This window comes from Patiria miniata, unplaced genomic scaffold, assembly GCF_015706575.1.
Source record: "Patiria miniata isolate m_02_andy unplaced genomic scaffold, ASM1570657v1 HiC_scaffold_7, whole genome shotgun sequence".
NCBI classification, from domain to species: Eukaryota; Metazoa; Echinodermata; class Asteroidea; order Valvatida; family Asterinidae; genus Patiria; species Patiria miniata.
The window spans coordinates 34,272,637-34,388,732 of NW_024037074.1; the positions used below are offsets into that span (position 1 = coordinate 34,272,637).

At 38.1% G+C, this 116,096-nt stretch overlaps 4 protein-coding genes across 6 annotated transcripts in view; 3 read left to right on the forward strand and 1 right to left on the reverse strand.

Moving 5' to 3' along the window:
* The first annotated feature begins 33,217 nt into the window (after positions 1-33,217).
* On the forward strand, positions 33,218-56,209 carry LOC119745566 (anoctamin-8-like). 3 transcript variants are annotated; one of them, XM_038222014.1, is made up of 17 exons: positions 33,218-33,381; positions 36,807-37,262; positions 40,642-40,885; positions 42,025-42,163; positions 43,201-43,297; positions 43,715-43,831; positions 44,453-44,580; positions 45,886-46,047; positions 46,547-46,740; positions 47,640-47,790; positions 48,514-48,588; positions 49,556-49,769; positions 51,313-51,419; positions 52,227-52,418; positions 53,104-53,235; positions 54,807-54,917; positions 55,821-56,209. In XM_038222014.1, exons 2-17 carry the CDS (start codon positions 37,241-37,243, stop codon positions 56,154-56,156), a joined length of 2,421 nt encoding a protein of 806 aa, XP_038077942.1. In that variant the 5' UTR covers positions 33,218-33,381; positions 36,807-37,240; the 3' UTR covers positions 56,157-56,209. The 3 variants fall into 3 exon arrangements, with proteins under 3 accessions (XP_038077942.1, XP_038077941.1, XP_038077943.1); XM_038222015.1 differs by lacking the exon at positions 33,218-33,381 and adding an exon at positions 33,400-33,692; XM_038222013.1 differs by lacking the exon at positions 36,807-37,262.
* A 5,526-nt stretch (positions 56,210-61,735) lies between these two features.
* On the forward strand, positions 61,736-98,815 carry LOC119745291 (transient receptor potential cation channel subfamily M member 1-like). The gene is made up of 23 exons (XM_038221542.1): positions 61,736-61,894; positions 63,934-64,022; positions 64,641-64,812; positions 65,345-65,558; positions 66,162-66,286; positions 68,320-68,497; positions 68,986-69,154; positions 70,998-71,121; positions 73,416-73,586; positions 74,901-75,035; positions 75,438-75,488; positions 76,036-76,164; positions 77,626-77,894; positions 79,039-79,267; positions 80,165-80,371; positions 81,481-81,648; positions 83,436-83,564; positions 84,807-85,055; positions 87,683-87,857; positions 89,060-89,186; positions 89,761-89,954; positions 91,271-91,403; positions 92,036-98,815. The coding sequence occupies exons 1-23, from the start codon at positions 61,892-61,894 to the stop codon at positions 93,306-93,308; spliced, it is 4,713 nt and encodes a 1,570-aa protein (XP_038077470.1). The 5' UTR covers positions 61,736-61,891; the 3' UTR covers positions 93,309-98,815.
* Positions 98,816-101,139: 2,324 nt separating this feature from the next.
* Positions 101,140-104,360, forward strand: LOC119718777 (fatty acid-binding protein, liver-like). The gene is made up of 2 exons (XM_038188193.1): positions 101,140-101,806; positions 103,714-104,360. The coding sequence occupies exons 1-2, from the start codon at positions 101,549-101,551 to the stop codon at positions 103,927-103,929; spliced, it is 474 nt and encodes a 157-aa protein (XP_038044121.1). The 5' UTR covers positions 101,140-101,548; the 3' UTR covers positions 103,930-104,360.
* A 7,392-nt stretch (positions 104,361-111,752) lies between these two features.
* LOC119746067 (regulator of G-protein signaling 9-binding protein-like) overlaps positions 111,753-116,096 on the reverse strand; it is an 8,954-nt gene continuing 4,610 nt past the window's right edge. The window contains exons 4-7 of the mRNA XM_038222848.1: positions 115,652-115,782; positions 114,997-115,132; positions 114,490-114,637; positions 111,753-113,007 (exon numbers count right to left, since the gene is read on the reverse strand). Coding sequence (XP_038078776.1) covers positions 112,882-113,007; positions 114,490-114,637; positions 114,997-115,132; positions 115,652-115,782 — 541 coding nt within the window. The 3' untranslated portion in view covers positions 111,753-112,881. The remainder of the gene's footprint in view (positions 113,008-114,489; positions 114,638-114,996; positions 115,133-115,651; positions 115,783-116,096) is intronic.

The window sequence follows — 116,096 nt, forward strand, 5'->3', positions numbered from 1 at the left end:
AGGTTGCGGGTTCAAATCCAGGGTGCGAATTTTAGATTTCAAAATTTTGTTACTTTTTGGGTAAATTGAAACTTTATAGTTAATTTCTTAACCACTAAAGAGTGTGAATTTATCTTTAGTCCAATGGTATGGACAGCTGACTCTAAATCTGAAGGTTGTGGGTTCAAATCCAGGGTGGGAATTTTAGATTTTAAACTTTTAATTCTTTTTTGGTAAATTGAAACTTTATAGTTAATTTCATAACCACTAAAAAGTGTGAATTTATGCTTAGTCCAATGGTATGGGCTGCTGACTCTGAATCTGAAGGTTGCTGGTTCAAATCCAGGGTGGGAATTATAGATTTTTAAATTTTGTTACTTTTTGGGTAAATTGAAACTTTATAGTTAATTTCGTCAATACTAAAAAGTGTGAAATCATGCTTAGTCCAATGGTATGGACAGCTGACTCTAAATCTGAAGGTTGTGGGTTCAAATCCAGGGTGGGAATTTTAGATTTTAAACTTTTATTTCTTTTTTGGTCAATTGAAACTTTATAGTTAATTTCGTAACCACTAAAAAGTGTGAATTTATGCTTAGTCCAATGGTATGGGCTGCTGACTCTGAATCTGAAGGTTGCTGGTTCAAATCCAGGGTGGGAATTATAGATTTTAAAATTTTATTTCTTTTGGGGTAAATTGAAACTTTATAATTTATTTCGTAACCACTAAAAAGCGTGAAATTATGCTTAGTCCAATGGTATGGGCTGCTGACTCTAAATCTGAAGATTGCAGGTTCAAATCCAGGGTGGGAATTTTAGATTTTAAAATTTTGTTACTTTTTGGGTAAATTGAAACTTTATAGTTAATTTCGTAACCACTAATAAAGTGTGAAATGATGCTTAGTCCAATGGTATGGACTGCTGACCCTCAATCTGAAGGTTGTGGGTTCAAATCCAGGGTGGGAATTTTAGATTTTAAAATTTTATTTCTTTTTGGTAAAATTGAAACTTTATAGTTAATTACGTAACCACTAAAAAGTGTAAAATTATGCTTAGTCCAATGGTACGGACTGCTGACTCTAAATCTGAAGGTTGCGGGTTCAAATCCAGGCTGGGAATTTTAGATTTTTAAATTTTGTTACTTTTTGGGTAAATTGAAACTTTAAAGTTAATTTCGTCAATACTAAAAAGTGCGAAATCATACTTAGTCCAATGGTATGGACAGCTGACTCTAAAGCTGAAGGTTGCGGGTTCAAATCCAGGGTGGGAATTTTAGATTTCAAAATTTGGTTACTTTTTGGGTAAATTGAAACTTTATAGTTAATTTCTTAACCACTAAAAAGTGTGAAATTATGCTTAGTCCAATGGTATGGAAAGCTGACTCTAAATCTGAAGGTTGTGGGTTCAAATCCAGGGTGGTAATTTTAGATTTTAAACTTTTATTTCTTTTTTGGTCAATTGAAACTTTATAGTTAATTTCGTAACCACTAAGTGTGAATTTATGCTTAGTCCAATGGTATGGGCTGCTGACTCTGAATCTGAAGGTTGCTGGTTCAAATCCAGGGTGGGAATTATAGATTTTAAAATTTTATTTCTTTTGGGGTAAATTGAAACTTTATAATTTATTTCGTAACCACTAAAAAGCGTGAAATTATGCTTAGTCCAATGGTATGGGCTGCTGACTCTAAATCTGAAGATTGCAGGTTCAAATCCAGGGTGGGAATTTTAGATTTTAAAATTTTGTTACTTTTTGGGTAAATTGAACCTTTATAGTTAATTTCGTAACCACTAATAAAGTGTGAAATGATGCTTAGTCCAATGGTATGGACAGCTGACCCTCAATCTGAAGGTTGTGGGTTCAAATCCAGAGTGGGAATTTTAGATTTTAAAATTTTATTTCTTTTTGGTACAATTGAAACTTTATAGTTAATTACGTAACCACTAAAAAGCGTGAAATTATGCTTAGTCCAATGGTACGGACTGCTGACTCTAAATCTGAAGGTTGCGGGTTAAAATCCGGGGTGGGAATTTTAGATTTTAAAATTTTGTAACTTTTTGGGTAAATTGAAACTTTATAGTTAATTTCTTAACCATTTAAAAGTGTGATTTATGCTTAGTCCAATGGTACGGACTGCTGACTCTCAATCTGAAGGTTGCGGGTTCAAATCCAGGGTGGGAAATTTAGATTTTAAAATTTTATTTCTTTTTTGGGTAAATTGAAACTTGATAGTTAATTTCGTAACCACTAAAAAGTGTGAATTTATGCTTAGTCCAATGGTATGGGCTGCTGACTCTAAATCTGGAGGTTGTGCGTTCAAATCCAGGGTGGGAATTTTAGATTTTAAATTTTGTTACTTTTTGGGTAAATTGAAACTTTATAGTTAATTTCGTCAATACTAAAAAGTGTGAAATCATGCTTAGTCCAATGGTACGGACAGCTGACTCTAAAGCTGAAGGTTGCGGGTTCAAATCCAGGGTGGGAATTTTAGATTTTAAAATTTTATTTCTTTTTGGTAAAATTGAAACTTTATAGTTAATTACGTAACCACTAAAAAGTGTAAAATTATGCTTAGTCCAATGGTACGGACTGCTGACTCTAAATCTGCAGGTTGCGGGTTCAAATCCAGGCTGGGAATTTTAGATTTTTAAATTTTGTTACTTTTTGGGTAAATTGAAACTTTATAGTTAATTTCGTCAATACTAAAAAGTGTGAAATCATGCTTAGTCCAATGGTATGGACAGCTGACTCTAAAGCTGAAGGTTGCGGGTTCAAATCCAGGGTGGGAATTTTAGATTTCAAAATTTTGTTACTTTTTGGGTAAATTGAAACTTTATAGTTAATTTCTTAACCACTAAAGAGTGTGAAATTATGCTTAGTCCAATGGTATGGACAGCTGACTCTGAAGGTTGTGGGTTCAAATCCAGGGTGGGAATTTTAGATTTTAAACTTTTATTTCTTTTTTGGTCAATTGAAACTTTATAGTTAATTTCGTAATCACTAAAAAGTGTGAATTTATAGTCCAATGGTATGGGCTGCTGACTCTGAATCTGAAGGTTGCTGGTTCAAATCCAGGGTGGGAATTATAGATTTTAAAATTTTATTTCCTTTGGGGTAAATTGAAACTTTATAATTTATTTCGTAACCACTAAAAAGCGTGAAATTATGCTTAGTCCAATGGTATGGGCTGCTGACTCTAAATCTGAAGATTGCAGGTTCAAATCCAGGGTGGGAATTTTAGATTTTAAAATTTTGTTACTTTTTGGGTAAATTGAACCTTTATAGTTAATTTCGTAACCACTAATAAAGTGTGAAATGATGCTTAGTCCAATGGTATGGACAGCTGACTCTAAATCTGAAGGTTGTGGGTTCAAATCCAGGGTGGGAATTTTAGATTTTAAACTTTTATTTCTTTTTTGGTCAATTGAAACTTTATAGTTAATTTCGTAACCACTAAAAAGTGTGTATTTATGCTTAGTCCAATGGTATGGGCTGCTGACTCTGAATCTGAAGGTTGCTGGTTCAAATCCAGGGTGGGAATTATAGATTTTTAAATTTTGTTACTTTTTGGGTAAATTGAAACTTTATAGTTAATTTCGTCAATACTAAAAAGTGTGAAATCATGCTTAGTCCAATGGTATGGACAGCTGACTCTAAAGCTGAAGGTTGCGGGTTCAAATCCAGGGTGGGAATTTTAGATTTTAAAATTTTATTTCTTTTTGGTAAAATTGAAACTTTATAGTTAATTTCTTAACCACTAAAGAGTGTGAAATTATGCTTAGTCCAATGGTATGGACAGCTGACTCTAAATCTGAAGGTTGTGGGTTCAAATCCAGGGTGGGAATTTTAGATTTTAAACTTTTATTTCTTTTTGGGTCAATTGAAACTTTATAGTTAATTTCGTAACCACTAAAAAGTGTGAATTTATGCTTAGTCCAATGGTATGGGCTGCTGACTCTGAATCTGAAGGTTGTGGGTTCAAATCCAGGGTGGGAATTATAGATTTTAAAATTTTGTTACTTTTTGGGTAAATTGAAACTTTATAGTTAATTTCGTCAATACTAAAAAGTGTGAAATCATGCTTAGTCCAATGGTATGGACAGCTGACTCTAAAGCTGAAGGTTGCGGGTTCAAATCCAGGGTGGGAATTTTAGATTTTAAAATTTTATTTCTTTTTGGTAAAATTGAAACTTTATAGTTAATATCTTAACCACTAAAGAGTGTGAAATTATGCTTAGTCCAATGGTATGGACAGCTGACTCTAAATCTGAAGGTTGTGGGTTCAAATCCAGGGTGGGAATTTTAGATTTTAAACTTTTATTTCTTTTTTGGTCAATTGAAACTTTATAGTTAATTTCGTAACCACTAAAAAGTGTGAATTTATGCTTAGTCCAATGGTATGGGCTGCTGACTCTGAATCTGAAGGTTGTGGGTTCAAATCCAGGGTGGGAATTATAGATTTTAAAATTTTATTTCTTTTGGGGTAAATTGAAACTTTATAATTTATTTCGTAACCACTAAAAAGCGTGAAATTATGCTTAGTCCAATGGTATGGGCTGCTGACTCTAAATCTGAAGATTGCAGGTTCAAATCCAGGGTGGGAATTTTAGATTTTAAAATTTTGTTACTTTTTGGGTAAATTGAAACTTTATAGTTAATTTCGTAACCACTAATAAAGTGTGAAATGATGCTTAGTCCAATGGTATGGACTGCTGACCCTCAATCTGAAGGTTGTGGGTTCAAATCCAGGGTGGGAATTTTAGATTTTAAAATTTTTTTTCTTTTTGGTAAAATTGAAACTTTATAGTTAATTACGTAACCACTAAAAAGTGTAAAATTATGCTTAGTCCAATGGTACGGACTGCTGACTCTAAATCTGAAGGTTGCGGGTTCAAATCCAGGCTGGGAATTTTAGATTTTTAAATTTTGTTACTTTTTGGGTAAATTGAAACTTTATAGTTAATTTCGTCAATACTAAAAAGTGTGAAATCATGCTTAGTCCAATGGTATGGACAGCTGACTCTAAAGCTGAAGGTTGTGGGTTCAAATCCAGAGTGGGAATTTTAGATTTTAAAATTTTATTTCTTTTTGGTACAATTGAAATTTTATAGTTAATTACGTAACCACTAAAAAGCGTGAAATTATGCTTAGTCCAATGGTACGGACTGCTGACTCTAAATCTGAAGGTTGCGGGTTCAAATCCGTGGTGGGAATTTTAGATTTTAAAATTTTGTAACTTTTTGGGTAAATTGAAACTTTATAGTTAATTTCTTAACCATTTAAAAGTGTGATTTATGCTTAGTCCAATGGTACGGACTGCTGACCCTCAATCTGAAGGTTGTGGGTTCAAATCCAGGGTGGGAATTTTAGATTTTAAAATTTTATTTCTTTTTGGTAAAATTGAAACTTTATAGTTAATTACGTAACCACTATAAAGTGTAAAATTATGCTTAGTCCAATGGTACGGACTGCTGACTCTAAATCTGAAGGTTGCGGGTTCAAATCCAGGCTGGGAATTTTAGATTTTTAAATTTTGTTACTTTTTGGGTAAATTGAAACTTTATAGTTAATTTCGTCAATACTAAAAAGTGTGAAATCATGCTTAGTCCAATGGTATGGACAGCTGACTCTAAAGCTGAAGGTTGCGGGTTCAAATCCAGGGTGGGAATTTTAGATTTCAAAATTTTGTTACTTTTTGGGTAAATTGAAACTTTATAGTTAATATCTTAACCACTAAAAAGTGTGAAATTATGCTTAGTCCAATGGTATGGAAAGCTGACTCTAAATCTGAAGGTTGTGGGTTCAAATCCAGGGTGGGAATTTTAGATTTTAAACTTTTATTTCTTTTTTGGTCAATTGAAACTTTATAGTTAATTTCGTAACCACTAAAAAGTGTGAATTTATGCTTAGTCCAATGGTATGGCTGCTGACTCTGAATCTGAAGGTTGCTGGTTCAAATCCAGGGTGGGAATTTTAGATTTTAAAATTTTATTTCTTTTGGGGTAAATTGAAACTTTATAATTTTGTAACCACTAAAAAGCGTGAAATTATGCTTAGTCTAATGGTATGGGCTGCTGACTCTAAATCTGAAGATTGCAGGTTCAAATCCAGGGTGGGAATTTTAGATTTTAAAATTTTGTTACTTTTTGGTTAAATTGAACCTTTATAGTTTTTTTTCATTTTTTTTTTTTTCATTTCAGAAACATTTATTTCCACATGAATAAGCACTTTAGAAAACAAAACAATTGTTACATGAAAACTACTAAGTGGAGGCATTACACAAGAAGCCGAAGCTTATAAACGGAATGCCTTAAACACAACAAAAACAATATATATAAACAATACTGAAAAAGGAAGACTAAATTCCAAAGACAAAACACAACAAAACAAAACAATGAAACAGACACAGACAAACAAACGGAGTGGACATAAACTTAATAAACTTTACAGACGGACATACGAAACATACTAGTGATACAACGACACAGTTTATAAAATGGATGATGCAAGCAAAAGAAATCACAATTAAAGCGAACGGTATGAATGTAGAAAAACCAAAAAAAGACAAAGCAAACTATGCTATATACTGGGAGATAAGATGGTTCTTGAAAGTGGTTTTAAATCGGCCAACAGAGGACTGCGATTTCATAGACTGACTGAGTCCATTCCATAGACGAGGTCCATGAAAACGAAGGGTGTTCATTACGTATGATGTGCGTGCAAGAGGGATGTAGTAGTTATTATGTGATCTAGTATGGTATTGATGAATATCGTTAATTGAGGTGAAATATGAGGAGAAAGTGCGAGGAAGAAGGTTATTAGTATATTTGTACATTATTATACCAGTTTGAAGTTTATTAATGTCGGTGATTGTTAGTGTGTGTAATCTGGCAAACAAGGGTGCTGTGTGATCACGAGGACGGGACAGTGTGCAAATACGAATAGCCCTTTTCTGTACGGTAATAAGAGATTTAAGTTTGTTAGTGCTTGTGCGTGCCCATACAATATTGCAGTAGTTCAGATAGGGGAGAATGAGAGTATTGTAAAGAGAAAATAAAGTGGTAGATGGGAGAAAGGAGCGGAGCTTAGAAAGTACACCAGTGTTTCGGCTGATGACTTTGGAGACAGTAGTAATGTGGTTAGACCAGGAAAGTTTGTCGTCGATGGTAACACCCAAGAATTTTGTGGAATGGACTTTACTAATGGCAGTATCATTGATTTTAACTGTTCCATTACCACAAAAATTCTGAGACCTGGAGAAGACCATGTAGTTAATTTCGTAACCACTAATAAAGTGTGAAATGATGCTTAGTCCAATGGTATGGACTGCTGACCCTCAATCTGAAGGTTGTGGGTTCAAATCCAGAGTGGGAATTTTAGATTTTAAAATTTTATTTCTTTTTGGTACAATTGAAATTTTATAGTTAATTACGTAACCACTAAAAAGCGTGAAATTATGCTTAGTCCAATGGTACGGACTGCTGACTCTAAATCTGAAGGTTGCGGGTTCAAATCCGGGGTGGGAATTTTAGATTTTAAAATTTTGTAACTTTTTGGGTAAATTGAAACTTTATAGTTAATTTCTTAACCATTTAAAAGTGTGATTTATGCTTAGTCCAATGGTACGGACTGCTGACTCTAAATCTGAAGGTTGCGGGTTCAAATCCAGGGTGGGAAATTTAGATTTTAAAATTTTATTTCTTTTTTGGGTAAATTGAAACTTTATAGTTAATTTCTTAACCATTTAAAAGTGTGAATTTATGCTTAGTCCAATGGTATGGGCTGCTGACTCTAAATCTGAAGGTTGTGCGTTCAAATCCAGGGTGGGAATTTTAGATTTTAAATTTTGTTACTTTTTGGGTAAATTGAAACTTTATCGTTAATTTCGTCAATACTAAAAAGTGTGAAATCATGCTTAGTCCAATGGTACGGACAGCTGACTCTAAAGCTGAAGGTTGCGGGTTCAAATCCAGGGTGGGAATTTTAGATTTTAAAATTTTATTTCTTTTTGGTAAAATTGAAACTTTATAGTTAATTACGTAACCACTAAAAAGTGTAAAATTATGCTTAGTCCAATGGTACGGACTGCTGACTCTAAATCTGAAGGTTGCGGGTTCAAATCCAGGCTGGGAATTTTAGATTTTTAAATTTTGTTACTTTTTGGGTAAATTGAAACTTTATAGTTAATTTCGTCAATACTAAAAAGTGTGAAATCATGCTTAGTCCAATGGTATGGACAGCTGACTCTAAAGCTGAAGGTTGCGGGTTCAAATCCAGGGTGCGAATTTTAGATTTCAAAATTTTGTTACTTTTGGGGTAAATTGAAACTTTATAGTTAATTTCTTAACCACTAAAGAGTGTGAAATTATGCTTAGTCCAATGGTATGGACAGCTGACTCTGAATCTGAAGGTTGTGGGTTCAAATCCAGGGTGGGAATTTTAGATTTTAAACTTTTATTTCTTTTTTGGTCAATTGAAACTTTATAGTTAATTTCGTAACCACTAAAAAGTGTGAATTTATGCTTAGTCCAATGGTACGGACTGCTGACTCTAAATCTGAAGGTTGCGGGTTCAAATCCGGGGTGGGAATTTTAGATTTTAAAATTTTGTAACTTTTTGGGTAAATTGAAACTTTATAGTTAATTTCTTAACCATTTAAAAGTGTGATTTATGCTTAGTCCAATGGTACGGACTGCTGACTCTAAATCTGAAGGTTGCGGGTTCAAATCCAGGGTGGGAAATTTAGATTTTAAAATTTTATTTCTTTTTTGGGTAAATTGAAACTTTATAGTTAATTTCTTAACCATTTAAAAGTGTGAATTTATGCTTAGTCCAATGGTATGGGCTGCTGACTCTAAATCTGAAGGTTGTGCGTTCAAATCCAGGGTGGGAATTTTAGATTTTAAATTTTGTTACTTTTTGGGTAAATTGAAACTTTATCGTTAATTTCGTCAATACTAAAAAGTGTGAAATCATGCTTAGTCCAATGGTACGGACAGCTGACTCTAAAGCTGAAGGTTGCGGGTTCAAATCCAGGGTGGGAATTTTAGATTTTAAAATTTTATTTCTTTTTGGTAAAATTGAAACTTTATAGTTAATTACGTAACCACTAAAAAGTGTAAAATTATGCTTAGTCCAATGGTACGGACTGCTGACTCTAAATCTGAAGGTTGCGGGTTCAAATCCAGGCTGGGAATTTTAGATTTTTAAATTTTGTTACTTTTTGGGTAAATTGAAACTTTATAGTTAATTTCGTCAATACTAAAAAGTGTGAAATCATGCTTAGTCCAATGGTATGGACAGCTGACTCTAAAGCTGAAGGTTGCGGGTTCAAATCCAGGGTGCGAATTTTAGATTTCAAAATTTTGTTACTTTTGGGGTAAATTGAAACTTTATAGTTAATTTCTTAACCACTAAAGAGTGTGAAATTATGCTTAGTCCAATGGTATGGACAGCTGACTCTAAATCTGAAGGTTGTGGGTTCAAATCCAGGGTGGGAATTTTAGATTTTAAACTTTTATTTCTTTTTTGGTCAATTGAAACTTTATAGTTAATTTCGTAACCACTAAAAAGTGTGAATTTATGCTAAGTCCAATGGTATGGGCTGCTGACTCTGAATCTGAAGGTTGCTGGTTCAAATCCAGGGTGGGAATTATAGATTTTTAAATTTTGTTACTTTTTGGGTAAATTGAAACTTTATAGTTAATTTCGTCAATACTAAAAAGTGTGAAATCATGCTTAGTCCAATGGTATGGACAGCTGACTCTAAAGCTGAAGGTTGCGTGTTCAAATCCGGGGTGGGAATTTTAGATTTTAAAATTTTATTTCTTTTTGGTAAAATTGAAACTTTATAGTTAATTTCTTAACCACTAAAGAGTGTGAAATTATGCTTAGTCCAATGGTATGGACAGCTGACTCTAAATCTGAAGGTTGTGGGTTCAAATCCAGGGTGGGAATTTTAGATTTTAAACTTTTATTTCTTTTTGGGTCAATTGAAACTTTATAATTTATTTCGTAACCACTAAAAAGCGTGAAATTATGCTTAGTCCAATGGTATGGGCTGCTGACTCTGAATCTGAAGGTTGCTGGTTCAAATCCAGGGTGGGAATTATAGATTTTAAAATTTTATTTCTTTTGGGGTAAATTGAAACTTTATAATTTATTTCGTAACCACTAAAAAGCGTGAAATTATGCTTAGTCCAATGGTATGGGCTGCTGACTCTAAATCTGAAGATTGCAGGTTCAAATCCAGGGTGGATTTAAGATTTTAAAATTTTGTTACTTTTTGGGTAAATTGAAACTTTATAGTTAATTTCGTAACCACTAATAAAGTGTGAAATGATGCTTAGTCCAATGGTATGGACTGCTGACCCTCAATCTGAAGGTTGTGGGTTCAAATCCAGGGTGGGAATTTTAGATTTTAAAATTTTATTTCTTTTTGGTAAAATTGAAACTTTATAGTTAATTACGTAACCACTAAAAAGTGTAAAATTATGCTTAGTCCAATGGTACGGACTGCTGACTCTAAATCTGAAGGTTGCGGGTTCAAATCCAGGCTGGGAATTTTAGATTTTTAAATTTTGTTACTTTTTGGGTAAATTGAAACTTTATAGTTAATTTCGTCAATACTAAAAAGTGTGAAATCATGCTTAGTCCAATGGTATGGACAGCTGACTCTAAAGCTGAAGGTTGTGGGTTCAAATCCAGAGTGGGAATTTTAGATTTTAAAATTTTATTTCTTTTTGGTACAATTGAAATTTTATAGTTAATTACGTAACCACTAAAAAGCGTGAAATTATGCTTAGTCCAATGGTACGGACTGCTGACTCTAAATCTGAAGGTTGCGGGTTCAAATCCGTGGTGGGAATTTTAGATTTTAAAATTTTGTAACTTTTTGGGTAAATTGAAACTTTATAGTTAATTTCTTAACCATTTAAAAGTGTGATTTATGCTTAGTCCAATGGTACGGACTGCTGACCCTCAATCTGAAGGTTGTGGGTTCAAATCCAGGGTGGGAATTTTAGATTTTAAAATTTTATTTCTTTTTGGTAAAATTGAAACTTTATAGTTAATTACGTAACCACTAAAAAGTGTAAAATTATGCTTAGTCCAATGGTACGGACTGCTGACTCTAAATCTGAAGGTTGCGGGTTCAAATCCAGGCTGGGAATTTTAGATTTTTAAATTTTGTTACTTTTTGGGTAAATTGAAACTTTATAGTTAATTTCGTCAATACTAAAAAGTGTGAAATCATGCTTAGTCCAATGGTATGGACAGCTGACTCTAAAGCTGAAGGTTGCGGGTTCAAATCCAGGGTGGGAATTTTAGATTTCAAAATTTTGTTACTTTTTGGGTAAATTGAAACTTTATAGTTAATATCTTAACCACTAAAAAGTGTGAAATTATGCTTAGTCCAATGGTATGGAAAGCTGACTCTAAATCTGAAGGTTGTGGGTTCAAATCCAGGGTGGGAATTTTAGATTTTAAACTTTTATTTCTTTTTTGGTCAATTGAAACTTTATAGTTAATTTCGTAACCACTAAAAAGTGTGAATTTATGCTTAGTCCAATGGTATGGCTGCTGACTCTGAATCTGAAGGTTGCTGGTTCAAATCCAGGGTGGGAATTTTAGATTTTAAAATTTTATTTCTTTTGGGGTAAATTGAAACTTTATAATTTTGTAACCACTAAAAAGCGTGAAATTATGCTTAGTCCAATGGTATGGGCTGCTGACTCTAAATCTGAAGATTGCAGGTTCAAATCCAGGGTGGGAATTTTAGATTTTAAAATTTTGTTACTTTTGGGGTAAATTGAACCTTTATAGTTTTTTTTCATTTTTTTTTTTTTCATTTCAGAAACATTTATTTCCACATGAATAAGCACTTTAGAAAACAAAACAATTGTTACATGAAAACTACTAAGTGGAGGCATTACACAAGAAGCCGAAGCTTATAAACGGAATGCCTTAAACACAACAAAAACAATATATATAAACAATACTGAAAAAGGAAGACTAAATTCCAAAGACAAAACACAACAAAACAAAACAATGAAACAGACACAGACAAACAAACGGAGTGGACATAAACTTAATAAACTTTACAGACGGACATACGAAACATACTAGTGATACAACGACACAGTTTATAAAATGGATGATGCAAGCAAAAGAAATCACAATTAAAGCGAACGGTATGAATGTAGAAAAACCAAAAAAAGACAAAGCAAACTATGCTATATACTGGGAGATAAGATGGTTCTTGAAAGTGGTTTTAAATCGGCCAACAGAGGACTGCGATTTCATAGACTGACTGAGTCCATTCCATAGACGAGGTCCATGAAAACGAAGGGTGTTCATTACGTATGATGTGCGTGCAAGAGGGATGTAGTAGTTATTATGTGATCTAGTATGGTATTGATGAATATCGTTAATTGAGGTGAAATATGAGGAGAAAGTGCGAGGAAGAAGGTTATTAGTATATTTGTACATTATTATACCAGTTTGAAGTTTATTAATGTCGGTGATTGTTAGTGTGTGTAATCTGGCAAACAAGGGTGCTGTGTGATCACGAGGACGGGACAGTGTGCAAATACGAATAGCCCTTTTCTGTACGGTAATAAGAGATTTAAGTTTGTTAGTGCTTGTGCGTGCCCATACAATATTGCAGTAGTTCAGATAGGGGAGAATGAGAGTATTGTAAAGAGAAAATAAAGTGGTAGATGGGAGAAAGGAGCGGAGCTTAGAAAGTACACCAGTGTTTCGGCTGATGACTTTGGAGACAGTAGTAATGTGGTTAGACCAGGAAAGTTTGTCGTCGATGGTAACACCCAAGAATTTTGTGGAATGGACTTTACTAATGGCAGTATCATTGATTTTAACTGTTCCATTACCACAAAAATTCTGAGACCTGGAGAAGACCATGTAGTTAATTTCGTAACCACTAATAAAGTGTGAAATGATGCTTAGTCCAATGGTATGGACTGCTGACCCTCAATCTGAAGGTTGTGGGTTCAAATCCAGAGTGGGAATTTTAGATTTTAAAATTTTATTTCTTTTTGGTACAATTGAAATTTTATAGTTAATTACGTAACCACTAAAAAGCGTGAAATTATGCTTAGTCCAATGGTACGGACTGCTGACTCTAAATCTGAAGGTTGCGGGTTCAAATCCGGGGTGGGAATTTTAGATTTTAAAATTTTGTAACTTTTTGGGTAAATTGAAACTTTATAGTTAATTTCTTAACCATTTAAAAGTGTGATTTATGCTTAGTCCAATGGTACGGACTGCTGACTCTAAATCTGAAGGTTGCGGGTTCAAATCCAGGGTGGGAAATTTAGATTTTAAAATTTTATTTCTTTTTTGGGTAAATTGAAACTTTATAGTTAATTTCTTAACCATTTAAAAGTGTGAATTTATGCTTAGTCCAATGGTATGGGCTGCTGACTCTAAATCTGAAGGTTGTGCGTTCAAATCCAGGGTGGGAATTTTAGATTTTAAATTTTGTTACTTTTTGGGTAAATTGAAACTTTATCGTTAATTTCGTCAATACTAAAAAGTGTGAAATCATGCTTAGTCCAATGGTACGGACAGCTGACTCTAAAGCTGAAGGTTGCGGGTTCAAATCCAGGGTGGGAATTTTAGATTTTAAAATTTTATTTCTTTTTGGTAAAATTGAAACTTTATAGTTAATTACGTAACCACTAAAAAGTGTAAAATTATGCTTAGTCCAATGGTACGGACTGCTGACTCTAAATCTGAAGGTTGCGGGTTCAAATCCAGGCTGGGAATTTTAGATTTTTAAATTTTGTTACTTTTTGGGTAAATTGAAACTTTATAGTTAATTTCGTCAATACTAAAAAGTGTGAAATCATGCTTAGTCCAATGGTATGGACAGCTGACTCTAAAGCTGAAGGTTGCGGGTTCAAATCCAGGGTGCGAATTTTAGATTTCAAAATTTTGTTACTTTTGGGGTAAATTGAAACTTTATAGTTAATTTCTTAACCACTAAAGAGTGTGAAATTATGCTTAGTCCAATGGTATGGACAGCTGACTCTGAATCTGAAGGTTGTGGGTTCAAATCCAGGGTGGGAATTTTAGATTTTAAACTTTTATTTCTTTTTTGGTCAATTGAAACTTTATAGTTAATTTCGTAACCACTAAAAAGTGTGAATTTATGCTTAGTCCAATGGTACGGACTGCTGACTCTAAATCTGAAGGTTGCGGGTTCAAATCCGGGGTGGGAATTTTAGATTTTAAAATTTTGTAACTTTTTGGGTAAATTGAAACTTTATAGTTAATTTCTTAACCATTTAAAAGTGTGATTTATGCTTAGTCCAATGGTACGGACTGCTGACTCTAAATCTGAAGGTTGCGGGTTCAAATCCAGGGTGGGAAATTTAGATTTTAAAATTTTATTTCTTTTTGGGTAAATTGAAACTTTATAGTTAATTTCTTAACCATTTAAAAGTGTGAATTTATGCTTAGTCCAATGGTATGGGCTGCTGACTCTAAATCTGAAGGTTGTGCGTTCAAATCCAGGGTGGGAATTTTAGATTTTAAATTTTGTTACTTTTTGGGTAAATTGAAACTTTATCGTTAATTTCGTCAATACTAAAAAGTGTGAAATCATGCTTAGTCCAATGGTACGGACAGCTGACTCTAAAGCTGAAGGTTGCGGGTTCAAATCCAGGGTGGGAATTTTAGATTTTAAAATTTTATTTCTTTTTGGTAAAATTGAAACTTTATAGTTAATTACGTAACCACTAAAAAGTGTAAAATTATGCTTAGTCCAATGGTACGGACTGCTGACTCTAAATCTGAAGGTTGCGGGTTCAAATCCAGGCTGGGAATTTTAGATTTTTAAATTTTGTTACTTTTTGGGTAAATTGAAACTTTATAGTTAATTTCGTCAATACTAAAAAGTGTGAAATCATGCTTAGTCCAATGGTATGGACAGCTGACTCTAAAGCTGAAGGTTGCGGGTTCAAATCCAGGGTGCGAATTTTAGATTTCAAAATTTTGTTACTTTTGGGGTAAATTGAAACTTTATAGTTAATTTCTTAACCACTAAAGAGTGTGAAATTATGCTTAGTCCAATGGTATGGACAGCTGACTCTGAATCTGAAGGTTGTGGGTTCAAATCCAGGGTGGGAATTTTAGATTTTAAACTTTTATTTCTTTTTTGGTCAATTGAAACTTTATAGTTAATTTCGTAACCACTAAAAAGTGTGAATTTATGCTAAGTCCAATGGTATGGGCTGCTGACTCTGAATCTGAAGGTTGCTGGTTCAAATCCAGGGTGGGAATTATAGATTTTTAAATTTTGTTACTTTTTGGGTAAATTGAAACTTTATAGTTAATTTCGTCAATACTAAAAAGTGTGAAATCATGCTTAGTCCAATGGTATGGACAGCTGACTCTAAAGCTGAAGGTTGCGTGTTCAAATCCGGGGTGGGAATTTTAGATTTTAAAATTTTATTTCTTTTTGGTAAAATTGAAACTTTATAGTTAATTTCTTAACCACTAAAGAGTGTGAAATTATGCTTAGTCCAATGGTATGGACAGCTGACTCTAAATCTGAAGGTTGTGGGTTCAAATCCAGGGTGGGAATTTTAGATTTTAAACTTTTATTTCTTTTTGGGTCAATTGAAACTTTATAATTTATTTCGTAACCACTAAAAAGCGTGAAATTATGCTTAGTCCAATGGTATGGGCTGCTGACTCTGAATCTGAAGGTTGCTGGTTCAAATCCAGGGTGGGAATTATAGATTTTAAAATTTTATTTCTTTTGGGGTAAATTGAAACTTTATAATTTATTTCGTAACCACTAAAAAGCGTGAAATTATGCTTAGTCCAATGGTATGGGCTGCTGACTCTAAATCTGAAGATTGCAGGTTCAAATCCAGGGTGGATTTAAGATTTTAAAATTTTGTTACTTTTTGGGTAAATTGAAACTTTATAGTTGATTTCGTAACCACTAATAAAGTGTGAAATGATGCTTAGTCCAATGGTATGGACTGCTGACCCTCAATCTGAAGGTTGTGGGTTCAAATCCAGGGTGGGAATTTTAGATTTTAAAATTTTATTTCTTTTTGGTAAAATTGAAACTTTATAGTTAATTACGTAACCACTAAAAAGTGTAAAATTATGCTTAGTCCAATGGTACGGACTGCTGACTCTAAATCTGAAGGTTGCGGGTTCAAATCAAGGCTGGGAATTTTAGATTTTTAAATTTTGTTACTTTTTGGGTAAATTGAAACTTTATAGTTAATTTCGTCAATACTAAAAAGTGTGAAATCATGCTTAGTCCAATGGTATGGACAGCTGACTCTAAAGCTGAAGGTTGCGGGTTCAAATCCAGGGTGGGAATTTTAGATTTCAAAATTTTGTTACTTTTTGGGTAAATTGAAACTTTATAGTTAATTTCTTAACCACTAAAAAGTGTGAAATTATGCTTAGTCCAATGGTATGGGCTGCTGACTCTAAATCTGAAGGTTGTGGGTTCAAATCCAGGGTGGTAATTTTAGATTTTAAACTTTTATTTCTTTTTGGGTCAATTGAAACTTTATAGTTAATTTCGTAACCACTAAAAAGTGTGAATTTATGCTTGGTCCAATGGTATGGGCTGCTGACTCTGAATCTGAAGGTTGCTGGTTCAAATCCAGGGTGGGAATTTTAGATTTTAAAATTTTGTTACTTTTTGGGTAAATTGAAACTTTATAGTTAATTTCGTAACCACTAATAAAGTGTGAAATGATGCTTAGTCCAATGGTATGGACTGCTGACTCTGAATCTGAAGGTTGCTGGTTCAAATCCAGGGTGGGAATTATAGATTTTAAAATTTTATTTCTTTTGGGGTAAATTGAAACTTTATAATTTATTTCGTAACCACTAAAAAGCGTGAAATTATGCTTAGTCCAATGGTATGGGCTGCTGACTCTAAATCTGAAGATTGCAGGTTCAAATCCAGGGTGGATTTAAGATTTTAAAATTTTGTTACTTTTTGGGTAAATTGAAACTTTATAGTTGATTTCGTAACCACTAATAAAGTGTGAAATGATGCTTAGTCCAATGGTATGGACTGCTGACCCTCAATCTGAAGGTTGTGGGTTCAAATCCAGGGTGGGAATTTTAGATTTTAAAATTTTATTTCTTTTTGGTAAAATTGAAACTTTATAGTTAATTACGTAACCACTAAAAAGTGTAAAATTATGCTTAGTCCAATGGTACGGACTGCTGACTCTAAATCTGAAGGTTGCGGGTTCAAATCAAGGCTGGGAATTTTAGATTTTTAAATTTTGTTACTTTTTGGGTAAATTGAAACTTTATAGTTAATTTCGTCAATACTAAAAAGTGTGAAATCATGCTTAGTCCAATGGTATGGACAGCTGACTCTAAAGCTGAAGGTTGCGGGTTCAAATCCAGGGTGGGAATTTTAGATTTCAAAATTTTGTTACTTTTTGGGTAAATTGAAACTTTATAGTTAATTTCTTAACCACTAAAAAGTGTGAAATTATGCTTAGTCCAATGGTATGGGCTGCTGACTCTAAATCTGAAGGTTGTGGGTTCAAATCCAGGGTGGTAATTTTAGATTTTAAACTTTTATTTCTTTTTGGGTCAATTGAAACTTTATAGTTAATTTCGTAACCACTAAAAAGTGTGAATTTATGCTTGGTCCAATGGTATGGGCTGCTGACTCTGAATCTGAAGGTTGCTGGTTCAAATCCAGGGTGGGAATTTTAGATTTTAAAATTTTGTTACTTTTTGGGTAAATTGAAACTTTATAGTTAATTTCGTAACCACTAATAAAGTGTGAAATGATGCTTAGTCCAATGGTATGGACTGCTGACCCTCAATCTGAAGGTTGTGGGTTCAAATCCAGGGTGGGAATTTTAGATTTTAAAATTTTATTTCTTTTTGGTAAAATTGAAACTTTATAGTTAATTACGTAACCACTAAAAAGTGTAAAATTATGCTTAGTCCAATGGTACGGACTGCTGACTCTAAATCTGAAGGTTGCGGGTTCAAATCAAGGCTGGGAATTTTAGATTTTTAAATTTTGTTACTTTTTGGGTAAATTGAAACTTTATAGTTAATTTCGTCAATACTAAAAAGTGTGAAATCATGCTTAGTCCAATGGTATGGACAGCTGACTCTAAAGCTGAAGGTTGCGGGTTCAAATCCAGGGTGGGAATTTTAGATTTCAAAATTTTGTTACTTTTTGGGTAAATTGAAACTTTATAGTTAATTTCTTAACCACTAAAAAGTGTGAAATTATGCTTAGTCCAATGGTATGGAAAGCTGACTCTAAATCTGAAGGTTGTGGGTTCAAATCCAGGGTGGGAATTTTAGATTTTAAAATTTTATTTCTTTTTGGTAAAATTGAAACTTTATAGTTAATTACGTAACCACTAAAAAGTGTAAAATTATGCTTAGTCCAATGGTACGGACTGCTGACTCTAAATCTGAAGGTTGCGGGTTCAAATCCAGGCTGGGAATTTTAGATTTTTAAATTTTGTTACTTTTTGGGTAAATTGAAACTTTATAGTTAATTTCGTCAATACTAAAAAGTGTGAAATCATGCTTAGTCCAATGGTATGGACAGCTGACTCTAAAGCTGAAGGTTGCGGGTTCAAATCCAGGGTGGGAATTTTAGATTTCAAAATTTTGTTACTTTTTGGGTAAATTGAAACTTTATAGTTAATTTCAAAATTTTGTTACTTTTTGGGTAAATTGAAACTTTATAGTTAATTTCTTAACCACTAAAGAGTGTGAAATTATGCTTAGTCCAATGGTATGGACAGCTGACTCTGAAGGTTGTGGGTTCAAATCCAGGGTGGGAATTTTAGATTTTAAACTTTTATTTCTTTTTTGGTCAATTGAAACTTTATAGTTAATTTCGTAACCACTAAAAAGTGTGAAATTATGCTAAGTCCAATGGTATGGGCTGCTGACTCTGAATCTGAAGGTTGCTGGTTCAAATCCAGGGTGGGAATTATAGATTTTAAAATTTTATTTCCTTTGGGGTAAATTGAAACTTTATAATTTATTTCGTAACCACTAAAAAGCGTGAAATTATGCTTAGTCCAATGGTATGGGCTGCTGACTCTAAATCTGAAGATTGCAGGTTCAAATCCAGGGTGGGAATTTTAGATTTTAAAATTTTGTTACTTTTTGGGTAAATTGAACCTTTATAGTTAATTTCGTAACCACTAATAAAGTGTGAAATGATGCTTAGTCCAATGGTATGGACTGCTGACCCTCAATCTGAAGGTTGTGGGTTCAAATCCAGGGTGGGAATTTTAGAATTTAAAATTTTATTTCTTTTTGGTACAATTGAAACTTTATAGTTAATTACGTAACCATTTAAAAGTGTGATTTATGCTTAGTCCAATGGTACGGACTGCTGACTCTCAATCTGAAGGTTGCGGGTTCAAATCCAGGGTGGGAAATTTAGATTTTAAAATTTTATTTCTTTTTTGGGTAAATTGAAACTTGATAGTTAATTTCGTAACCACTAAAAAGTGTGAATTTATGCTTAGTCCAATGGTATGGGCTGCTGACTCTAAATCTGAAGGTTGTGCGTTCAAATCCAGGGTGGGAATTTTAGATTTTAAATTTTGTTACTTTTTGGGTAAATTGAAACTTTATAGTTAATTTCGTCAATACTAAAAAGTGTGAAATCATGCTTAGTCCAATGGTACGGACAGCTGACTCTAAAGCTGAAGGTTGCGGGTTCAAATCCAGGGTGGGAATTTTAGATTTTAAAATTTTATTTTTTTTTGGTAAAATTGAAACTTTATAGTTAATTACGTAACCACTAAAAAGTGTAATATTATGCTTAGTCCAATGGTACGGACTGCTGAATCTAAATCTGAAGGTTGCGGGTTCAAATCCAGGCTGGGAATTTTAGATTTTTAAATTTTGTTACTTTTTGGGTAAATTGAAACTTTATAGTTAATTTCGTCAATACTAAAAAGTGTGAAATCATGCTTAGTCCAATGGTATGGACAGCTGACTCTAAAGCTGAAGGTTGCGGGTTCAAATCCAGGGTGCGAATTTTAGATTTCAAAATTTTGTTACTTTTTGGGTAAATTGAAACTTTATAGTTAATTTCTTAACCACTAAAGAGTGTGAAATTATGCTTAGTCCAATGGTATGGACAGCTGACTCTAAATCTGAAGGTTGTGGGTTCAAATCCAGGGTGGGAATTTTAGATTTTAAACTTTTATTTCTTTTTTGGTCAATTGAAACTTTATAGTTAATTTCGTAACCACTAAAAAGTGTAATATTATGCTTAGTCCAATGGTACGGACTGCTGAATCTAAATCTGAAGGTTGCGGGTTCAAATCCAGGCTGGGAATTTTAGATTTTTAAATTTTGTTACTTTTTGGGTAAATTGAAACTTTATAGTTAATTTCGTCAATACTAAAAAGTGTGAAATCATGCTTAGTCCAATGGTATGGACAGCTGACTCTAAAGCTGAAGGTTGCGGGTTCAAATCCAGGGTGCGAATTTTAGATTTCAAAATTTTGTTACTTTTTGGGTAAATTGAAACTTTATAGTTAATTTCTTAACCACTAAAGAGTGTGAATTTATGCTTAGTCCAATGGTATGGGCTGCTGACTCTGAATCTGAAGGTTGCTGGTTCAAATCCAGGGTGGGAATTATAGATTTTAAAATTTTATTTCTTTTGGGGTAAATTGAAACTTTATAATTTATTTCGTAACCACTAAAAAGCGTGAAATTATGCTTAGTCCAATGGTATGGGCTGCTGACTCTAAATCTGAAGATTGCAGGTTCAAATCCAGGGTGGGAATTTTAGATTTTAAAATTTTGTTACTTTTTGGGTAAATTGAAACTTTATAGTTAATTTCGTAACCACTAATAAAGTGTGAAATGATGCTTAGTCCAATGGTATGGACTGCTGACCCTCTATCTGAAGGTTGTGGGTTCAAATCCAGGGTGGGAATTTTAGATTTTAAAATTTTATTTCTTTTTGGTAAAATTGAAACTTTATAGTTAATTACGTAACCACTAAAAAGTGTAAAATTATGCTTAGTCCAATGGTACGGACTGCTGACTCTAAATCTGAAGGTTGCGGGTTCAAATCCAGGCTGGGAATTTTAGATTTTTAAATTTTGTTACTTTTTGGGTAAATTGAAACTTTATAGTTAATTTCTTAACCACTAAAAAGTGTGAAATTATGCTTAGTCCAATGGTATGGAAAGCTGACTCTAAATCTGAAGGTTGTGGGTTCAAATCCAGGGTGGTAATTTTAGATTTTAAACTTTTATTTCTTTTTGGGTCAATTGAAACTTTATAGTTAATTTCGTCACCACTAAAAAGTGTGAATTTATGCTTGGTCCAATGGTATGGGCTGCTGACTCTGAATCTGAAGGTTGCTGGTTCAAATCCAGGGTGGGAAGTTTAGATTTTAAAATTTTATTTCTTTTTGGTAAAATTGAAACTTTATAGTTAATTACGTCAATACTAAAAAGTGTGAAATCATGCTTAGTCCAATGGTATGGACAGCTGACTCTAAAGCTGAAGGTTGCGGGTTCAAATCCAGGGTGAGAATTTTAGATTTTAAAATTTTGTTTCTTTTTGGGTCAATTGAAACTTTATAGTTAATTTCGTAACCACTTTTGTGGGTTCAAATCCAGGGTGGGAATTTTAGATTTTAAAATTTTATTTCTTTTTGGGTAAATTGAAACTTTATAGTTAATTTCGTAACCACTAAAAAGTGTGAAATTATGCTTAGTCCAATGGTATGGACTGCTGACTCTAAATCTGAAGGTTGTGGGTTCAAATCCAGGATGGAAAATTTAGATTTCAAAATTGTATTACTTTTTAGGTCAATTGAAACTTTGTTCTCAGACAACACAAAACCACGCATCGAAACAATGACTTGGCTTTTTGGCATAGTTTTTGAGCCGCTATTTTATTTCTCCTTGGTCAATGTTTAACTTGATTAAATGGCAGTGAATACCTTGATAGACTATAACGGAACAATTAAAATTATCTTTCGATTTACTTAAAGTTATTTGCCTCAAGAGTCTATGTTGTTACTTGAGAACCACTGGGGAAACCACACAGGGGTGTACTTTGCTCAAAAAATAAGTTAACCAGGGGGAGCTACATCTATTCAAGTGCAATTAAGTAAAAAACTAACTAAGTGAATTTCTCCTCCTTACACTTGCCATAAAACGGGGCACGCTTGCCCCCGTCCTTGCCCTGCCAGGCATCACTGGGCCCAAAACTTTGGCACGCTTTCCAACCATTCACTAGCCCCACCAGAACAAGTGGGTGCTAGCCAAAGTGTTGTTTAGTTTTGTCACGTGTCGTGACTTGAATATATGCAAAAATTATTTTATTAATTGGAAAAGCACCCCGATTTGGTCCACCGTTCGTAGATACGGTCGGCATGCCCCATCAGTACAAATGGGTGCTTGGCGTACTTTTTTACAAAGACTAAACACAACCTGTTCAATGTTTAACGTCCAAATTCCAAGTCTTACTTCAGAACTAATTACCCAACTTGTTTATTTAGTTTGAATTGAGGCACTGCCTGTCGCTCCCAGGACATTACTGCCATTTGTAAATTCATAAAATATGGCAGATGAAGGGGAGGAGGTGGGTTTGTGTTTGATGTAGCGATCTCAAAAAGCTACGCCGAACTGGCCTTTCTTGCCCCATGCACTTAGCGCGTCAGTTGGCGCATGAACTTATTACATTTGTATTAACTTAGAAAAAACATCAATCATTATGCCAAGAACATCGTTTTTGGCTTCATGCCATCAAGGGGCGGCTAACTGCAATTAGGCAAATCGATATGTTTACATTTGTTTACTTTTCCTACACCATAGCAACCATCAGCTGATAAAAGAAAGTGTACTGAGGACTCAACTGTGCGTTTGTGGAGAATAATGTATTTTATCTTTCAGTGATCAAATGAAATTTCCAACAAAAATACTTTCCAACAAGCAACAAATTCAAATTTGTACAATCTTCTGATCTTTACATATATGTCCCTTAATTAACATGTTTAATCTATTTATGGTTTGTTTACTTCTGTGGTAAATTATGTAAACAACAGTTGATCAAATAAAAATAACTAATCAAATAAAACAAACCTAATCATTGAAAAGAAGTATTTACTGAAAATGTTAAAAGAAGCTAAATAAATAGCTTTTTAACAAAATGGTTGAAAATGCATCAATCATTAGTACAGGCCAAAATGTTAATGATAATTAAATAATGGCAACCATTATTGTCAAAACTTTGAAGTTTCTTCCCTTGGCTACATATCATGACAGAAACAAGAAATTATTTTCAAAAGTTGTAAAATGTTTACAGGTTTGTTTATACGTTAACACTAACAGACATTTTCTGTTAAATTTAACTGATAAGGGGTTTGTCAAAATAAAACAGGTAAATATCTCAGGCCTAATTGCATTCACTAATTGCATCCACAAATTACTGAACCAACCCCTCCCCCGAGAAAAAAAAAAACAGTTCTGAGAAATCCCTGTCCCGACCGTCCACAGTAAGGAAGTAAGAAGTTTTCGGCGCCCGTAAGCCTATAATTTCATTCAACATGTCTCAGTCGTGATCACACACAAAATCGACAAGAAACCCTCTTTTTGATGTTTTAATGTAATTAGCATGCAGGATCACAAACTGGTATTAAAAGTCAAAATATTGAGCAGAAATTGCAACTAAATCGGCAGTGACCTACCTCAGCTCTGCACATTACATAGCTTTTTGCTGAGGGTATTCCCCGACTGTCGTGTTTACGTCACATGGTGGCGCTATTTTCAAGATGGCTAAAGACCATGGTTAAACCTTGCTAATAAATCTGTGTCAAGTTTTTGCTCAAAATTGTGGATTTTAACACTTCTGGCTTCCAATTAGCAGGCGCTAATTTCAAAGGTAGGCTCTGTGTAGCTAATTAATATGCTTTGGTGGATAATGAATAATTTGGATAGTCTGTGGTGTCTCTGTTTTGTCCTAATTTTATTTTATGTTTACATTTGTAAAGTTTAACTAGGGGGCCTACAGTCGTTTTCCTAGTTCCGGATTTTTCCTAGTTCCGGATCGCTTCAAATAAAAACCTGCCTCTTTTGCATTAGTCTCCAATAAAAAAATTCTGACAGAGTGCATTTTGAAAAGGAATATGTAAGCTTCTTGATACCCAAAGATCTTTTTGATACAATCTTTAGAAAAGGAATTTTGGCCAGATTTCCGACGCGCACTTCGACATGTTTGGATGGTTTAAAGAAAATCACGGCAGCTGCGAATCGACGATAAATTTTCTCCTCGATATATCTCTTGTACCGTGAGGTTTCGAATTTTTTTTTTCATTCACTAAAATCGTTTAAACTCTCCCATAGAATGTTTGTTCAATCAAAATAAGTTACTCCTAGAACTATGAGGCTCCGCGTGAGCGGAGCCTCATAGATGTAGAAGCCCGCAAAATTGTCTGCAGCACAAAACACTAATAAAGTACAAAAACGTCCATCAAAATGCAGACATTTCACACAGAACCGCTGCACAGTTTGCCCCTATACTCCGTACTTTACCTCTTGACATACTCACGTATCTTGGGCACAACTAACATAGGTGGATTCTGTCGGTTTTTAGGCCAAAATGATGAAAAATATGCCCTTTCCGCACTGAGCCAACCGAACACTTGAAACGTGCACGCATATGATCGAGCGATGATTTTCGGTTCGCGCGCTCGGAGCGCGCCGCGGGGGGTACGGTACAGGCGAAATGATAGTATGTGCATGCGTACAAGTGCATGTACCGTACCCCCCGCGGCGCGCTCCGAGCGAACCGAAAATCATCGCTCGATCATATGCGTGCACGTTTCAAGTGTTCGTTTGGCTCAGTGCGGAAAGGGCATATTTTTCATCATTTTGGCCTAAAAACCGACAGAATCCACCTATGTGAGTTGTGCCCAAGATACGTGAGTATGTCAAGAGGTAAAATACGGAGAATAGGGGCAAACTGTGCAGCGGTTCTTGTGTGAAATGTCTGCATTTTGATGGACGTTTTTGTACTTTATTAGTGTTTTGTGCTGCAGACAATTTTGCGGGCTTCTACATCTATGAGGCTCCGCTCACGCGGAGCCTCATAGTTCTAGGAGTAAAAATAAGTTGTAGCGTCTCTAATATTTGAAAATTTGCAAACGAATGACCGTATGCTTTTGCCTAGTTCCGGATCGCGTGTGCACTTACGACCCAACTACACGCGCGTTAATCGATTTTGTGTGACGTATTCTGTGCTGTGTGCAAGGTTTTCGGACTGTGCGTGAGTTTGTGCCGTTGCGCTGCAGACAAGTTTCAAAATGTTTACGTTAATTCTCTTTTGAAAATTTGCTGGAATTCTCTTGCATGAACTATTTTTGGATAATTAAATAATACTTTATCAGAAAATATGTTTGATTCGGTTGGTTCTGGCTGAAAAAAAGGATTTTCTCACGTGATTTTTTTTCTCGCATGAAGCAGTTTTGATCGATTCGGAACTGATTGAACCGATCCGGAACTAGGAAAAGTGACATCGGCACTTTTGACGTCGTAAAATCAAAATGAAAAGAGCTTAAATTTTGAAAATTATTTCGTGGTCTCTCCATCACTCAAGGTAAACTTTTTAACCCTAACCGCCCTGAATCCTCCAAAATCCTTTTTGCAAATTGGAGGAATTTGCAGGATTGAGGTTACTTGGCAAAAGTGCGTTGCTGATTTCGGAGTACGCACTGTGTCAAGGTCTTGGGCCGGACCTTGTGTTGTTTATGCTCAGCCGTGCATAAATTTAGTGCTTCATTATACTTGACATCCTCCGCACTGCTCCAGGATGTCACTGCCTCTGCCTCAGCCTATTGACAGTCATAGCCGGAGGATTTTGCAGGATTCAGGCAGTGGTCATCCCTCCATGGACCATATTCAAGAAATAACGGAGGAATTTGCAGGATTGAGGCTATATGCTATTTTTCCATGAGGCCAATTGGAGGATTTTGCAGGATTGAGGCTACATCCTAGCAAAAAGGCCTAGGGAGTTAGGGTTAATCAATGTCACTTGAATTCGTGGAGTAGTTGAGCCGAAAGCAGCCTGAATGATGTTTGCTATCCGGAACTAGGAAAACGACTGTATTTATTCATGCTACATACAAAATTTACATCACAATTAAGATGGGCATTGGAAAAACAGAAACAATACAAATCACTACAATCACAAACAATACAATCACCAAATGTGAAGAAAAAAATATATACATGTACACTGCAGTTAACACATTATTACTATTAATAATGTGCAAACTGCAGTGTATATATTTTTTTTTTCACATTTGGTGATTGTATTGTTTGTATTGTAGTGTGTTTGTTTTTCCAATGCCCATCTTGATTGTGATGTAAATTTTGTATGTAGCATGAATAAATAAAGGCGATCATGGGATGGTTTAATGTAGGGCCCGGTTCCTATTTAAAGGGAACTAAATTCACTTTAAAATGCTTGGACCTACCTAGCCCCATAAATGTGGCCAATTTACTTGACTACCTCCGTAAACAAAGGCCACACGTCCACCATGTACAAAAACATGTCAAACTTTGTCAAATTTCGATTTTCATATTTAGGCTTAGTTTGTATTTTTTGGGCTTTAGAAGCATACTCACTCTCTTTACAAGCTAATCAGAAAGTGCTGCCTTTTTCAGATGTCTATTTTTCGTGAAATTTCCAGATTTGTTTGCACACGTTTGCTTATCAAAATTTCAACATGAAATTTAATGAAAATTAGACATCTGAAAAAGGCAGCACTTTCTGATTAGCCTATATAGAGGGTGAGTATGCTTCTAAAGCAAAAATAAACTACAGACTAAGCCTAAATATGAAAATCAAAATTTGACAAAGTTTGACATGTTTTTGTACATGGTGGAAGTGTGGCCTTTATTTACGGAGGTAGTCCAGTAAATTGGCCACATTTATGGGGCTAGGACCTACCAAACTAGTTGGCAACATTCTCAATAAACAGGTATGTCATAGATAGAGGGCAGGGTTTTGATTTTTTGAGGGAAATTTGGGGTAAAATGACGATGACAGTGCGGCGACAACACGCAACCCGAAAATAAAGACAAAGATGGCAATCACCGCGCGATGTACTGTGAGCACGCACGGCGCGCTGAATGGCAAGGCACAAACCGCGCATGAAAATCGTGATTTCTACCCCAAGAATCTGTTCGAAATGGCAAAACAGGTGTCATTAGAATTGAGAAAAGTCTGCTTTTGATTGTAAAGGTGATTTTTGAGCAATAAAAAACATTTTTGACTCTAATTTGATTGAACAAAACAGGGGCCCTACACTTCACGATCGCCTAAATAAAAGAAAATGTCTGGCCGGCTGGTCAGCACGGTCAGGACTCGGTAGGGCGATCGTGTACAGTCGTTTTCCTAGTTCCGGATTTTTCCTAGTTCCGGATCGCTTCAAATAAAATCTACCTCTTTTGGATTAGTCTCTAATAATGTTTTTTCTGCCGAAGTGCATTTTGAAGAGGAAAATGTAAGCTTCTTGATACACAAACATCTTTTCGTTAAAATCATTAGAAGAGGAATTACAGTATGGGCTTTTGGCGCAGGGCACATGTCATTACACAAAACAGTCATTGATTAAGCGCGATTTGTTTTTCTTCGATGGTGACATCACACACGCCCTCAGTAGAAGAGTAATGAAATGGACTGCAAAGCCATGGCAACGTATCGTTCTGCGATCAAGTGCAAAACACATGCACCACACGTGCTTGGTCTGTCTCCTGGACTTGCAGAGAAGTCACTAGACTATCCGGGAACCTCAAGCACATACGTCATACCGTGGGACAGCGCGGTTTGCTGTAGCTGTAGCTGTCGACGCTGCCGCGGTGCTGTTCGCGACAGGCAAACAAAACAGGGCCAATAACTAACTTTATTTGAAGTCTATTTGTTCCACCGCGCCGTAACTATTGCATACTGCAATTTTGGAAGTCAAATTCTGTCACGTCGCGCCAAGCCAAAACTATCACTTTCAGGTCCAATTTGGGGCAATTTTTGAATCTAAATTTGACTGTTTAAAAAAGTCAAATATAGATTAAAAGTTGCGGTTCCTATAATGTGGGGAAAATGTCTGCCTCTTTTCGTTTTTCTTTTTTCTGTTTTCCGTGCAGTGCACGCTTTATAGCCTAATTATTTTGTTTGCAATCATGATGACAATGCATTTGCCATACCTACCGATCAACTCTTGAAAATTCCAAGGAATGCTGTGCTCCCTGCTTTGCCATACACGATGTTATAAAAGAAGAACCTTTTATTTTTCTACTGCCAACTTCGAAACTATAGAGCAGGCTTTAAATTTCTGGAAATTCCCTGCCCTTTTTAATACTCTGTCACATTTGTCGTTTTTTCTTGTTTTTGTTTGTTGTTGTTGTTTTTTTGGGGGGCTGCTCAAACTTATTTTGTTACAGACATGATGACAATGCCACTGCAGTGACTGAGAGCCCAATCTAAACTCATCCAAGAGTTGATTTTTTTTCTAAATTCACCTAATGAAAACAGAAATTTCCATTTCCTTATAGTAACAGTGTGTTACATAAAAAGGAGTCCGTTTTCTTAAAGTTACAATTGGAGTGCAGTTGGCATGATGACGATCATGACACAAATGCAACGCTTACGGGACAAAACTTGTCAACAAACAATTTGCTGTGGACTATTCACATCAAATGACAGAATGAAGATCCATGCTCCTGCAGATAATTTACATATCGTGAGTCGCAATAAAAGTGGCAAATAAAAGTGGCAAAATACTGCCCTAAACATTCTGAATCAAGAAGTACCTACATTGTTGGCCTGATGAGAATACCACACTCACTGTACAGAAGCTTACCCGTTGGTACATTTGCCAAGAAATGAAGGACGTTTCCATTTTTGTGGAGCTTAATGCAAAGCTTAGTCCAAGCTTCACAGTTAGTTCACAGCTATCGATGCAGCTGTCCTGATGCAGCAATATATCCAGCCAGTTGGAGTCAGTTTCCTTGGCACTGTTGGCGAAGTGAGTGGCATGGCAGTTTCTCTGTTGTCATTGCTTAAGCAAGTAACATGATACCCTGGCAATCCCCTTCACAAAAACCATGCTTCTGTTATTCTTCGGACGCATACATTCCCCACCAAGGCAACAAACAGAGAAATCAGAACTGAAGAGATTCTCTGTCAGCTGAGGTGAAGCCCTCTGAAGTGTTGAGGTGAAGCCCTCTGAACAACCTCTGCCTACCACTATCAGCATGACCAGAAAAGATGATGCATGACGGCATAAATCCTCTATGGCTGTCTGTATGCTGCATTTCTGAGTTGTCCGTTTTGGCTGACGGGGTTTCTTCTTGTCGATTGTGTTGTCAATCCAGTTGCAAATTTCCAACATGTCATGCTTCGAGGAGCATTTCAGGTATGGCCATTACACACAATGAAGGACCAAAGTAACACATGAACTCCACGATCCGTACTGTTGTTCTGATGTGGGTAGTCGGTTGGTGCCAATATCGACCACTCCTCCAAAACAAGGGGCCTCTCAGATACTGTCATGGAACGAGATGACACGAATCGCAACACTGAAGAGATGGCCTGTTTGTTGTATCTATGCAAAGAATGGAAGTTCATCAATAGCTTCAGTGGATGCGCAACTAAAATGAGTACCCAGTGTGAACTTCCAACATTAGTTGGCATAATCCAAATGTCGCTGGACATCGCTTCTCTCTTATTTACCCATCTCGCAAAACTGTGTGTCTTCATCCTAGTTGCAGCTACTAAGCAAAGTGAACTTGGACAATACAGTACGCACAGATGGTTCGGAACTCGTCGATGACTTGATCATCAAGCCAAATCTCATCACTCAGTGGCTTCACGAGTTCCATAAATGTCCCATCACTCTTTAATGTACTGGCCCTAGCCATGGCTTTTCAGCATCCTTGGCTTGACTTGCTGAGTTTCTGTTCCATGTCATGTCATCCCATCGCATTTATTTTGCAATTCCCTGTCCTTGGCAAATTCCTCCTTTTCCCATGTACCTGAGTTGATGTCATTGTAAGACCCACATTGAATTGAGGCGAGGGCAGATTTCCACGGTTCCGATAGGTGTGGTTATAGGACCTTCTTGAATATGGCGCTTGTTCGGAGTCGGTGCCTGCAGCGTCTGTTTTTGGACAGTGGTTGAGATCCAAGGTTTGCCGTTTGGTACTCGTGGTTTAAGAGGAAACTGTTGGGTTTATGCCGGGTGCATCACTTTTGGGTGGGGACACATTTTTGGGCAATACTTGTTCATGGCATTTTTTCGTCTTCCGTGCTTTATGACTGTTGTCGATGCTCTTGACACTTCCCTTTTTCCCATTCCCGGTCAGATTTGGTGGACAAACCTTTTGTGTGTGATAACTCATGTAATTCATTTTATCAAGAGTGTATGATAAAATGCTTTATATTCAGCAAGTACATATTTGTATACATGTACATGTTGCACTTTGCCCTAGTTTCATACATGTATGTATACATACAAGAATACAGGCCAGCATTCTGGCATGCTGCCAAGTCTTTGACCTAATTAACCCAGTTCTCCAGCCATGCACAGCTGCACTCCATTACCATATTTGGTATGCCAGTGAGAGATTTGAATATGCAAATGTAAAGACCAACTTTGAACCAATGAAAAAGTTTGTTTCGTCTTATGTTGCTTGGCTGTGAAGTGGTGGCCCGATTTGGTAAGTGGGCCGGGCTGTGCTCACTTTTGTCACAGTCATTGAGACAGCAGGATCAGATTTCATTTGGTGCATTCAGTTTTCCCCCTCCACCATCCCCTTAACCCCGCCATGTCTTGTTTGCTCGTTTACTACCTGAAATAATTACGAATTAGGCAAGTTTTTGTCAAGTTCAGACAGCCATTTCCCCCTTTCTCATTGTAAAGAGACATTTGTTCACTTACAATTCTTGTTGATGCTCTTAATATTGTACAGTTGCAAAATCGCTCGCTTGTCTCCTGGAACTAGGTTTCTGACTGAATTTTACATCGATGGAAATGCAACTTTTTAATGTTGATGTCTTATTGATGGACATGGATATGGCCTACATGTACATGTATAACGACTTGTTTTGGTTTACAGGTACATTGCATGTACCTTGTAGCTTCGGCTCTGTACCCAGCTGAAGTCTTGGGTCAGTGTTTTGTACCTTGTAGCTTCAGCTCTGTACCCAGCTGAAGTCTTGGGTCTGTGTTTTGTACCTTGTAGCTTCGGCTCTGTACCCAGCTGAAGTCTTGGGTCAGTGTTTTGTACCTTGTAGCTTCAGCTCTGTACCCAGCTAAAGTCTTGGGTCTGTGTTTTGTAGCTTCAGCTCTGTAACCAGCTAAAGTCTTGGGTCTGTGTACTCTGTGGTGCCAGTGGTTAGTGTATTTTGATCACTCAGTAGTGTTCAAAATCATGGCAGTGTGTCCCATACTGTACGAATTGATGTGACCGGTTTGCCCAGTCATCGGTATCCGGCAGAGTTATGAAAATGAAATAATTGGAATGAATTAAAAGTTTTATTATTATTAATCATTTCTGCTAATGAAACCAAGGATTCCTCAAAAGTGCCCTACCGGTAGGCACTGTAGCTCGCAAGCCTAAAGAAACCTGTGGAGAGAAGACAATGAGAAGAAGTTACAGTTTTAGAGGTGGGAGGAAAAGCCCAGAAGAATATTCTGGGGAAAACCCACGGAATCAGGCAGGGACTGAAAACCCAATCCACATATTGGCCCAGGCGGGATTCGAACCCGGGGCACAGCGATGGAAGGCGAGGAAAGTACCGCTACGCCAACCTGACTCCCCTTTCAAGTGACTGTGGCATAAATTCAAACCTTCGAGTAAATCCATGTGTTTTTATAAAGTATAAAGATACATTAATAAACATAAAAACGGATTAAAATAGACAATCTGATTTAAATTCTTAAAAAAATCCTTGTTGCATCATTTCTGTATTTAAAGTGACAGAACTTGCCAAAATGGAAATAAAAATAATATCTGCAAATTGATTGAGTGATCGCAAAATTGGGATGTTTCTACCAAAAAAAATGGCCAAATGTTTGTCCATAATAATATTTCTAAAAACGTGAATGGTTGGTGCTAAAGTATAGAGTCTTTCAGAGCCCTAAAAATGGCAAAATGTCTGGGGGAAGAATGATTGTTTGGAAACATATCATTGTATACATGTACATCTACATGTATCTTGCCAAGCGAGACGGTTACACCATCATGCCGTGTATTCTGTCTACATTATTGATGTAGCCAAGCATGTATAAACTATAAACACTTTCACATTTAGGCTTGATAATGGATGTAGCTTGCTATTGGACCAGTGTCAAAAGACCAAGTCTACATTTTCCCTAAAGGCATAAATTTATAATCAATTTTTGCAGTATGATGATTATGGCATGCAGGTGTAGGAACACTTTTCATATGTACACTACATGCGCACATTACTACTTAATAAACCCATAAAAAGGTAGGCATTGTAAATTTTATAAGTGAAAGCATATTTTTTTTCAGGCCATTTCGGCAGAAATGAAAATTAAAAGTGCAGGAATGCTTAGCAGCACTTAATCACACCACCTACATGTATTGATCTGCAACTAATTTTGTTTTTCTCTTGTGTCGCACAAACCACAGATTTGTCTATTAAAGGGAAAATACAACATTTGCAAACATCAAAAAATAAAACTACCAAATCATTTTGAAATACCTTGCTGGACTGTTAGTGAATGACAGTGTAAAGCATCCTGTAAAATCATGGCACCTGGTATACTGTCATTTTCAAGAAAAGTGGTATTTTTGTATCAATTTCCAACGCTGATCGGCCGATCAGCGTTGGAAAAAACTGGCTTTTTTTCAAATACTGGCCACAATTGACCATCGCACTTGTTTGCAATCGATTACAAACCTTTGAACGGGTACGAGACAGCTAGACTGGTTCCCTGACCTTACAATTCCCCAATGTATGTAAACTGCTCTGTTTCTTCTTATTTGGAGTCAGGGAACCAGACTACAGGAAAATGATTGTTTTTCTTGGTTTTTATAGCGTTTTCGAACCCAAAACCTCAAAAAGGTCATTGAACTATATTTGCTATATATTTCCAACCCCCCAATTCCATCCATTTCTGAAAATTACAGCAAAAGCAAATGATGTATATTCCCTTTAACAGCCCAAGCTCAATAATCCTTGCACTGGGATCAACAGCTGGCTGGTTGCCCGTGACAGAGCTGGAGCTGTGCCATTACCTCCTAGCCCCTGGGAATTTTCCCGTGTCATCGTCATGGACATCGGCAGCCTTTTTGGCCGGGACCCGCTCGCCGTGAAATTTGCTGGTAGGTTTACTGAGTCAATACCCGCTGTTTACATTATTATATTTCCTCATTATGCCTTTCATTTCACACAATGGTCCATGTCGACAGCTATTAAAGTTATCAAACCTGTCCACAAATGTTATTAGTCTGTGATAAAAGCGCCAGCTATACATAGCATTCTTCAGCTCTGAAAGATCGCTTGTTACAAATATCGAGCGCCGACATTCGTACTATTGCTGGAGGTTTTTTTTTGTGGCAGTCACAATTGTCATGGTGCTGGTTCTCCTTTTTGTCAGCGTGTTGACTGGCTCAGCTGCCATTGCATGCACTTGGTAAGGCTTGTGTGAATCCGTTGTTTTTCATATTTGATTATGATGTATACATGTAAGGCACATAACATTTGCATGTTAGTATTCAATATGTGAATTGATAGTAGGCCTATCAATGCAGAATATGGTTTTTAATACCATTTCTGAGAACATTTTTTAGATGGGGTTTCAGCATGAACACATTTTAAAAAATAGTTTGCTAAATTCTGACAACTTTTCAGTAAAATTTTGCACATGCGTCACTTGTTTGGGGGTGGGGAGGGTGGGCTTAACAAGGAGAGCCATTTACGTTGAGGTTGACTACGTGGATTGTAGTAATACTCTACCTGAATATTATATCCTCGATGTACCGGTTTTCGAGGGTGGAAGGATTTATTACAAGCAAGAGAAAAACACCGACATAGCCTTCGGTTTCCAAATTTTTTGGGCTGGCGGCGTGGTATTAAATTGAGCGTGTGCGTCGCTACGAGGTCAAACCTCGAAAAGTTGATCCCTCGACAACAGATTCACGGATGATACATTTAAAGGTAGAGCATATCATTTGCAGCTATCCAAAAAGTAACTGACACATTATTGTTGAAAAGCATACTTCTTTTTAAGATAGTAATGGCAGTAAACTCCCTGTGAAATTATTTCTTTCTTTCGTGCTTTCATTTTGAAGAAAAGACTAAAGGAAGGTCGTTTCCAAAGACTTGTAAAAAGACACATTTTTGGAAATTTCCGTAATTCATTTTTAATTCAGTGAAGCCGTGAATGGATGTGCGCAAGCAAGCAAAATACCATTTTTTCTTGAAAATGTCAGCACACCAGCAGCCACAATTTTACAGGATGCTTATAGACTGTCATTCCCTTTCAATCCAGTAAGATATTTTGTGATAATTTGATCATTTCGTTTTTTGATGTTTGCAAATGTTGTATCTTCCCTTTAAAAAAAAAATCAAAAAAATCAAAACTGTTTACAATTATCAATTTTAATGCTTGTCTTTGAATATCGCAACAACAAAACAGCGATCCTACTACCACATGTTCAGTAGAGAAAGTACGTACATGTAGTTTGAGCACAGTACCTATAGTGAATTTATTTAAAGAAAGAATAGGGCTTTTTTGTGCAGGTGCTTTTTACAGCAGTAATGGTATTTAACGCTTCATGCATCCAAATTACATTATGCATCATTAAATGTATTTAGAAATTACCATTCCTATGGAAAGCCAATAATATGCAGCAAATTGTGTCGCCATAATGGAGTTTAATTGGATCATTTTGATTGAAATTCTGCTTTAACAAAGAACACATGTTCCGTGTCCAAAACAAGATGCCATGTAAATGTACAAAGCATTTCTGTTTTTGACTGTAGTATTATTAGAGGCAAATGTTAGAATTTCAAAGAAATGATGCAGTATTATGTCCATGAACAGTTGCGTGGCTTTGGAGTATATACCGGTGTCGCATAAAAAGCCGACTCCTATGAAAATCGGACCCCTATTTCCCTATTATTGGTTGATCCCTCGCACGTGACAGGTCAGTCTCCCGAAACGATCCTAAAAATAGCATAGTACTGTAATCACGCGTGCGCAGTACTACCAATGAGTCCACATTTCATGGAGTCGGATATTCACGCTACACCGGTATATGTACATTGTATGATTTTTGGAAGTTAGGCAAAGCTGAGAGCTTAACCCATTTAATCCTGTTTTTGTGTGTACATGTAGATTTAGATGGTATTTTTTTGTCGCTGGCATGTGTTTTATTTTTGGTTTGAGAATTTGCGTACTTTTTGATGTTTGTAATTTTTGATGGTTACTTTCATTAGTCCTAACTCTCCATATCCGCCAAGAAAACACATGGATTTCCTTGATTTTGTTGAATATAAAGGACTGCAGAGCTAAGCCCCCATATTCATGTACATGAAGGTTGGCGCCGGCGTCAGGTCAACCTGTGATTTTGCTTGGGCCGGGACGGAACTATCCTTGGTCAAGGTTTTCATCGATATTGCAGGTATCTGGCTACTGAAAAAAACTAGCCCTGTGCTCTGCACTGTACAAAAATGCACGTACGTTCTTCATCAAGTGATTTGTATACTTGTAGCAGTTTGCGGTTACTGTTCGCAATTCGTACAGTGCATAGGGCACAGCTTGTGTTTATGTTTTTAGCGGCCAGATGTACTACCGTCACACACACTATCGACAATCGCCTTGACCAAGGTTAGTTCTGTCGCTGCGCACGCAAATCCCAGGTTGACCTAAGGTCAGCAAAATAGCCCATCGTGAATAATGTATCATTGTGTATGTATGAAAGATCTTATTTTAACATTCTACAGACAAGTTGCGGCATCCTTACACCCCTAAATTCCTCCTTCCTCAATCCTACAAAATCTTGCAAACGCCTTGGCGGATTTCAAAGGATCTTGGAGTAAAAGGGCTAATGTTAGATTTTTTGTGTGCATTATTTATTTTGGCTGACTAGTGCACACATAATAGATTGCTTTTGAGAAGTTGTGTGTTTTGCTTGATATGTTTGAATTGAGTATATATTTGATTTTTAAATCTGTATTTTTTTTGTTTCTCTCTCTCTTTCTCCCCTCTTGTCTTGTCATTCATACTCATTTTCCACTTAAAACTGTTTTCTTTTTGTGACCTTTGACCTCTCTGTTCCTGATTCTCTTTCATCCCTACTTTGTCCTCTTTTTCCAAATGTCACCTTTACCATATCCCCCCATGTCTACAATTTATTTTCCATAAATCTTTTTTCATATCCATCTGTGCTACATCTCAATCTGTCTATCTTCCCTGTTATACATGTATCTTGCCTTTTTCTGGTTCTTCATTTTTCTCTCTCCCTTTATGTTTTTTTTCTGTTTTTTTTTCTGTTTTTTTTTTCCACATTTGATTTCTTGGATTTCCGACACTTCAAACCACAATAATCATTTTCCATGGCTGTATTCCAAACCCCTTCGGATTCAACATTAACCGCATCCCTCCCCCCACGCTAATCACTTTCTCATGCTAAACCCCATGGGTGACCTTTGACCCATCCTTCATCACCATCCTGACCCTGCATCCATTCCTCATACCTCACCACGTCACCCCACTCACCCCCACCCCAACTCCTATCTGTAGGATGCTGCTGAGTGCTACCCTAACCGCAGTTATTGCCTGCGCATTATACGACAACCCCCTGTGCAACATCAACAATGACGACGACCTCAGCAATTTGCATCAACTGAACTGACGGGGCCGCTTCTATTGATCGCCCTACGTCCCTTTCGTGTACACGTGTTGACGGCAAGCTACACGTACAGACAATTTCTGTTGTCTTTGACTGCTGCACGTGTAGGAGACTCATTTTTCAGTGGTCGTACGGTGTTAACGACACTCGGCTGCTGTTGTCCCACCTGTGTGTCTCTCTGTGTCGGTATTTCTGCATGAATTAAGTTTAATGAGATGTGTTTGCCATGCATAGACACAGTAGCTGAGACGCATCACTAATTCTGGCCTTGTCGAGGCCCCTTGGAGAGAGTGAATTCTAATGAGCCGTTGTGTTGATAGTCAGCATGGAGGCCAGAGTTGAACAGGGTACTAATTTGTTTGACTTACATGTATTGTTCTGGTTTTTTTATTCATTAATGTTTTTCTTTAACATAGAAATGGCTACACCTTTCCAGGCATGCTTAGTGCAAACTAACCATGAACATTTATTTAATATTTTTAAAACACAAAAATCTTATTTGTGCTAGAGTTCTGGTCATTCAAGGTTATTGTTGCCACAAAAAAATGTAAATACGGTACCAGTGATTTAACCGGTAGATCAATTTTTACTTGCTACAATTAAACACACCAACATGATACCTAAGCAATTGTTGTACACAACTGCCGGTATGTTATGAGAACCCCAAAAAATACAATTAATGCGTATTCTTAATATAAATTACAAAACTTAAAAATAAAAATAATTTTAAAAAGAGTAAAATTTCTACATAATTTGCACTAAATTATGTACAGAGTTTATTTTCTGAAGTACGTAGATCTACGCATGTAGAAGTTGAATAAATTCAACAGCAATTTGTCATTTCTTTTACATCAAGACTGATGCGAGTGCGACACAGTTGAACTTTGTACACATCGCCAACCGAAGAGTTACTCTTAACAAATTTATTGAATCAGAACACTCAAATTTTCCTTTTATTATTAGTTTATCTTGGACTGGAAATATACAATTATGCCGTGTGGAACACATCCCTATGAAAAAAAGATGAGGCTGTAAGGTACATTGTTGCCATGGAAATGGTTGTCTTGGCAACCTGATGCCCATGGCTTAATGAAATAAGAGCTTTTCTTATGATGTTAGTATTATGAGGAATTATTAAAATGTGACGAGTAATATGTAAATTTACTTTCTGTAGATCTACTAGCAAGTGCATTTCAGAAACTCTATTACGCAGACACTTAGCGGCTGAAGTATCTTAGGTCAGATTACTTGGCTACGGCTGAAAGAAACACACGCGACTATGGGAAGTGGCTTCAACTACATTCATGTAATGCAAGCCACAGCCACACAGATTGGATGCAGCCTTTACTGCCCCATAATGCAGAGAATGTATCCATTTTGTTATTTTGGAAATTCTTAGCAATTTATGTAGTTATTATTTTTTTTTACACATATCCGGGCTTTTGAAATAAGACAGCTCTGCAATGGTCAACGTTCATCTGCTTCAACAAAAGTGCAGTACCTGTCATTGAGAAGATAATGCTCGACCTTTTTTGTATTTGTTATTCCGGTGTTCATCTCATCGGACCCACTGATGGCGACCATTGTAATAACTAGTCTCCACAAAGTGATGTCAAGTACATGTACACTTGTGCAAAAGAAAACATCTGCAGTTGTCATCCAATGTGTGTCAAATTGACACAGTATGAGTATGCAGGCACGGATCCAGAGGGGGGGTTTTGGGGGTCCAAACCCCCCAGCTCTGTCAAAAGATTTTTTTTCCATACAAATTCCAAAAAAATAAGTTGAACCCCCCCCCCCCCCCTGCTGTGACACCCCAAAAAAGTTATACTGGTATAATGTTTGCCTGTTCAAATTACGGTACACCATTCTGTACTCTAAGTGTTAATAATCATCAAATTTGAACAGCGCCCCCTATTGAAATATGGTGAGAGCCCGGAGAAAAAAACCTGTGTACATTTTCAGAATTTTTTGCTGATGAAAACCCCCCCTGCGAAAATTCCTGGATCCGCCCTTGGTATTTCTTGCAGCTCTCTTTAGCCGCTTCTGGAAAAAAAAGTTGGCTGTGGCTAGAAATTACACATATGTCTATGGAAGAGGCTGTAGCCACTTCTCAAAGACTTGTGTGTCAGTGTTGTAGTCAGGTACATATCCATGAGTATGTGTACGAGTACATTGTACTGTGCCATGAGTATGAGTACAAGGCCATTTTTCCGATGATTACGACTATGAGTAAGAAATGTATTCGAGTACGAGTACAACTACAAGTACAAGCACTTTCTACAAGTCGCAAATTTCAATGTGTCCCATGTTTTCAAGGGCTTTTGCTGTAAAACTAGGCAGTAAACAAAGGCAGAAGCCTTCCAGATGGTGAAAAACTAGATTACATTTTTATGAGTATGAGTACCAAAAAAGTTGTACTCGGGTACAAGTACTACAACACTGGCGTGTTTCACTCTGTTACTGGCATACTTTCCCTAGTTACTGCTGGGCATAGAAGCTATTGGTAGGCTAATTGACATTGTATAAATAAAAGGCATTGTTGCACCTATTTCACGACCATAAAATAACACTCAATGCAGACTGGCTATCCAGCACCCGATTTCATGAAGCGCTGCGACGCGTCGCAACTCGAGTTACGACGTGTAACACATCGCAACTCACGATGCGTCGTATCTTCCATTTCACGAAAGTTGCGATGTGTTGAACGCGTCGTAAGTTCCTTGACAACGGCTTAAAACACGTCGCAAGTTAAGACGTGTCTTGTGGTCGTCGCAAAATAAGAAGAGTCATTTCTAAGCCAGTTTTATGCCATAAACATAACATTAACGAGATTATAATACCGAGGCAATGTGTGTAAAGTTGTAAATAGAAAATTCATTGAATAATTATGAATTAGACCGGAATATTAGAATTGAAATTTCAAAGTAGCTATACAGTCCAATGAGAGTTTGTTTTCCTTCAAAATTGCATCGCACGGCCGCCATTTTGTTTTACGTTTTAACAAATTTCGAGCTGAGATCCGACGACTCTTTGTTGAATATCAGACGACTATTTACTGTACGCTGACTAAATACATAAAACAGTCACCGAGTTGTGCTATAAATACACCTACGACGCGTCGCACTTACAACGTGTTTTGTGAAATGGATCGAAGGACGCGTCGCAGCTGCGACGCATCGTAGAGATACGACCCGTCGCATCGCTGCAAAGCAGCGTAAGTTACGAAGAGTTTGATGAAATCGGGTGCAGAGCCGTGCCAAATCTAGTCAAGCCACATAGATTTGGTTTAAAACAGGTGAATTTTATGTATCGATTTTCCACTGTATTTGACATAGTCGCTCTTTTTTACACATCAAACTTTAATGTTCTAAATGCAAATCTTTAAATATTTTGGTTTGGAGCCACACTCAAATAGTGGGCATTGTAATAGAGCCCTATAGAGCCATACATTATATAAATAGAAAAGTACAGAATTCCACAGAAAGTGTGTAGACTCTTGAGGGAAGAATGTAAAATTTCACAACTGGTGACATGAGGATGAACTCCAAGGTGTTCCGTACAACCCAGGAAAACTTTGTAAAACACTAAGTCAAATCTCAAGTCACCAACTGTAAAATTTCGCATTCTCCCCTGATTGCAGCTGGGGTCATCCCCTGTTTTTGAATCATTCAAGATGATTCACATCCATTTCTTCATTTTGTCCTATTTTTGTTGTTCACCCAGCAAAACTCTTCGGCAAGAAGTTTGCCCGCACCAACAAGTTCATCCACACCAACAAGCTATGGATGCAGACCATCCCCACGCGGGACTGCGACGTCCTGATGACGTTCCCAGCCAAGACGGACGACGACACGCTGATGTGGCTGCTGTCGCGGCTGCGGGCCAGAACGCCCGAGCTGGGCGTGCACGTGCGTCACCACGGCAACACAGGAGTCTATGGCTTTTACCTGACCGCTAGATATTCCAAGTGAGTGATATACAATCCTGGTACCTTCTTGGCATGAACGTAAATTCAAATGAGAAGTTTGTGATGTCATGGTATACAAATATTGACTGCTCCGAGTGGTGTAGTAAAACTGGTCTCTCGAGGTGATCCATGAAGCATTGAGTTTTCCTGAGGGAAATGCTCTAATGACCACCAAGGGAGGCTAGTTTACTAAATCACGCGAATTAAAGCAGTCAATAGTTGTTTTATAACACTTCACCCATATATTTTGCTTGATTTTAAGAGATAACTGATTAAATTCAATATTCCATGGATCACCGAGGGAAACAAGTCTTATCGAGTTAAAGCAGTCAATATTTGTTTTATTACACCTCACCCATACATTCTTCATGATTTTAAGAGAGAACTAATTGAATGAACATCCCATGGATCACCAAGGGTGATATTTACACCAATATCTGATTAATTTAACCAAAATCCAATTAAAATGTTCATCTAATTCATTATGACATTAATTGACAATGTACATGCACTTTCCCAAACTACCCCTTCGTGAAATGTGTGAACTCGGCCCTGCAGCGCGTTGGAACAGTACCCGCATTGCACAATGCGCACACTCATTTGCATTATTTGTGCACATATACGTGTACATACGGGTTGGTACGTTGGTTGCTATATGTATAATACTTTTTCAACCATTGTATATTAGTCTGGCTGTGCACAGCAAGATAGTAAAAATAGCGAAATGCCACAAGACTCGCTCTTTCGGCCAATCAAGATACAGAATATGTAAGTGTGGTGTTATAATAAGTACTTTTCCAGATTCAAACAAAAGTCGGGCAAATCTCGGCCAAACTGTTTTGTGATGTGAAATTGCTTTGGCAGTTGCTGTAACTGTGAACTGTCCCATGCAATGTGAAGTGAACTGCATATAAAATACACTGCCGCTGTGGACCGCGCTCTAAAAAGATAGGGTTTTAAAATTACCTGTTTTTGAAAAAAAAAAACACATTTTTTAGCTGGACCAAAGGGCCTGCACACTTTAACTGACTGAGTTTCTGACTGACTGCTGTCTTCTACTGAGATTTTTCCGTCAAGCTCACTAGACAAGCCTGGTCATGTATTAATTGAGCTCGTTGTTTGTCCTTTTTCTTTTTTAGTCTGTTGAAAGGTGCTGAAGATCTGGGCCTGAGGAAGCCCATTAAGGAAGAGTACGGAGGGGGTTTGAAGGAATTCACATGTGCTGAAGAGGGCATCTTTGAAGGAGTGGACAACAAAAAGGAGTTCTTTTCATCTCAGGTATGGGCTCAGTGGTGGGAGTGAGGGGGCTGAAACCCCCTCAACCCGCTTTAATTAGCCTCCCCCATAGCCTCCTCTTCTTTGGCCTGTTAAACCTCCTCCCCTCCCCCATGTCAAACGGTGCTCGGTCTTGTCAGCTTGAACAGTACCCCCAAACGTCATGGTGTTACCTCCCCCCCCCCCCCCCCCCCCGACCCTTTTACAAATCAGGCAGTCCATGAACAAGAAAATGCCTGGCTAATTACAAGATTCCAGTCCCCCTCCCACCCCTGGTCTGAATTCAGGATATGCCCATGTGGCTCTTTATAGCAGACTAGAGAAAAATACATGCTCAATTGCCTTAATCCTAACAACCTAATCTTTGCCAGGTGGTGAATTTGGCGAATAATTTTATCGGAGTGGTGAATGAGAATCATGTGTCTGCAGCCCATAAACTGTTTTTCATTTGCCGCACTGCTTTTGCATGATTTATGTGCATCTACTCTGTGCAGTAAATAAAATGCGCCATGATTCTTAGAGAATTAAACTTTCTAGTTAACCCACCAATAATCATCGAAACTGTGGTTAATAGACAGAATTACCTGTAAATATGCCTGTCTCTTTGTGAAAATGAAAATTCCAGTTGAGCTACTTTTACAATCTACTGTGCAATGTGTTTTACCATAGGGAGAGGGCGCATGTCCGTCCCTTCGTGAAAACAGAAATCTCACTTATTCTACTTTTATGCCCTTTCGTTCAATGCAGTTTGTGCACAGCATGTTATCGTCTCTTCGTGAAAATGCAAAATGAATTATAGAGATGTCAGCCCCTTACAACATTAATGTTGTAAAGATATTACGCAAATGTTGCTTCTTAAAGCAAGTCAAAATGATTGACTACAATGTTTCAAAGCAAAAAAGCAGAAAAAATTGAAACTGAAAAAAAATGTTTTTTTTGACAGCCATCCCTTTGCGAAAATGGTGATAAGTTGTGAGAGTCCCTCATTTTTAGTTGTGAGCATTTGGGTTGATGTTGATTTTTTTTTCTTCTCAACACAGCAACGCCAGGCCATTGTTCACCACATGCTGCTGAATCTGAGGGCCATCGAGGGGGATAAGCTGGGCAAAATCAAGTTTCTAGAAGCCCAAGCAATTGGTAAGATGTGAAAAACATATTGAACACTTTTAACCCTAATCACCATACACTAACCAAACTGAACATCTGGTTTTGCAGTTTTGAGTAGGCCCACGACAATTATTAAATAAGTGGATTTGTGAGTCGGTTGTTGCATCACTTTTTCGGTTGATTCATTGAAAACTTGTGAAAAGAAAGCCTTCTTTTTCTAAATAATTTAAAGTTACTGAGTCATTGTTAATAAAAACCATAATCAAAAAGGGAACGATTGATCGATTGAAGAAAACATTGCGTACTGGCAAAAAAAAAAATTATTCAGAATCCAATTTTTTTTTCATTTTCCTTGCAGCATGTGAGAGGTTTTTCTAGTTCGCATCACATATATGAAATGCACATTTAGATTGCTGTCCACTGATCTATATTTGTTTTGTGTTGCAGTTCCCAAGCTGTTGTCTAAGGGAATAGTCACGCAGGTTCTGCCGTTGCACAACAGCGAGGCCTTAGCCAGTCTCAAAACAAACTGGGTCCAAGCGGTGTTCCGTCTACAACCAATAGGTACAGAACTTATTGTCTAGTTTCCTCAAATCTGATAAAAGTGGGGAGCGATTCACAATACCGCTAAACTGTCGCTACAGGGCTTAAATCCAGAGAAACAGATTGGTCTAAACACAGTGTCCTCTTACTTGCCTCTCATAAGTAGGTCACATGGTGCCAACTATAATTGACCTATCGCCGTTTACGAGTTAGCCACGCCCCTTAGACAACCATAATGGAGTTTTTGTATACTTAAGACGCACTGTTGGAAATTTCCATTAGTAGTTCGTTTTTTATTCGGCGAAGCACGCGCAAGCGTTGGCACGACGCACACACGCGCGCTGGTGCTATAATTTGTCGGATCGGTGCGCGACATCGCGTAGCTGCAATCAGCTCAGTGAGAACGTGTATCGGTTGCTGAATTTAGGCCCAATTCAAAACATGATTCAGCAACTTTTGATTTGAAATCGAGATCCTAGAATGCTGCTTTTCTCGAAATATACAGCTGAAGCTGAGCTGAAACATCATCAGGTTAGTTGTTCAGCACATTTCTTTAGATTTTGAGCACTTTTGTTGCTTCAAACGAACCGACTATACCTTTAACTCTTTCGCATTTGATCCACTTTTTAATTTTTTTTCCAGATGACATATGCGCCTATTTTGGAGTGAAGATTGCCATGTACTTTGCCTGGCTGGGTCAGTACACTAAGGCTCTCATCTTTCCAGCCTTGCTGGGTGCTGTCCTGACATTCTATACAGAGAGCAATCAGGTAGTGTGATACATGTTGTTGATTTATTCCATAGAAACGTACACATGTTCCAGACATGTGTTGCAGAGTCGCGTTGAACCACGTAGTATTGGGAGTGACTCAGGTCAAACCAGTTATAATTAACAATGGTTGACTGCTGTGATATGGGATGCGCCCCAAGGGTGTTCAAAACGTCATATCCCACATCAAAGCCGTCAACAATTGTTTTGTTGTACCTCTGTCTTGAATTCTTTGGATTTTGATGTAAAAATCACGAAAACAAACAGCAGTAAACACAGCAATCATGACAAATACTGTATTTCTTTTACTATATATTTTGTTTGACAATGTTTATGAATTTTATGCAAATGTAATTTTTATGCTAATGAATTTTTTTGTAAACTGACTGTAATTCAGCCTATGGCTGCGAAAGTCTTTAAATAAACCATTAATGATAATAATAATAATAATCGAACGTCAACTCACATGCATGTCGCATGCTTCAAACAGCTGATCGTCTGCTAGTTCGCTGCTCTCACTCATGTGTGAAAACATGGTGAAAATAGCGTGGGTTCACGATGCAAGCGTTTCACACCGTACGTACAAATATCCCACGGGGAGGGTGCCATGACTTTTTATAAACTTAAAACATGTGATTGTTCTAGGCCAATGAAAATACAGTATTCAAGACAGAGGTATAACAACTTTATTTCACAGACAGACAGGTGAACTTCATGTATTGGTTTTTCCATTGACTGAACCCTGGAGTCTATCCTAACAAATGCAACAGTCAATCTTTCCACGTAATTGCTCCCTTTTGTTTCAAACATTTTAATCAAATCTTAAGATTATTTTTTTTTTAATGTACATTGTTATCCCTCTGTCTGGAATACTGTACAAATTTTCGATATAACAAATCCTCGGGGAGCGTAGCACCTGAAGACGAAGTGCCCCTTGGGTGTTCAAAACGTCACGTCCCGCATCACATCAGTCATCAATTGTTAACTGGTTGCAGTGTGCCTTATTGATACTGCCAATTGTATTGGCATCATTCCCAAGTGAACATGCACTCAGAAGGGAGTGCCTATTTGTGTATAGAAAACATTGAGGATCATGAGGCCAGTCATTTTCTGCCTTTTCTCTGACTCTATATCAGTGTCAAATTTTGAGGCAGTGTTTAGACAATCCTCAAACTGTGCATTTAATAGTTAATATACTTTTGATGTCATTATGCAACCTCTGCTGTATCTTTCGTATTGCATCCCAAGTTATACTCTGTTCCTCCATATTTCATAAACTCTTCCCCCTCCTGCTCTATCACACCAGGAGAGCGAAGACTTCAACTTTGTCATCTTCACCATGTTCAACATCATCTGGGCCACCTTGTACCTGGAATCATGGAAGAGGAAAGGGGCGGAGCTAGCCTACCACTGGGGGACGCTGGACTCCAAGCACGAGCTCATTGAAGATCCAAGGCCACTCTATACGGTAAGTTGTGTTGAATGTCAGCAATTGCTAAAACACATAAGCTGTCATTTGTGACACAAATTCTGCTTTACCTACAGTGTATCACAGCTAGAAATAGAATTAATAGTCATTAGTTGACATTTATACTCAGAAGTTGTTGTGTTTTTTGGTGTTTTTGTTTTTACGCTTGATTTCAACTGGAATCGTTTCTGTTAATAACTTTGCTTTTTATTCACGAGACTTATATCAGCAAGAACAGCATGTTTTTTCTTGGTTTTTCCAGCATGTATGAACACAAATCTTTAAACATGTCCGTGAAACAATATTTTTTGAATAAAATACTTAGCCTCAAATCTATCCAGTTTTGAAAATGACAGCAAAAGCAAATGTTGATTATTACCTTTCAGATAGGCGAACTGTGGTTAACCATGTTTCTCGCTTGAACCTGCTATATGCAGTACCATTTGTTATGTACAATTTTGATGACAAATTACGAATCCCTTCTTTATGTCCTATCCAGGGTGACCCTCAAATCAGCCCCATCTCCGGCCGACTGGAGCCCCACTTCCCAGCCTGGAAGCGAAACCTCTTCCGTTACTTTGTGACCTTACCCATCATCCTCCTGTGTCTGGCCATAACCTTTGGCATCATCCTGACCCTGTTTGAGCTCCAGGAGTTTGTCAATCGGCAGATCGAGAAGGAACGCTTTTCAGGGTGAGAGACTCAATAATGCAACTGTCTGTACAGCACTAGAAGTTATAACTGAGGAACCATGCTTGGGCCCATTTTGCATTTGTTGTTATAGTAAAGGTGCATGAACATTTTGAAAGCCCCATGGGCTCCATGCAGAAGTACCCCCTCAACGGTAACAAAGGGAGAGTTGGGAGAGACCACTTGGAGAGACATTTGAATGCATTGCTGACGACACCTGACACTTATGCGAAGACGCCTGACGCTCACGGGAAGATGCTATGACTTTGTGCACATTCAGGATAAAATAAGTCATGCACGCTTTGTGTTATTTGCGCGTAACCAGTATGCACACACGGTGCGTCCTGTCCACGGAGCTCTCAAACGTGGTCAAAAAGCGCCCTCTCATGGAGCCTATAAGTTGAAGGAGCATTGGCCGAGTTCGGGCGGTCTGCTCTTGACACGGGTATATTGTTCTTGCAAAACCCTGACAGATAGGTGCTGTGTGATCCTGTTCCGAGTGCAGTGTTCATGGGTCGTGTTCCCACCATTCGAGCATGAGAACAATATACCAGTGTCAAGAACGGACCACCCGAACTTGGCCATTGAGTGCATGCTATATTAAATTGTTCAATTTTGCAAAATTAGACACGCAAGGATGTACTCCCATGTACTTCTATGTGATACGTTTTTCTTGTCATTAGACTAAGGATTCTTATACTAAATCATTAATACCATAAAGAAATACATGTTTGAGAAGTTGATGATTGGGAGACTTGAGAAGTTGGTTCTGTAGTAAAATGAGCTATTTAAAAAGAGTACTTTGATGCACTCAAGTATTCAAATGAAAACCAGTATAACAACATTCTTGTTGATTTTCTTTGTCATTATTTTCTTTATTTAAAATTGTTTGCTTTCCACAGCTGGGTGGGTGTATTACCCAAGATCTTACTAGCCCTTGTCATCTACGTGTTGGAGGAGTTTTATAAGAAAATCGCCCACTGGTTAAACGACAAAGAAAACTACCGGCTGCAGGCCACGTTTGAGAACCATCTCATCATCAAATTGGTCGTGGTAGGTGCAGTGGTTTTATTCAGTATTGTAATTGAGTCGGGTGTGCATCGGAACCAGGTACCCAAGTACTCGATCGCTGATGTCAGGAACCGGTTCCAGATTATGGACTCGAGTACCCGTAACCAACTACATATCACTTTAAGTTCTTGGACAATGAAAAGGAAAGGTATGGAATGTCATTTGTGAGGAACTTTCAAAGTGGAAACCACAATCCTGGCCAAAATGTTTGGGACACTTGGAAATAACCTTACCCTCACACACCGCGCAATGAGAGACATCATTGGCCGGGGGGCATTGGGGGCCCAGCGAGATTTGGCCAGGATTGTAGGCTAACTGGAAAAACAAAACGAATTGCCGTTTATGACTGTTGCCAAAATGCAACTTGAAGCTACATGCAGGCCCATTTAGCTCACTGTACACACATTTATCTTGCTGTTTGAACACACCAATGTGGTAGTATTATCATGTGGACCCTTATGGACAATCTGTACAGCAACTTCCGAGATTTAGATTTTCTGGTTGGTTTCTTTTACGGGTACCCGAATCCCATGCTATCCGTAAATGCACATCTCCATAATCGAGATCTTTTTCTTTTGAAACCTTTCAAGACCTTTCAAGACCTCATAATTTTATCTTACATAACACAAAACTACATTCAGGTATCTTCATTCGATGTCATATCTGAGAAGCAATAATCTATTTCTTGTTTTGTTTGTTTCGCAGGTTCAGTTTATCAACAATTTCCTGGCCTTATTCTACATTGCTTTTTACCTTCAAGACATGAAGAGGCTGAAACAGGTTTGTATCCCAATTCTTCTATTTCTTCCTTTTTTCATCCTTTCCATTTATCCCTTAGACGGTTTACCCATTTCTATTGGTCGAGAGCCCGTCACGTGGGTGGTTTTTAATCGCCGGTAAAACACCGCTGCATTCTGCGCCACATCGCCGGTATGCGCCGAGCGTGCACCAATCTCCACATGATGAAATTTGTAGCACTACGCGTGCAAGGCACATACCATAAACATGGCCAGAGGGGTGTTTCACAAAACATGGAGTAAAATTGTTGAACAAAATCTTTGGAATTTTGTTAATTTTTGACTTAGTTTGATTTTTGACCGAAAAAGGTGTTTATGAATGGGACAAATATGTGCTTCAGTTCAGGCCATTATCCGCGACCAAGCTCCTAGGCCGGTTTTGGCCAAGCACATATTTATTCCTATATTCAACAGAACCTTTGATTGTCATCACTCCCATCAATTGTAAATTAATTTCAAGTAATGTTTTGCGTACCATTTTTCCTCAATATATGCTTTTGGGTTTTTGCCCAAGACCATGTCCATGATTTCAGCCTTTGCTGAACTCATGATTAAATCTACCAGATCCCACATTTTTCCGAAGGCCTTTCCCTGTAGATATTTCATCTTTGGAACCACATAAAACCACGAAAGGCGAGGCTAGGAAAACTGAGGATTCTTAAACAAGTGTGACACAAACGTAGGGTTGAGAAATCCCAAGATACATGTAGGTAAACTGGGGCAGGAAGTATTTGAGACAAACAGTTTGTATAAGAAAAAAAGGTGTATTTTACAATGTGTTCAGTCAAAACAAGGGCAGATTTAGGAGGGAGTGGTTAGGGTTACTACCCCCTTCCCCTCCTGGTATTACATATTCTTGAAAAGAAAATGCAAATTTATTTTCTTTGCAAATTCTGGATCTGCCATTACAAAGATAGAAACAACTCTTTATGTGAATTCTTTGACTCCAGACTCTTGCCACCACCATCATCACCAAGCAAGTGATCGGCAACATCAAGGAGTCCCTCCTGCCTTACGTCCTGGAGAAGTTGAAGGTGTACCAGATGACCTACAAGCTGGTGCAGGGCAGTGTGGACATGGAGGACGGAGCTGATGATGAGCCGAAGACAGAGAAACCCAAGACAGACAAGGAGGATAGTGGCACCGATGACGTTGAAAACTTAGGTTGGTAGGCAAAGAGCAAGTTCAATTGGCTGGAATAGTCGTGACGTCATTCGGAGGTCAACTCGGTGCAACCATGATTACTAGCTAGTTCAAGTGCACTCCAACGGCCCAGTGAATACCGTGCTATGGATGTTGTGAATCCGTTTTATAATTGGCTTGATTCTCCTCTTTGAAGCGAAAATAAGCACAACTGTGGTTGTACCTGGTGTGGTGACAATCTGATGAAAGGCAGTGGACCATTTTCAGGTACTAATTTGTGAAAAATGTTCTACAAAAGTAGGATGTAAAATTGCTGTCGGTGATCGTGTGTGTTGAACGTACGTGAAATTTGTCGTTATGGCATGCTCATGAACTCAAATCAAATCACATTTATTTCCTCTTCATGACAAAAATGAAAATGTAATATAAGTACTTAAACATATAAAGGCCACTAGAGGTGGCAAAACCTTAAAAGCATAGCTTGTATCAGGCATGCCATTACACAAAACAGACGAATAATAACAGGAAAAAAAACAATTAAAAACAAAGACCAATTACACACATGTATAATTCTAAGCAGTTAGCAAAGTTGTGAAAAAGTTATAAAAATAATATTAATAATTAATAATGGGCTACGAGTAGGATCGTCGTGGACACAGAGTCCAATTATGGCAGAGGCATATAACATATAAAATATATTACATTACATAAGGTACAATTTAAGTTATTATAAGACCTTAAACATCTGAGAGACAATGGTACATTGTTCCATATTTTAGGTTTGGTGTATTTAATGTTATATTGAAAGGCAGATGTTCTATGTTGCGGTATGTGGAAATGTAAGTTAGTAGACACACGAGTATTATAGTTATGCAAATTGCAGTTTAGTACAAACATGTTTGAATAGGAAATGGGCAGTAAATTGTTTTTAAACTTGTACATAAATAGAGCTTGTTGGTATTTATTTAGGTTTGTTATGCTTAAATATTTTAGTTCACGCAAGAGAGGTTGACTATGGGCCCTATATGGTGAATTTGTAATAATTCGAACAACTCTTTTGTCGATGAAGTGAGCCCGACCTGGGGAGGAGGTCATGTCACACTCATTCAGCATATTGAGGACCATTAGATGATTAGTCTTTCATTTGTGATGTAAACTAAGCATGTCTCTTGTCAGGCAATTATCAAAACATCCTCACAAAATTTCTCAGCCCAGCATCCAACTTCATGAAGCACTGCAATGCTTTGCAACTTGAACTGTGACGCGTTACAGTTTGCATCTTGCGACGTGCCATACGATTCCATTTCATAAAATTTTGCGAGCTATTGTATATCATTCATGTTATATTTGTTTCCATAAGTTTTTATTCAAAGTTTGCAATTAAAATTGTAGATTTCCTTTCTCTATTTTGAATCCTGGAAAAACCCTCCCCGCCCCCCACCTCATCACTTTTGTATATTTGTATATTTTACAGAACTTAATTGAGTTATTGTTTTTATGCATCCTGCGAAATTTATAAGTAAAAGGCTAACAAACATCTGTTGTTTCGTTGTTTGCTCACCAGACGCTGCACCCGATGATGAGCAGAAGGAACTGTACCACAGCAAGGAGCCCAATGAGAAGTTCACATTGACACAGGCGGAGGTTGAGAGCTCCATGAAGACATACGATGTAAGAGGTTATTGGAGGCTTTGCACGGTGGCGAGTGCAACTTGCACTTTGTGAAGTGACTAACTCTTAAAGAGGAGGGAGGTTCTGAAATATAAAAGTGATGTTGATATTTCACTTTGTATGCTCTGATCGTTATCAGAAGAGCGTTTCTGTTTTTTCTCATTTAAAGTTAGTCACTTAAAAGTTCTCACGTCTTGCTGTTTTGACCAAAAAAAACATGGTGAAAGGAGGTCAGTTACTTACCATCATTTTAGCTAGGTTCCCGTAGGGGTTTTAATTTTTGCCATTACTGGAACATTGCAAGGCCTGGTCTTTGCATGAATCTGCATCTAGGTTATAATTGGAGTAAACATATAGAGTGGCCGTCTTGTCATGTTGTGTGCCTCAATCAAACTTTTCATAAGATGAAATTTGCGTTGGGGTGATCTAACTTCAATATTGGGTTTTGTCCTTCACCGACGTATTTTTATAAACGCTGAATACTCAGTAATGTCTCAAGTGACTCGAAACCCACGTCCTGCTTTCTAGTGCAGACGTCTTTAACCACTTGACCACCAAGTTTGCCAGGGTTGGCTGGCTGGTTCGAATCTGATATAGCAGCGGGTATCACAACAAAACTATTCACAAGATGAAATTTTTGTGGGGTGATGTAACTGCAATATTGGATTTTGCCCTATAACCATAATCTTTTCTGGCAACTTAGACAGGTTTTCTAAAGTGAGTTACATATCTCATCCTCTCCTCTTCATTTTATGGCCTTCCCCCCCCTCCCCCCCCCTCCCATCCCCACCCCCCCCCCCTTCCCAGGACACCTTTGAAGACTACTTAGAGATGTTCATCCAGTTTGGCTACGTCATCCTCTTCTCCTCTGCGTTTCCGCTGGCCGCGGTCTGCGCACTCATCAACAACGTCATTGAGATACGCAGCGATGCCTTCAAGCTGTGCTCCAGCATGCAGCGGCCGTTCAGCCAACGGGTAGAGAACATTGGCACCTGGCAGGTTTGTAATTAGTCACACCTGTTTAGGACTGGCATTCCAGAGTTTTGTCGAGCCAAATTATTCCAAAGTACATAAAAGTTTGATGTTTTTTAAACAAGTAGTGACAACGTGAAAGAGAAACTGTTAAGAATTACTCTAGAGTTTAGTCATTGGAAAACTGATAAAGTTCACCCATCTGAAACTAAAAATCTGTTTGGGTTGACTTGAGTCACTTCTACTACTATTTCATTTGGGGGGCATTCTGAAGTGCCGTACTGCAACTGGTGTCGGCATCGTTCAGAAGCATACAAAATATCAAAGAGCTACGCTCGTCATAAGTAACATAAATAGGCACCATTCACAATGCCAAATGCCACCGAGAGGTTATCACAGAGAGGCTTATTGTAAGAAAAGTTCACATCCATGCACATAACAGACTTTTTGTTATCTTTTAACTGTAAAAGTAGAGGACATACTGAATGAAGTTCGCCTTAAAACAAAAAGTTGACTTCTTTAAATTTTGACCTCGTCCCACTTACTGCAACATGGCAATTTGGGCTTCAAGCTCATTTTGTTGCGACAGGTCCAATTCCAGATTTGAAGGCATTAAAAAATATAATATTGGGTACTGATAATTTTTTTTTTTTTTGTAAAACCTGAACTTGTTCAAATTGAAATTGTGTTCCTGGCTTTGTGTGTTTATTAGGATGCAATGGAAGTGATGGGAGTTATTGGTGTCTTGGTCAATTGCGCCTTGCTGGGTACGACGGGTCAGATATCCAGGGCATTCCCTGGCTTGGCGGTAGCTGGCGTCATTCTGGTGGTCATGTTCCTTGAGGTAAGTCAATTGTGCATTCTGTGGCATAGATGGACGCTGCTCATGAGCAGTAGATGGATCTCCATGGTAGATCTACACATTGCGTATGGCATGTAAAGAATGCACGACTAACATTATTTTGAATATGCGCACACCTGCAGTGTCTCATCGTGAGTGCCAGGCACTCCCAGTGGTCGCACCCCAACTCTCTATTTGTGACTGTTGAGGGGGTAATTCTGCTTATTTCGTACACGTGTGTATATATGCAATTACATGAAAGCGGATGAGTCCACTTTCAAGTAATGCGGACACAGTCTTAGATGCGTCAATCTGATGTTACCTGTGCATTGCCGTTGCAACTGGTTCACGTTTGTACTCAACGGTGCTGATTGGTTCATGTGTTGCATACACAGACCATCAGAGATGATGATTCAATGTCTTATGACTTCATGTGCATACTTGAGTCGATTCTGATTCAATAACAAAACATTAATAGATCGCTCTCAAATGATGATGTAACTTCCTACAGATTGCCAAGTGCATCTGCATTTTGGGCGTCAAATTTTTTGTGACGCGCATCGGCTGCGCCGTATTTCGAAGAAATTTCGATCAACCTGTGGGCGTGTTTAGAACATTTTGCACACTGCACGCACACGCACATGATGGCGTTGAATATGTAATTGTAATTTTCCTACGAAGTTGGCGTCCTATGAGAGAGATCTATAGGGGAATAAATGTGTATTTGGCCGGTTTTAAACAAGATGTTTAAGACCGGTTGGAGTCTGGATGCTGATATTCTGCTCTGGTATTTATCAGCATCCAGACTCCAACAGGTCTTAAACATAGTGTTTAATACCGTCCAAGCACATATTTATTCCCATTGTTCAACAATTTACTTCATGTTTTTCGAAACACCCCTCTAGCTCTATTATGGTATATCCCTCTTGTAAACAACTCCTTGGTGCGCGTACCGAACGCAGCTGTGCCGAACGCAGCTGTGCCGGTGTATTGTGAATTTAAGACTATAAAATTCTAACTCACTGGTAGTATTGCGCATGCCTACGTGATGATTGTGAATGTGCAACAATAAAACGGTAAAAGACGCCGGATTTCATAGGAGTCCAAATTTCATGTGAAACTGGAAAAGTGTTTGAGACCAGCCAGCCATGTCTTTATCAACCTTTTAAAACCGGCCACGTGACGGGCTTAGGTATTTATGATTTCAAAATAATAATAATAATAATGTGGTGCTTATATAGCGCTTTATACCAGAGGTCTCAAAGCGCTTCACAATTGTATTGTGAAGTTCGTGGTCCATCCTCTTCACGTTTATGTATTGTGAAGATGCATTGCTGTTATCAGACAAACCTTTTGGCTTTAACCCATGAGCACTTGAATTACATTGGATATCATTGTATTTATTCCCTGATTCCCTGGTAAATCCCTAAGACTTTACAGTGAAGGAACAGTTTTAGCAGGTACAGGTACTAATGGATTCAGAAATGTCCTGACAGAACAGACCACTGATGATGAATAAAGTTATTAATGAAAATTTGATGGATTTACACAATTTTTTTTCCCTTCGTCTCTAGCACTTCATTCTTGCGATCAAGTTTGCGATCGCCTACGCCATTCCAGACATTCCACACTGGGTCTCCATGGAGATGGCCAAACTAGAATACCACCGAAGGGAAGCACTCAAGGTAATTAGAGGCATTCACAATACAATGGGTCACTAAGTGTTGGCCTTGACCGAGACCACCTTTTTAAATTCACTGTGGCTATTCTACATAAAGTACCCTGCATTTTATCAACCGTCCAAGTTTTGTTATGTGCAGAATCTTAACACAAACACAAGGAAGACTGGGCTTGCCTAGTCCAGCTGGACCCAAAAGAGATAGTTATGAACATAATGTATACTTAGTGACTCAGTTTGTAAGTAGGGCCAGGAAAAATCTGGAAGTCTCATTAATGAACTTAAAGTTGTGCAAAGAAAAAAAAAATCAAATTTAAAGGTAGGGTAGATCATTTGTCATTTGTGCATTTTTTTAATTTGAAGCAACAAAAGTGCTCAAACTACCTGATGAAGCAATAGCTGTTGAAGCATCCGTGTTCTCATTCAGCCAATTGCAGCTACGCGATGTCACACACTGAACCGACAAATATTAGCAACCCCGCACACATGCCCGTTGTGTCAACGCTGGCGTGAACCCATTCACGGATGAGCCAAATTCCAAACCAGCTGCTAATAGAAATTTCGAAAAATGTGTCACTTGACGCATCTTAGGAAGTGGCCTTCTTTTCTTGTTTTGTTCAAAATGGCAGCATGCCAGAAAAAATAATTTCACAGGGAGTTTAGTGCCATTACTATCTTTCAACCAAGTAAGCTTTTCAACAATAATTTCGTCAGTTACTTTTTGGATAGCTGCAAATGATCTACTCTTCCTTTAAATCCGACATAAAAAAGGTAAAAACTTGGTCCTTGTATAAAAGGTTTGGCCCGGGAATGATGACTTTTCCCACAACGAACTGCCAAAACTGGCCTCTCCGTTATATCCTTTTAGTGGCACACTATATCATGAATCACTCTTCTTTTTTTCCCCCAGAAACTTGAGCTAGCCACCTTGCAGAGCACCAAGGAGAACCTGTGCCGAGAGTCCAGCATGTCGACCACCGCTGCTACCTCCGAGAATTCTAGAGACGCCCCTCAACACCAGCGAGTCGTCGAGAAACCCCGGAGCCTCCCCAGCGAGGAGCCGGTCAAGCCCAAGAAGCAGGAGACCAGCCGGGTCTGGCCCCCGGCCATGGCCGACGTAGCAGCCAACTACAACGTCTTCAAGGACCTGGAGAAGATCCGGAGCCCCCCGACCTCCCCCACGGAGCCGGACACGCCCATCAGTTTGGTGACCCCCAAATCTGACGAGGAGAAAAAGATGGAATGAAAGAATGAAGTGGAAAAAAACAGGTGATTTTCAATCAAAGATAACAATTTTTTTTAAATCTTGTCCTATTTCTGCATTAGACTGAGATGCCATATCCACAAGGCAATCTTCAGGCAACTAGATCCGGGCCATTTCCTAGAGAAAAATAACTGACTATCTTAAAATTTGCCAAAAACTGGTTACCAATATCCAAAAAAATCCAAAAGATATGTATTTGTTTTAGGGTTTCCTTTATTTGCAGCGTATTCAGTTGCCTCACAGTTGCCTGTGACAATTGCCTTGTGCGACATGCAGATAATTATGTCATGAATGTGATGTATTCTTGGCACATTTTTATAATGCTACTTTTCTTAGTATGCTCATACATGTCATAGTGCTGATTTACTGGTAGTGTCATCTTTCTAGTTTGTGCCTTTTCGGAAATTCATTCCAATATACGTCTGAAATGTATACAATCAGTACAAAAAATTCAGAGGAAGGTTTATGAGTAAAGTTGGCATTATTATAATACAGGTTTTTCCCTTATTAGAATTTAATGGTACAAATACTGTATGATCATTTGATAGCTAGAAACCATGACAAGCTTACAACTCCACTCATGTAGGACTCGAACCCACGACTTCCAGTTTACTAGTGCAGATGTCTTACCTACCAATTTCTGAACTTGCTGGGTTGTTTAAGGTGAAACTTTATATTAAATTTTACAAGAATTCCATGAAATATCGAGTTAGAATTAATAGTTTTCAGATTTTATTTAAAATTATAATTCCACTTTATCATTAAGTAAATTGGACAAAAGTCTTTAGTGTGCTTGCACTTCTACTAATAACCAAAGTTTCATGACTAAATAATAAATGTTAAGGCACAGCTTCAAATAAATAAATGGAAATTACCAAAGGTGTTCTTTGCTTTTGTATTTCAGAGTTTTAAAATTAGCAGATTTTTTTTTTCCAAAATTATGTGGCTTTCTGGCAAAATGAGATGGAACTGGGCACACATGCCGTTGTGGGGAAAATGCAAAAAAAAACCTGAATGGGGTATTTGTTTCCCCGATTTTCAGATTTATTGATATTTGTGATCTTTGATATGTCTACTACTCATATTTTGTAGAAATGGTATGAAAATTATGGAACGCAAGTGTTTTTATTGAAATGAACAATTGACATCTTTCATTTTCACAAATACAAACTTTAAAGACTATTTTCTCAGTACATGCATGTTACTTTTTTGTCGTGTCAATAAAGGCAAACTTCAAACAGCCATAACTTGTCAACGGAATGTCCAATTGAAGTGCAACAAAGAGTATTGCAAAGAGCATTTTATTCTCTTTCATAATACCTGAAAACCCTCATTTGGACCTCTGTCTCATTTTGCCAGTATGCCTCACAATTACCCTAAGCTTTTCATAACATTTCCTATTTTAAATTTAATTAATTACAAATCGTCATCGGCACCACAAACTGACACTCACGTGCAAGTGGGTGTCAGTTCGTGAAAACCACGTCCGGTTTCATGAACTGACACCCGGTGGTCATCAGACACAGACGCAAAAAAGGAAGATTTTCATTTTCACAAGCTGACACCCAAGCATGATGTGGCAAAACAAAATGAAAAAAAAAAAACGGTTTGAAAGGTTTTACACAAATTTAATCCATCCGTATACTTGTGTGCTTACACACAAATTTAATTAAAAAGTATTTTAATTGGTGAAATTGAGGTCAGTGTCAGTTTGTGAAACTCAAAATAACCCGGTTCTTTATATACGCGCGTGTACAGCGCACTCACGCGCAACTAAGTGTCAGTTCGCGGTGCCGATGATGAAATGTTGTGGAATACCTTTGTGTAAGTTCCAGGTAATATTGTGTAAATGTTTTAGCAATATTCATTGAAAAAATCTCTGTTTTTGCAGCTTTGTAATATATTTAGAATCGTTGAGAAATTTAAAGCATGATTGTATGTGCAATGTAGATTTACCTTTATGCTGTATAATTCTTTGCTTGAGATGTAAAAAACAAGCTGTTATATTGTAATAAGTAAAAAGACAATCTAAATTTGTGCAATAAGATTTAAAATTCTCTACTCTCATAATTGCTATAGTCATGGGTAAGATTGTTGCACATATTTTTCTGGTTAAAAAGGGTTTGTTGTATATTTGCACAAAAGCTATTGTCAAGCATATTCAGTTTTTTTTATATCAATGTATATCCATTATGCTTCATAATTTGGTTATTTAGTTTTTGATTGTATATTGCACATTGCTTATTTTCCATGTCTTTTTTTTTCTTTATTTTTTTCATTTTCCAAGTTTTTTTGAAGTTCTGCTCAGGTCTCAACTTGCTGCTTCAGTTAAGCAGGGTCAAAGTTCATGTCATTCGTGTCAAAGTAGAACATATCGCTAAAGTCTGAGCCCAAACAAATCATTGGCTCATATAGAGGTCTCCTGAATGATTCTGAAAATCTGAATGTATTGATAAGCATGTATGTGTTTTTTGTATCAGCGTATTTCAAAGAATGTGATCATTGCGTTTTCACCGTGAAACAGGCATAGAAAAAAGAAATTGTCCAAAAACTCCTCAATATTTTATTGCGTAAAACTATTGGGAAATCTAAACTCTATTCTTAAACTAGTATTTATTACTTTATTCCTTCACCAGCAAACATCATATTTCACAGCAACTTTTCCTCAGATCAGCTGATTTCCTCGTTTTTCACTTCAAACTTATGCCCACTTGCAAAAGACCTTAGAAAGTCTTGTAAAGCTTGGAATGTGCTCTTTTCCTTCTTTTACTTCCCAGTTGCAAACCTGATTTTATAATATACGTAGAAACAATGTTTCCAAGGCACTGGCTGTAATAACCTGCATTGTAGGTTTTTTTAAGCTCCAATGTTTATGTCCTGAAACTAAAGTTCTAAAATCCCGGTGTGAAAGATCAAAGTGAGGAATTTATTGGAACTGTATGCACTATGTCAAGGTTCAGGGTTATATTATTTTATTTTTCCTGATTTGAAAGCAATCAAGTATACTATACTGTTGCTGATGAAAAGTGCAAAAAAAATGATTTATATTTAAAATGAAAATCTCCCATTTTATTTATAATAATAATAACTACAATTTATATAGCACCAAAGTCCGCCTAAGAGATGCTCAAGGCGCTTCACAGAGATACAATTTATAAGCTAAGGCCAATCACAATTTAAGTAAGTAGAAGTTTAGCTTTTTAGAGCAAGTAGAAGTTTAGCTTTGCCAAATTATTAGCAATTCTAGATATTTGTTTTTACATTTACAATATTATAGATACTCGTAAAAACATATCAAAGTGTCGTTTAGCCTGAAAGAAAGTAACAAGTTGCAATATTGTAGCAGTTTAATTGGTTCAAGGGCTGGATCTGAATCAGCAGCCATGCAGCTATGGCTTATGGCTTTGACAATAGCACTCTGCAGTCAATGTTTGAGCCGTAGCCATAAGAGCCGGTTTCATATCAGACACGTCTAATTCAAGATGACTGTACTTGGTTAGTCAGGTACTTTTGTGGGTAGCTTCGGTGCAATAGAGCATAGTGACGATACAAGGTGCCAGACTTAGATGGCCCTCTATTTTGACAATCATATCTAAAATATTTGCACATTGAAAATATCTTGCTGCACTTTTTTGTATTGCATTGCACATGTACAGCACCCTGCAGGGTATATATATAAAACATATATATATTTGTATACAGTCAGTACTATATTTCTACTACACGTTCGTTAAAATTTATGTATTCCTTTATTTCTTGTTCAATTTTTAGTTTGTTTTAATTTCTAGAAGTATCCTATTTCTACCACGTCAAAATGTATGTTTTATTTCCATTTCAAGTTTTAGTTGATCTGTAAAATCCTTGGCACTTTTTTCCTTTAAAGTATTCAGAGTTTTACGTATCTTGGACATTTGTTTTCGAAATATATGAAATTATAGTTCATGAATTTATTTGAATTAGATGGAGTTTTTTTCGTTTTGAAGTTGAGGAATCTTTGTTATTCATTGGAAACTTCATTTAGGTTCTTTTGAGAGATAATAAATCTATAGAAATATGGAAAATTAGTCAAAGGTTGGTTGTTTTGTTTTTTTAAATAAATATGACTTTTTGGATCTACTTTGTGGAATTACTTGTAACTCACTTTCATTTTTCCCCTAGTAGGTTAAAATAAATTCTCTTTCCTTTTTTAGTTGAAATAAAACTTGTGGCTCATTTTCCCCTCCAGAAAGAACGAAATTGAAGCTAAAAGAAACTTGAATGATTTCCACTCATGGGCGTGGCCAGGATTTTTTCTAGAGGGGGCAAAACATGTTTTTCCCCAAAATTCCTGTATTTCTCAACTTATAGTCGATTATCAGTTTTAGTGGGGGGGGGGCAGGGACATTTTGCCCCCCCCCCCCCCCTCAACCCATTAAATTTACACCAATATGTTTTCGCGCCTCTTTTTCTTTTTTCGCTTTTTTTTTTCCTTTTTTTTTCCTTTTGCTTTTCTAGGGTGGCGCCCCCTTGCCAATGCCCCCCCCCCCCCCCCGCGACACCCATGATTCCACTGTGTAAAAATTTCCAAAGTGTTGAATAATACAGCCATACTGTACAGTTTGTGCCCACATGATTTTTCTGAATTAGTTTTTAATATAATGTCCTTTAACAAAATAAATTGGTATTATAGCATTTAGAGGCGATGATTCCCCAAAACCTTTCAATATTTGCACATTTTGCTTGTAAAGTCAGTGGCATGTAAGAGAGCAAGGCAGAAACAGCTTTGTGTGTTGCACTTATTTCGCACTTCAGCTGACTTCAGACTGGGCACAAGTCGCTTGTTGCACTTTTGGGAAAGCTGTTGATAGAATACAGGGCTGGCTTGTGCTGCAGTGTGCTATGGATATTGACTTCCAAAGCTGAATTAGCATGGACCGAAGTTGTTTTTGTTCAATGTTTCATTGGAAGGTTCACACTTTTTGTAATGCTAACAAATGATCAATGCAATACAGTTTTTAATATTTGTCACACCCAAAAAGCACGGGGACCCTTCCTTTAAAAAGATTGCAGAACTAGCTGTGTGGTTTTCCTTGAAAACAACCCCACCTGGCCCGTTTTGTTTGTATTAAATAATCATTCATCAACAAGCCCCCGACAAGTTAAATAAATGCAGACTGTCTTTATCATGACATTGAATCCTACTGGAAATGGTTTAATTACCAAGTTCCCCAGCCCCTCTACCACAACACACCCACCTCCTGGGTACATGACAAAGTTGCCCCACCCCTTTCCCCCTCCCCCGCACTTGCCTCCGTCTACTTTTCTTCCCGAAATCACGGCTTTGTTTTCGGATTTGGCTACATTGCTGGATTCAATTATCTAGAAGCCGGTAAGGTCCAAAGAATTGGATATATTACTGTAAAGAAACTTTGGCTTTCACATTATATTTTGATGTACCCGAAGTCCTGACTCAGGAAGTGCCCAAAGCCGACGTTTTAAAATTTCTTGAAGCCGTTTCAGTGAAGGAAGCCGAAGTTTCGAAAACTTCCCTTATTAGTCAATTCTGAGCGATAGAGGGCGCACTTCATTGTTTGCTGCGAAAAAAAACGTGAAAAACACCGGTGTGAAGTGTTCTGCGATTTTAGACTTACAAATATGCACTCGTAAAATTCCGATATCATTGCCCGAATGGCAGATTCTAACTTTCTTGTGGCAACTAGCGTAGATCCAGGCTAACCATGGTAAGACCATTTCTTGGCATGTGAAATAAAATTGTTAAAATGGTGTCAACTATGAACTAAATTACATTTTAATATTTTCCCATAGGACAGGGGGCCATAGCCTGTAAGGGATTGCCCCAGCCATTCATTGCGACATGGCAATTTTGGCATAACAATTAACAATAACAGTCAGAAATGTAAATTTGTGTGGTTAGGCCAAACAAAAAAATAGTCGGTCTCTGGTCAGACCGAAGTTCCGGAATTGATGCGGCGACGTGTTTTTCTTTTGTTTGTTTTTGTGGCTTTTTTTTTTCCAAGCAAGTTGTAATGTATTATGATTTATGTATTGTATTTGTACAGACAAGGTGGGTATACTATTTTGCTTTTTTGTGTCCTCATTATACATTGGTGTCCTCCATAATTTGCCTTGGTGCCCTTTATCATTTGCCTTGGTGCAATTTCCCCATTCCTTGGTGCTCCTTGGTACAAAAATTTGAGGAGCGGGGCATTAGAGGGCGCTGTTGTAGCTTCCGTGTTAATTTGAAGAAAAAAAAAGGTTGACGCGCATGATTAAAATCGACGCGCGCGCTGACCAGAGACCGAGTATTTTTTTTTTTTGCCTTACACACGGTTTCTCTGTAACTGAGGACAGAGAACCATGCGATTTGTACAGAAATATATCAATTATAATTATATACCGTCAGACCCCCTAAAGCTACGCGCTCCTATTTCTACGAAAAGCGTGCATCCTAAAAAAATGACAAACTTTCACTGGGATCCTATCCTCTGATGCATGCACTTTAACCAGCAGCCCAAAAAAATGTGTAAAATTGAAGGCTTTACCTGGAATTTAGGCAAAAAATGAAAAACATCGGCATTTTACAGCTAATTACTAAGTACAAATGCAGGCAGATGCTTCCAGGCCTGCAGAAGTCGAAAATATGACCGAAAGGTGACCTTTCTTGGTCTCCCAATATCATCAGTATTATAGTTAAGGCCAAAAAAAAAAAGTATTCGGTCTCTGGTCAGACCAAAGTTCCGGAATTGACGCGGCCACGCGGCTTTTTTTTTTTTTTTCTTCAAACTTGGAGTACAGACAAGGTGGGGTACTATTTTGCTTTTTTGGTGTCCTCATGTACATTGGTGTCCTCCATAATTTGCCTTGGTGCTTTCGATCATTTGCCTTGGTGCAATTTCCCATTCCTTGGTGCTCTTTGGTAAAAAAAAATTGAGGAGGTGCGGAAATAGAGGGCGCTGTTGGAGCTACCGCGGAACATTTTGGAAAAAAAAAAGATCGACGCGCATGATTAAACTCAACGTGCGCGCTAACCAGAGACCGACTTATTATTTTTTTTGGCCTAAGATGTCATAGATTTATAGAATTTGCAGTTTCTACAAGGGTATAAAACTTACGGTACAACTAAAAAGACACATTTCTTATTTTTTTTTGAATTTTTTTGGTCATAAGTTTTAAAATCCGACATCTTAAAAACTGTCTCTGTTGATTGGGATGATCAGAATAACAATATCATTGGGATCTACATTTGATAGGTGAATATGTATAAAGTGTATTTATGTAAATATGTAAATATAGGCCTTTGTATAAATCTCGAAAATAGGATATTGATAATAATCTTGAAATTACAAAAAGTGTATTGGCATTGAAAAAAGAAAGGAAAAAGAAAGAAAATATTTTTGACTTATTTCCTTTTGAAAAAATCCTCCAGAGCCACGAATCACAAAAAGAAGAAGTAGTACTCTGTAATTAAATGTTGGAGTCAATTTCAAATAATAAAAGACGAATAATATTTCTTTCCACCAACTATTTAGGTATAAGTCCCAAAATACAAAAGTGTGTTTTCGTTCTCTTATATGGAACAGGTTCCTTAACTACACTTATACCTTTTGATGCTTTAAAGAAGAAGAAAAAAGCAACACAGAGCACATGGGCCTGTGTAACTTTAGATTGACATTTCAGTCGGTGAACTCGGGCTTCAAGATGATCATTTCTTTTTCGTCATTATTCTCGTTGAATTTTTATTGTGTTGTTTATTTTCAAGTTTTCCCAGACCCAGAAAGCATGGATTGAGAAGAACATCAAGAGAAAGGAATGCGGAAAATTCATAAGTGACCCGAGAGATTCCCGAAGGTATGTCCTCGTGTGCATTTGTTTACTGCCATTTTTTTTTTCAAACTGTATATTCCCAGTGTTTTTCTATGAGTATGAGAAACAGTTACACACAAACTATGACGTAGGACCCAAGTCTCAACTATGGTCCAGACATTCCCCACATAACCATGTTCGGGACAGTCCCAACTCTAGTTGACATGATCCAACTCCGGCAAAACTATAGTTGCGATCTTCTCAACCATATGTCAGACAGCCCCATCCAGACTCTTGTTTCGATCAATGTCATAGTCGGGACATAACAATACCAGTGCATTAACAAACACATGGTGTTATCAGTAAATAGATCTATTTTATCAAGTTCCGAGGGGTTCAAGAATACTTGTTGAAGTGGTGGGCCGAAGTGGAAGCCCACAATGTTTATTTAATTTCGGCTCGTAATTTTAATTCTTGTGGTGAGAGGTTAGAATCCTGCTCTAAGTGGTTTTGCAAGTCATCACAAGTTTAGCACAAGTGATCTAATCCCAAGTCAAATCACAAGCTTTTCATGTGAACTGTTACAAAGGCATTCCTTTTGTTGTTCATTCCCTGTCACATGTATTGTTCATTCCCTGTTCACGTATCTGTTTGGTCATTTAGATGTGGCTGCGGTGGCACGGTGGTCCAGCACTCCCAGCTGACCCAGACCTCCCACGTGCGTTCCTCTTCCATGAGCCGTGTCTGGGACAGCAACAAACACACCCAGCTGCTTCCGACCGACGCCTACGGAGTGGTGGAATTCCAGGGGGCTGGCCATGGCAACAAAGCAAATGTAAGAGCCAAAGCGAAAACAAATTGTGGGTTTCCGGTAACATTGCCTTAGAAAGGAAGGTTCTGTAGCCTGTAGGTAGCTATAAAAGTTCAACTGCCAACCTTGTGGACACCCCAGATTTTAGGGTTGGTCGGGTGTGCCAGAAACACAGCTTGTTTTTTAGGTCCTATTTACACAGAAGTGCAGTCACACAAAAGGAGAAACCAAAAAGCAGAATACCTTGCTGTAGGAAACATTTACACAAGGGGTGGAAAACAGTACAAAATTTCAAAATTAGCTTTGAAAAAGAGCCTTCATCTTCACCGTCGGGACATTTTAGACACTTGACGTGGAGAAATTACTACAACCTGCTCCAGAAACATCAAAACCAGTAATATGAGGCCAAGTTAAGCGTATTTCCATTTCAATTTTTTTTCTAAAATCATTCTGAAACCAGAGAAGCCAAAGCCAGTGACAAAGCCTAGATTTCAAAAACGTCATTATGTGTGATAATCTCTAACCTTTGACCTGGTCTGATTCTGGTCTCCCACAGTACATCCGGCTGAGTGACACCACTGAGCCGGAGCCCATACTACAGCTCCTCCAGGGCTGTTGGCACCTGGGCCTTCCTAATTTGGTCATCTCCATACGGGGTGGACTGCAGAACTTCCAACTTCAACCCAAGCTGAAGCGAGTCCTGTGTAAGGGATTAAACAAAGCAGCCCGGACTACGGGGGCATGGATCCTGACTGGTGGTACAAATACAGGTAAGATTTGTCAGAGGATTAGCCCCATAAATGCCTCTCAAATACTCCATATTTAGAGCCACACAATGAGGCGTGCTAAATTTCCTGAAAATTTCTGTTTCCTGAATTTGAATTTTTTTTTCTTTTCATTTGATATATGCTATGGAAGCTACAAATACCTGGTAAATCAAAAATTCAAAGGTACATGACCCACGACCTCCAGAAACATCCTGCAGTCATTGCGGACAAGTTTTAACTTGTCTCCAAATTTCCCCTGAAAATTACTGGATAACAAGACGTTTAGAGGTACAAAATTCCATTTAACCTGGTTATGAACCAGACAAGTAGCTTTCATTATGTTCATAACAAATGCAAATGTCAAGTGAAAACAGTCTAGCCACGGCCGACTAATTTTAATATACTAGTACAATATGGTTAACAAATAATAAATGGGAACGCTTAAGTTCCTATATTTATTCTCAAATTGCCTTAGAATGCAGGAGACAGCATCGTAGATGCCACGCTTTTACCCAACCCCCCTGTTTACATCAACAACCCATTTCCTAGGTCCGCCCCTGAAATGAATATGTAATGTAATAAATGGATTGTCCATATGCACCACAGGTGTGACTCTTCATGTGGGCGACGCTCTCAACAACCATTCCGTCAAAATGCGAGGGCGCATAGTGACCATTGGCATCGCTCCGTGGGGGGTCCTGAACAACAGGGAAAACCTTATTGGCAAAGATGTAAGTCAGTCTAAATAAATCGTTCATTTTCGTTTTCTTTTTTTGTATTTCTATAAACCATATCTTCATTTATGTTATATGTATAAATGGTACCTATGGCTACGGTAGTTTCATCATTTGGTGAGCATTTTCACAAGTTAACTTGAGCTTGCAAGATGTCATTATTCAGACAAAATTAGAACTGAAGGTTGTTATCAGTTTAACCTACTCTGAAGATGGGACAAAAAAAAGGTTGTGAGGATTTTGTGTGTGTGTGATATCAGGTTTTGCAAGGTAGTCTGACTGTAATTACTTTTTGTTTCATCCTTACTTCTTTACGGAGCTTGGTATTCACATCAATTTTCTTTTCAAAGTAGCCTATATAACCTTTAACTCTTTCAGTGCCCACGAAATTTGAAAAGTTTAACCCTAAAGTGCACAACTTCGAGTTTTTTTTTTCCAATTGTTCAAAATTCTGTAAAAAAAAAAGGAAATAAGTTTTACTCACTAAATTTTTTGTTGTTGCTCTCTGGAAAGTCAATAGTAGTCACGTACATAGTGATACACCCTGAAACACTGTCCTGCACACAGGGGAATTCCGCACTTTTTGCAGAAAATACGAGTGTCAGTGCTGCGCCCTCTTGCAAGAACTTGAATGAAACAAATAAATACAGGTCGTACCTGAATGAAAATGATATTATTAGAAAGAGCAAGAGCGCCCCCTTGTGATAACATGCTTACTCTACCTCGTACATGTACGAGGTTTGGCGATTTTAAGTACGAACATTACCTTGTACATGTACGAGGTTGGAAATTTCGAACTAACAAATATACTTTGTACATGTATGACTTTGGCACTGAAAGAGTTAAAAACCTATATTTTAAATATGTATTTTAGTAAGATTTACTTGCTCAGCGAAAAATCCACCAGGAACCAGTCATGTGCATTGTACACTGCATGACATTTTGACAGGTAACCTGTTTCTGCTTGGCAAATATATTTCTGTGCTTAGCAAATTTGTATGTTTTGTAGCATCATTAAAATAGCCGCTTATCACAAATATAATGAATGTTTGTGAGTGCAATGGTAAGAATAATTTTGTGAGGTGACAGATGGATCCACGATGGCGAAGCTGAGTGGAATGGAGCATTTCTCATGTCACCAAATGAAATTTTTCTTTCCGTTGCACGAATGTGAAACATGCGCCATTTGTTTTATATAACTGTAACCGAGCTGGGAAGGTTAGGCAGAAGATTTGAAAGTGACACGGGGATATAATTCCACTTAATTGATCAAAATGTTATTACTACAAAAAAACAAAAGCGACAGTCATTCTTCAGCAGTCTGCAATAACAGAAAACAGAAGAATAGAAATTAATTTAATTACAAATATACAATGACTATGAATCCAATTATTTAATTATTTTAAATAACCATCTCTCCTTATCTACCATCTCTCCTTATCTAACCATCTCTCCTTATCCTTAACTACACGTATGCATGTACACGATATGTGTATGCACATGCGGCGTGCTAACCATGGCAAAACCACGTGAGAAACACAGCAAAATTCAATTAAGCTGGCTCGCAATAAGGTGTGGCTGGCAGCAGCGACGACAAGCAGTCAAGTGACCTACCCATGCTTGCTTACTCTCCAAGAAAACTAGCGAAAAATTCAAGGAATGTGCCTCCGAAGCCTTATGCTTTTGAAACACTGCACGGAATAAAAGGTTTTTCGCACTGCATGCCATATGCAAATTAATTACGCAACTCAGCATGCTATATTCAATGGAAAACACAAGAGGGCGCTCTCAATGCTTCAACAACTTTCGCATCGCTCGTTTATGTTAAAAATATAAGACATCGACAAAGAAACATTTTACAGATGGGACCTGGCAGCATAATTAGAGGAATTTAAGTTTGGCCGGTCACATAACACCTGAATAAATCCTTGTCATCTGATCGGTCAGAGCCACCAATCGTGTGACCATGCAATGGAACTTCCATTTACCGTGGAATAAAACTAGATTGGTTTTGTGTGATTTCTTGACAGACCACAAAGCCATATCACTCGGTGTCCTGCCCCATCTCCAAGGGATTCAAACTCAACAGCCATCACACCCATTTCCTGCTTGTCGATAACGGCACCTTGGACCAGTACGGATGCGAGTTCATCTTGAGACGGAGACTAGAGAAGTACATCTCCCAACAGCGGCTTGGGAACCGGGGATGTGAGTAGTCTCTTCTCAAGCCATTTCATTTGGATTATCCTTGTGTTCCCCCACCACCACCCTGTGGGACAACATTTTTTTCATATTAAATAACAAAAAATGGTCTATCCAGATGAATTATTCCAAGTTATTCCAAATAAATATTTTGATAGAAATAAACCAGTTTCTTGTCCCCGCCCGATTCATTTTTCCCGCCCGCCTACTTTTTCGCCATACATTTGCAACATATTTTGCACATTTTGTCAATATCTTGTCTTTTGATTTGTTTCTAACGAAATTGTAGCTACATAGAAAGGGTTATGGTTCCTTTGGACACAATTTTTATCAGCAAAAGAGTCAAGAAAATGGAAGAACCCATCCGCCATCTTAGAAAATCCACTATCTTGGGGAAAAACGGAGGCCACCTCCTTCATTTTTTCAAAAGCCCAGACAAGAAACTATTGTTTTTGACTATGCCTAATCTTTTTACTGGTTACTTTTTACCTTAGATCGACGAGTACCCCTTGTCAGTGTTGTCATTGAGGGCGGGGCCTCCACCATCCGTAATATCTTGAACAATGTGACCAGTCGCCCACCCATCCCTGTGGTGGTGTTTGACGGTACTGGGCGAGCTGCCGACATCATAGCATTCACTCACAAATATGCTCAGGAGGATGGGTAAGATTCCATCTTTGTTAAAGTTAGGGGTTGGATGGTTGTGGGAGTAGGCTGTATTTAATACAACATTAAACAGTACCCCTTAAAGGTAGAGTAGATCATTTGCAGCTATCCAAAAAGTAACTGACAAAATTATTGTTGAAAAGCACACTTGGTTGAAAGATAGTAATGGCACTAAACTCTTTGTGTAATTATTCTTTCTGGCATGTTGTCATTTTGAAGAAAACAATAAAAGAAGGTCAATTCCAAAGATGCGTCTAAAGACGCATTTTTGGAAATTTCCATCAGTAGTTCGTTTTTAATTCAGCGAAGACGTGAATGAGTGCGCGCAAGCATTGACATGACGCAGTTGCTATAATTCATCCGTTCATTGCTTGACATCGCATAGCTGCAATCGACTGAATGAGAAATGTGTCCCAGAAGCTGATTTCAGGCCCAATTCAAAACATGGCTCTGCAACTTTTGAAATGAAATCAAAATCCTAGAATATTGTTTTCTCGGAATACACAGCATTCACTGAGCTAAAAGTTCATCGGGTTAGTTGTTCAGCACCCTCCTTTAGATTTTGAGCACTTTTGTTGCTTCAAACGAAACAAATGCACAACATACAAATGATATGCTCTACCTTTAACTTGTTTACAAAGAGAAAGTTAGGAGGGTCTCACTGTTGCCATTTGCCTGGTGCTCACTTAAAGATGATGCAGGTTTGAGCACATTCAGAATCAAATTAATTGTGCACACAACGGAGAGGCCATTTTCACAGTGCAGTATGGGCAGATGGTCAAGAACCTGTGTCAGTTGTATTCCTCGTGAACAAACGCACAGAGCTTTTATGGTTATTTGGTAGTGTTGGAGTGGATAATGTTTCAGTGAATTTATTGACGAGGCTTTCAAATAAAAACCGCAAAAAAAGAAAGTCCACACTCATTGGAGGGGTCACAATTTTAAATCTGATCGTCTTATAATAATGTCATTTAAATATACCTTTGGGGAATGTTGCTAGCTACATTTTAATACCCCGTTTGCTACCAAAGACTGTAAATAGTCAACACTGACAACGGTTTATGTACGCAAGTCGAGTGGAAATTGCTATGTGACACTGCCCGAAACGAACGGCAGGGAATATCAATCGCACAGTGCTTGCATGGGAGCACTCGAATTGAATAACCTGCACTTTGCTCGGGCACTGTGCAGTCGATAGGGGCCAATGACTTACAGGCATGTGTGTGTTTGCGCTTAGTAATTTGTCCTCACGTATCTTTAAATTTGCAACTTTTCAAACTGCATCATTTTTCACAAATCGTTGTCAATCTTGGACGATTTACAGTCGTTGGTTGCAAACGGGGTATCAAAATGTAGCTAACAACATTTCCCAAAGATTTACATAAATGACGTCATCATAAGATCAGATTCAAACTTATGGCCCCTCCAATGAGTGTGAACTTTCTTCTTCTTTTTTTTGCGGTATTTATATGGGTCATTCTACAAATTCGAGGTCGATATTTTTTTCTGCCCCTGTTACATCTGGACATGTACAATTTTATAATTCTGGATTCACTCCTTAGAGTGATGGCAAAACTCAAAGAGTGATGATGAATAGCAAACCACCCACTCAACAAATTGAAAAGCAATTGAAGTCATTCTTAGTGATACATGAATGGCAAATTACAAACTACCAAGGTAACAGGGACAGGAAAAATATCACACCTTGGACATCACAAATAAAGAGTGAAGTATTAATGATTAACTGCCGTATACTTTTTGAAGGACGTCGACTGTAAATTTGAAAAGTGCCTCTCCAATACAATGAAGTGTGATTGATGTTTCTGTTTTTGCTGTGCAGCACCATGGAAGAATCTCTGCAGGACCAGCTGTTAGAGACCATGAAACACACCTTCCATCTACGGCAGGAGCAGGTTGAGAAGCTCTTTGTGGAACTCATGCTGTGCATGAAGAAAAAGGAACTGGTATGTGCAAGTTCGAAAGTGAACACTGAGGCTGTTGGGACAATATACTCAGAAGTGAGGAAACAGAGAGGGGAAATGAAAATAGTGCAGCAATGCTGGCTAGTCAGTATTCCGGCTTTTTCATGTGTGTTTTGGGGTAATCCTGCATTTCATCCCTTTGCAGGCTGGAAAATAAATCCTCGTGTTGTGTGCATGAAGAAAAATAAAGAAACAAGGCTGTGGCTGTGGCCTCGTGGTTAAGGGCACTGATTCGTGGTCTGTGGGTAAAGCTGCAGGTTGTGGGTTCGAGTCCTGGCGGGGTCATGGTGCATGTGCCCTTGGGCAAGGCACTTTGTCACTCATTGCTTCTCTCCACCCAGGAGTAAATGGGTACCTATGAGGGCAGTGATGGTTGTTGTGATTGAATTAGCTCTCTTGCGCCTAATAGGCAGCATCGAGCTGTATACTCCCCAGGGAGCTGAGATGGTATATGGAATGTTTAATTGGCCCAATGATTAGGGATAATAATAATGTAAAGCGCTTTGATCTTAGTTAAAAGCGCTATATAAGAAACTGTTATTATTATTATTATTAAGTCATTTTTCAGCCAATCGAAAAATCTGTTATGTGTTGTTTGATCGTCGCGCATGAGCCAATAAAACAAATTGGTTACACGCTACATGCTGTCAGTGTGCTAGACTTGTACAGAGTGCACTCCATTAGAAACCCTAACTCCCTAGGGTGATTTACTGGGAACCTTCCTCATCCTTACAAATCCCAACACCATATGGTAAGCTGTACACATAAACAGTTGGACTCTGTCTTTTTTGTGGTATGCCTAATCCCACGTAAAGCACAGTCGGTTTACTAGTGCAGTACTCATCCTGACAGATTCCAACAAACCCTGGTGTTGGAGTGGGAATTGGTAGGGTTAAGCATGGGTTTTACTGCATAGACTCATCGCAATTACACGTCACCACCAACGATAATTTAAAAGTCCAAGTGTACTGGTGTGCGAGTCTGGGATCATTTGTGCTAGCATGATACATGATTCTATGTACCGTATTGTACTTTGATTGTCGACATACTGTACATGCACATAACACGTGGGTTAAGCATAGATTTTACTGCATAGACCTACTGCAATCACACTGTGCGGTGAACGATAGTTTAAAAGCCAAGTGTACTGATGTGTGAGTCTCGGTTCATTTGCGCTAGCGCAATACATGAATGTATGTATTGTACTTTCATTGTCGACATAAATACATATATGAACATACCACGGGTGATATGGCGTATTGCGATCGTTGCACATTTTTTTCCGGCCCAGGTTGCCAAAACCAACTGGCATCCCTAACAGCATATCATGCGGTAGTGAACAAATTCATCTTGCAGTATTTTGAAAATATACAAAATCACTCAGGACTCTAAGCTCAGCAGTATATCTCACAACCATGAAGAATGTACACTTGTAGTGTCAGCAGGCCCTTAAAAGTCTTTAAGGGCCAATTCAAAAAGGCATTGTTTTTAATTCAGTCCTTGAAATTGTTTTCACACCTTACACATTTTTAAAGGAGTGTACCATTCAATTTTCAGAGTGTCTGCCCCTGTCAGTTGAAGGGCCACTTCTGAACAGAATTCATTCGCCCAGGCCCGACATTTTTGCAAAAATGTGATGTGAATATTTTTGGAGTAGATCATTTAAAGTTACCTTGTCGTCAGCAACTACATTGTTTCAAATCCTGGGATTAAATATTGAGATTAGGCCCAAAAAAATTAAATGATCGGTCTCTAGTCAGACCGAAGTTCCGGAATTAATGCGGCGACGCAGTTTTTATTTTTTTCAAGCTTGAATTGTACAGACAAGGTGGGTACTATTTTGCTTTTTTGTGTCCTCATTATACATTGGTGTCCTCCATAATTTGCCTTGGTGCCCTTTATCATTTGCCTTGGTGCAATTTCCCCATTCCTTGGTGCTCCTTGGTACAAAAATTTGAGGAGGTGCGGCAATAGAGGGCGCTGTTGTAGCTTCCGTGTTAATTTGAAGAAGAAAAAAAAGGTTGACGCGCATGATTAAAATCGACGCGCGCTGACCAGAGACCGAGGTATTTTTTTTGTTGGCCTTATCTCAAAAACACAAAAGAAGTTATTTGACATAGTCATTATCATCAATACTTTTTTACCTATTCTACTCCCCATGTGTATAATTATTTGTTAGAATCTAATGAGTCTTTTAATCACTTTTATTGAAATCTTGTTCTGACTGCGCAAGCACTTTTACTAAACAAAGTCAGAATTGTTTGGGTCTGTTCCAGATCACCTTGTTTTGTCTGAGCGAGGATGACATTGACATCGACGTCGCCATCCTGACGGCACTCCTCAAGGCACAGACGCGCTCCTACGTAGACCAGCTCAGTCTCTGTCTGACCTGGAACCGGGCTGATATCGCCAAGTCACAGATATTTGTGCACGGCCGGGACTGGCCGGTAAGTAGCACGCTACATTTTCAGCAATGTTGTAGTTATGCCCGTCACAAGTCTACCACAGTCCGTCTACAAGTAAATCACAAGTCGGTTACAAGTAATAGGGGATGACCAAGGACAAAGGAATACCTTCATCACAGTTCATTGGAATAGCTTGTGACTTGACTTGAGACACACATAGGCCTATACCAAGTTATGACACAAATTTTACGTCACTAGCATGCAGTCATCGCAAGATTTGTGTGTAAAGACTTCCGACGGAAAAGTAGCGTCTCTTCAATGATCACAAATTTGGGGTGGAAATCACTGGAGGAGCGCAGAGCCATCTATAGATTCACACTGTTGCACAAGTCCATTCACCACTAAGTAGCAGATGACAAAAACCATTACCGGGCTAAATCAGAGGGAGGAGGAATAGCAACATGAAAATCTTCTACAATCTCCTTTGCCCATTCATGTGAACAGAAAGATTGCTTCAAGTTCTCCTTCATACCAAGGATCCTTGTGGAGTGGAATCACCTGCCTGCTAACATAAGGGAAGCCGCAACTGTTCAAACCTTCAAGACCAATCTTGGCGACATCCAGATGTCATCTTTAATAAGTGGGGCCCATCATTAGCGTCCACTAGCCACCACGCGCCTGCAACTTACTTATCCCATAGCGGAGATTGTTGCAGTACCCAGGAGAAGCAGAGACTGTATGATTTGCGACTGGTCTTGCGACTGGTCTTGTGACTGGACTTTTGATGGACTTGTGATGGGCTTGTGAGGACTTATGATGGGCTTGTGATGGACTTGCAATGGCCTTGACTACAATAGTGATCCTCACTTGCATTGCAGTTTTAGTACCATGTCGTCCTGCTCTTCAACATGAGTTTGTTGTGGCGAAATTGGCATTATTTACTTTACTACCTGGATGAATAGGGCATGTAACACTTGATATGGTATATCATGAACATATGGATATAGACAGTCTATTGTAATAATGCCATGCAGTTCCACTGAACAAAATGGACAAAGATAACAAATGTATTGTTAAAAACAAAGCAAGAGGTATAAATAATCTCAATTTCATGCACACTTGAGTTTTAATTATTTGAACAAACGCATAGTGTCTTTGCATGATGGCTAAGTGTTGGCACACGACAAAAAAAATTGTTGAAGTATCTATTGCTGAAAGTTGTATTTTGCAGTTTTACTACCAAGGGTATACTGATGCACAGAGTCCGTAAAGACTTCATATATTTTAATTTGTTAAGAAAAAAATCAACAGAGAAATTAAAAATGTCTGACCTTGTTCCATCAACTCTGTCTTCAGGAGAATGTGCTGGAGAACATCATGATGGAAGCCCTGATCCAAGACAAGGTGGAGTTTGTCAAGCTTCTCAAGGACAACGGAGTCAACATGCAAAAATTCCTGACCATCGCTAGACTGGAGGAACTCTACAACACGGTCAGTAAGCTTTAGTCAACAGTTTCTCCTTTTAGAGATCAGCTGTTGTATTTTCAGGGTCTTCAGGGTAAACGGGAAAATTGGGGAGAAACCAGATGATTGTTTGCTGATTTGTTAACAGTCCGTGTTTTGATATGATTTTTCTATAAACTTGATTCTTCAGTATTTTTTTTCGAAGCTAGAGCTCTTTTTTTGGGGGGGGGGGGGTTTAAATCTGTTGGGGTGTAACATTTTTGGCAACATCACAGTGTTCTTTATAAAATCTCTTTTAGCGGTTCTGGACCCCTTGCTAGAAGTAAACAATAAATTGAAATGAAAGCAATTACAGATTTTTCATGTAGTTCTAAAACAGCTTTTCTCTTCTCTTAGTAACATTTCTTTGTCATGCTTGTGTTTCCATAGAGACCTGGGCCTACCACATTACTCCATCATCTCATCAGAGATATCAAGCAGGTAAGATACAGTTTCAATTGATTAACAAATTATTTTATTATTATAATTTCTACTATTATTATTTTGATGCTCATGATTCCATCCAGCTTATATTTGTTGGGAGTGACGATGGGTACTGGTAAACACTAATCCGGTTCACAAAATCTTCAGAAGGAATTGCGGACTTCACAATGCATTGATATCAGTGCACTTTTCCCGTAATCAATATGTACACATTTCGTGGTCATGTGTTATGTGCACATATAAGTCTTGACCCTATGTCGTCAAGTTAACCGCATCTACCCAATGAGACCAGTGTGTAGTTGCGACTTTCCGAGACCCTTCAAAACATCCTATGTTTACCAATTATTTAAATAACTAGCCTAGAGGGTTCATTATGTAATAAATGAATATTAACATATCTGAGTCAACATTCAATGTCCAGGAAAAGTGTGTTTTAAAGAGCCCAAATCTTTGTGGTACATTTTTGAGACCTTTAAAGACCTTTTTGAGATCCATTGCCCCAAATATAGGATAAGTTGAAAGCATACTTTACTTAATATTACAGGTGAATTACATCCAGAGGTACACGTTATATGACGTGGGCCTGGCCATGGAAAGTCTGATGGGTGGCACCTACCAGTCATCATTCAAAGAGCGACGATTTAAGGCCCTCTACCAAACCACAATCAAGCGGGTATGTACAGGCTATTCAGACAAGAAAATACAATCCAAATTATTTGAAACCAGGAGAAGTGAAAACTAAATAGTGTCAAAATAAGCAAATTTTTTTTATTTATGAAATGTACAGATGATAATTTGTACAGCTGATTGAATGATATATACATTTCAATAGTTAACCCTCCTGCTGTCTGATCAGATGGTCAAAAGTCCATCCACTTCCCCTGCCATGCCTTTTACACTGGTTAGTCACCAACAGTCAGATCATATTTCAGTCAACAGACAAATGCAGTCAACAGACAAAAGCAGGCAAGTGGTAGGCACAGCTGGCTTATCAATCACCTGCTTTATGTAGGTTGGGAGTTCTTAACTGGTAAAAACAGTCACTTGATTGATTTTGACTGAAAGGACAACTTGGCACAGAATGTATGTTTGCATAGGAGAGTTAAACGAGCTCATAACCTTCACAGTAAATGCTCGGTATACTTCCTCAAATATAAGTCCTTCCTTTGCCAATGTTGTTAATTCCTGTTACTTGCAATTTGACTTTTTGTCTGACATATGGTTGACCTGTGAACATCTCCATTAAAAACTGTTTAAAGGGAAAATACAACATTTGCAAACGTCAAAAAACGAAATGATCAAATTATCACGAAATACTTTACTGAATTGTTAGGGAATGACAGTCTAAAGCATCCTGTAAAACCGTGGCTCCTGGTGTGCTGACATTTTCAAGAAAAACTGTATTTTTCCAATGCTGGTCGGACGACCTTAATTTTTCATATTAAGTTATTCTGACTTTTCTTTGCAATTGATCACACACCTGTGAAGGGGTACAAGCCTGCTAGACTGATTCTCTGACTTTACAATTCCCCAAAGTGTATTAATTGCTTTGTTTCATCTTAAGTGGGGTCGGGGAACCAGACTACAAGAACATGATAGGTTTTCTTGGTTTTTCCAGCATCTACAAGCCCAAAACATGAAACAAGTCAGTTTAACAATATTTTATATAACATGCTAATCCTCCTGCAAAAGCAAATGTTGTACATTCCCTTTAATCAGTAGTGTCTTGTGCTTGGAGCCTATATTTGTGTTATAGTTAAGTCCATCACAAGTCCGCACAAGTCATCACAAGTTCTCACAATTCATAAGATGAATTTGCCTCGGGGCGATGTAAATCAAAATTAGATTTTGCCGTTCACCCTCGTATAAACGCTGTATACTCAGTGTGTTACCTCCGGAGTGAAAGATGGAAAAAACCACTTGGATGGGACTCCAACCCACGACCTCCTGCTTTCTAGTGCAGACGTCTTACAAGTCATCACAAGTTACTTACACGTTCTCACAAGCCATTATAAGTCACTAGTCACCCAGTCTTGGATCGAGTTTCAAGCTATTCAAATAGAGTGAAATAAAAGCTTTCCATTTTTGTTCATCCAAAAATACAACCCAAATTTTAAAAATTAACTCCTTCCAGGGCTTGTCCTTCAACTTCATCTCGGAGAACATCCAGAACAACGAGAACATCAACAAGTTCACAGACACCTTAAACTTTCCCTTCAACGAGCTGTTTGTCTGGGCAGTGTTGATGGGCCGACAGCGGATGGCACTGTTCATGTGGGAGCAGGATGAGGAGGCTATGGCCAAGGGGTTGGTAGCTAGCAAGCTGTACAAGGAGCTGGCTAAGACGGCAGATATCGTCAATATGGAGATGGAGATTGGGGACGAGCTACGCAAGTACTCAGAGTGAGTCCAAATCAAGCAGCTACATTCAGACAATTGTTAGGAAATTTTCCGGACCCCTTACGTGGGGGACTCTGACTCGGATCTTTTTGCTTCAGAAATCTTGAATCCTACAATATGAGGTTTAGATATACTGTATATGTCAATTGGGTTTAGACATTATAATAGGGTGGTGAACCGGGTACCGAGTACCCGACCGCTGATGTCAGGAACCGGTTCCAGATTATGGGATCGGCTACCCGTAACCAACTTTACAAATTACTTAGTAACTTTTTAGACAGTGAAAAAGAAAGGTTTTGAATATGCTTTTGTGGGGAATTTTCAAAATGAAACCCAGGTTAAATTGGGAAAACAGAGCATTATTCACGTGTATGACGCTCGTGAAAGTTGCAGTTTAGACCGTAAAGCTATGCTCACTATCTTGCTGGATTATCGTACAGACCTTTATGAACAATCTAAACAGCAACTTCCGAGATCTGAATTGTGGGGTTGGGTACCCGGGTATCCATTTTTAATCGGGTACCTGGTTCACATATTACCTGTAAATGCACACCCCTAGACATATGAAAAGATTTTAAAATTATTCAACAGCAAGAGACAAGGCTGTAATTGGGGCCAAAACCAATGTTTGGAGAAACCACCTAAATTATCTCCACATGGTATTTCTAGACTGGGACCCCAAGTGCAAGAAACTATACAGAACAAAATAAAACAAACTCTCTCTTCGGCCAACAAAATTCTTCAAAATGTCTATAAGGCAATCATGAGATCCAGAGCATTCCACCAGTCAAATTTGAGGTCTCAATTTGTATAGTTCTCAAGGAGAGTTGGAGTGATGTGAATTTGAAGCCTACAATTTAGACTGGCACGTGTCCAACTTTTTAAAAATATGACTTATTTAGAAACTCATGTGGTAAGAAAAAAAATGAAATGATTCTGTTGAGATACTTCACTCATGCAGCATGAAAGAAGTTAGACTGTTCTTTGTTTTGCGCATTTTCATGTCTGAATTTTTTACAATCTTCATTCCCAGTATTGAGTGTCCCATAGTGCCATCTTTCGTTCTAGTAAGAGTCCATATTTTTACCTCATACAGTCAAGAAAATGTAAATCTATAAATTGATTTGATGAATTGCCCCTCATGTAGAGAGTTTCAGCAGTTGTCAGTGGAGCTCCTGGACCACTGCTACCGTGTGGACGATGACATCACCATCCAGCTGATCACCGTCCAGCTTGACAACTGGAGCAAGCACACCTCGCTGAGTCTGGCGGCCGCTGGCCAGCATCGGGATTTCCTGGCCCATCCATGCTGCCAGAGACTCATGAGTGATTTGTGGCTTGGGGGAATGGTCACCACTAAATACATCAACCTGAGGGTGAGTCAATCTGTCCTTCATGTCATTCCTACAGTGCCAACAAGCATCGTCTGGCTGTACCGACATCTTGCTGGTAAAGGGGGACAGATATCTCTGTACTGCTGTCCCAAGTCTGTGGAATAGTCACCCTGTTAACATTTCTCAGCTCATTCAAGACACAAACCAAAAGTGTGTGGAGCTGATGACAAATCCCGCATGGTCCATTTAGCTTCGTCTCAAGGAAAAGTTAAGCATAATATATTATAAATGCCACCTGAAACCCTGTATTGTAATCCGGCGAGCAAAATAAGAAGCCATTTTTGAAGTGTTGCCATGCTTATGCGCATGCCGCACGCGTTCTTAAAGACGAGGTGCTCACGTATTTTGGTAATACCATTGGTGGAAGGAGCCCAAAGGAACTCACGCGTGCCATGCTCTTGCGCGCACTGCACGCGTTCTTAAAGGCGAGGTGCACACGTATTTTGGTAACACCATTGGTGGAAGAAGCCCGGAGTGCATGCATACTACCTGAGCGCGACTCACGCGAGCCCGGGGCCACTGCAGTGCTACCTCAGAAAATGGTTCAGTCTATTTCATCATCATCACCACCATCAAGTCGGCCACAGCCGGGCTCCGATACGACTGCCCCACTCCCTCCGGTCCGCCATAAGGGTGGCAAGCTCGCCAGCCGTCTCCACGTTAGTGTCTGTCTTTAAAAAAATATTTCATGGCTCTCTTTGAATAAGCTACTTCAGAATTTTAACTGTACATGTGCACATTAAAATTGTTGGTTTTCCTTCCCAGAATAAGGAATTTGTTGCATGTGTGCAAGGAAAGTAACAGAAAAGATCGTGTTCCATACAAACTTTCAAAAACCTTGCACAGCACCATTTTCATGATCTTCATCTCCCTCCTCAGGTCATCTTGGCCCTGCTCTGCCCCTTGGCCATCTTTGGCGTGGTCAGCTTCAAGAGCAAGGAGGAGCTGCAGCTGATGCCCCAGACCTTAGAGGAGCACATGCATGACCTGGCTGACTCAGACTCAGAGGAAGGGGAAGAGGACGTGATGAGCGGCTCCCAGACGTCATTCCATCATCTGCAGGAGGATGAGGAGGATGGAGTAGGGGTAAGGAATGGACTAGTCAGGGGGAAGGGGTGGCCTAAAATAATAATAATAACAGGACTTATTGAGCGCCAAATTGCCAAAGGATACAAAGTGCTTATTATTACCTGCTCATTGGGCCAATGAAACATTCCAAATACCATCTCAGTTCCCTGGGGAGTGTATAGCTCGATGCTGCCATTTCGGCGCAAAGCAGCTTAAATCAACAACAATAACCACCTCTGCCCTCACAGGTACCCATTTGCTCCTGGGTGGAGAGAAGCAATGAGTGACAAAGTGCCTTGCCCAAGGGCACACGCACTGTAGCCGCAGGCTGGACTCGAACCCACAACCCACGGAATTACCTGCAGACCGTGAATTCAATGCTCCAGACCACGAGGCCACAGCACTCCACGGCCCACACCCACCTTGTCACCCACTCCCACTTCCCAATTTCAAACCCCCTTCCCCTTTGTCAGTTGGGGTAAGGAGCTGACTGGTCAGTGGCATGACCATGGGGGAGGGAAGGAGAGGCATAAGGAGAATGTATCCCCCACACCACAAAATTGGAGATAAAAATCTTTCAAAACCCATTGAGTACCATCTCTAGAAAATAAGGACCCCAAGTGCCCAGTACAAATTGGGCCAGTTGAGATGAGATAAACCAACTATTTTTCCAGGGGGAAATGGAATAAGCAGGACCCTTTTCAGGGATTAAGTTTTGAGTTAAAATTTACAAGACTTCAGAACTAGTAGTTCAAAGCTTTTACCAAAACAGAATTTGTTCAAGAGAAACACTAACTCAAATTTGGACTGAATAAGGGTTTTATTTGATAAGGGTGAAATAAATTACAAGAACGTTCTTGTTTATTGTTATAAGTGTACATGTTAAATGAAAAACCAAAATTTGTTTTAAAGATAAACTCTATAAATTGGTCTTCCAGTGAAGACTTTGCTAATGATAATAATGAGTGTGAAAACAACTACACTGCTCGTCTACAGAAGTTTTGTCATGTAGAAAGCGCCATACCAATTCTTAAGTCACTGAACTCATGCCAGCGGACCACTGCATATTTTTATGGCCTGATTTCAATTTCCTTTCCTTACCTTGATAACTCTGATGGCCTTTACAGATGCAGTCGCTAGACGGTAAGGTCACCCAGCCCCTCAAGCCCGCCTCCCCGCAGATAACCTCTGACCTCATGACCTCATCGATCTCCCCTCCGCGGAAGCAACTCCGACTGGGCAAGAAGCTGTACGAGTTCTACCGCGCCCCTATGACAAAGTTTTGGGCTCACACGGTAAGCATTATCACTTCTTCTGATCCAGACTTGCAGTTAAGTCCCAACAATTCAATACGTAACTGGAACATGTGCACTGAGAGTTTCTCTCATTATATGACTGTAGCAAACACCATAAATAACAGTTGACCATGTGTTCATTTGAAAACATACATGTCCTTGTCACTGTTCATCCCCTGTTAGTGCTGACATGATGTGACTTTTGTTTGACTGTGTTCCGATCCCGGTGTCACGGTCTCACTTCTCTGGCGTGCTAGCTTCTCCAAGTTGGAAATTTCACTTCAACACGCATGCACAAAATTGCGCAGTAGTGTTCACTTTCGCCAACTTTATGTGTGTGCTGAGTTCTTTGGGGTTGTACTGGTGCACGTAAGAAGTTAGGATGTTTGTATGTATATGTCACAGGGTACCATCGAATCCAGACCTAGGCATGGTGGGGCGCGCAATTAACTCCCAACATCCTAATAACCAAAAAAAGACTTGAAGGATGCACATTTATTTTAAACCGTGGTTGAACGTGGTTGCAAATTGGACATGCATGTGATGGACCACGACCGAGCAAGGAACACGCTTCTTAATTAAGTTCCTCAACGCACACGCAATGACTTGACCCACAGGAAGTGTTACATGACGCATTCTTGGGTGTCCCTTACTGTCTGTATGGACTGGTAGACTTTACAACAACACCACAGCCCGAGGAAAAGTTAGCACAGCGGACACATGAGCATGAATAGTGCTCATGTAACGTGCACTGTAACGTGCTCAATTATCCGCCAAATCCACCCGGAGAAGCTGGCACGCCAGAGAAGTGAGACCGTGACACCGGACATTCCTTTTGTGCCCTCAAAGAAACCTATTGCAAATGAGTTCGGTCAGCATTAGATGATTTTAGATCTCTAAGTAAAGTCTGTCACGAGCCAATGTGGCCCATCAGGCTGGCATTTATTTCTGGTTTCAGTGGCATGAAACGACTCAAAATAGTAACTATTCCCCCTTGATGGGATGCCAGTCCATTGCAGGTTACTCCCCAGCTAATGCTGGTATCCATTTACACTCCTGGGTGGAGAGAGGCAAGTGGGAGTGGCTTGCCCAAGGACACAACATATGGCCAGTAGCTGGATTCGAACCCCTGATCCTCTGATCATGAGTCACGAACCCTAACCACTAGGCCACACTCTAGATCTCTAGGTACTTAGAAATTTCTACATACATTGTTACTTCTAGATATTTTGTTACTCAATCATTGATGTCTAGTTACTCCTGGGTACCTAATTATTCATATTAATGTATATATCCTGTTTGTTTGTTTGGGGTTTTTTTTGTTTGGGGGTGTGTTTTAGAAGTAATTCAAATTTCTTATAATAAAAATATGTGGTGTACATTGTTGTGAAAAAAAAACTTTCAGGGCACAAGGAATAACAATGCAAAGTATGCAGTATTCAAAGTATAATGAATTTTGGTTTTCATCTGCAATTTTCAATAAAAAAAAAATGTTCATCAAATTAGTACAAGATTTTTAGGATCAAGCTGCTGTACCCTTTAGTCCCTAGCACCTGAATCCGCCCTGCCTATTACTCACTGTAGCCCCTGAACCATCTGAGTGCTCCATGGTTTATTGATTCTTCAGTGAATAAACACAATGTAATACAATGTAGTACAGGTGCATATGGGTTAACAGGAAAACATACAGAAACAAATTCATTTTGCATACAAGCATTGCCACTTAAGACAACAAGGGAAGTATTAAAATCTTGCTGATTTTTTTTTTTTTTTGCTGTCCTTTTCAGATGTTTTTCTTTGGTTTCATGGTCCTGTATAACTACATGGTGCTAGTCAAGTTACCAGACTTTCCAGCATTTTATGAGTATCTTGTCATCTGCTACATTGTCACCTCGGGGATGGAACACGTCCGAGAGGTAAGCTGTGGGGCTGAGATTTGTCAGGATCTTTCCTGATTTCAAGATTTTGTTCCCTGGATTTTTCCTGATTTTTGATTTTAAAAGAATCCCTTTCAAAATGCTAGAATACCTGCCGTTTTGCTCAAGCATGTTTTTACCTAGAACAAAAAAAAGTGGTATTTAAGGGGGCCTTTAGGCAAATATAAACATGCATATGTACCGAAGACCTTACCCTCGGTGACCCTCAAACCCTGTGGTTTATTTCGTGGATATTTCATTCCCTCCCCCCCCCCATCTCAGAACATCAGTCATTTGTGTAAATTAAAGTCTTTGAGTTAAAAAAGTTTCAAATAACATGGAAGTTTTTAGCACAAAGTGGACAATTTGGTCTGCGTAGAGGTATCTTCTATGGTATGAATTGCAGTATGCATGACTACACAGTTCCTCTGTTGGTTGAGTTATCCATTCCTTCCAAAAACATGTCAAGAATTGTTTTTCCTCCAACACTTTGTTTCCAACTTTGTGGACAGCTCTTTGGCACATAGTTTGCTATTTAAAATTTCACATAGGAGTGTTTTTGTGACTCAGATAGGGATGTGTGTGAGTTGTTTTTGTTTTGATGAAAGAACACTTATCTTTTTTGTGATCTGTGGACAGAACTCTAAAATGATACTTGTGTTTAAAATTCCGTAACTTGAAAAGTACATGAGAGATTTGAATGATTCGTGTACTAAAAGAAAGCTTATGAATTGGGCTTTCATATCCTAGATTTTGAAAGTGCTACATGCAGAACTTCACTAAAACAATAGTCCCGACATTTGGGTTTCATTTTTTTTTTTTACTCGCCCTGTACAAAGTTTTAATACGTGTCAGGTAAATGCCCGTTGTCTGAATTCGGGCGATTCACAATGCAGTGCGCCACCAAGAGTTTGCCACGGAGAGTTAATTTTTCCCAGTGCTTATTGTGAGAGATGGTCGACAAATTCGCAGCGCGGGACATTTGAAATTGTTAGTTTTTCCGGTCAGTAGTTTTGTAGGTGAATGACCGTAAACTCGAAACTGGACTCTCCATGGTAAACTCTTGGTGGCGCACTGCATTGTGAATCGCCCGAATTGAGACAGCAATGTTCCCTGTGTAAAATCCCAAGCATAGGAACCTACCCACTTGTCTCTCCGAAGCGAAATGGTTGTAATATTTACTGAGAAGTCTTGACAACAACTGTTTTTTGTTTGGATTATTTTTTCTTTTTTTTCCTTCAGATTCTAGCCTCCGAACCAACCCGCCTGTCCCTCAAGCTGCGAGTCTTCTACTCCTCCTACTGGCACCTCCATGAGGCCCTGGCCATCACCTTCTTCCTGATTGGGATGGGCTTCAGGTTTGCTCCGGCCACTAAGTCCGCTGGACGGGTCATCTACTGTGTGGTCATCATCATGTGGTACCTCAAGGTGCTGGAGATACTCAGCGTCAACATCTACCTGGGACCCTTCGTCAACATGATTGGCAAAATGGTCAGTATAGTGCATGTATTATTGTTGTTCATTTTTTTTTTTTTCTGTAAATGAAACGGAGGATCCCTCAGAAGCACCCATGGCATTGTAGCCCACAAGCTAGAAGAAACCTATTGGAGAGAACACAATAAAGAAATGTTAGATTTAGATGTGGGGGTAAAAATCCTAGAAGAACATTCTGGAGAAAACCCACAGAATCAGGTTCGGACTGATTTAGACTGGACTACTTTTTGGAAACGGGGAAATAATAAGAACCTTGACCACGACGAAATGGACATCTGGTATAAAATTAAACATCGCATTATCCCAACGAAAACTTGGCTTAACAGAATAGGTATCACCGAAGACGACAACTGTGTTTTATGTAACTTTATTTGGCATTCGCGATGTGCCATTTTGATAAACTATAGTGACTCCCATGTTGATATGCTGCAAAGATTCAAAACTAAGCTGAAGCGTTTTGTTCACTTTGAAAAAAGCAGATTAGATGGCAAAGATTTTCAGAAACGGTATCTTAAGAATAACGCCATTGGTAAAATTGTTGACAAGCTCCTCTTTGCTTTTTGACTTGCTTTGTTTGTATTTTCCTGGCTGATTGATTTTTATTCTAAATTTCCTTTTTGAGATCCATGTGAATCTCAGTCAATTTTTTGTACCTACGTTGTAGATATTTTTACAGATATAGATTTTCATTTTTCTTTATTAATTTTTTTCAGTATGTGCTATGATCATATTATTTAGAAACTTTTAGGATACGTAAACGTACAATGTATATATATATTTAATTTTTTTCACATGATTTATTTTGTTAAATTTCCCTGTTCATCAATTACTCTGTTTACAGATTTATTATTATATGTTTTCGCTTTGGAACTGTTATTTGACGTTGGTTTTGGAATTGAATAAATGAGTTTTCCTAAACTCTACAGAGATACCAAAAAAAAAGGCTGGGCCTAAAAACCCAATCCACATGTTGATCTGGGCGGGAATCGAACCCGGGCCAGAGTGCTGGGAGGCGAGGAAGAACCACTGTACGAACCCCTCTCCTTGACCACTATTCTAAGTGACAGTTTTATTAATTTATTATGCTCAACTTAATCGGTCCATAAGTGTGCCGCTGTGGAGATGTGGAGGGATAACTTAGTTTGCAAAATTCATTGGTGTCATTTAAATGTTTTTTGATAGAAGGTTGTATTTTTCTATAATTGATGATCATTTTACATTTTAATGTTTTCAAGTACCGCTTTGGGAAAGAATGTTGCATTCTGACACCCCTTTTTTTCATCATATATTTTTTCAGTAAAGGTCAGTCATTGCAAAAATGTTGAAAAGACAGGAATCTGGGACTGACAAACATTTCTAATTTTGTTAGAAAATATTTTTTTTTTTTTTTTTAAATGCACTCGACTCACCATAGTCTTTGTACACAGCCAAAGAAGTGGTGTCTATATCTTTCTTGCTTTGTTTTATTGTTGTAAAATTAAGTAACTTTTGTTTAAATTAACTTGCATGCACCAGGCCTTGAATTTGGTAATTTGTAGTGCAATGCCACTTTGTCCTTGAATGAAGCAAAATTATAGAGGGCACCAAGGCCAGTAGGTGGGGCACTAAGGCCAAATAATATCTGCAGAAGGGGCACGGAGGCCGGCTAAAAAAATGTGAATATTATTTTGGCGATCTTGTAGTATAGGGCCCCTCTTTAGTTTCGATCAAATTAGAGTCAAGGTTGTTTTTTATCACTCAAAAATTATCTTTTCAACCTAAAGCAGATTTCTCTCAATTAAATGACACCTAGTTTTGTAATTTTGAACAGTTTCTTGGGTTAGAAATTACGTTTTTTGTACGCAGTTTTATGGTTGGTGCCGTGCGAATCGCCATCTTTATTTTTCGTGTTCCGTTTTGTCTTCATCATCATTTTACCCCCAAATTCCCCTCAAAAATTCAAAACCTTGCCCTCTATCTATGACCTACCTGCATGTTCAACATGTAAATGTTGCCAACTAGTTTGGTAAATATAAATTAGAAGTGAATTTTGTTCTCTTATTATAGGGAACAGGTCCTGTAACTGCACGATCGCCATTTATATCTTTTGACAATCAGAACACCACGTGCACGCTTGTTGTGACTATCCTCGTTGGCCTCATACACGAACATCAATGCATATTGTGTACCGCGCATGCAAGCACTGAGAAAAAGAAAGTCGGTTGTCTTTGCACGTAAGATCTGCCGTACGTACTCTTGCTGGTATGTGTGTGTGTACAAATACATACCATTTTTCTCGCAGCGGGGGTGTCGCTACTTGAAGTTTGGGCACACTCCAGAACTGGACTAGATTCAATTGTGGTACGAATGTGTATATGAACATATCGTACATATATGTACAGTGCATTGGAAATCACAATGGCCACGTGTGTGATTGATTCAGAATCATCAACTTACACCACAGTGAGAGAATGAATAGCTTAGTTGGTGAAGCCCCAGGACAGTGTCCATGAGGTTACAGGTTCAAAGCCTACCCAATTTAATTTTTTTGTTCGATCTCATTTTGATCAAAATTTTGAACAAATTTCACTGAGCCCTTGTTACATTTCACTCACATATTTTGTTTTCACTCTTGTCTTTCCTAGATGCGAGACATGTGTTACTTCATCATACTCCTGATCATTTTCCTGATGGGCTTTGGTGTGGTGCGGCAATCCGTCCTCCATCCTAACGAAGAGTTCTCGTGGGTCCTGTTGCGGGAAGTTTTTAAAGAACCCTACTTCATGATCTATGGAGAAGTTTATGCCGACAAAATCAATCGTAAGTTCACAAGATGTCCATTAGTGACCATAGTGACCAGATTCTGCAAAACTGAAATGCTTGTAGCAGCAACAGACAAACCAACATTTAAGTTATGGTTTTTTTTACATCCCACTGTCATTTCACAGTGAAAAGTTCCTAATTTTGTAAATTGTCAAATTAGGCACCAAAAAACAACAAATGCTCAGTAAATTTGCAAAGACAGAAATAATGTCAGAAATTGCAATTGTCTGAAAATTGTATTGACTGAAAGTAAACATTTTTAGTCTTAAAATTTGATCCAAGGGACATTTCCAGAAATTTGTTGCCATACATTTGAACAATTTAAGTGAACAGTTTAAAAAAAAAAACAATTAGTAGTATTTAATATGTTGTTTTGTGTGATATGAAACTAAAAAAAAAAAAAGTTATCAGATTTGCTTCAGTTAGAAAATATTTTTGACATCATCCGACTTTTGAAGAAGAGTGTGCACTAAAAGGTCTATGTGAATATTTAGACAGTTCAGGGAACATTCCAATGTGGTTATCTCTCACCATCAGTGCAGGATTCATCTTTCTGAACATACCAATTAGCTTTTAGATTTTAAAGTTATTCCGAAATGCAATTAACACAAATTACTAGTAAATTAAAAATATCACTTTTACCCCTCCAAAAAAATATATATCATTGCAAAATTCACTTCAAAATCTTGTCCATTAATCTTGTCCTAAAAGTCTTTTGCAAATACAGTGGAACGTCACTCCTTAACATTCCGAACATTCGGCTATACCGAACATCGTCCTTGGCTCCCACTTTTTTCGCACAAAACGTACCGAACGTTGTTGTTGAGAAATGTCAACAAAAGAGCGACAAGTGGCTTTTATTTCCCCAAGGAATAGAAGGGGAAAGCCACCCATTGCTGTAGGTAGTAAGCTCAAAAACTGTGTAATTACATGAGTCAAAAGTCGGCACATGTTCAAAGTCGTCTTTCAGTAACTACCAGGGCATGCAGGGTGAAGTTATGAAGGGCGCTGTTTATTGAAAAGTGAGTACCGGATCACCGGCAGCATACCGAAGGATCACTACTACAAACAATTTCTGTAGATCCCGTGGTGTTCGTTATAGTGACGTTCAACTGCACTCCCTTTCACCAGTTATACCGGTACTTGATATTCCGTAATCGGAAACAGATTCTCTACACTTGCTTTATTTTTGTCATCAGCTCCTTGTGGAGAGGGTACGAAGATGGGCCCCTGTCCTCCAGGCCATTGGACCGTCCCCGTTGCCATGGCAGTATATCTAGTAGTCAGCATCATTCTACTGGTCAGCCTCTTGATTGCGGTATTCAAGTAAGTCATTATTTGTCGGGTGATTCAACTTAATCAGTATTGGATTATTTGAATTTCCAAGTGATGGAAAATTCAGTTTTGCAATTTAAGAAGTATCTGAATACTGTAATATTTAGTTGATGTTCATTTATTTTTATACTTCTGAAAAGAGAATATTTAGTATGTTTCTATGTTGTGGAGATAAAGATGTACCTTTTTGGTAAAGGTCACTTTCAAAATGCCAAGATATGATCATTGAAGAAAACTTATGTTTGAAACTCAGTCCAAACTAAAAATGTGGCTTTTGACTTTTGGCTTGAAGGCTTTTGACTAACCCCCCTTCAACAAAGACATTGACAAAATGGGAAACTGTCGACAGAGGGCTGGATAGCTCAGTTGGTAGAGCACGGGAGCGGCAATCCGGAGTTCAAGGGTTCAAACCCCACAACTTCTCTGTTCAAAATTATGTTTGAAAAGAAAGTTTAAGTTGAGATGTTCCATTGGTTTCCAGTTTGATGTCAGAAGATTCAGGAAAGTTCCTAGTAAAATTCCTTAGGGAGTAAGGGTTAAGGCTTGCATTTCTTCCTTCCTTCAGCAATACGTTCAACGCTGTCAACTCCATCGCCCGCCAGCTCTGGCAGTTCCAGCGCTACCATCTGACCATGAACTATGAGCAGAAGCCGTTTCTTGCCCCGCCGTTTATCATCTTCAATCACCTCTACCAGCTGATCAAGTTGGCCGTCTGTCGCTGCAAGCGGTCCCGGCCCAGCAACATTGACCAGGGGCTGAGTAAGTCCATCCTGGGGAGGGAAGTGGAGGGGGAGAGTTGTTGGTTGAAGAGGTCAGAGGAAAAAAAAAGAGACACAAAAACAGACATAAGATGTTTTGGTTGAAGCAGCGGTTTTGAATGACCACAAAATGGCAATATGCATGAGCACATTTATTTGGAAATCAACATTCAGTGCAGTATCTAAAAACACGTCAAAACCCCTTAAGGTGAAGGGTTTTGAAGTGTTAAAGTAGCTGTGTCATACAGAGAGTCACTTCACAAAAAGCACTGTGGAGAGCAGTGAAGCACGACAGAATCCTGATTGCCCTGAGCTTAACAGCACACAAATAAATCGTGCAGGAATTTTGAAGTGTCATCCGTACTCCACGGGAGATTACCTCAAAGGATTTTGGAGTGTGGGTGCTAACTCTATGAGCAAAAGTGTGGAGGCAAAACATAGAAGATATGTGAAATGAAAAGACTAGGAGGGTCAATTTCATCCCCCAGCAGGCCCTCCGCTGATTACATTTGCTGAAATATTGTTCTATTAAGTCTGAAGCTATACTAACCGTATTGGTCTAAATCTCTCTCACAAAATCTATCCAAAACGAGCACAAAGAACTAATAGGGCACTGGCACCCTTGGATAGAGTGTTGGGTACAATTTAAGGTCACATGACCTTTTACAAATGACCTTGAATACTGTATGGAATTGTACCAAAAGTAAAAACTGTGGCTGTTTTTCAACTTTACTTACTATATCTCGAACACCTTTATGAAGATGTAAAAAAAAAAGCAATGATAATTTAGGGTACCAAGTTCACAAACTACCTGTTAATCTATTCTACATTGTGGGGAGTGTGGCCTAGTGGTTAGGGCTCGTGACTCATGATCAGAGGGTCAGGGGTTCGAATCCAGCTGCTGGCCATATGTTGTGTCCTTGGGCAAGCCACTTGACCCCCACTTGCCTCTCTCCACCCAGGAGTATATAAATGGGTACCGGCATTAGCTGGGGAGTAACCTGCGTGGACTAGCATCCCATCCAGGGGGAGTAGAAAGACTCTTTAATGAAACCGGAGATAAACGCCGGCCTGATGGGCCACATTGGCTCGTGACAGAATGTACTTTACTTTTACATTGTGTGACATTGTATTTATTCCATGATAATTCCACAAAACCACAGATTGCTTGGGTGGTTTGGGGCAGCACTGAGACTCATGGATTAACGCGCAACCGTATTCCCAATCCTCCGCATCTTTTTCCTTTGAGGACGCACCAATCAGACAACCAAGACACTTGGGCTCACATGTCTTTTTCTTTTTATTTTCTTCTCTCAGAGCTTTTCCTGCCTCCAGAGGAGGTAGAGAAATTGAGAGATTTTGAGGAGGCATGTCTGGAGTTGTACTTTCGAGAGAAGAAGGACAAGAAACAGTCCTCCAACGACGAGAGACTTAAGATAGTCTCCCAACGGTAACATTAACTGTTTGTTTGTTTTTTCCTCCATCAAAATGGATGGAACTTGAGAGCAAAGAAATCATGCTTACTTTCTGTCTAGAGAGACTGATATTTTGAGATGCAGAGATGCAGTGTATGGGCTTATCAAATGCAAAGAGCTAATTACAACTACCCAACTGCAAGGAAAAATACTTCTGACTCTTTTCTACAAAGCTAGCTTGATATACAAACGAATGCAGTTTTGAACTTTTTTTTTGCCCTTTTGAAAAGGAACTTTTTCTTGCATTGATGTCTAAGGTGCAATGTGGAGTTGTAATTTAGACAATCGCAAATCAAGTCACAAGTCACAAGTTAAGTAACAGGGCTTTAACTAAAAATTAAGCCGTCTCTCGCATCACACCCCACCAAAAGTGCTGTAGTCTTCAATTGTGAAGTTAGCACTCAATTGGAAGAAGAAGAGGGAAGCTACAGTGTCAAAGAATGCCTTTGTCAGTTCATTTGATTAGCTTGACTTGAGACTGGATGACTTGTTATTGAATGGTGCACTCACTGTTTTTTTTTGCCCCATGTCAGATTTCAGGGTGGTACGGGTTACTTTTTAAAATATCCTGTTGAATTGACCATTCCCACCTTGCTGTTCACTGCAGAATCGAGGGCAACTCACTTCGCTTAGAAGAGATTGTGGAGAAGGAGAACCACACTAAGTTGAACCTGAGGGCCTTCGACAGGCGCCTGCTTCACTTAGAGGAGCTGGCCTTCCAGACGACATGCTCGATCTTCAACATCCAACACATGCTGAGTGTGGCCCTGACTCAGATGGCAGGAAGCAGCGACATGGAGAGCAGCCCTGAGGATCCTGCACCAAGCAAGGAGCCCAGCCAGAGACTCCGTCACCTGGCTTTCGTCCAGGACAGGGAGGAGACCGCGAAGGTGCCGCTGGAGGAAGGTCTGACGCCGGACGAACAAGTCAGATCAAAGGCAACCTTCCACCTGAGTCTCAAACGGGACCATTTCAGGTCCTTCTCCATGGACAGGACAAGCATCCCTGAAGAGGACATGTCAAGTGCAATAGCCAAGCCTCGCAGAGTCGTCACAGACAAGACTGCCAACAGGTCTGAAACGGTAAAGCTGAAAAGGCCAGAATTCCTGGATCAGCTGCAGAGTACCTCAGGGAAAGAGCAGCTGCAACTTGGCACCAAACCAAAGAAAATGTCAGACTCCAAGTCGGACAACTTGTCCAAGACAAAAAGCCCTAAGCAATCCAGGCTAAGCACATTTGAGCGGTACGCCTCGATGATTGAGCAGCAGTCCCCTGTCAAGCCAGTTGCAGCACCGATGCCAATCAAGAGACAAGTCGGATACAACACGTCCACACCGGCTTCAAGGAGCACCAATCACTTGGAGCCCAAGCTGCCGTCGCGGGACTCGGACAGCAACCTCTCCACTTACAGTTCCTCCAGCATGAAGAATGCACCGCACATGAGCTCCATGCCCAGGTCCACGCCTTACATGAGCGCGCCGGTCTACTCCACCATCACAGACCACATTGACTTGACCGCATTGCAGATGAGTTACCGTGGGCTCCCTTCGGCAAGCGCCAACACCAGTGCGGGTTACTTAAACCTGGATGATAACCTGACCAGCTTTGATGGGGAGGTGCCCGTGTCTCCCTTGCCTCCGTCAGTGCACCGGGAATCCCCACTCTCGGAAGCCTCCAGTGGGGGTCTTCAGCAAGCTGAGCGTCGATGCTTTGAGATGATGGAGGATGCGACAGGAGACGAGACAGAGACTGTGGATGCGACGGATGATGAGCTAGAAGATAATGAAGATGACCAAGGAGGAATCCAGTTCTCCGTCAAAAACGAGGTAGAAATACACACAAACAGTATTGGGAATTCCAAAGCAGAGACAACATTTTAGTTGAAAAACACAACCATCTAAATTGCTGTCCATGTTTACACATGAGCCGGGATTTAAATACCAAATAAATCTTCATTCCAGGGTAGAACTAACAAGTTCATTTCTGCATTTTTTCTGTGTACAATAATTACAAAATATAGAAACAACTTTGGATATGTGGTGTTAGAATTGTGTAGTGTACTTCAGACGCACAAAGCAACTTTGAAATGAGCAGCTCAGGATTTTACATTGATTTTTTTTAAAATTGTTTTTGTGTTAAATTCACGAGGCACTATGCTGCTATGCTGTCACGCTTGAGAAGCAATACCCAATCACTGGCTGATTATATAGAGATATATTTTAGACTTTTTGTAGATTTTTCTAGAATGTAAGTAGACATTAATGCATATGATGAGCACATGTGATTTGTGAATTGTAATCGAGTCAATCACATGTCAGTGTCGAGACAGTAACAAAAATCATATTATTAAAAGTCGAAGTTACAAGTGTGGTAACTAATTACAGGCCATTAGATAAACATTGACAAAGGAATGCCTTTGTCTAAATTCATGTGAATATCTTGTAACTTGACACAGAAAAAAATTGTGATAGACTTGATTACAGAGATTCCATGGCAGTGTTGCAGGTCAATCACAAGTCCATCACAAGTCCTTTCACAAGTGAATCGCAAGTCCAGTCACAAGTCCTGTCGCAAACAACTGGAGATTGCCACAGTTCATTTGAATAGCTTGTAACTTGGCTTAGGACTGAATGACTCTGGATTGACTTGTGATTGACTTTGTGATGAACTCGGCCATAACACTGCTGCATTGGGCATTCAAATTACATTAATTTGAATGAAACAATAAAGTAATTTTATTCAGGGTTATGTGGAGTTGTGTACCATGTAGTCTTCCAGAAGGCAAGCTTATCCTAGTGTGTGCAGATATCGTATTATCCAAAATAAATTGAATAAGAAAAAGTCAAGTTAATTAGTACTCAAAAATTTTAACAGAAATTTGATTGTTTTGTTTTAAATGGTATACTGCACTGATATAGATAAATAGCAATTCAGTACGCTTCAGTTATTTGTTGTCTGTGAAACATTCTGGAAAAGAGGCCACATTTCAGAGTGATCGGGATGCTCTAATAATGCATTTATCCTATTTTCTCACTGTACATGCTGTGTAGAAAATTAGCATGAATATTGAGAAAGAAGCATTTGAATCTTTGGCAACACTTTATGAAATATCTTTATTACTTCGCCAAGGAGGGGGTTATGTTTTCACTGGAATTAGTTGGTTTGTCTGTTAACAAGATAACTCGAAAAGTTATGGACGGATAATAATCAGCATTTTTAAGAACGCTCCTATTAGTAAACTAAATCACAGCGCTGACAGTATTATTATTACCCCGATCATTGGGCCAATTAAACATTCCAAATACCATCTCAGCTCCCTGGGGAGTATACAGCTCAATGCTGCCTGTATTATTAGGCACAAGCAAGCTTACTCAATCACAATAACCATCTCTGCCCTCACAGGTACCCATTTACTCCTGGGTGGAGAGAAGCAATGAGTGACAAAGTGCCTTGCTCAAGGGCACACGAGATTTAAGGATTTTTTTTAGAAACCACATTTGTGCATTGGTGCTGTGTGTAATGGCGGGAAATAGTTTAGCCTTGTGAAGGTGTACGCTGTCTGAGTGCTTTCTAGTTATCTGCTTAAATCCCTTATTCAGGCAGCCCAGATGATCAATTTGTAATATAATAAATCATAAATTTTCGCGAAAGAATGTATTTGACTAATCAGCACAAGTGTAATTTTGCGTGTTTGTGATGCAACATTTTGTGCCAAATTTTGAACATTTTGATAAGATTACACAGTGCTTGGTTGTATTCTCGTTGAATAAGGGGGACGATTTTTTGAAATAGTGTAAAAACGCTGCTCATCCACAAGCTTGTGTGTGATAAAATAGAGATGTATTGGAACAAACGGGTAAATATTTGGCACACTCTGCAAAAAGTCACCATTTTTTTTCTCTCTTTGTCTCTTTGAGGATTTTCATGATCAGTTCTACATTTTGCGCTCTGAAGCAGCCTGCGTTGACAACAGACAGAGATGTGTTGCTACGGCTGATTTCTCGCAGTGCATAACGCGGCATATGCAATATGTTGTTGACACGCAACATTTCGTGCTGGGCAACATCTTAATTATGATAAGTCATATTTCACAAAATGTCTCAATGGGTAAGTCCCCAACTGATCTGGATTGTTGTGGAGCATGTCACTGCCCAACTTATCAAGGTCGATGCAAGAACTTTACGGCTTTGCTTTTGAGGTAAACAAATTGTTATTTTACCTGTAACAGAAATATATTTTTAACTTCATCGTAGATGTGTAAATCAACTAAAGCATTGTGCATTTACACCAAGTTTAGTGTAATCAATCGTAAGTTTATTGCACAGCTTTGCAACAAATGTTTTGAGTAGGTTCATGGCATAAGATATACAGGGTGATTCTGTGGACAGAACTTTAAAACGGTGGTTGTGTTTAAAATTCTGTAACTTGAAACATAAGTGATTTGAATGATTTTTGTACTAAAAGAAAGCTTATTGATTAGGCTTTCATATCCTAGATTGTGAAAGTGCTACATGCAGAACTTCACTATAAAAACAATGGTCCCGACATTTGGGTTTCGTTTGTTTTAACTCACCCTGTACACATTGTGCAATCGGCTGCAGTGAACAGCAGTGAACAGTGAAAAACGTAGAAGTTTCTTTCTTGGCACACTCTTGCTTTTCTACCACTGCAGAAAGAGATTTGTGATAACAAAGGTAACAAACTCTAGTGAATTGTGATAAAGAAAAATGTGGTCAACAGTGCCAAAGTTCCAAGTATTAAGAGGGTATAGCCAAACCCATGATAATATCTTTGCAGAGTGTGAGATGTGTATTTATAGATAAATTACAGTACCTAATTCTATACACAGATGTATACTGAAATGCTGGCATAAATAAACATTCCGTTTATTGTGTTCAGTTTTCAATATTTTTTGCTGGTTTTTTTTTTTAAGAATTAAGATATAAAAGTGTATCTATTTTTCTTTCTAATTATCTAGGGTAAGTTGAATATAACATTTTGTTGGACGTATTTTTAGAATTATTGGAAACAAGGGTAGAGTCTTTAGTTTCTGTTTGGAATTGAAGTCTGATTTTCAATTGTAATTAAGTCATCGCAAGTCAATCACAAGTCGAGCACAAGTCATCACAAGTCATCACAAGTCAATAAAAAGTCATAAGTCAAACACAATTTATCACAATTCATCAGATGTCATCACAAGTCAATCACAAGTCATCACAAGTCAAACACAAGTCAAACACAAGTCATCACAAGTCAAACACAAGTCATCACAATTCATCAGATGTCATCACAAGTCAATCACAAGTCATCACAAATCAAACACAAGTCATCACAAGTCATCACAAGAGAACATCCATTTATCATTCAGTCCCGCTTACTTGTGACAAGGCTTATAAAATTGATTCACACTTTTCTTCCAATTCCAGAAACTCAAGACTTTTCTTCAGAGAGGTAAATAGTTGGCACAAACAAGATTGGACCAGTATAATTAACTTTCAAAAAGACTATAATTTTATATTTTATTTATATCATGCGTACCTCCATGTTTCGATCTAAACATACTGCTCTCAGTACTGCTGTATGCATTGTACAATAGTCTCTATTAGTTCTGTATTTGATAGTATTTGATAGCATAATTGAAAAAAAAGAGTGCTTTTTGAAAAGTGTCTGACATTTTAAGCCGCCTTGATTTGAATGATAAATTATTTTGTAAATGAAAAATGTAGATAAAATACTTAAATGTGGTCAGTGTACTATATTTATATCATCTAGGGTGCTAAGCGTTTTGGGAATAATGTTTGCATACTTTTTTTCTTACTACTATGCTGCCATTCGAAAAGGCTAGATCTGGTTAGGGATGTTTGTTTGGCTTTGCGTTATATCTTTTCCTCATCAGCACATCTGCCATTTACCTTGAACAAAATCAAGTATCATTGTACAGATGCCAAGAAAGTAAATGAGATAAAGATAAATGGGTCGAGTTGGAATGCTTACTAGGGAATGTGCCAAACTTAAGTAATTTTTCATTTCAGATTGTCGCATACCAGCTAACCAATGGTGAGGGGTTGTTGTAAGTTCAACTGTTTAGTAACTCCTTGTATTTTCTCTTCTGTGTCATTTAAAGAACCTGCTTCCCACCAAAACCAATTAACATTGGTCTTTTTTTTTCTTCAAATTTGATCAACGATCACATTTATGTTTTGACAATTTTTCATAGGTTTGGTATTTGTATATTTTGGGGTTTTTTCTCTTTATTGATGAACCGAGTTGGACTTAAGTACTGTGTATTGGAAAGGGTGCGAATTTGGTAGATGTACTTTTTATGAGATATTATACAACTGGTGATGGGCAGACAACAGCATTTTATTTTTAAAAAGAGGCATGATTCTTGAGCAACATCTGTCAACGCATGTGCCCCATTTCTGTGCTATTTGTAAATACATAAATTAAATATTTATTATTAAATACATGTTCACAAATTGAATAATTACTTTAATGCCCAAAGCCAGTATTAACCGGTCATTGAAGTACATTACACATTTTTGTTGTCAAATTGTCCTCCAAGAGTACTTGAAATTTCTTGTTTGTAGGTAAATCTTCCATTGTTTAAAGAGTATGCACAATTTGCACATAGACCGTTTTCAAGGATACTGAGTAAGACTAGTGGTTCCATTTTCAGGCTTGCCAAAGAAACCAAGGCTGTGTCCAGATCTCTTCAGTCTAAGGCTATTGTAGAATTCATCACCTATTATGTCAATGTGGGAATACGCTGAAATAGGCATAGCCTTAGCTCTAAAAGCAATTGTAGAAACGGCTAATCTACAAATGTAATGCCTTTTGTAACATGTGTGAAATAGAATTTAATAGGCTGCCTTGTAAATTGTTAAGTCTCAATACATTCGATGTTGGTTTTTTTATAAACACTGTATACTCAGTGTAATATGTCCCGAGTGATTTGTGGGAAAAAAATCACTTGGGTGGGACTCGAACCCATGACCTCCTGTGTACTGGTGCAGACGTATTACCACGTGGCCACCGAGCTTTGCCGGGGTAGGCTTACCATGTCTGGTTAAATGAGATGAAATTTTTTTTAAGGTTCAATGTACAATTTTATGACAAATTACAAGAAAGAGAGTCCAGTTGTTACCATCTACAGTACTCCAATTATTTTGTGTGTGATGATGCCATTGTCTGGACAGCTCACAGCAAACAAATATGATACAAAGTAAAACTTGATTTCCACATTTTTATTCAGCAGTCTTTCTGTTTTTCCTTCGAGAAATATCCTACTGCTATATTCTTAGTGATGGAGTAGAATTGGCTAGATAAAAGGTGAAATGTGTGCTACTGGATGAAATTTTAATAAAGAAATATTAACTTACAATAATATGGTTCAAGCATTCTTTTTTCTTGAAATTGCTGAGGTATTCTGTAGTCCTAGACAATGATGCATGTAATTACGTAAAAGATGATTTCAGTGCAGCACTGAAATATTTATGTTTTCTTTTTATTCGTTCTCCTTATCCAGAACCTCTTCAGGTTTATGAAGACTATTTGTAACAAATAATTATACCTACAAGTACAGTTTTCATGTAATTATTACTCTACAAAAAAAAACCAATATTTTTGATACCAAGATTGGTTTATGAAGACTATTTGTAACAAATAATTGCACATGAATTAGTAAAAGATCGATAATGTTTGGCCAATCCATTAGTGTACATTTACACACTGTGGATGTTCTAGTATTACTGTTCAACTAAATTCTATAACCTGCAGTGTTGTAAGTTCAGTCAATTACAATAAGCCTTTTCGGAGTTCCAACTGTGCATTCGTAACATGTGGCAACGCACATTGTTTGTCTCAAATGCCCTTTGACAGTACCCACAATGCACAAGCAGCCTTTTTGTAAAGTCAGTGGCGCGATGATGTCAAAGGCCATTTGAGACAAATAATGCGCGTTGCCACAGGTTATGAATGCGCAGTTGGAACTCCGAAAAGGCTTGTTCCTGTCACAAATAAATCACAAGTCTGCACCACCAATAGCATAGGATGAACAATGAGGGTGACATGGGTGGCTAGTGTGTAAAGTGCTTGCCCCTCACCACTGTGGCCCGGGTTCGATACCCGGCTTGGAGTAGAGTTGTTTGGATTCTCTCCTGTGCAGTGAGGGTTCTTCTCTGGGCCCTCCGGTTTTCCTCCCTCTGCAAAAGTCAACACTCAATCTGGCTGTGCTCCGTGACCAGACAGGGGTCGTATGGTAGCTGCCTGAGGCGACGTTGGCTCGACCATGCTGTAGCCGCATCCTTCGCAATTCAGCTTCTCAGCTACGAGTAAGGATGATTAGCCTCCCAAATATTATAAATTATTGTAACAGTAACGAAGGAATGCCTTTGTCACAGTCACTTGAATAGCTTGTCACTTGGCTTGGGACCGAATAACTGTGCAAATGGTCCGTGTTGTGACTGACTTGTAATGGACTTGTGTGGACTTGTAAGACTTGTGCATGTCATGAACTTGACTACAACATTGCTAGCCTCTCCATCAAAATTGAGTGTTGCTCCAGTCAGGAACAGATGGACTATTGCATCTGGATCATGATCTCTAGATCAAGAGCTAGTTCCGGTATCGGCCACTCTCATTCAAGCTTAGGTTCAGCAGCCACCCGACCATAGAAGCACCTAGTCTCCAGTCCCCCAGCTGTGACGTACTGGATGACAAGTCGGTTGTCGCTACCCACCACCTCGGATATCGTCGTCCATCGTCCCCCATCCCCGGGGCTCCCCACCACCAGTCTCCGCCCCTCCCACCTGGCCACTCTGGTCTCCTGGGCCCAGTGGTTGCGGTCCACCTTGGGGACCCCCACGGTCATCGTGTGGCTGGTGGTCTCACCCCGGATGGTCAACTCGTCCCCCTTCACACTGATGTCCAGGGTTTTGGACGGGGTGGTGAGGCGTCTGGGCTCATCCGGTGGGCTGTCCCGGTACATCTCTTCGATGAAGGACTTGTAGTTCTCGCTGTTGATGAAGCGCCAGGAGCCGTGGAAGTTGGACCTGTCCTTGGCGGCGGCCATCTTGGATTGCCTCTGAAGTAACAACACTCTTAATCAAGTCTACTACTGCCTTCCAAGGAACAACTGATGCTTTGATCAGGCAAGTGATAACCAATCTTTGCAGAAACACAAGATTAAAAATCTGCATGCAGAGAACAACTGGCAAGTTTGCAGACTGTATTCAGAAGTTGCAAGCGACCAAATCTAAACCAGCCCTTTAGGCCTATTTTTAGGCCCCTAATTGATAAGTGTATATTGCTACACTTCCACTCTTCGCTTTAAAATTACATTTAGTACATAATGCAAATGTGCAATTGATACTCCTTTATCTTAACTTTATCTCAAAAATTGTACCATTTTTGCTGGCAGTGGCACAGTATTTCATTATCTCAACAGAATGAGCCGTGTTTACATGTGATTAATATCTTCATATTTATTTTTGATATGATTTACCCTACTTTTATTACCACAGATGTTAAAAAATGACTTGAATGCACTCCATTCACAAAGAGATAAATGGATAAGTAATCTCTTTTTATTACCCAAATATATGCAACTATCTTGGAGGAAGTGTACTATGTTGGTTGATATTATCTCTTCAGATAAACAATTACTTCCTGAAGTTTCAATTTGCTGGTACCCATATGAGAGGATAAAACCTCACGATAGTGTTTAAGAGGGTTGCCTTTAAAAAGATGTGGTTAACTTTAAAAAAAAAAATTGAGACCTGAGTTACTGCATTGTTTTTATATCATTTGGATCAAAGATTGATTTCCCTGCACACATGAAATAAAATTTTCCTTTTACATTTGGTTCACTAACCATCAACAGTTGTTGGATATTTGCTGGTTTGCTCTTTCAAATGGTGAATGTGTTTCTATACCAAAATAAGATTTGAAGATTTGCATCCAATAAGAGTAAGTTGGTGGCTTCGACCCATGACGTGTGAATTGATAATGGTGTAGACCAGAAACTTCCTCTTATTGTATACCAAAATCCTTGACAGCTATCCGAAGTGCTCGTTGTATCTCAACTTTCTTGGGCCATTTCAGCTCCTTGATCATCATCATGTCTGGCAAAGGCGGCTTCAACGTCAGTGGCAAGTGGGAGCTCGAGTCGACCAAAAACTACCCGGAGTGGCTTGAGGACATGGGAATACCGGAGGCTGAACGCCAGAAGAGCCTGGCCAATACACCGAGCCTGGAGATTGTTCACGAGGGGGACACCTTCGACTACGTGTCTCGGAAGGGTGAGGTGATGAAGAAAGTCACCAAGAAGATCGGGGAGGAGTACTTGGATACTGCGCATGGCTTGAGTGAAACCAGGGTAAGTCTCGATAATAATTTGCAACAGAATAAGGAGTCTGCAATCTGTTGTGGCTTCCAATGAAAGCTTTGGACGAACTTCATTGTTTACTTTGAAAGATGGACTCCCGAGTCTATGGTGACCAGTGTTGTAGTCGAGTCCATCACAAGTTCTTACACATTCTGACAAGTCCATCACATGTCCATCACAAATAGTCCAGTCTACAGTCAAGTCACACTCAATTGCCATAAAGGCATTCCGTTGTCATTGTTTCACCGATTATTTGTGATGAACTTGTGGTGGACTTGACTAAAACACTGATTGTACGTGTACATTGAAAACACTCGAAAGCACACATTCATTGTTTATGCTAATTGACAATGCCAAATCATGCACAGTTCTCAAAAAAACAACAACAACCAGTAACAAATAGCAACCCAGTCCAAGATATATGTACAGAGCAAGTCCAAGAAAAGGTCCCATACGTAACGCACTGTGCCAGTGTTTTTTAATCATCGAAAAGACTAATAACACATAAAATGTTGTGGGTATTCTCCGTGCAGATGCCAAACAGTTGAATAAAAAAAATCACTGAAATCAATGTTCATCTTAATTGCTTTTTAGAGGGTTAAACTTTTGTTACGTATGAGACGTAACGTGCCCAAATTCTAAGACTTCCCCTACAACTAGCTGACAAGAATTTAAGGTGGACTTCTGCATCAGGGCAGACAAGTACGTAGTTGTCAGACACATTCTATGCCTGTTTCTTAATTACATATGGCATGCTTTATATCACCATTAGTTTTCACATATCCAATCCCAACTGCTGGTCTGAAAAACAAAGCAGTTATTTCATGGCTTACAATTTTTTTTTCCCCCACAACCATGACTACCTCCAGTCAAATATTTCCACACTAAGTAGTAGGACCAAATAAGTATCGTTGCTCAACAGAAAATGTTGATGATTGTGTTTAGCTCTCATTGTGGGTTTTAAATGTTGTTGGTCACACTTTGCATCAAAGATATCCCAACTTTGATCACAAGTACATCACAATTAATGCTGGTCACAAGTAAATTGCAAGTCAAGTCACAAGAAACAGAATGAATACGGTAACAAAGAAATTCATTTGTCACGGTTGTTATGAATAGCTTGTACATGGGTTGAGTTTGAACTGGATGACTTAAATTGTGATTGACTTAAAGCTACTGTCCATCATTTGCAGCCATCCAAAAAGTAACTGACGTAATTATTCCACTCCTCTTAAATGTATGGAATCTATTTGACATCCCTTTTTTGTTAATTTCATTGAAAAGTGCACTTCTTTAAACATTGAAAAAAATGTCTGTGCTTTCCTCTGGACAACTGAGGGTGATGTTGCTGTGATGTCATTTCAGGAAGACACTGTTTAGTTTAGGGGGTTTCTGCTCAAATTGTTAACCCAAAATTTGCTCATTGACAACAATAATGAGAAAAGTTTGCTCATTGGCTTACTGCCATGTGAACATTTATGACGCAAAATATCTAAAATGCGAGCAACTTTTTGTGCAGAAATAACTGTAACATTGAGGTTTCTGCCCGGCATCATGACATTATGATTTTGCTCATGAATATGTCAAAAAGGCACAAAAATACCCTTCAAAATGGCAAAACAAAAATTGAAAATAAGGTTAAAATGGGACATAGAGGTTGTATTTTCGACAATATTGCATTCAACTATAAACCTTATGTGTATGATGTCATCAGTCCATAGAGAGATGCACAACATGACCTCACTGAGGTCAAATCTTGCATTTAAGTTTACTGTGGGAAAACAGCTGTGCATACCCTCTATTACATTGCATGGTCCTTTAGACGGGCTTGTGATGGCTTGTGATTATGGCTTGTGAACCATCACAAGGAACTCAACTACAACACTTTTTTTGGACAGGTTCCACGTTGGGAGGGAGACAAATTGGTCATATCAGCTGCCAACAACCCACCGGGCCGATGGACCACAACATGTGAGCTGGACTGCAACAGACTACTCCTGACCTACACCAGTCATCATGACGGAAAAGATGGCGTCACTGCTAAGAGATGGTTTGCTAGAGTCGGGGAACCAGACTCTGATTTTGTGCTACAGCAGAAAACAGAGCAGAATTAACAAAATTCATTTCTGAAACAGATTTCAGCCTTTTGGAGGAAAAAGACCTGTTCTGTACACAAAAAGAGAAATAAATATTGGTATATTATACAAGACGAGAAAGAAATTGTAGGTATATTGTGTGAAGAGTTTATTTCCAAAACGCGACATATCCATTTGAAAAAAGTGAAAAACTTTGACGGTTATGAAACTTTAAAGAATAAAAACAAAATAACAGCCGTTTTTAAAATTCATTTTTTGCTTTATTGTATTCTTACAACCATTAAAATGGATTATGGGCAGCCAGGAGAGATTTGGCAGTGAAAGCTAACAAAATGGTGTATATTGCGTTTTGGAAATACCTTCATGTGTATAAAGTACACATTTCCAATTCAACACATAATGTACAACTTTTGGTTATTCAACTTCTTCACCAAAATGATTGATTGAAAACTTTGAAGTAGGAATCTTTTTTTTATTCACAGAGTTTACAACTGAAACGGAATTAACGATTTTCCCATAGTGGAAAATATTCGTCGTTAAAAATAGAAAAGTCAGTTGTCCCACTAAAACCATGTAGTAATGCTTCACCTAAAGTTTTGGAAAACCAGCTATTTGACGGTTGATGGTAACTTTTCAATCAGTGTCTAATTGAGTATTTTAAACAAAAATATTTCTTTCTTACATTTTCCGAACTTAAGACATTTGGAAAACAAGCTTTGATTCATGTTTTTATGTTTTCCAAACTTTAATGCACAATTGGAGTTTTGACTTAGCAAGTAAAAGCCACTACATGCTTGACACCATAGACCAAAAAGAAGGAATTATTCAGAGTGCAATACATTTTATTTATATCTATAAATCACACTTATATAGCACACAAAATATAGCTAGTATATCTTTCTAGACATCTCATGAATCATAAAAATGGTATCAGAATCCTTTTACATAACTTTATACATCTCAGAATTGTACAATTTTCTTTAGAATACTTTTAACTTACAAGTACTTTACAGCACAAAGGACTAGCACACAAGTTTACTTCTGGCAAAAATAAACATCAATTTAAGGCAAATATAAATATGTAAGGCTTACTTACTGTGCATTTTACTATGAATACAATGTTTTTATAGGCACATTCTATGATAATCTCATAACTGGTTAGTAAACTTATTCAATTCAACAACAGAAAAGTAATTAAAACCATGAATTGCAAGTCATTTATTCATCCCTTCCCCATGGAATAGAAACTCACAAACCTTTCTCCAAATATTTGTTTTGTTCTTTTAACCGTTTTTAAAATGCGTAATGAGTTTGTATTCAAACTGCATTAAAACTCCAAGAAAATGACCTTTATTTATTACATCTAACCTCAATTATTTCTCAATTATTTTAAAAGTGCAAATTTGCTCTTATCTTGATTTAAAGTTTAACACAAAGAATAGACAGTTGTGTACAAATGCATGAATCTTGCCTACTATACACCATTTTAAAAGGTTTGTCAAATAGTCAAACATTTGATCAAATACTGCATCACTATTTTCCCCAATTATTCAGAAACGACATGAGTTGAAAGTCAGTTGTTCATCAAAATATGAGAAGTTGTTCACTATTTCTGCATTGATATAACTGAAGTTGTTACTGTACTACTGACCCAATATTGTCCTGCCAGTGTTAAAGTCAGTTTAATATTAGCAGTGCTGTCTAATACCCTGCAACAATACACAAGCCTGGCCATGCGGGACTCGAACCCACAACCTCCAAACCACTAGTGCAGACGTCTGGGGACAGTTGGCCTAATAAAATACCCAAAAGATTCAATCTTACGAGACACAGTGCTGGTTTATCTGAACATTTTTGGTGGCATAAGGCAGCTTCATTGTAAAGGTCAAAAATGCTTGATGTAAAGATTCACAATACATTTACATTCTTGATTTTTCAGAAAAAGAGATATTTTGCCCAATTTTCTTAAAAATACAAGGCTAACTAACCCCTTATATTTTTGATTTGTCAGTAAAAAAGTCAAAAAAAATGTAAGGCTAACCCCTTACATTTTTTGATTTTTCAGAAAAAGTCAAATCTTGCCTTATTTTCATAAAAATGCAAGGCTAACCCCTTACATTTGTGATTTTCCATAAAAAGCAAAATTTCGCCAAATTTTGATAAGAATGCAAGGCTTACCCCTTACATTTTTGGATTTTCCATAAAAAGCCAAATTTTGCCTAATTTTGATAAAAATGCAAGGCTTACCCCTTACATTCTTGATTTTCCATCAAAAGCCAAATTTTGCCCAATTTTGATAAAAATGTAAGGCTAACCCTTTACATTTGTGATTTTCCATAAAAAGCCAAATTTTGATAAAAAGTGCAAGGCTAACCCCTTACATTCTTGATTTTTCAGAAAAAGACATATTTTGCCCAATTTTGATAAAAATGCAAGGCTAACCCCTTACATTTGTGATTTTTCAGAAAAAAGTCAAATCTTGCCCAATTTTGATAAAAATGCAAGGCTAACCCCTTTTATTTGTGATTTTCCATAAAAAGCAATATTTTGATAAAAACTGCAAGGCTAACCCCTTACATTCTTGATTTTTCAGAAAAAGACATATTTTGCCCAATTTTGATAAAAATGCAAGGCTAACCCCTTACATTCTTGATTTTTCAGAAAAAGCCAAATTTTGCCCAATTTTTATAAAAATGCAAGGCTTACCCCTTACATTCTTGATTTCCATAAAAGCCTAATTTTGCCCATTTTTGAAAAAAATGCAAGGCTCACCCCTTACATTTGTAATTTTCCATAAAAAGCCAAATTTTGATAAAAATGCAAGGCTAACCCCTTACATTCTTGATTATTCAGAAAAAGAGAAATTTTGCCCAATTTTGATAACAATGCATGGCTAACCCCTTACATTTGTGATTTTCCATAAAAAGCAAAATTTTGATAAAAATGCAAGGCTAAACCCTTTACATTCTTGATTTTTCAGAAAAAGAGATATTTTGCCCAATTTTGATAAAAATGCAAGTATAACCCCTTACATTTTTGATTTTTCAGAAAGAAGTCAAATCTTGCCTAATTTTGATAAAAATGCAAGCCTAACCCCTTACATTCGTGATTTTCCATCAAGAGCAAAATTTTGCCAAATTTTGATAAGAATGCAAGGCATTACCCCTTACATTTTTCGATTTTTCAGAAAAAGCCAAATTTTGATAAAAATGCAAGGCTAACCCCTTTCATTTGTGATTGTCCATAAAAAGCAAAATTTTGCCAAAAGTTGATAAGAATGCAAGGCTTACCCTTACATTCTTGATTTTTCAGAAAAAGAGATATTTTGCCCAATTTTGATAAAAATGCAAGGCTAACCCCTTACATTTGTGATTTTCCATGAAAAGCAAAATTTTGATTAAAATGCAAGGCTAACCCCTTACATTCTTGATTTTTCAGAAAAAGAAATATTTTGCCCAATTTTGATAAAAATGCAAGGCTAACCCCTAAATTTTGGATTTTCCATAAAAAGCCAAATTTTGATAAAAATGCAAGGCTTACCCCTTACATTCTTGATTTTCCATAAAAAGCCAAATTTTGCCCAATTTTTATAAAAATGCAAGGCTAACCCCTTACATTTGTAATTTTCCATAAAAAGCCAAATTTTGATAAAAATGCAAGGCTAACCCCTTACATTCTTGATTTTTCAGAAAAAGCCTAATTTTGCCCAATTTTGATAAAAATGCAAGGCTTACCCCTTACATTCTTGATTTTCCATAAAAAGCCTAATTTTGCCCAATTTTGATAAAAATGCAAGGCTAACCCCTTACATTTGTAATTTTCCATAAAAAGCCTAATTTTGATAAAAATGCAAGGCTAACCCCTTACATTCTTGATTTTTCAGAAAAAGAGAAATTTTGCCCAATTTTGATAAAAATGCATGGCTAACCCCTTACATTTGTGATTTTCCATAAAAAGCAAAATTTTGATAAAAATGCGAGGCTAAACCCTTTACATTCTTGATTTTTCAGAAAAAGAGATATTGTGCCCAATTTTGATAAAAAATGCAAGGCTAGCCCCTTACATTTTTGATTTTTCAGAAAGAAGTCAAATCTTGCCCAATTTTGATAAAAATGCAAGCCTAACCCCTTACATTCGTGATTTTCCATCAAGAGCAAAATTTTGCCAAATTTTGATAAGAATGCAAGGCTTACCCCTTACATTTTTCGATTTTTCAGAAAAAGCCAAATTTTGATAAAAATGCAAGGCTAACCCCTTTCATTTGTGATTGTCCATAAAAAGCAAAATTTTGCCAAAAGTTGATAAGAATGCAAGGCTTACCCTTACATTCTTGATTTTTCAGAAAAAGAGATATTTTGCCCAATTTTGATAAAAATGCAAGGCTAACCCCTTACATTTGTGATTTTCCATGAAAAGCAAAATTTTGATTAAAATGCAAGGCTAACCCCTTACATTCTTGATTTTTCAGAAAAAGAAATATTTTGCCCAATTTTGATAAAAATGCAAGGCTAACCCCTAAATTTTGGATTTTCCATAAAAAGCCAAATTTTGATAAAAATGCAAGGCTTACCCCTTACATTCTTGATTTTCCATAAAAAGCCAAATTTTGCCCAATTTTTATAAAAATGCAAGGCTAACCCCTTACATTTGTAATTTTCCATAAAAAGCCAAATTTTGATAAAAATGCAAGGCTAACCCCTTACATTCTTGATTTTTCAGAAAAAGCCTAATTTTGCCCAATTTTTATAAAAATGCAAGGCTTACCCCTTACATTCTTGATTTTCCATAAAAAGCCTAATTTTGCCCAATTTTGATAAAAATGCAAGGCTAACCCCTTACATTTGTAATTTTCCATAAAAAGCCTAATTTTGATAAAAATGCAAGGCTAACCCCTTACATTCTTGATTTTTCAGAAAAAGAGAAATTTTGCCCAATTTTGATAAAAATGCATGGCTAACCCCTTACATTTGTGATTTTCCATAAAAAGCAAAATTTTGATAAAAATGCGAGGCTAAACCCTTTACATTCTTGATTTTTCAGAAAAAGAGATATTGTGCCCAATTTTGATAAAAATGCAAGGCTAGCCCCTTACATTTTTGATTTTTCAGAAAGAAGTCAAATCTTGCCCAATTTTGATAAAAATGCAAGCCTAACCCCTTACATTCGTGATTTTCCATCAAGAGCAAAATTTTGCCAAATTTTGATAAGAATGCAAGGCTTACCCCTTACATTTTTCGATTTTTCAGAAAAAGCCAAATTTTGATAAAAATGCAAGGCTAACCCCTTTCATTTGTGATTGTCCATAAAAAGCAAAATTTTGCCAAAAGTTGATAAGAATGCAAGGCTTACCCTTACATTCTTGATTTTTCAGAAAAAGAGATATTTTGCCCAATTTTGATAAAAATGCAAGGCTAACCCCTTACGTTTGTGATTTTCCATGAAAAGCAAAAGTTTGATTAAAATGCAAGGCTAACCCCTTACATTCTTGATTTTTCAGAAAAAGCAAAAGTTTGCCCAATTTTGATAAAAATGCAAGGCTTACCCCTTACATTCTTGATTTTCCATAAAAAGCCAAATTTTGCCCAATTTTGATAAAAATGCAAGGCTAACCCCTTACATTTGTAATTTTCCATAAAAAGCCAAATTTTGATAAAAATGCAAGGCTAACCCCTTACGTTCTTGATTTTTCAGAAAAAGAAATATTTTGCCCAATTTTGATAAAAATGCAAGGCTAACCCCTAAATTTTGGATTTTCCATAAAAAGCCAAATTTTGATAAAAATGCAAGGCTTACCCCTTACATTCTTGATTTTCCATAAAAAGCCAAATTTTGCCCAATTTTGATAAAAATGCAAGGCTAACCCCTTACATTTGTAATTTTCCATAAAAAGCCAAATTTTGATAAAAATGCAAGGCTAACCCCTTACGTTCTTGATTTTTCAGAAAAAGAGATATTTTGCCCAATTTTGATAAAAATGCAAGGCTAACCCCTAAATTTTTGATTTTTCAGAAAAAAGTCAAATTTTGCCCAATTTTGATACAAATGCAAGGCTAACCCCTTACATTTGTGATTTTCCATAAAAAGCTAAATTTTGCCCAATTTTGATAGGAATGCAAGGCTTACCCCTTACATTTTTGGATTTTTCAGAAAAAGAGATATTTTGCCCAATTTTGATAAAAACTGCAAGGCTAACCCCTTACATTCTTGATTTTTCAGAAAAAGCCAAATTTTGCCCAATTTTGATAAAAATGCAAGGCTTACCCCTTACATTCTTGATTTTCCATAAAAAGCCTAATTTTGCCCAATTTTGATAAAAATGCAAGGCTAATCCCTTACATTTGTGATTCTCCATAAAAAGCCAAATTTTGATAAAAATGCAAGGCTAACCCCTCAGGCCAAAACAAAAGTCTCCGGTTTCTGGTATGGAGCTTGCCCAAAAAGTGGTGCGGTGACGCAGCTTTTATTTGTTTTTTTACCTGTTTTTTTTTGCCTCAAATGTCGGCTGATGACTGCAAATGGTGCCCGGCTAAACTTATTGCAAATATATGAAAGTCCAGAGAGGCCACATAAAGCTTATTCACGATCATAACCCTATCTAAAAACACGTTAAAATTGTGCAGGAGCAGGATTCCAATCAAACCAGTGAGTTTGGCGGTTTTGAGACATCATCTTTTATGGAATTTTTTTTTCTTTTCATTTTGCCGACGCGCATGGCTACGGCGACACGCGCGCATACCAGAAACTGGAGACTTTTTTTTGCCTTATATACAATACAGTAGTTACTTTCACAGTCTCAGATACTATGTACATCAACGTAGATATTCCTTCATAAAATGACCACAGCAGTGGCAATACTGAATAATAAAATACCTCCATTACAAAATGTGTGTATCATATATTAATGTTAAATCTTTACCTTTCTATTTGTAATATCTATTCACAAGAAACAACTTTTTATTGCACGTCGATAATGAATATTAGAATATTTGTTTTTGTCTCAGTTTTAGGTCTTAGTTGTATGAAAATGAATCATTGTAATTAATGCTAACACAACATTATGTGGAAATAAGTCTTAAAAATTGTTTAAAAAAAAATAAAACTCTGATAAAAGAATGGTCACAAAACCATTTACCATGAGTATACTGTAAATTTTGGAATGTTTCTTTATGAAATAAGTGCACCATTACTGTAGCACACAATGGTTTAAATGGCAATATTTAGTCATGTTAGGTAACAGTTGCTACTATGTAGTGATAAATATCTTCTTATTCAACGAATACTTAAATTTCTGGACTTCCTTGATAAACCATGTTGAACACATTTGCAATACCCTGAAACCTAATTGAGTTGAAAGTTTAAAAAAATCTAAATGGGTAATTCCATTGTTACGGATGTAACTTTCAGAGCTAAAACCCAATTTGAAACAACACAATAAAATACTTGCAGCAAAAGCAAATTGTACATATGAAACAACTCTAGCTTGCCCTTAATGTACAACGTGACACTGTTAATGTAGTGTTAGCTGACTTACTTGAGACATAAGCTCATAAGCTGTGTTTTGAAAGACCGTTACGGATGGTACGCTTTGAGACATAGATTTTGATTTTCAGTATTCAATGATAACAGTCTTTGAAGTTCCTTGCAAGAATTTCATGAAATTACAATGTTGTGGTAGATATAGGTTCACTCTATAAAAACACCAACGACATTTTGAAAACAAGATACTGTGATGCAGTGGATACATCATGTTTTTGTTATTAAAATGTTACGGATGTTACTGAACTAAACTACACCTACATGTACGTGATAAGAAACATACTTGATCATGATATTCTCGTTTAGCATTTTACACGTGAAAACAAGATGCCAAAATGACTACCTAAAATTTTTAATTTTAGCCCCAAAATCATTTACAAAAACATACATTTAACCATTTTTTACCTCATCACTGGTACACCACTCAAATGAAAGGTCTTGTTTGCCCCTTTTATTTGATACCACATTTTAGGTTGTGATGCTTGTAGTTCTGAAGATTTAATAAATTATCAAATTTTCAACCATGTCTATTTTCCGTGGAATTGCCCAAATTCAAAAATAGTACCTTTTCCTAAAGACATCTATCATTATACCGTGGTGTGCCATCCTCAATTAATTCAAGAAAAAAATACGAATGACTGGAGCAAATCGAACTTGCTGGTCGACTAAAAAACAAAATGAAATGAGTTAAAATGTGTCATCCAGTAAGGATTTCATCTGCACCAATCAATTATTAGGGAAAAACCCAAATGGTCCACAAGATGGCATAATTTGGCAATACAATGTGTTGACAGATCTCCGTGTTTTCAGAACGTCCATTCAGTTCAATTTAGTTCATTTAATGAACTGTGGATAATTATGTTTTGGAACCCAGCCTAAATTATACATCAGCCAATGCAAAAAAGAAAAAAAGCCAATGTAGTTTTTCACTGTTTAATCATTGCACGTATTGTCTTTGTCAAAATACAACGGGGAAAGAACTTGAGTTGGTTCTTTATTCAGTGACACAAGTTTAGGCGTCAATAAATACTGTTACCTGGAGTTGTAACATTGCAAAAAAATTCATTTATATACACCAAAAAAATATATGAAATGCTGTATTTTTAAATACTGCTGAGTACTCAAAATGTTCAGTGCATTAACACATTGTTAAGGCCATATCGTACTTCTCGGCCCTGCCCGCCATCCCACTTCGCCCAGTCCCTTCCCTTTTTTGATGTAATTTTAAAAAATATAATACGATTCCTTTGGGAAAATAGTACGATAATTATTATACTGGCACACAGTTCTGGGAATGCTTCACGGGACGTGTACAAATGCTGCATTTTTTTTTAACCAGGATTTCTAATGGGAACTCAGAAAGTGTTGCCATCAAAGAGACATTGCGCAGATCGCCTGTCACTTGATACATTGCGATCAGGGCAGCTAAGTACCTTACTTATTTGTGTCAAACTTGACCAGGCAGACCACCAGCACAACGGTGAAGGCAACCAGTGAAAGCAGGGCGATGGATACCAGGCAAATACACTTGCGACGCTGGTGGGGGTCATAGGTCGTCTCCTACGGCAACAGAAATATGGAAGTCTTATGTTAGGCATTGTTCAAAAGGTATATTGGAAAATCGCAGAACTATCAGGAAATATCTCACAGCAAAGTTGGAAGTCCTCATCACAAGTCAATCTCATTTAATCCAATTTCTAACCATGTATATCCACGAGGATTTAAAAACAACCTGGAATATTTTGAATGCTTATCATGGAGGTGTCAAATATACTTGGGGGCTTCTGGGTTGTGATCATCGCAAAACGTTGCACACCTTGCATGCAAAGATTTATGAAGTCAATCCAACCCACTGTATAAATTACGCACTGTTTTGTTACGTCCACATTTGCAGTCCAATCCATTGCAAGAAAGTCACAAGTCAAATCACAATTCAGGTCAAAGTAAACAGCAACCTCGTCCCCAGGGTGTCGAGCAGTACGCGCCCACCACTACCTGCTCTCTCACCCTGGTATTGGATCATTTGCATGTGCAAGATTTTTGAACACGTATGCAAATGAGGAATAGTCTGGTGCCTGGATATGCGTTACACATTAGCGTTTGTTTTTGTATGCGGTGTCTGGGGTAAAATCAGAGTCAATTCGTAGCAGCGCGAGCACGGTGTGAGTTACGAAAACACGATTTTTGAAATCAAACTGTTACGATCTTATCGAGACAACATGCAGTATCATATTTCATATTAATATGAGCAAATTGGAAAGGAAATTAGTATTTTCGAGAAGGCATGGACGAATGATCGCGAAAACACGTACTGCACGTTGTGAATAATAGCACCAAGTACACGATAAAAATCCATTACTAGCCAATTGCGGTATCCAATCAGGATACAGGAAGAAAGTTTCCTATCCAGGGTTTACTATTGGAAACCGTGTTGGAAATAAAGTAAGCACTGGGGACGCGGTTGAGTAAACAGGGGATGGAATGCCTTTGTCATGATTCACTGGAAAAGCTTTTGGCTAGACTAAACACTTGACGACCTGTGATTGACTTGTGACTGACTTGAAGGACTTGACTACATCTCTAAGGCCATCTCAGAGTTAAGGTCGGTTCATATGTCACGCAAAAGCAAAGCCACTTTCCCAACTTCAACAATTGAAGTTTCATGGTAAATGTGATGTCCGCTGTTACCCTAACAAATTCGCTTTGCACTGAAATTCCTGTCAAGTATGAACTGGCCTACATCATTTCACACGTGTGATGCAAGGTAGCACTCTCAGTGATTCTGTGATTCTGAAATCTTACTGGCTGCTATGCACTTTGACTATGCTAATTTACCCATCCTGTGATTGGCCTACTTCTATGTATGTATGCGTCATGTAACATGGAATGAGGTGCGCTACTGGTGTGTGTGGACATTTAAATCAGATTGAACCCAACATCACAGGTCAATTGGCGAATAATATGCTGGCCAGTCCCAGCCACTAAATCTGCCGTGAGAGATTTAGCAGCTGTGTTGAAGACTTCCTCAGGGTGTGTACTCACCGTTCCGTTAGACGATGCAATATCGCTTAGCGAGGATTGAGACTTCTCATAGTCCAGCTTGTAGTCCAGTAAGGGCTCTATCATCCATGGTTTGATGTCTACGCGCCGCTGCATCTCAGAGATTAGATTCCTCAGCTCCAGGATATCTCTGGGGTTTTGGTGAGAACAGACGAAAAACACATTCTCATACATTGGTACCTCTAATACTTTTTGTTACAGCCAAGGGCAAATTTTGTTAAGGATCACTTCCTCAAACCAGTGAACTTTTGCCTACACACTAAAAGCAAAGTTTAGTACACTATACATGTGATTTGTGCTCGAACTACGATCCAACTGTATGAAGGTAGATTGCACTGTGTTACTTTCCCAGATTCCAAATACCCCCCCCAAGTTAAGTTTGTGGTACTGCCACCATCATACATTCCTTTCTTGCCCCTTTGCTACCCTCCACCCATTCCAACCCCCCCCCCCCCCCCCCTCCTTAACCTTCTGGTCTCTCTCTCTCACCTTTCTTGATTCTTCAAGTCTTCTCTCTCCAGCACCATACGATCTACAGACGGCACTTCAAGGTTCTCCACGTTGACTGGAATGTTGTCCACCCCGACTGGTTCCATCACGCCCGTGTTGATCAGAACGTGGGGGCCTGCAGGAAGTACAAAATCAATCACATTCACTCATAACAGAATCATACATGATGGGGCAATAATCACCCAGTAGACTCTGTGTAGCAGTGCTTATCTATAGCCTTACAGCACTGTAACCCCAGTTCAAATCCTTCCCAATTGATTTGTGGATTGGGTTTTCAGTCCCTGTTGTATGGGTTTTCCCTGGAATATATTAAGCAGGAAGTTTTTCCTCCCACTACTAAAGCTATATTTCTTTCCAATCCTAAATCACGTGGCCCAATGGAAATACGTTAAAAGACTTTTGTGTGCTTTTCCAGCCAAATGATACTCAATAAATGAAGAAACGTTGTTGCTTTTTAATTTAGGGATGGGATGGGGTTCGGGGTGGGGTTGGGGTTGGATGGGGTAGAAAAAGAGGAGGTAAGGGGTAGGGTGGGTCAGGTTGGGAAGAGGTGGGTGGGTTGGGATGGGCCAGGAGTTAGTTTGGGTGGGTTGAAGTAGCACTCTCCCTTATTTGCCAGCCCAGTCATACCTACCAGCGTGGATGGGGAATGCCCTCTCAAGCTCTAACGACTTGCGCAGGTGACTCTCATACAGCTCAGCACACGACACAAACATGTTCCACAGTCGTTCATAGTCCCCACGCTCAGACTTGAAATCAAAATCCCTGCAAAGTCATAAGGTGATGCAAATCTTTCATGTAAAAGCAATTCGTGTTAATTTAGCAAATAGTGGAAAAAGCTGGGGGAAAATGGAAAAGAAAAGGAGAGCACTCAATTGTTAAACCGGCTTTTTATTAACTGAAAAGGTTACGAGCAAAATGTTACATAATATGTCTAGTGCCTGACTCACCACTGATTTTCTGTTGATTTTTTCAGCTTAGCTGAAATTAGGTCTTAGCAAATTTATGTGTTGAAGGGAATATACAACATTTGATTTTGCTGTAATTTTCAGAAATGGATGGATTTGGGAGGTTAGTAT

Coding starts and splice junctions, on each gene's coding strand:
- LOC119745566 (XM_038222013.1), top strand. CDS start 33,330: ATGGACATCGGCAGCCTTTTTGGCCGGGACCCGCTCGCCGTGAAATTT. Junction 43,298..43,714: donor TCTAGAAGCCCAAGCAATTG/GTAAGATGTGAA, acceptor TTTGTGTTGCAG/TTCCCAAGCTGTTGTCTAAG. Junction 43,832..44,452: donor GTTCCGTCTACAACCAATAG/GTACAGAACTTA, acceptor TTTTTTTTCCAG/ATGACATATGCGCCTATTTT.
- LOC119745291 (XM_038221542.1), top strand. Junction 64,813..65,344: donor GCCATGGCAACAAAGCAAAT/GTAAGAGCCAAA, acceptor GGTCTCCCACAG/TACATCCGGCTGAGTGACAC. Junction 73,587..74,900: donor TGCACGGCCGGGACTGGCCG/GTAAGTAGCACG, acceptor CTCTGTCTTCAG/GAGAATGTGCTGGAGAACAT.
- LOC119718777 (XM_038188193.1), top strand. CDS start 101,549: ATGTCTGGCAAAGGCGGCTTCAACGTCAGTGGCAAGTGGGAGCTCGAG. Junction 101,807..103,713: donor ATGGCTTGAGTGAAACCAGG/GTAAGTCTCGAT, acceptor TTTTTTGGACAG/GTTCCACGTTGGGAGGGAGA.